Source organism: Zootoca vivipara, chromosome 1 (genome assembly GCF_965207765.1).
Source record: "Zootoca vivipara chromosome 1, rZooViv2.hap1.1, whole genome shotgun sequence".
In the NCBI taxonomy this organism is placed as follows: Eukaryota; Metazoa; Chordata; class Lepidosauria; order Squamata; family Lacertidae; genus Zootoca; species Zootoca vivipara.
The window spans coordinates 63,854,529-63,979,834 of NC_142582.1; the positions used below are offsets into that span (position 1 = coordinate 63,854,529).

The 125,306-nt window shown below is 39.7% G+C and overlaps 1 protein-coding gene across 1 annotated transcript; it reads right to left on the bottom strand.

Annotated features, from left to right (window-relative positions):
* Nucleotides 1-23,274: 23,274 nt before the first annotated feature.
* On the bottom strand, nt 23,275-120,149 carry OTOG (otogelin). The gene is made up of 56 exons (XM_088666759.1): nt 120,092-120,149; nt 119,809-119,872; nt 118,259-118,313; nt 114,106-114,193; nt 111,762-111,854; nt 111,103-111,257; nt 110,069-110,187; nt 108,847-109,052; nt 108,058-108,191; nt 106,314-106,420; nt 105,517-105,626; nt 105,120-105,245; nt 104,038-104,146; nt 103,196-103,242; nt 102,755-102,900; nt 98,064-98,196; nt 96,786-96,963; nt 96,095-96,219; nt 95,032-95,244; nt 93,322-93,487; nt 92,371-92,445; nt 91,736-91,779; nt 90,041-90,191; nt 84,558-84,665; nt 81,138-81,276; nt 80,708-80,842; nt 79,501-79,647; nt 78,931-79,050; nt 76,703-76,819; nt 75,377-75,533; nt 74,292-74,318; nt 71,234-71,401; nt 67,490-67,768; nt 60,909-61,026; nt 59,320-59,399; nt 55,018-58,202; nt 53,694-53,862; nt 52,689-52,834; nt 52,027-52,116; nt 50,507-50,690; nt 46,664-46,884; nt 45,211-45,349; nt 43,747-43,941; nt 42,245-42,457; nt 41,034-41,138; nt 39,872-39,982; nt 38,450-38,551; nt 37,981-38,079; nt 37,123-37,163; nt 34,568-34,643; nt 33,525-33,739; nt 32,257-32,361; nt 31,157-31,276; nt 29,914-29,959; nt 25,836-25,915; nt 23,275-25,704 (listed from the first exon to the last, which is right to left on the bottom strand). Exons 1-56 carry the CDS (start codon nt 120,147-120,149, stop codon nt 25,504-25,506), a joined length of 10,140 nt encoding a protein of 3,379 aa, XP_088522885.1. The 3' UTR covers nt 23,275-25,503.
* Between the last annotated feature and the right edge of the window lie 5,157 nt (nt 120,150-125,306).

A 125,306-nucleotide genomic window follows, 5' to 3' on the forward strand; every position in this document is an offset into this window, starting at 1 on the left:
CAAAGGATCTGCAAAAAGGCAGTGAGTGAGGAACAATTTGTTATACAGGTCTGCTTTACAGTTTGGTATGGATTTATTCATTTATTTTACTAGAAACAGATACCTGAATAGCATCACCATTGTTTTTTCAGTGTGTACAATATATTAAAATATTCAAATTAAAAATAGTGGCTGGGAGGGGGGGGCGTTAAAGTGAAGTTATACCTCAACTCCATAATTTGTCTCATTTTTCAGCTTGCATCAGTCTGAAGGGGCCAAAAAAACTGGACAGTGCTCTTTCCAAAGGCAGAGACAGAAGAGTGAATTATGAGAGGAGATTAAAAAGTGATCAGAATCCTCTTTACATAGAGTTAGGTTTCTTCATACCATTCTTTTGCCCAAGGCCCAAGATGCAAGAGGTACAGAGACAAATTTGTTTCCAAATTTGTACTGTCCCATGAAACAAAGGAATGTGCAGTCAAAATAAAGCAAAGTACCTTTATGAAGTTTTTTTAGGCTGCTATCCTACAATGTTTACCTGCCATTCCTATTGAACTCAACATGGCTCACTTCTGAATAGGAAAGACAGTGTTGTTTATTGTATTTAACTGAGTTTGCAGCACTGTGTGGTGTTCAACCAAAGCATTGCTTTCTAACCACACTTGATGAGCCAAGCAGCCCAAAGCCAATGTTTCTTTGAATGCGGAACACACTGCGTTAACCAAAATTCACTTATCAGTGGATGCATAGGATTACAGGCTAAGTCTAAGGCAGGCATTTATCACAATGCTCAGGTGGTTGTTTCATCAGGGCAAACATTTCAGCTTGACAGAGAAAAAAGATCTCTCCCCTCTCCTCTCTCTCAGCACTGAGGGTTCTCCCGACACCCCCAGAGCCACTTTCAGGGGGCATGTGGGGGGGAAGGGGGGGAAGCCGCATTGCACAAGCAGGGGTCCTTGTGCAAGGCTTCCACTGATGGGACTCATGTTGAATCCCACCCAAAGGGTTGAAATCAATAGGTCTACTCTAACACTGGAAGCGGGTGGCGCTGTGGGTTAAAGCACAGAGCCTAGGGCTTGCCGATCAGAAGGTCAGCGTTTTGAATCCCTGCGATGGGGTGAGCTCCTGTTGTTCGGTCCCTGCTCCTGCCAACCTAGCAGTTTGAAAGCATATCAAAGTGCAAGTAGATTAATAGGTACCGCTACAGCGGGAAGCTAAACGGCGTTTACGTGTGCTGCTCTGGTTCGCCAGAAGCCATAGCTGCCAAGTTTTCCCTTTTCTCACGAGGAAGCCTATTCAGCATAAGTGAATTTCCCTTAAAAAAATGGATAACTTGGCAGCTATGCCAGAAGCAGCTTTGTCATGTTGGCCACATGACCTGGAAGCTGTACACTGGCTCCCTTGGCCAATAACGCGAGATGAGCGCCGCAACCCCAGAGTCTGGACCTAATGGTCAGGGGTCCCTTTACTTTTACCTTTAACACTGGAAGTACCAACAATGTAAAAGATTCACAGTTACTCTGGTGGAGTGTGCAAAGGCATGACAGAAAAGTCTAATGTTAAATTAAAATTGCACAACAGTCGGGACAAGCAACAAATTAGTGTTGTGAAATAAGAGTGTGATACCAGACCCTGAAGGTAGCACGATACTATATCTCATGCTATGTAATACAATTGGTCGAACATATCAGTGGCACAGTGTCCTCGGTGGAGCGCACTTTTATGGATTCATGTATTTTTCTGTGAGATAAAGCAATTTATTTTGTCCTTTGAAGATAATCCAGAGGATATTGACTATAAAGCATCAAGTAAATATTAAAGAAGCATATTATATATTAGCAAAGGAAAGTAGCTGAGGTATTAATTTTCTAACAATAAAATTTTGTATTAGGCCATAATTTAATTTACTAGAAGCAATAAAGTCCAGTGTACTTTATTTTTGGCAGCATGGCATATTATGGAATAATTCAATTAAATCTGGGAGTTTTTTTGGGGGGGGGACAAAATCAAAGTACAGCTGTTGACCATAATGATTCTTTACTCTTTGGCATTGTATTGGTCAGCTTATCTTCTAGAGCTAGAAGGAGGACAGTATTTGGGAAGGCAGATTTTTAAAGCAAGCAACATGATTTAAATCAGTTATTTAAAAAGAACAGCCCAATGTGCTCTGAAGGAATCCCCACTGGGTTGATCTGAGCTATTCATAATCCCAATTAAATCTTCATAGGATTGAACTCAAAACCTGGTGCATAATTTTTGAACTGCCTTTTCAAGCCTAAAGTTATGCTTTTCATTTTCTCATTTTGATGCCTAAAAAGAAGCTGGGCCCTAGTTTTGATCTTGAAGGACTATGCTCAAATTACACTGTCTGGACAGCATTACAATTTGGTGTCAATGCCTTGTGCCAGCAGCTCCTGGAGAGATGCCACTGCTCAAGAATCAAAGACAGCATAACTTCAGAATATGCCAGCATAATGTCAAGTGAATCCCACTGCCATCATAAATCCACCACCAGAGAGACCAAAACTTCATGCAACCCAGGCTCTGCCTTCATGGCAGGAGTGCCAACTTGGCCCTGCGACCGTGGGTGCCTGGGGCCGTGAGTGCCATACAGCGTGCATGGCCCTGGCACTGAAATTTGTGTGTTCCCAGCCCCTTCATGGGGAATTTTGTGGGTGCTCGGGCACCCAGGGCCCCGGGGAACTGGACCTATGCTCCATGGAATAATGTATCAGGTGAGACCATTGACACGATAGTACCCGAGTGCTCTCTCTGAGACTATGGAGTTTGGAATATTGCCTGGCACACTGCAAAGCGAGTGCAAGACTTGTCCAGAGGATGACCAAACACATGCTAGTGCACATAATCGCACCTATTGCACCTATTGCAACAACAGCCTATTTTGTTGCTTTCAGGTAGCCATCATGTTGTTCATTGCAACTATGCCACTGTCTGGGGGCAAGGTGACTCTGACTTTACTTCTACCCTCCTCCTGGTTGGGCTTCAGTCTACTCTATTGCTTCCCATTCCATTGCTTCGTGAAGTGAGCTATTGTAAAAGTGCAGTGGCTGTTTTGTGTGTTGTGTGTTGTTCATCCAAGTGCCTTGCTTTCCCTGACTGATGAAAAGCAATTTCTCTGCTTCATCCCCAGAGGGCCTTGGACACTTGTTCCAATGAAGCCAATATGTCATAAGCAGGTCTCTTCCAGAGTGAGCTACTAGGGTATTTTGCTTTGTTTTCTGTCCTCCCTTCTGGATGCAACTGGGCTTTTTCTATTGGCACCACAATGGATCACCCAGCAGTGGATATCATGATGTTTCTATATCTGATGGATGTGGCATGGCACAATGACATTGTCAGGGCAATCTGAGCCCATCTGTGGGTGGCTGATGTGGGGACATTGTAGCCATGCTGCTCCATAGTTGGTGTGTGTCAGCAATGTTGCCACATATGCATCTAGGGGAATGGCTGTTCAGCTTCCTATATTTTCTTGTGTTTGCCATTAAGTTGTTTACTTACTAGCTTTTCCAACTGAGCCACCATGATGTTACACCTGTGCTCACCCCCGGCAAGAATTTCCTCAAATTTGACATATAAATATATATATATTCCCAGTACTCTTCACAATTAAACATGTGCACTCTGTATGCTTTTATTTCTTTTTGCACAATCCCACATGACTGCATGGAGAAATGCATTTCCTTTATAGCAGCTTTGAAATGGTCTTCACAGTTTATCTTTATACTTAATTCTTTGCAGCTGTTCCAAACTGCAGACTATACTCTTGGAGCACAACCATACAAGGGGACCTGACTGTAGCAGTCGAACACTATAGAATCATTTTGCCATTTCTGCTTTTCTCCACTTAATCCCCTTTTGCTGGCCACGATCCGATGAGTGCCTCACAAAAAACAGATGGCAGTAACTGATATGTTTCGTAATTGTGGCCAGTTAATAGCTCAGGATAACAGTGAGATAAGGACTAGGCAAGCCAGACTCCTTGAAACCAGCTGCTGCTGTTTTAACCCTTTTAAAGAACTCAGAGACTTGTTAGATTTTTGCAGGTTCTCAATTAGCAAAGTTAATTTCATTCTAATGAATTCTGCATGTGTTTGTTTCTGCTTTTGTTCATGTATAACTTATAAGTCTTCTCAGAGTGCTTTCCAGTCATATAATTCAAATCAATCAGCTTTCCTCTCTTCAGTTTCAATCAGTCTAGTTTTACCCTGGAGAACATTCCCCAACCCAAAGGAAGATCTGCTTATTGAAAGGTCATGTATTGTAAATGAAATTGAACACTCTTCAGGAAACTATGCCTAAGCATATCTGCTCTTCTGGGCGGGGACCAAATAAAGTTTTCGAAGGAGTTGAATTATCTTTCTCCTCAAAGCAAGAACTCAAAAGCAGGCAAGGTTGCCCTCCATAAGTTGTTGGACTGTGACTCCCATCATCCCTGCAACTGCAACTCCCATTCATCATGCTGTCTGGGGTTGATGAGAGTTGGAGTCCAACAACATCTGGAGCACACCCCATTGGCTATTCCAGCTCTAAAGAATGTCTGTGTGATTCAGCACTAACTAGTTTAACAGCTACCTGGAGGAAGCCCTAGAAGTCTGTCACAGTGGGGAGAACTGTGGATTTTTAAAGCTGATGGTAATCTTTTTTAAAGTGAAAAGCTCAGTGGATCAGAGGTTGGTGTTAAGATCATGTGAAAGAAAATTCCCTTTTCTCATAGAATCTGTCTATAATAATAATAATAATAATAATACACTTACTTCCAAGTACAGTACATATGCCGAAAATTTGAGGAAAGACTAGTAAAAGTGATAAACACTTACACAATCCAAAACATCCATTCATTCAGTAATCCGGTGTTGTGTCATATGGGAGGGATCTCACTTCAGCTTCCGGCCCCTTCAACAGATTATTAGCATTATTGCAGATGATTTGAACTAGATGGCTAGATGGGCTTTGTGAGAGTCCACACATGGGTGTCCATGGGGATACTTGTCCTTGCCCCTCCCCTCCCCCCCCCAGATTCTAAATTTATTTCTTTTGATGTACACATATGTTTGCACACCCAGGAAACTCCTCTTGAGAGTGGCTGCCAAGCTCAGACTTAGAACTTCTCTGCAGGAGAGCCTTCCAGGGCAGGCAGGCAGGCAGGCAGCTCAGATGGTTACTGCTTGTTCTAATCTAATGATGATTCTGCAATTGTTACTCAAAGCTCGGCAGAGCAAAGAAAATGGTAATAATTGATAAGATGTTTAGAAGAAAAAAAATTGTGTTTATTATGTTTATGTTGTGTTTGTTGTGGTTTGTTTTGTTATTGTTTAAATGTGTTTAATTGGAAAATTTAATAAAATGTCTTTTTTTAAATTAAAAAAAAAGGAAGGTGCCCAGAGTGGCTGAAGCAACCCAGTCAGGCATCCCTATTTTCATCGAAGAAATGTTGGAGGGTATGTAATTGATCAGCCCTGATTTTAAATGACTGATGTTTTAATGTATTTTTAATCTTGTTGGAAGCCACCCAGAGTGGCTGGGGAAACCCAGCCAGATGGGTGGGGTACAAATAATAATAATAATAATATATTATTATTATTATTATTACCATCATCATCATCATCACATGATGTGGTACATGCACACCATTTGAATGGCTATGCTCATCAGCTTGGGCTTGGCCCCATCAAGTGTTTTAGTTTGGGGGGGGGCTCAAACTTGGGACCTCAGCCCCTTGGAATTGACTCCTATGCTCCAGGATAACCTCAGCTACTGGGCCCCAGACACATACTGACCCTCGGGTTCCCTTCCAATTCTACAATTCTTTGATTCTATTGTTATTCAATTCAATTTAAGCCAAAGTCTATAGCTCTCTTTCTAGCAGACAGCATGCAGATGGAGCTGGTGGTGCTTAAATGAAACAAATGCAAATATGACCTCCTTATCTTACCATTTGACAATACTGAGGGGGGATATTCATTTTAAGCCACTTTGTTTTTGGTGTAATACTATACAGAATTTGAAATTCTTTAACGTGAAAATTAAGACAGTATCAACTAGCAGTTATCCCCTTCAAATATTAAACTCAACCTGTATGTGAAATGTAGAAATGCTAAACATGCTTCCAATATAACAGAGGGAAGAGGAGGCCATAAACAAGAATATAAGAATAGCCCAATTTGAATTTGGGGTGGGGGTGGGGTGGTCTTCTGCTTCCATACCATAGAAAGTATACTAGTCCAGTCCTACATGTGTCTAGTAAGAGGATAGCCTGATGGGGTTCAGTAGTACCAACTCCCAGGTTTGTGAGTAGAGGACTACAGCTTAAGGCTGTTTTCCAGTGGTGGTTTCCCTGATTTCTCTGAGCTAACCTTGTAGTGTGAGAAAAGCACTATGGCACCACCTGGTGACAGCCTAAACAACACAATTGTTACATCACAGCTTTAAAACTCCATCTAACCAAGGGGAGGGGAGAGGAAGCAGTGGCTAGGTTTTTAAACAGAACCATCTACCCTGGCACAGGTAGATTAACATAGCAGGAATCCAAACTTAGTGTGCATTAGTTCAGTGGAACAGCTGCTGAGAGGCTGCTGCTCAGTATGAGAACACACCTAGAAGGTCATTCCTTGGCATTGCCATGTAGGACTCCTACCTGGAACCCTGGAGAGCTGCTGCTAGTTGTGTTGTGAAACACCCTGAGATCTGTGGATGTAGGGCGGTGTACACATTTAAACAACAACAAGTGTATCTGAAGAAGTGTGCATGCATGCACACGAAAGCTCATACCAATGACAAACTTAGTTGGTCTCTAAGGTGCTACTGGAAGAAAAAAAATTATTATTTTTTGTTTTGTTTCAACAACAACAATAGTTGGTGTTGACAATACTGAGCCAGATGGACCAAACATCTTGGTATAAGGCCGTTTGTGAGTGCACAAAGGATTTTAAAAAGAAATGCATTTTTTAATTAAAAAAAGCACATTAAATCAATATTGCTTTAAGGATCTTAGTGCTTCATCGTGTCTTTTCATCAACCAGAACTGACTTTCTGGAACATACATGAGGCAAGATTGCAGCACTCAAGATCAGCCACATAAGTTCAGGGTGAGTTTTGCCCTAGTTTAGGCAGGAGGATTTGGACTGTGAGGAAAAGGCTCGGCATTGACTGAGCCAACTGTCACTTCGGTGCTTTATAGTGCAGGGGCTGTAATGATTATACATTCTTTAATCCCATTTCCTTCTAGAGAAACAATAGATTTACTGTGACTTTATGGCCTCTGCATGTCAATCAATGGGGTTTCCGTCACCAGCATTCTTTCCTTACCACTGACCTGTTGCTTCTACTTGGCCATAAGCCGTACAGTAAACCCTTTCGTGCTGTATAGTTTGATTCAGACAATGCCAACAGCCCTACTCACGTGCCTTTCCTGATGGAGCTGAAGGCTGTGGTTGAACATCTTGTTTTTTCATTTGCTATAGACATTTGTTCTTGCAGCTGACCATGGGCAGAAAATTTTGCTTGTGTTCCAGGAAAGGACAGCTGCACCACAAATTACCTTAAACCTCCTTGCTTCAGGGATTAGCCGGGTACAGTGAAGTGTGTGTATCTAAGAAAGTGGGGCTTTTCTTACCATAAACACTGTTATTAACCTTTTATTTACCAGGGACATTTCAAAACTGAAAAAGGAGACAAGTCGTTCTGTTAAGTCATTATTTAAATTAAGTGCTGCTTGCTCTCGACAGTGTTCTGCTCCTTCTTCACCTCTTTTACAGAATCATAGAGTTGGAAGAGACTTCAGAGGCCATTCACGCACAAACACCAGCCAATGCAGCAAACCCTGTGCTTTAAAAAGTAAAAAAAGGAGAGACCTCCATCTTCTGTTGTCAAATAACTCATACCATCAAGAGGTTCTTGTCATTGAATGTGCTGATGCAGTCCTACCTCTGAAGCAACAGAAAACAAATTTGCTCCATCAGCTACATGGCAGCCCTCAAAAATTATTTGAATGTGGCTACTGGTAGTACATTATCCACGAATCATCTCCTCTCTAGGTTAAATATTCCCAACTCTTCCAGCGTTAATTATACACTTTTAAAACGCATGCTTATAACTTTGTGATCAAAACTCCCTCCAGCTACATGCCAGGGGGTGGAGCCCAGAGGAGAGGAGAAATGCCAATCTGCTTAAATGAGCTATGGTTGGCTAAAGTAAATCCTAGCACAGATTTCATTTACAGAGCAGGAGAAGAAGAGTAGAGGATTCTTGAGTCTAGCTGTGACCCTGATGCAGGATGACCAGTCATCTATTGTCAGCTCTTAGCAAGGACAGAAGAGCTATATAATGTTATTGCCTTCAGTAACATTTGGAGAAAATAGAACTGGCTGCAGAACGACATATTCCCTTGGCATCTCTGCCTCCCAGGATAACTGTTGCAGCATAAAAAGCAATGCCATTATATTTGTCATGAATCAAAATAACAATGGTATGCAGCACTCTGGCATGATGGCATCCATACAATATAAGAACTATGCAAGAACATATGGTTATTCTGTTCCCTGCCCACCTTACTCTTCCAGCTCTACGAGTCTTCAATAAGCTAAAGTCCATAGGCCTTATAGATTAACTTCAAAACCATTAAAGTGTCTATTTTCAGACTTGACTAATTCATGTACATGCTCCACCTACTGTTTACAGACACATTCATATTAGGCTTCTTGAGGAAGCTGAGCAGTAGTGAAAGAGTTAAGAGTTTATTGTGCTTTAACACACTTTAGCAGATCATCTTTCAACAATGGCAGTAAAATCAGCATGTAGCTTGAATTTTCTATGGTTGAACCTTGAACGTGAATCATTATATTACAATGTAGTTATTGATTTCAACAGGAAGAGGATTAAGCCCAGAAAATCAGGTTAGGAACCTGAAACTTGACTGAGGAAAATGGAATTTTTCTGGTGCTAAAAACCTCTTATGTTATGTAAAATACATTAAAATTGCAGACAAGAGATTTTCCCATTTGGAAAATATCATTGCTTGTCATCTGAGAAAATACAGATCTGTAGTAAGGTGAAGTTTTCTTGATAAGTGTTGCATTATTTTATTTTTATAATATACAAAAGATTCAGGCATATCTTACATAAACATCAAACTTTCATATATCCCTAAAGGTGTTGGACATCAAAATTTCTTCATTTGACTGAATGAAAATGGCCTCCGAAAGTTCTCCATGCTAATGGGGAGAGGAACAGGCATAATGCCAGAAGCCTGAAGGGAGCCTGAAAAAGGAAATTCTCCAAAAATTCTCTTTTGGGAAATTTCAGCTCAGTTAATCATGAAAATTTATTGCTAGATCAGATTGGTGGATGAAGAAAGCAAAGAACTAAAAGGACTAACCTATTAATTAAAAATCAGTAATTTCTTTTTTTTTTTTTTTTTAATTAAAAAGTTTTTATTAATAATTTAAACAAATACAACAATAAGAAAACGAAACGAAACAAAAACAAAACAAAACAATTCAGCATATTATCAAATACAAAAAATCCCCCACCCCCACCCTGAGTCCTACCCCCACCCCTATCCCTAATCCTTCACAACCTAACTTAGACTTATCTATACTATACTTGTTTCCGGTCACACACGTTGATACACGGTAAGTATTTAATTTTTGTATCTACTAAATTCACAAACAAAACAAAAAAGATTATGGTTATTACAATGTCAATAACATTCATATATCTAATTTGCTATCTTTTTGATTCTAGAGTCCTGTTACATCAGAGAGGAGAGACGATTTATCTATATAAGTGCTCAGATAAACGGTAAGTGACTCCCATTTCCCTACGTTGTCCTCCAGGTTTGTTTCTTTCAATATTTCGTGTTTTCTTGCCAAGTTATAATATAAAATTAATTTTTCTAACCATTCCTCCTTTCTTGGGATTTCTTTTGACTTCCATGCTCTTGCGACTAGTAGTCTTGCTGAAGCAGTCGCATAGCTCACTACACATCTATCTTTAGGTTTTATATCCTCTCCCAGCATTCCTAATAGGAAGGTTTCTGGTTGTTTTTTGAAAGAATATTTCAGAATTTTTTTCAACTCATTGTAAACTAATTCCCAAAATTCCTTGATACGATCACAATTCCACCAAACATGAATATATGTACCTATTTCTTTGCAACATCTCCAGCAGATATTATTGGCACTAGGATACATTTTAGCTAGTTTGGCCGGCGTTAAATGCCATTGATTTTGCATTTTGAATAAATTTTCTAACAAATCGTAATTTGGAGTAAATTTCGAATCTCTTTTCCATAATTGTTCCCATTTCTGCAAATTAATTATTTTACCCAAATCCTGACTCCATTTGATCATATAATTTTTTGTTAGCTCCTCCTCCGTTTCCCATTTTAACAATAATTGATACAGATTGGATATATATTTACCTTCCTTATCGATTAAGATTTCTTCTAATTTTGATTTGTCTTTTTCAAATCCCACCTTTTTGTCTAATTGAAATCTCTGGTTAATTTGGAAGTAATCTAGCCACGTATTTAGATAATTTTTAATTTCTCTATATTCTTTTAATTTCAATACTCCTTCTTTTTCTTCCAGGAGTACGCGATATGTAGGCCAAATGCCCTCCATGTTACGCCTCCTCACTGCCAATAACTCAGCAGGGGAGAGCCACCAGGGGGTTTTTGCTTCAAAAAATCTCCTATATTTTTCCCAAACTTTGAATAGTGATTTCCTAATTATATTAAACGTGAAAATGTTTCTCTTGTCTATTCTATCTTTCATCATATAATGATGCCAGCCAAATCCTAGCCCATCACCTTCAAGGTCCAATAAATCAAAATTCCTTAACTCTATCCATTCTTTGATCCAAACTAGTGCCGCCGAATCGTGATATATTTCCAAGTCTGGGAGACCATATCCCCCTCTTTCCTTGTGGTCAATTAATATCTTATATTTTATCCGGGGTTTTTTCCCGTTCCATATAAATTCTGCTATGTCTCTCTTCCAGTCTTTAAAGCATTTCTCAGTTCCCAACAGTGGGAGATTTTGGAAAAGAAAGTTCATCTTGGGAACCACACACATCTTAATAGCTGATATCCTACCCGTGAATGATAGTTTTAATTTCCTCCATACTTCAAATTTCTTTCTAATTTGTTTCCAAATTTCCAAATAATTGTCCTGAATTAAATCAATTGATTTAGTTGATATCTCTATTCCTAAATATCTCATTTTCTTGCTAATTTTGAGATTTGTATTCTCTTGTAATACTTTTTCTTCTTTTTTCTCGAGGTTTTTAACTAATAATTTTGTCTTGTTATAATTTATTTTTAAGCCGGCCAATTCCCCATATTCTTCTATTGTCTGGATGGCACTGGGAATACTTATAATTGGGTCCTCTGAGGTTATTATGATATCGTCAGCAAAGGCCTTTACTTTATGTCTTTTATTACCGACCACGATCCCTTTGATTTCCTCCTTTTTCCTTGTTGTGTTTAATAATATCTCAAGTGTAATAATAAAAAGAATGGGGGACAAGGGGCATCCTTGTCTTGTTCCCCTCAAAATGTTAATTTTGTTGGTAAATCTTCCGTTTATGATTAGTCTAGCGTTCTGTGATTTATAGATGGCCTTTATTGCTTTTTCTAATCTTTTCCCCAAATTCAAATCTTCTAACAGTTTTAACATAAAGTCCCAGGCCACCCTATCAAAGGCCTTTTCCGCATCCACAGATAAGATAGCAGCTTGTTTATCTCTTCTATTCTCTAAATATTCAATAATATTAATAACATTTCTTATGTTATCTTTTGCAAATCTACCTTTCACAAAACCGACTTGATCTTTCTGTATTATGTCTTCAAGTATAGTGGACAACCTGTTCGCTAGTAATTTTGCAAATATTTTGTAATCACTATTTAGAAGTGAAATTGGTCTAAAGTCATTTGGTGTTACCACTTCTGCTTTCGATTTTGGAATTAATATAATTTGTGCCTCTTCCCAGGATTGCGGAGTAGTACCTTTTTCTAGTATTGTATTGAATAGATCCTTCAGGGGGACCAACATTATCTCTTCTAGTGTTTTGTAGAGTTCAGTTGGTAGACCATCAGTACCAGGGGCTTTCCCGTTTTTCATCGTTTTCAGGGTTTCCTTTATTTCCTCTACTGATATTTCTTTGTTTAATGCTTTTATTTTGTCTGGCGGTATAGGTGGCAATTTATGTTTTTTAATATAATCTTCTATTCTCTGCATGTTCGTGCCTTCTTTCTGGTACACTAATTCATAATGTTTTTGGAATGCTTTTAAGATCTCTTTTGGCTTTTCGAGGGTTCTATCTTCGAATACAATCTTATTAATAATTTTCTCTTTTTGTCTTTTCTTTAGCTGCCATGTTAATAATTTGCTTGGCTTATTTGCCCATTTAAAATTTTTGTATTTCCAAAATTGCAAGTTTTGTTCCAATTCGTAATCAATTAATTTCTCATATTCCGATTTTAGAACTTTTAACTCATATTTTATGGATTCGTTTCCCTTTAAAATTAATTTTTTCTCCTTCTTTCTAATTTCTTGTAACAAATTACTCTTCCTTTCCTCTCTAATTCTCCTCAACTTTAGGTTTTGTTGGATAAAGAACCCTCGCATCACCGCTTTCCCTGCGTCCCAGACTATAGTGGGATCCACCTCTCCCCCATTATTTGTATCCAGGTAATCTTTAAATTGTTTTAAGGCCCCTTGTATTACTTTTGGATTTTTTAACAAGAAAACATTTAACCTCCATCTTTTATCCTTTATCTCTGGGGCCAACGTTATCATTACCGGATTGTGGTCCGATAGCGTTTGTGGGCCTATATCTGCTTTTGTCAACCTCAAAGTAAACTCCCTGGGAATCCAAATAGCGTCTATCCTGGAGGCTACTTGGTGCCTGTGTGAGAAATAGGTAAAGCCTTTCTGAAATGGATGTTTATGCAAAATCCAAAAATCAGTAATTTCTAAACACAATTTCTAAACACAATTCTAAACCCCAAATTCTGTTAAAGATCAGGGCCCAATAATGTAAGACTTTGTGTTTTTTAAAGTGTATATACTTTTCTAAATTGGTATTTTATTTTACATGAGAACATAAGAATGCTAGTTCAGACCAAGTGTTTGTCTAATCCAGCATTCTCTTCCCAACACTGTCCAACCAGTTGATTTCCCCACCTTGGACTTCATTTGTATTGCCATAGTGGCTGTGCCCTGACCATTTCTTTAAAGCCTACATCCAATAAGTGGTATGTTCCCTCAGGACACGAACAGGGCTGGTGTTTCTGGGATAGATGAAATCAACTTCAGAAGCAAATTTCAGTTTCTCCATTGGAATTATTTGTACACAGTTGTCAGTAAAGCTGCCAGTCATGAGACTTGAGGGAGTGGCGCTCCAACAGTGAGTATGTCAGAGAAGATAAATAGTATGGCAGATGAACCTCACAATGACTACAGAACACAACTCTTAAGTTTACAGATCATTCTGTAGAAACACCTGGCAATCTTAGAAACAAATGAAGCCTAGTTGATCTAAATCAGGCACCCCCAAACTTCGGCCCTCCAGATGTTTTAGACCACAATTCCCATCTTCCCCGACCACTGGTCCTGTTTGCTAGTAGGGATCATGGGAGTTGTAGACCAAAACATCTGGAGGGTCGCAGTTTAGGGGGTGCCTGATCTAAATGAAGTCAGAAACTAAGTGAATCTTGGGAAGGAGTATTTTCTATTTCAGTTCAATGTGCAATATTTCAGATGTCCACCAGGCAGCAGATTTCTTGGCCTTTTTGAAACATGTGTGTATGTGTGGAAGAATAACTGCAAGAGGGTTTGTTTTAAATTTAAATCTCCGCTTGATACTTTATAAATTGGTTTGGCACTTGATGATAAAGGACAGGGTCCATGAACCTGTGTTTTAAAGCAAATCTATTCTAAACAGGCTTTGGCACTGGACCTGCCACCTGGCATCACTTCCAGTCTGTTCTCAGGCACCTCTTGCTGAAATAATAATAATCTGGGCAGGATTTGCACTAATTCCTCATATTAAAAGTACATCTTAAATGTTTGGGAGGAGGATTTTCTTAAACAGCATCTTGCACCAAACATTATGCTGCAAACGTTTGCAAGACTTTAATTTGAACTTCAAATGACATATTAACCAAAATAGACTGCATGAGCAATAAGCAAGTCTCAGACTTTGTAACTCAGCTAGGCTTTCAGTTCATTCCAAGTATCTAGATCATAATTTAATAGTTTCAGAGAAGGGGAGTGTAACAGGAGATGAGTCCTCAATGACACATTGATTAAAATAGCTACTTGGAAAAAAAATGCCTTGGATTTATCTATGTATCGGTAGGAAGATGACCTTGGGTTGATGCATAAGGTTAGTAGAACTGGACAAACCAGCAAGTGAAGGTTTCTCACTAGGCAAATACTTCTACAAACATAAAGTTTATAATCTCACTTTTCAAGAATATCTGTGGGTATACTTTATCAGTTTGCCTTTTTAAACACGACTCCCATTTTTTCCTGACTATTGGCCATGTCAGCAGGGGCTGATGGGAACTGTATTTCAAACATCTGAATGACACCAATTTGGGGAAGGTTGGCTTAGAGCAGGCATCCCCAAACTTCGGCCCTCCAGATGTTTTGGACTACAATTCCCATCTTCCCCAACCACTGATCCTGTTAGCTAGGGATCATGGGAGCTGTAGGCCAAAACATCTGGAGGGCCGAAGTTTGGGGATGCCTGGCTTAGAGGCTAGCCTTGGGCCAAGGCCTGACCCAAGGTTGTTGTTGTTGGTTTGTTTTAATTAGGTTAATTTACTGTTGGATTATAAAAATTTGGTGTTTCTATCAGGCTATGCTAGCATGGAAGTTGTAAAATGAATGTAAACATTCAGGTGTTATCAGATAATGACAATTTTACTGTATTTGGGTTTAAGGATGCAAAAATAAACTGATTATTGTAGTCTGAATACTCACTGGATATCCAGGAAGGTTTCACGGTTAGGCACTGTGTGTAGCACCTACTTAGTAACACAGTCCAAGAGAACTACTTCAGATTGTCTTATTTAGGAGAAAGCATTTTGGATGAGATGAAACAGCAGCACCATATTTTCTTTGATCTGCTGCTCATACACAGAACAGCAAGGACAGGCTAAATAAAAGGCAAGGTATCTCAGTAGCACTCAAGAGGTTAGGTCAGGCATCTCCAAACTGCGGCCCTCCAGATGTTTTGACCTACAACTCCCATGGTCCCTAGCTAACAGGACCAGTGGTTGGGGAAGATGGGAATTGTAGTCCAAAACATCTGGAGGGCTGAAGTTTGGGGATGCCTGGGTTAGGTAGTGGGGTCACTCAATGAGAAGAAGCCTATTAGGATTTGAGAGCCATGAGCTGAGGTAGAAATTCACTGCCAAGCAGCTAGTGAGCATTTTTATAGAAGCAGAGAAAGAAATGAGGCCTTTGCTGGAAGTGATGCTCTGCAGATCCAAGTGGGATGGTTGAAAATGAGCTACCAGGTTCAGAAAGTCCAAGGAGAGGAGAAATTGCATTGTGATATTTCACTAGGAACACAAACATGCTCAAAGCTGACCCTCAAACAGGAGAGGGCTTTTATAGGAACTGAATATCTAAATCTGAAGCTCAGGAATAAGGGAGCAAAATGTAGTTCTTCCTATACTGGTTTAGTTTGAGGCCCACAGTATACTCTGACTTAACTGTATTGTGTTTCCATGATTTTTCTTCTTATGGAGAATTGATTGCTCAGACTTTCAGCTTATAAAGGAGAAAATGTGTCATCCATCAAAATATGTCTGTATGCAGTCTTAACTTCTAGCAATGTGATAGGCATGTAAAGCCCACGAAAAGTTGTCCCCTTGTTTTTTAGCCTGGGCTCAAGGGTGCATTACCCCAGTTACAACAAAGATACATTTGTACGGGCATACAATGTGACAGCTCCTGAAAGTATCATATTCGTCTCTGGAAAAGTTTGCGCCTTGGAAGAAGAACCATTCTAAATAATGGGGTACTATAAACATTATTTGTATCCATATTGCAAACATAAAGCCTACACCCAATAGAATGTACATTTAATTCCAAATTTGTTCTTTTCCTATCTTGTTAACAGTGTTTATTTGCACATACAAATAGTTCAAAGGGAGCCTAAATTGTCCAAACGTCATTTGAGCACAAGGTTTGAGATCTTTGTCATCTCCATTAAATATGGTTGGTGGGGATGAGCATGAAGACTTTTTTCGTTGTGGCTGCTGAACTATGGAACAACTTCTCTCTGGCTAGAGCTTTCAGGCTATTGGTTTTTATCTGATGTTTTCTGGTGTGTTTAATGCCATAATTTTACGGTTGTTGCTGTTTGAGATTTCATTTTCATTTTTTGATATCGTTTTTCTCTGTGCTATGTTGAGTGCGCATTGACACAGAATATAAATATTGCACTAAATACATAAAATAAAATAAGACTGGTTTAAAGAAAAGCCTGTACAAGTGCATGGGAGAATTGCTGATTTCACTCCCACCCCCACCCCCACCCCACATAAAATTATATTTATACATCACTTTTCTCTAAGGAGCCCAAGCTGGTGTATACCCTTCTCCCCCTCTCCATTTTATCCTCACACCAACCCTGTGAGGAAGGTCAGACTAAGAGATAGTGACTGACACAATGACACCCAGTGAACTTTAGGACTGAGTGAGAATTTGAACCCCGATCTCCTAGATCCTAGTTCAGCACTCTCGACTTCTACATCACATAATAGGTTGTAGGTGCCACTCTTGAGAGTTCCCAGACTTCACATGTGGGCTTTCAGGGAGAAGTAGGGAACTGCTGCCAGAAAGGGAGGTGCCAATGTAATTTAAAATTTCTTCCCCTATACACGTAAGTTTGTGTTCTAGGCACCAATCTGTTTTACAACATTCCAGTACAGTGGTACCTTGGTTCCTGAACTTAATCCATTCTGGGAGTTTGTTCGACTCTCAAACCCGTTCGAAAACCAAGGCGCGGATTCTGATTGGCTGCAGGAGCTTCCTGCACTCAATCGGAAGCCGCATCAGGTGTTCAACTTCCAAAAAATGTTCGCAAACCGGGACACTTACTTCTGGGTTTGTGGCGTTCCGGAGCCAATTTATTTGGGAGCCAAGCCATTCGGGAACCAAGGTACCACTGTATACAAAAGACCTATGCAGTAATGGATATCACAGGCTGATTTTCCATCGGTTGTGCAACAATGTAGAATAAGAAAGTCAAGGGAAGCACACCCCACTTGCCACAAAAACCCCACAGCAATTAAAAAAACCCCTCCTTAATAATCACAGCAGTGATTAGGCTTTTGCACTCCCATTAACCTGCTTGACTCTGGGGGTCAGATGCTATGTCCTCTGAGCTCATCAGAACCTCATGTCCTTTACTTCAGTCAACCCAGATCCAGTGTGCCTGTTTTTTTCAGAATATTGATTCAGTCATTAAGCTGAAGATAAGCAAGCGTAAAGTAATGTGCAAAAGTGGAGCGTTTGAAAAAAAATTTTTTTTGCTGCATTGTAGAATTATAAATGCATTTATTTAATATCACTGTATAAGCTTTAAACTATGTTGCTTTAAAAGGCATGGCAAATTTATGAATGAAACTGTGCAAAGAGGATTTAAAAAGGGCTCGGCAGCAAGTGTTCAGGGGTCTGGATGCAGCCTGCCACCAGGGTAGCATGAAATCATTTGATAATTACACCATAGCCAAGGTGGATTAGTGTACCATAAAAAATATAGGGCTGCATTATTTTTATTTATATAACAGATGGATCCTAGAAAGAGACTTTAAAAAAAACATAAATGCAACACCATGCCACTGTTGACAGAGGATTTAGAAGTGTTACCATACAGCCGGGCCAAAAAAACTGGGAAATGTCACCATTCCCTTCTCTCTTTTTTTCCTGTCAAGGAGAAGAAAGCTGAGAAACAAATGTTTTAATGATATGCATTCCATGCTGGGATCACTTAGGAAGCAGCATTGTCAGAAAGGATAGGTTGCTGTAGATAGGTGGTTTACTTCCCGGCTCCTTGCTTTGAAAGGATTTAAGCTTGGAGGGAAGCACTGTAATATTTTGCTGTATGAAAAATTCAGCAGCGTAGAAGATTCTGCTTACAGCAATTGCCAAGCCTCTGCTTTATCCTGTAGGGCTTGTCGGCATTTGAACATTATTTAGCTCTTAATTTACTCCCTGCTCTTTGAATTAGACTGAAGTAGTCCACTCCCACATGTATTTGAACTGGTATAAGGGGAGCAACTTTTGTCTTGCCCATTCTTCACGGCAGGGATTTGCTTTTGTGTTTGTCCCAACTTTATTTCTATTATTATTATTATTATTATTATTATTATTATTATTATACACCGCCCTTCATCCAAAGATCACAGGGTAGTTCACAACATAAAAATACAAAATGAGAACACAAAATACATAATAAAACAAAAACTAACCAATAACCTCACCCAAAACACATTTTAAAGGCCTGGTTATAGAGAGAGGTTTTCACCTGGCGCCTAAAGATATGTAATGAAGGCACCAGGCGAGCCTCCCTAGGGAGATAATTCAAACTGGCAATTTTATATTGTGGTTGGAATACATGACGTTTCCAGCTTAGACCAAATTCCATCATTATATGGTAAATCATCTTCTTCCAGTTTTAGGATATTTTTGACTATTTTGAAATGTGTTCTCTTCAAAGGCAACAAAATTGGTCCTAATAAAGGTATAGGACCATTGTTGATGTCATTTTTCCCCTAATTGAGCAGCATGGCTGTCTGTGTCTTATGCAACCCTTATTTACTAATGCTGATAATCAGGCAACAACGACAATACAAGCTACACTAGTTCCCTGACTAAGCCACACTTGTTTAAAGAATGTCAGGCATTTTAACAGGATAATATTCCTCTAAATAGAGGAATATACTGCAGAGGCCACATTCAATTACATCTCAGAACCCCTGTGGAAGCACAAGTCTCCAACGTCATCACAGTCCGTGTGTGTGTGTGTGTGGATCAGGCCTATTATGGCCTGATCAAAATGCTCATTTCAAAATAGAACTTGTCTGTCTTCTGTCCTCTTTAGGAACTTAGGAAGCAAGAAGTCAACAATATAGCTGCCAGGAGGGAATAGGGCTTAGATAACACAGCTGTGGGATTAGGCAAGAGAGATCAAGAGCAAGAGTGCTCTTTAAGCTTCTCCTGTAATTAAAACATGAAATGTGGAACAAATTGAATTTTGGAAGATCAGGTTTATAAAATAGTCAAATTTATTTTTATTTCAGTCCCGCAACAGGAAGATAATGATGGAAACACAAAGGGACAGTGGCCCTATATGTATGTTTCACCATTCAATCTCAACATTGAACATATTTCTATCAAACAAACTTGATGATAGGCCTAAAGATATGCAATGCTAGCAGTGACTGAGTCCTGTACTACTAGCTTCTACATTAGTCAACAAGCGATTCAAATTGGGGTGTCTCCCTTATTTGGTAACTAGAATAGAAACTTCCATGTTTAAATCCACATTCATGTATTTGTTAATTTAAAACACTGTGCTATCTTTCCAAAGGCAAAACTGACTAAAGAAATTCTATGTTAGCCTTAAACCATGGGTAGGCAAACTAAGGCCCTGTCGCCTTCTAAATCCAGCCGGTCCGGGAATCAGCGTGTTTTTACATGAGTAGAATGTGTCCTTTTATTTAAAATGCATCTCTGGGTTATTTGTGGGGCCTGCCTAGTGTTTTTACATGAGTTGAATATGTGCTTTTATTTAAAATGTGTCTCTGGGTTATTTGTGGGGCATAGGAATTTGTTCATTTTTTTCTCCCAAAATATAGTCCAGCCCCCCACAAGGTCTGAGGGACAGTGGACCGGCCCCCTGCTTAAAATGTTTGCTGACCCCTTAAACACCAAAACCAAATGAATGCCAGGGGGCACCAATGCAAAAATGTGCCCACCATGCAAAAAGTTTCAGTAAATATCCATTTAAATCCATTTAAATATCCATTTAAAAATACACAATGCACAAGAGGCTCTTTTGTCTTCCTACTCAGTTCTGGCTCAAGCTTTCCTACATCAAACATATTTGCTTAAACATGGTCACAATTCATTGGATATCAGGGCTGTTTTGAATAAAGGAAAGGTGCAAAGAGCTTCTCTCTATGACAATGGCTGATGGTTTGATGGTGGGAGCATGTCTGCACAATTTTGTTGTCCCGTTTCTTTTTATGTTTTTAGATCTGGCAGCCATTTTGTGTTTGGCCACATCCCCCAGGGCAGCCATTTTGTGACAGGCACTCACAGCACTTTTTCAAAATTCCAAACATGCTCACTGACCTGAAAAGGTTGGCAACCCCTGCTGTGAATGTCAAAGAAGATATTTCTGATATATTTCCCTGCTGAAGGTAAAATTCTGAAAATTGTCGCAGGCATGCTTCTAATGTCAGAACAGACATGTGTGATAATCTGACTGTCAGGAGTATGGGGGGCCTGTAGTGCTTTGCAGGACTGGGGCCTGCTTCAGCTTGTGCTGAAGAAGCAAGGCGTGGCCACACAGGTGAAGACCTCAGCTTGTGCTGGAGAGGCAAGGAGTGGTCACTCAGGTGAGGCCACTTGATACCTCACTGCACCTGGTGGCAGGAGCTGGGAGGGATAAAAGCTCAGCATTTCCATTCAGCTCTTTGCCACAGCAACGCTATCCCTGCCTGGTTGCATCTGGCCTCTTGCTCCTTGGACCCTTGCCTTGCCGACACCTTGATTCTTGCTCCTTGGACCCTTGCCTTGCCGACGCCTTGATTCTTGCTCCGTGGACCCTTGCCTTGCCGACGCCTTGATCCTTGCTCCGTGGACCCTTGCCTTGCCGACGTCTTGATCCTTGCTCCGTGGACCCTTGCCTTGCCGACGTCTTGATCCTTGCTCCGTGGACCCTTGCCTTGCCGACGCCTTGATCCTCGACCCTTGTACCTTCGCCTTGCTTCTTGTTCCTTGAACCTTCGCCGTGCTTCTTGTTCCTTGAGCCTTCACCTTGCTCCTTGCTCCTTGGACCTTCGCCTTGCCGACGCCTTGCTCCTTGACTCCCTGACCTTCGCCTTTGCCTTGCTCCTTGACCCTGCGACTGCCTGCTGCTGGACCCTCAGCCCTGCACCTGTTCCTGCTTCTACACCACCATCTTGCCTCTGGTTCTGACGCCCGCCGACCGGACCGTGACACTGACACATGAGCTGCAGTAAAAGGTCAAAGGGCTCTACAAGAAATACCTCTCATATTCATGTCAGAAGGATCCCGTGCATCCTTTGACCATTTCTCAAATGTAAGTGAAAAATAGGAACACATAAAGTATAAACAAAATATGCACATAAAATGTTTCGTTCAGAGTTAATTGTGTTTTGGCAGCTACAAGAGGGAAGAATTTGAGATTTAGTGGGCAGCCTACAAAAGTTTCTCTGTCTCTTTTAGGTCTGAGAACAAGCCTTTCAATGGCTATTAGTCTTGATGGCTATGTACTACTTTCACTACAGTTATACCTTGGTTTAAGTACGCCTCGGTTTGAGTATTTTCAGTTTAAGTACTCTGTGGACCCGTCTGGAACGGATTAATCCACTTTCCATTACTTTCATTGGGAAAGTTCAGGTTAAGTACGCTTCAGTTTAAGTACTCCACGGACCGTCTGGAACAGATTAATCCACTTTCCATTACATTCAATGGGAAAGTTTGCTTCAGGTTAAGTACAGACTTCTGGAACCAATTGTGTTTGTAAACCGAGGTACCACTGCCTCTGAAAACCATTTGCTGGGGAACATGAGCAGAAAGAGCTAATATTGCACTCATGTCACAGGCATCTGATAAGCCACTGTGAGAAATTAGCTTTCTGTCTGATCCAACAGGGCTCTTAGGTTATAAAATGGATAGAGACCCTCTGAAAGGAACATTGCGCTAAAGAGCCTCCATTTAAAGTTTGGGGATAGAAACACAGTATCTTTGAAAGGCAAGAATGTTTTTTATTTTGATTATTCGGTGTAAAATGTGACCAATTATGTTGTACATTTCAGTGGGAACAATTCAGAAAGATGGTTTGGGGGGGGGGGGGGAACCACCACCATCCGGCATTGGTCAGCTGTGTTGCAAAAACTCACTCGAGGATTTGTAACACAATATAAATGAAATACACCAATGCCATCTTGTTGCATCGAACACTTTAAAGCACTAGTAGAAAGAACTAATCTATAAAATAGTGCCTGTTTATTAGATAAGTGAATATAACATGCAGAGTATGCAGAAACTGATAGCAAACAAACCGATGTGACTTTTGCCTTAGTATTTTTTATTATCATTGAGGCAAATTCTAGTACCAGGGATTCTCAAAGGCAGGGTCAAAGTACATGAGTAGATTATTCTGTCCTGTCAATCAACCTGTCCACCTTTAACATTTCGCAAGCTGTTTTGTTATTTTGCTGCAACAGACTCAACACAAGTACTTCCCTGCTCCCCCGAGCATCTGGCATGATACTGGCATGGCTGCTTAGAGGATGGGGTGGTGTAGAACAGGAGTGAGGGTGGGGCTATGTGAGTACGAAAGCAAGTTTGGTTCCACCAGTGTGCCTGTGTGGCCCTGACCTCCCTTCCACCCTGTCTCACCCTTGCACCATCTGGGTGAGCAGCAGCAATGCTGGTGTCGAGAGATCGGCTCTGCCTCACAACGCCAGCTGCTGGAAATAGTTCAGAAGCTGAATTATACAAAGTTATTGAATATAATATTGTTTTCTTGATTTCACAACACATATTTTATCGAATCGCTCAAAGAAAGTCAGGAAATAATACAGTTGATCAGAGAGAATCATGTGCCACTTGCTGTTACAAACATCATGTAACCCATCTCTTTTGTTGATTTTGTTTTGAGAAGCCAACTTCCATAATACATCATAAACTGCTTCTGAACAGGCTCCCTCAGAAAGTGGTGGATTCCCCTTCATTGGTGGTTCTTAAGCAGAGGTTGGGTGGCCATCTGTCGTGGATGCTTTAGCAAAGATACCAGCATTGCAAGGGATTGGACTAGATGACCCTTGGGGTCCCTTCCAAGTCTATAGTTCTAAGATTCTGTGAAAAGTAGCTTGAAATTCAATGTAGGGAAATTATCATTTGAGAAAAATAATCAGTCACCCCCAAACTACCTAACTATATAGAGAGCTAGTTGTACATTTCTCTAGATGGTGGATATTCTCATTAAGAGACAAACAAATGTCACACATACAATATGATATGCTATAGAAGGCAAAAGATTTATTTTTTCATATAAAATGTGTTTAAATTGAAGGAAAGGGAAACACTTTTTAAATTTGATAAACTGGTGTAAATCAGTTTGTCATACTGTTTTCAAGATGCAGCTATTACTAATATTTAACTTGGATACTGTCAAATGGCAGATCTATATTTCCTAGAAAATATGCTTTTACATAACACCATAAAATATTTAAAATATCATATTTCATACCAGGGAACGTTTATATATACAGTTCTCAATATTGAAAGTATTTCCCTGATGAACAACTATATTTATATCATTTGCCTTCTTTTGCATTATCAGTGTGATTTATACTTTCTTACAAATTTACTTGCAGTGTCACCCAGTGTATATACAGACACAACACAATATTGTCTAGGTATTACAACTACAATCCTATACAAACTTGCTTGGGAAGAAGTCACACTGAACTCAACAGGACATGCATAGGATTCCATGGTACACTATTTGAAGATGTGTTTTGTGTGTGGGGGGGGGGGGAAGGATAGTGAACATGTAGGGATGGGGTAGGAATCTGTCTACTCTGATTCAAAAAACAGGTTTGTCTAATCCAACCTGGGTGGATCGTGACCAGAATTGCCTTAATGGTCTTCAGAACCCTCAGTCTGGCAGGTTCATTTATAATGCAGCCTGATGGCTGCCATCTTTTTCCCACCCCCAGCAATTTTCCTTTTAAACTTCTAAAACAGGGCATCCAATTGCCCACAGTCTGAGCACCTAGTGCCACCAGGACTTGATGATGTTCCGTCTCTGCCAGGGAGAATTGGACAGTAAAAGCATTGCAAGTCCTGTAACGCTCAGGAGAACTTACTGCACACTGAATCAATTTGCATGGTGGCATAAGTACCATGCCACTAAAGCTGAAGGCAGCTGGGTGCCCTGCTTCAGGATTTTTTGTGGGGAGGGAAAGATTGGAGGCAGTGCCCAACTCTTGGACCACCTGGTATTTTATTTTATTTTATTTTAAAGTGTGTTTCTAGGCAGATTTTTAAAGGATTTTCCATTTTAAAAAAATCTTCCCAGAAACAGGAAAGGATAAATTTAGCCCCATAGCTTCTGGAAACTGGGATAAACTGGTCTTTAATGGGTCCATCCATCCCTCCTAACCTGGCACCTTCCAGATGTTTCAGATTACAACTCCAATCAGTCCCACTGAGCATGCCAACTGTCAAAGACAATGACAGCTGCAGTCCAAAACATCTGTTGGGCACCCTGTTTTAAAAAGTGGTGGTGTGGTTGACACAGAATTAATCAGACTTCCACAAAATCAGTTCTGTCTGTTTCATGGCCTCTTTCAAAGGCAATCCAGTTTCTTTTGAAAGTTGGCACATACCACAATTTTTTAAAAATGAAATTAACAACAGGACCAAAATCCTGCAATTTCAGATTATTATTTTTTGCTTTTGTTTTTATTATGGACTAGTAATAGAAATCTAGCTATAAAAAAATTGACCAAACGGATCTCCTTTCTCCCCAAACCACTAAAGAAGTACTATCTATCACCTTTCCATAATGAATAGTTAACTGAATGGGTGCTCAGGGGAACACAGATCCATCTTCTAGAACCATCAGTAGTTGGACACAACTTCATTTTTGCAACTAGAGCTGGATCAGGGGTCTTCTCTTTTAGTGGTTCTAAGGGATGGTTCATATATCACAATCAACCAATGATTTGTAGATTTAACATCTTACATAAATTATATGACTTCATAAGAACAATGTAACATGAACAAGCAACTTTCAAAACAGTATGGCAATAACTTCCATGAACGGGAGAGTTTGAAAATGCATATTTGCCTCTTCACAGTCATTGCTACCATGAAACTGTGTTTTCTCTGTTTAAATGTTACACTGCTCCTGTAAGTAGACCAGTCACACAATCTGTTAAGTGGCCAATTTTGTTGTATGAACTAACCCTTAGAATACTGTGCCTCATTGGAACGTTCAGATTTTTGTGGGGTCATGTTCTGAAAATACAACATCAGTGCTGTAAATTCATCTGTTAAGCAGAGAGCCCAGAACACAATCCAATTTATTTAAATGCTGTTTTTTTTTAACTGTAGGCAACTGTGTCATCAACATTCTTTGTCCTAACTCAGGGCTAAAAATTAATTTTCCCCAAAGCTGTTGAACACATTGATTTCTTGTAGCATTGTTTCATGACCACTGGCAAGAACAGTCTGTGGGTTCTTGAATAGTATAGCTGACCCAGGTGGAGTTGCCACTGCAATATAGCTGCACATTTCGTTTGTGTAGCCCAAGTTCCCTGCAGCATTTGCAGAATCTTGCATATGTATTGATGTTATAATTATATATGCTTGCAGAAGGGCATTTTCCATCACAGGAAACAATATTTACCTGAAAATAAGCAGAAAAATAACTTTATGTGTTAAGAGAAATGGCTAAATGGCTTCCAACCAACAATAATGCTAAACTTTCAGGGTAACAGAGTGCAAATGGTAGCAGGACACTGCTAGTCATTTACTTACTGGTGTGTTACTTCGACAATCGTTCTTGCGTATTGTCATCCTAACAGTCACCTTTTTGCAGAATTTTCCATCTTCCTTGCCTGCAAAGAATGACATGATTAGAAACCAGTTGATACACCAGGTAAGTATACAGCAAATAAAAGACAAACACCATGAGCAATGGTCTATGTCAGGCACCCCCAAACTTTGGCCCTCCAGATGTTTTGGACTACAATTTCCATCATCCCTGACCACTGGTCCTCTTAGCTAGGGATCATGGGAGTTGTAGGCCAAAACATCTGGAGGGCTGCAGTTTGGGGATGCCTGGTCTATGTCATTCAAATTTTGGACTCTTAAAAATGTTCTAAGCATTATACCGTATTTATTATCAGCACAAATATTCTATGTATCAAAAAAAATCTAAAGATAGATAGGACTGTGTCAGTATAGTTGCCATTGAAATGAGTGGAGCTTGTACCAATGAAATTCCTGGGGTTGACAGCACCCTAAAATTCACTTTCCAAATCAACAGAAAACTTAATTCCAAATGTATTTATTTTAAAGTACCAGTGATTTTAATAATTGTTAAGTAAGAGCTCAGGACTATAATCTAGGACCCTAGTGTTAAATTACTTACTCATGAATGTGAATAGGTCTATCTCAAAATGTGGAAGTAAACTATCCAAGTATTTTCTGAAAGCACTTAACATAATTTAATTCAGCTGAATTCAATACTACTAAACTGGTGTTACATAAAAATAAATATGGTGTGTACATGGCAACATTCATAGTGCCAAGTCTACATTAATTACATCATCATATTTTGGGTAAGCAATTTGAAGATTGCACTCTAAGGGTTTCACACTATGACAATTGCACAACATGATGTGACATCCCAAATTGCCACAAAGGTAACAGCCACCAATGCCAAACTGTGTAATAGGGAACTAGATAGATGAGATGAAGAAACAGTGCAACTGGAGGCAACTTTCCTATGCACGATACCCCACTCCAAATCTCCAACACTAGCCCAACTATTTTACATAGGAGTTACAAATGAATAGCAGACAGGCTGCATTACAAGCTAGGATATGTTTGCAACACATGAGATAACACTGTTCTTACATTGGCACAAACTCCTGAATAACACCAGTATTCACAGAGGTGTTTTATTGCTATCATTCTCAGTTCAAGCTACAAGCCTTTTAGTTAGGAGTGGCCCCTCAGTGAGACCACCTTCACATGCAGCTGAAGTCAAGCTATTTCTTCATGCTGCAATCCTTCATAGCTAGCAGCTACACCTCACACTACAGCCAACTGCCTTGAAAATATGGACAGGTGGCATACAAATATTTAAAATAAAACAAGTCAAAACAAATAAGAACAATTTGCTTATTTGCTTCCAATCCAATAGGAACTCCACCAATTGTATGGGGAAGACTTTTGTGATTATTGCACTGTTTCTGGTTTGCAGTATTTCTCATTGAGCAACTACCAGCACCACATAATTATTTTTAGAAATGTTATATAACAGATGATAATACTTAGCCATTTATTCAGCATTTACCCAAGGAGACAGTGCTGTACACATATGGCATACTTTCTGGATAAGTGTTATTTTAACAGCAAGCTTTAACAAGCAAAGTGATTAGTTTCTACCTTCTACAACACTATGGAAATTACTGAAAATAGCAAGCAAAATAACCATGCAGCAAGCTAAAACACTATGCAAATGCTTACTACCAACAGTACATTGTTGGCTAACAACAATGCACTGCCCATACAGTGCAAAATGAAAAGATGTGTGAGCAGATCTGAAAAGTGAGCAGTTCATACTACAATACAGCTTATTTCAACCAGATGTTGTGACCTGAGGGCATGATGCTCCTATGAGGGAGTACATTGTTGGAAATCAACAATGGTTCTGTCTGGTTTGTTCCTACTGATTTCCAAGAATATGTACCTGTGTTACAGCTAGCGCTAGGTATAGGAGTGACTGGGCTAACGGGGAATGGGAGCAACAATGACATTCCAGAACCTAATAAGAATATTACAAATTGAACACATTATATATGATACATAGATGCACAAACATTAGGGAGGAATTCAGTGTTGCGCTAAGGCATTCCTTCCTTCAAGGTACGTACATATTTTGGCTCTACTCCTGTTCCCCATCCCACTGTTCCAAGAGTTCTCCCAATTCCTCCATGATAATTGGGGGAGGAGGGGGAATGAGGGTGAGGAAATCATTCCATCAAGGAAGCCTAATTGCCTGCACTGACAGAGCCTCTTAGTGCTACTTTGAATTCCTTCCTGAGTTTAAATAATATTTTCTTGTTTTATATTTAAAATAGGTTCCTGCTCTTGTGCATGTAACTTTCTTTTATATGTAGCAGTTGCTAAACAATTCCCTTCTCCTTAAATATCTTCTTTATTTTTAAGTAATATTTTTTTATTTTCCCATGTTTGCATCCTTTTTTTCTTCCAGGGAGCTCAACGTGGAATATTTTAATAATTGTATTGTACTGACATGTACATATTACTGTAAGTATATTGTATATAGGGACACGGGTGGTGCTGTGGGTTAAACCACAGAACCTAGGGCTTGCCGATCAGAAGGTCGGCAGTTCGAATCCCCGCGACGGGGTGAGCTCCCGTTGCTCGGTCCCAGCTCCTGCCAACCTAGCAGTTCGAAAGCACGTCAAAATGCAAGTAGATAAATAGGAACCGCTACAGCGGGAAGGTAAACAGTGTTTCCATGTGCTGCTCTGGTTTGCCAGAAGCGGCTTTGTCATGTTGGCCACATGACCTGGAAACTGTACACCGGCTCCCTCGGCCAATAATGCGAGATGAGCGCGCAACCCCAGAGTCGGTCACAACTGGACCTAATGGTCAGGGGTACCTTTACCTTTATATTGTATATAATAATATAATACATGAGCTTTACCACTTCTATCCACTCTACAAATCTACATGGTAGGTTTAGGCTGAAGTAAATGACTAAACAACAACAACAAGTTGTCCAAAGTTACCCAAAGTGCCTCATGACTGAACAAGGATTTGAGCCCAGATCTTCCAAGGTGAAGTCTAACACTCTAACCACTTCACACAATCCAACATGAAGACACACACTGTTAGTCTATGGATTTTGGTCTAGATATGGAACTACATGATGTGCCACACAATCCAATGAATGTTTACTTGGAAATAAGTCCCATTGAGTTCAATGATTTACTCTAAAGTAAGTTATCATAGGATTGCAGCCTATGATATAAACATATGCCCAAGTAATTCTGGGCTTAGTAAAATTGTGAGGATCTGTGGAATTATGAAATGAATAAGTTGACAACTCCTTTGTACCATAAAACAAAGATACTACGTCCATGATTCATTCATCCAGTATATTTAAACAAAATATTAGTAATAGTTTCTGCTTTTCACAGCCCCTCTACTTCTGTAATGTGTTAACTTTATTTTGAGGAATACCAAAGAAAGCTGATGTCAGAATAATGTTTTAAAACTTCAGCTAAAGGAAATAAACAGCAAAGCTCATTTAAATAAACTAAATGACCATGCAACCAAACTAATATTTCAAATCATAGTGAATGAATCATTGATTAGCAATTTTCCAGCTCTTGCCCACTCCCAGCTGGTTGGTCTGATTTGTGAATTATGATTGAAAGAATCACTACTGCTTGCAGAAAAGTAGCCTTAGATTCAGTCCCAACCAGCAAAAATAACACAGGTGTCATTCTAACCTTAGTAAATATTGTCTTAACTCAGCCAATCTAGATTTAGTTTTATTGGCAATGGTAGACAATGCTATCACCTGTGTAATTTTTTGCAGTCATTCACAATCTCATACTAGACACACAATGATCTAAACAAACATGGAGGTGAATTTCATTTATTTAAATGGCACATTATCTCTTAATAACTAAAGTTAAGTTCAGAATGTTACTGCTATTATAACCATTGGGTAAACCAATTTTATTCTTGTTATTGTTAGTGTTGTTTATTGTTTAGATGTTTCAGAAGGCAACCAGTACCCCCCAAAACTCTCTCATATGCACATCATTATTGATGTTTTGTTACTTACATGTTTTGCAGCATCCTTCTAAGAATGGTACAATATATCCTCCAACCTGAATTTGTATTAAAAAAAAAGTCACTACCAGTATGGAATCATTTTTAGCACTAATTCACAAGTTGTAGTAGTAGTACAGATGAACTATTGGAAGAGAGCTTAACTGCACTATTAAGGAAACTAAACAGTAAATAAACCAGAATCTAGAGAATAATACAATATTTATTTTAACTGAAACAAAATATGAGCAGTTGGTTACAGCGTGATGCTGCTAATGCCAATGTTGCAGGTTCGATCCCCATATGGGACAGATGCATACTCCTGCATTTCCAACTCTACAGTTCTGTAATTCTATTATTACATTTTAAAAACCCTTAGATTCAGAGTAACGTTCATTCTAAACAAAAGTCAGATCAAACAGATTAGGAGCAACATAGCAAGACTGCTCTTGAAAGTCTACTTGAGAGGAAAATGTACGGTAAGTATAATGCTCTAGGCACTTTGCCTGCCCCTCTGAACTGCCATGGGAGTGACACAACATTGCTTTCTTTCCATCATCTGTAGAACACTTCTACACCTGGTAAATCAATGAGCAGTCATAGTGCTCACTGTAGAGGCCATTTAACCTTTATGGCTCTGAAAAGACACTTACTTACTTACTTATTTACTTACTTACTTACTTACTTACATATTTGCATCTATATCCCTCTTTTGTTCATGGTGGTGTACATGGCTCTCCCTCTCTCCATATTATCCTCGTAACAATGCTGTCAGGTGGGTTAGTCTAAGAGGTGGGAGATTGTCCCAGTGATCTTCATGGCTGAATGGGGATTTGAATCCTGGTCTCCCAATTCCTAGTACCTACACCCTAACCACTATACAGCACTGGATCTATTGTAATGTAGTTTACATTACATATAGCTCTAGGGTAATTATATTACCATGATGTTGCGAGCATCCCTGTTTCCCCACCAGTGCTGCCCAGGGGTGTGGTGGGCACACAGAGACTTCCAGTGTGGTGGTTTTGTGATCTATATGTTAAGTAGATCTGAATGTTACAGCCAGGAGAAGGGTCACTCGCCAGAGGGAGGAATGATTTCAACAGCATCCCATTTCCAAATGCAAAGTCTAACCTGTGTTCCGGTTCTTTAACCTTTATAACCTTTTGTTCCATCTTGTTGCAATAAATGGAAGTGTCCAGAGGAAGCAAAATAAAAGCTTCCAAAATCGAATGCAAAATGGATGAACCACTGACCTTCACACATTCTGTTTCATTAAACGGTGGACAGCTGATGGCTGATGTAATTAGAACAGGTCCAAATGGTGTGTTTGCGCAGTCATATCTGACACAGTTCGAAATCCAACTGGTGCCAGGCTATTTTGAGTATTTAAAATAATTATCAGAAATACAAACACTTCAAAAACCAATAGAATTTGCAGAGCTTTTTTTAAAAACAAAAACAAACTTGATTTAAAGTCAAAATAAGCCACTTGCTTTCACTGTGGGAGCTGTCACTGACATTCCTAATACCAAATACAATCTGTACTGTGCCTTTCTGAGAAACAGGACTTCCAGATGCATCCATGAAGTCATACAGTTCTGCACTGTAGCAACCTTGGTTTATTATATTTCTTATTCCCACCTAGTCCTGTGACAGACCAGCAAAATTCAATGTGACTTCTGAAAGGTTACATAGCTCTATGTGGGGTGCAAATTAGTAGTGAAAGTATTGCTGTTTCTCCCCCTTCCACCTCTTGTGAAGAGACGCCAAAGCCTACATACTGTTTGTTAAAGAGCTGGACTATTCCTCTACTATCTATAGTCCTCCCTATTGATCTTACAACACCTTAAGACCTTCATTTTCAATAAAAATGAAATGATGGGAAGAAGAATGGTCAGCAACTGCATTTGGCCACTGGAATCAGCACTTACCCATGTCCTTAAGGCGGCTGGGAGGTTGGTGCTGTGCAAGGGCACTGGTCGAGCCAATCTTGCACTCCTGCTGGCCACCAACTGCCTTGCCACCTTGCCCTCTCCCTCACAATAAAAACAGTGACTCCATTGTCAGGAGGCCAGGTGAGCACCATGACCCCACCGTGTCATTCACTACTGCCCAGGTAGCTTCCATCATACATAGCTATGCCATCACCAGAGTAGGAATGTGCAACTTCATGTTTCCTAAATTTGTTTTGCTAATGTAATTTGAGCACAGATTGCTTGCCAAGATAAGACTAAAAAATTCCACTACAGGTTTTTTGGTTCAGAAGTACAAGCTTAACTTAGCACTTACACTTAGTAACCAATGAGAGCCACTCTCCCTCCATTAAGAAAAACTAAGTACTGTACGAATTTACCTTAAAATGTGAAATTGTTCCATTGCTGAAAGAGTGAACACAAGATACATTCTTGCATTTTCCACAACAAGTTGTTACATCCTCTGGAGGTTCATAGACTTCATTCTGAAAAAGTAAAGAATATCATTTCAAATATAGTTCAAATTAGGAATTAAGATTACAATAGTGTATTTTTTATTGCAATATTCCATTGAACTCTATCATAATCATAGTATCTAACAGTACTATTAAATGTATTGTACCTTAAATGTACTGCTGCTATTACTAGGAGAGCAATGTACTTCAATGGCCCTTAGACTTGCACATGGAGATGCTGGGTTCATGGTGTGGCTCAGCCACTTTGAAATTGATTGTGGGCCTTTCCACGTGATCAGTTTTTAGCATGATAAATGTACAGTTCATACACATTTGTTGTGTCCTAGACAGATTATCTTCTGTCGCCAAGATGCCATGATAAAATTCAACCAGAATAACCTGGTTAATGTCCATCAGTATTTGAGGCAACAACTTCTTAAGTTCTGCAGAAAAGTCAAGCATGGCTATTATGTTTTAACTCATGCTGTGGTTTGACTTCTGTTTGCTCATGGCAATTACTCAGCTTACATAGTGAACTATGTTTCCATTTTCTAACACATTTATGTGTATCACATGCACATTCATGTTTACACCACTAAAGCATACATAAAACGACTTTCTGTATTCCATATTAGCAAAAGCATGAGCTTTTTCACAATGCATAGTGCAATATTCCAACAAGCCTATGTCCAACACTAATAGCATGATGTCCTGTCCTCATAGAAAGTATTGTTGGCTGCATTTGCTGTAGCAGAGTAGTTATGATGATGCTCAGTTTCTTGTTTGTTGTACCGAAGCTCTTCAAGCCTCAACAAACAGATACAATATCAATTGATTCAATAAATGGGGAAATTTTCACCAGGAACAAATTGCATTGTATCCATTGATTAATTTATGTAACATTTAGTAAATATACTCTACATTTCTGCAGCTTGCAACTATTACCTATGCAGAAGACTTAACTTCTAACAAGTATTTACTCTTGTAGAACAAATCATAGCAGCATTAAAACATCTGTTCTTATAACTGAATGTTATCAATGGGTCAACCACTAACCCCAGTTTTCAAACAAGACCTCTTGTTATAAGACATCAGAAATTCTGGATGGGGAAAATTAGTGCAACTGCACTAGTTTCCTTTATTCTTAATAAAATGATTTACTTTTATTATTCCTATCTGCTGTTCTATTTTACCAGAGAAAACCCAAAGTTAAATTCTAAACTTCTTACAGATTTGCACCTTGCCGCACAATCTATAGTGGATATATTTATCCGATAGTACTTGGTAACAGGATCAACTATGCTTGTGCAGTAGGAAGTGTGGCAAACACCATCAGGTGAGTGTTCAACAATGGACTGTCCTGGATGCAGAACGCCTCTCTCGCTGCTTAGGCACACTTTGTCTCTTGCTGGAACAGATTTCCAAAAACATAGTACATTGAATAAAGTTAACAAATAATCAAAACCGATGACAATTTATGCCTCAAAAGAAGAAAGAAAATTGAGAACATAATACTTTTAGACCTTCACAAATATCATTTGGCTTATTTGTGAAAGTGAATCAACTGAATCCATTTGTATCTATTTATGACTTTATGTTGGCTCATACTGGTTGCCTCTTAAAAAACCAAAGGACACATTCATTAAACATATCTGCTCAGCTTTTCTTGAAAGCATATAAATATGCAGCAAAAATGTCTAAGAATTATTTCCTTAGAATAATGAGAAACTATAGTTCTAAATCTAAATCTAAAATTGTTCTAAATCTAAATCTAAAATTGTTCTAAATCTATATAGAACAATTTATAACTATTATACTGACACCAATTTAATGATAATGATGATGATGATACTTCCAATCCTTCTACATAATGCTTCCTTGGGAACACAGCAACACCATATGAAACTGGTTCGTCTTCCACTTCTGCTTCATTATGGTTCATTGTTTCATACAGACAAATGTGTTGATATTAATTATGGCTCATTTGAAATAAGCTATCTTGAAACCAAGCTGGCTTGTTTCAAGCAGATGATGCTTAATGTTAGCTACTGTATGCAAGCTTGGATAAAGCAACAAACTGGTTAAGCAAAAGGGGAAGTAAAAGCTAACAAACCTCTGGAAGCTAAGGAGAGTCTGTTCTAAACTATGGTACAGCATGATGTGTGAGTGTGGCCATAGCCTTGAGTTAAATAGGATAGATTTAATGCTTTTTCAAATAAATATCTTGTATACTTACAACACTTGTACTTAGTGCAGTGACAAACATTTTCTGTGCTGTTCTGGAATTGTTCATCTATAATCAGTTTCTCTCCCTGTCCATAAAAGAAGAAAAATACAATTACTATGTCATTAATGTTGCATTTCAATGTCAGCACTAAGAAGCACGGCTTATATATTCCTATTCCACTTGCAATTCTTCATTTTGTTGCTTAGTAATAAAGTACTTTCGAAAAGTGTAACTTAAGCTACACTTGGAGGTAAAATTCTGGTTTCATAGCAATGTTTAGAAATATGGAATGCAAAAGGTAGCCTCTGACGAGTGGCTACTTTATAGCGCAGATGCTCAGGGAACACAGGCCTAAGATTAATACAATATTTCTTCCTCTCTGACAGTTTACTTTTATATGTTCAAACATAAGTACAGTGGTACCTCGGTTTACAAATACAATTGGTTCCAGAAGTCTGTTCTTAACCTGAAGCGTACTTAACCTGAAGCGAACTTTCCCATTGAAAGTAATGGAAAGTGGATTAATCCGTTCCAGAAGGTCCGTGGAGTACTTAAACTGAAGCGTACTTAACCTGAAGCGAACTTTCCCATTGAAAGTAATGGAAAGTGGATTAATCTGTTCCAGACGAGTCCGCGGAGTACTCAACCTGAAGCGTACTTAACCCGAGGTATGACTGTAATTGGTTCCGGAAGTCCGTACCTAACCTGAAGCATACTTAACCTGAAGCGAACTTTCCCACTGAAAGTAATGGAAAGTGGATTAATCCATTCCAGACAGGTCTGCGGAGTACTTAAACTGAAAATACTCAAACTGAGGCGTACTTAAACCGAGGTATGACTGTATACCACCCAATCTTATAATGATCATTTAAAAGTCTGATTGGATTCATCAGACTTATTCCTAATTATGCACAGGAAAAGGAAAATTACATGCAATTCATTGCATATTAAATGGCAATTTCTTTGTCAATGTCTGCTAAAAGCAATAGGTGCCATCCATTTCTGATGTTCCACTTGTGCACCAGACTTCTGCATCTAGAAATGGGACTTCCCATTCTTCTCCTACCCCAACACCCTCCTCCTAAATGTGCTCTGGAGTTTTGGGGAAGTCCTGCTGTGTCTGCTGGTGTGATATTGGATCTCACCCATTGTTCCTAATCCTGAGCTATGTAAGCATTTGGATGCTTTCCTGAATGCTTTCCTGCTTTCACAAACAAACAGATGCTGGATCAAAATACTGGTTACTTACTGCAAATGTTCATTCCAGGGAACTGTGCAGAAAGTATCCAGGAAACAGAGTTAAGTCATCCTACCACCCAAGGCAGGCAAGGTCACATGATGCAGAGGTGTAGTGAATATGTAGCTCCTGTGTTTCCACCCACAACCCCCTTTCTGGTCATATCTGTGCAAGATGCATAGCACTCTCCCAGAAATGAAATGGCCCAAAGAAGAGGTAGGAAACTATATACCAGAAGCTCGTCAAGCTGATAAAAGGGTGCAGCAGGATGTCTCCTGCATACTCCTCTGAAAGAACATTTTTGATAAGCAGCCAATGGTTAATTCTCTGGTTGGTGAGCAGGAGCTACCCAGGAAACAGGCGGATATATGCCCAAGATTAGCCAATTAGGGAGGGACAAATTTATTGCCAGGTGCCTTTATGTCCTCAAGGGAGGAGGCTACAGAGGCAGTTGCTGCCTTATTGGAGTCAGCTGAGATATTTAATAATGATGAAAGACTTTGGCCTCATGCACCTTGGTGATGCAAACACACAGCCAATGGCATAGCTGCCAAGTTATCCTTTTTTTTAAGGGATTTTCCCTTATGCTGAATAGACTTCCTCGCGAGAAAAGGGAAAACTTGGCAGCTATGGCCAATGGGCCAATGTGAACATGTTGATTTCCCCTCCTCGTCTGGGGTGAAAGGATACAAAAGTGAGTCAGAGTTATGAAACTGTTCAGTTTTATGAAAGCAAACTTTCTGGGCCCTCCTGACATCTAATTTATGGCATGTCTATGTGGGGCTTCCCTTTTGCTTGATCTAGAGGCCGTGGTTAGGATAGAGTGCTGCAGCACAATTACTGACAGGAGTGAGGCCTTCTCAGGATGTAACATTTGTGCTCAGAAATTTGCACTGGTTGCCGATCTGCTACTGGGCCATGTTCAATGTGTTACCATTAGTATACAAAGTGCTTAACAACTTGGGACCAGTTTACCTACGAGACTGCATTGCTCCACATGTGCCCACTCAATTGCTTCAATAGCTGGAACTGGCACTACTACAGGTGCTACATAATACCCATTCCAACACTGCTTTGAGTCCTACTCTCCAGAGCATGAGAAAACAAGCATGCTCCACCTTCCATGTGACAGCCCTTAAGATATTTGAAGATGACTAGCATATATCCTCTCAGTCTCTTCTCATTCTTGTTCAATAATATAAATAATGGCAATGAATTCAATCTATGTCAAATATGACTGGAGTCAAAGATGGACAGCACAATTTGCAGGCAGTTCATTGTATCAGAATAACATTTAAAATGTGTTTTAATAAGATTTCCTCCTTACCAGTTTACACTGAGGCTTAGGAACTGTTTCACATGCACATTCTAAAATGGGGAAGAGAAGTGACAGAATAAATGTTCATACACTTTCATGAATGCAAGCAATCAACATACAAAATTATTTCCTAAAATGATGCAGTTCAACGTTTGCCAGGCATTCCATAAACTAGTCTTGTAGCACCTTAATTACTAGCAGATTTATTGTGGCACACACTTTATGGACTAGAGCAGGCATAGGCAAACTCAGCCCTCCAGATGTTTTGGGACTACAATCCCCATCATCCCTGACCTGTTAGCTAGGGATGATGGGAGTTGTAGTCCCAAAAAGCTGGAGGGCCGAGTTTGCCTATGCCTGGACTAGAGTCACTTCGTCCTACAAAAGCAGTATCCTCAACAGTCATTCAGTTTCTCTAAAGTTTTATTCCCATGAGACAGAGCCTTCCAATCTTCTCCTTCATTCTCACAGAATGTTCAAATTTCCTCAGATGTATAGTGGATGTAGGGTTGAGCTTACTTTATTGTTATGGGTAGTGCGTGCATCTTTCCCCCCTTCCATTAAACACTCTGCAGCCTCCCCATCTGCCCACTCTTCCTGCTCAGAAAAAGCCCCTGTCTCAGCTGTGGAGCAGTAACCTTCCTGATCCCCAGCTGAGCTGTGCAAACAAGCTGCATTGTCCCAGCCTGCAAGCACCTGGGTGAAACCACCTCTCTACAAGACATCTCAATTGGCCCACACCATAGTTAGACTACTGATGGTTCCAGACATTGCTAGATTTTCAATATTAATTCAACATTGCATTTTTATACTGCAAGATAAATTAATGTAACCTAATTAAAGGACATTGAAAAGAACTGTAATTACCACATGTACGATATGGACAGCATGTTTCTGGGCTCCATACTTCTACCAAGGACATCCCTAATAAACACTTAAATTCAGGACAACGATAGGTTTCACAAACTGCAAGTTAAAAGTGCAAAGAAAGAAATGGTGTTGATTGTTCAAGCAGGGAGAGCATTTCCAAAACTCATGACCAAAAATAAAATGTTCAGCAAAGCATAAAGCACATTCTTCATATATACCTCACACAAATTTTGTTTATACATTGAATCATAGTTCTTTGGTTTAATAAATTAATGACATTTTTAAGAGGCATGGATAGCATCTCTTGGTAACAATTCCATATGCTTATTCCATGACTGCCTTAAAATGATTAGGATAGCTTTAATGAGCTTGTCTGTTAATGAAAATTCTGTATTGTTCATCATTTACAGCACTGAAAAATCATGGCAAACAATTAAGAAAGCCTCTAGAGAAATCATCAACTCACTACACTCGTAAGTAGGACAACATCTGTCTGTCGTGTTGCCTTCCACAGTAAGCACTTCTCCTTCCTGGCACGCTGGAATTTGATCAGAGCAAATACCACATGCTGATAAAAAGAGAAATGTTAAATTATTAGAAAGCACACATACATGCCATTTGTTTTCAGTTTTCTGTAAGTGCAAAATTTCTACCTAAAAGGATTGATGAAACTACAATGAAAAGTTGAGCACCACCTAATTTCACTCTGAAATGCAGAGCTGTCAACCTTACATCTAGTTAGAGAGTCAGTACGAGAATGACCGCTCCCCACATTAACTAGGGGGAGGCTTTTGCATGGTTGCATGCAGCCCCCCCCTGAGACTACGAGACCCCCCGTCAAGGTAGCTGGTTTCGCCGCCGCCGCCCTGAGCTGGGTACCTGGAGGTTCCCGATTAGCCTTGTCAATTAGCCAATCCTGGCTGGGGGGGACGTTGCCAAGGGAGTTGGCCAGGTAGAGTTAGGACTGCCCACACTCACAACAGAGGGTGTAACTTACCAATCCCCACACACTTTGGATAACCCTGATGTTCCCCAGATCCTTGGTTGGGGACTGGGAGGGATAAATGCCCAATGCCTAAGCCAAGGTCTTCCCATCTGAGAATTTAATAAAGTTGTGGCCAATTTTAATTGTCAGGTGTCATTATTCCTCCCGGGGGTCACCTAGGGCTTGGGGGGGGTCTCTGCCTGTCCACGCAATGAGATTGGTGTCGGACTTTTGGCTGCCCCAATCGTGTGACTTTGATGGTAAAAAGAAAGAGATTAAATTGGGTGGATAAGCTTAATTTAGCTTAGTTTTTTATTCACTGGGAGAAAGAGACTTTGCATAGCTAAAAAAGGGATCAAGTATAGGTGAAGTATTGCCACAGAAACTAAATAGCTCCCCTGTAACCTCAAACCACTCAGAGGGTGGCTGCGTGCAATAGAATGCTTAATGGTTTTGGATGGGCTTCCAGTTTGGGCTGATAGAGTATAGGATGCTGATTGCACTGGGGGATTTGAGAAGCAGTCTTTCAGGATTGCAGTGGCCACCACAGAAGTGCAGTTGGGCTTTTAGAAACAACTGGAATTCAAGAGTGGTGTGGGCCTGGGGGGAGTGGGGGAATTTGAATCCATTCTGGTTACATTGTATACTTCATTGTATCTTCTATAAAAGATGTGCAGGCAGGAAGGTGGTGCCAGTACACCATTGCACACTGGCACATCATTTATCTCTGTGTAAGGTGTTTTGTTCTATCCCTCAAGTATCCCTATTTTGGATATTGTGCGATACAGAATACTGGACTAGGCAGTAGAGCTTCTCTTATACCATTGTAGCACATATTCCTAGACAGTCTTCTTTGCTTACATATTAATCTACATGCTGTCAATAAGAACTAAATTTGAATACCACAGATATAGGATACACAGCAGGTGCCTTCCACATGGGCAGCAATCAGTGTTTGATCTGCTCGGCAGTTTGGAATCTGTTCCATAGACTCACATTTTGCTGGATCACATTCTGAAACAAAGATAATTTTCTCATAAAATATATGATATTCCATCCTGAAGTCTCCCTAAGGGGGCTTGCACTAAGTAATAAAATATAACTACATCTTATTTCCTTCTGCAGTGTAACTAGGAATACTGGAGCAAACTGGGAAATATAGGTCTAGCACGTCCTCTATATATGTTGGAGCAAGAGCTTCCACATACCACATTGATACAGTTTCTTCAGTCTTGCCTTCCAAGTATCTAAAAATGGATCTGGGACTAGTGCATGGGAAAATGCTTACAGGGCAAATGAGCACCGCCAAGACCTTCCCAGGCTTGTTTACCTTTTTGTCTCTGTTTCCTTTTTCCTTTGCAACTGCACATGGCACAGGCTCAATTTTAGGAACAAGGAATTTAACAGGGGAATGTGCAAAAGCAAACATTTCTGTTCCATCCCTCATGGGCAGTGGTGAGCCAAACAGGGCTCTGCTTGGAAGTTGCCATGTTTTGTAGTTCTAAGTCCCTTCCCAGAACAGGGAATGGATGTTCTGAATCAACCCGGGGACAGGGCTAATTAGGGTTTTTAAATATAGTCAAGGAGGGCCAAGGGAAGGAGGAGACACTGTGTCCCCTTCTTCCTCCTGGCCTCACAAACCAAGAGCAGGAGAGTTCAGTCCTTACCCTGTGGGAAAGGAACTTGCAAAGGAGCACCCTGTGGCCCACAAGTGGAGGACTCAATCTTGCTGGGGTCTGCTTCTCAAGCACATCCCTGCAGGGAAGGCTCTTGCGAAGGGGTACCTTTACTATCCGCAGGATTCAGTTCTGCTATGGTCTGTGCCACTAGTGATTTTCCTGTGGGGAAAATCACCCTGGAGAAATAGACTCCTGCAGCCTTGCCTTCCCAATACCCTGCCCCTTGACAACTCAGGATCCAGCATGACCCAATTTGGGACCAGTTCCAGGGCTGTCTCTAATTTGGCTGAATCTGATGCCCAGCCCTAATAATAACAGTGGTCAAGGTCAAATATTTCAATAGAGACTCCTTTGCCAGATATTTCATTTCTTCATTCAATACCTACCACAACTGTAGCTAGGACAACAGGAATCATCTCGGTAATAGGTTGCCAGTTTCTCTAGGCCCTTGCATTCAGGAATAAATGTTTCACAGAGGCTCTGATTACAAGCTTTTTAGATCACAGCAAAAACAAGAGAAGAATAGGGTTGAATGGCATTAATAAAACTGATTGCATTTGTTGCGTATCACAAGAAAGAGAGAGAGAACCCCTAGGGCTGATATTTGTAAATGTTTTGTAAAATCCAAGAAGGCTTCAACTTGCTTTGTTACTAGTGCCACATTAAACTTTTCTTCAGGCGATCAAATAAGTGGGGATAGAGTGCTATGAAAAACTGTAATAGTGCTGCATTCTGTTTATACATAGCTGCACTATGAAGACTTGATATATGGCTCCCATTCTCCATTCCTGTCTTTAATGTTGACTGATTTTTAAGGTTAAAAGGGGCACAAGGGCCTGGTATGCAGTATTCACATTGCAGTCTTATGTAAAGGTAACAGGGCGGCAAAGTGGCTGGCAGCTGTGAATGAGGTTCTCTTCCTAGGTGGGTGCTTTTCCTTTTTCCAGAAAAAAGCTGGGCTTAAGAGACAGCAAACTGTGCTAGGAAAAGGAAGAAGCCTTGAAACCTTGATTAAATAATAATAATAATAATCCAATTCTCATGTTTTAATCAAAACTTTTGAAACCAGTCACTGGCGGAGGAAGAGGAGTGCAGAGGGAATGCACCACCCCCGGCAGTGCGGTCCCAGTAGGGTGCCATTGCAGCTGCCCCCCCCACGCTGGGCACCTCGCCGCCAGGACTCATGTCACGCCCCCGGGATGTGTGCCAGCCCCGCCCCTGCCTGCTCTCCACCCCCCAGTGCCGGAGCATGAAGCTCCACCACTGAAACCAGTATTGTTCATGGAAACCTCAGAAATAGAGTGGAAAACATTGAGATTATTTGGGGCAGCAGTGTTGTGATAAACATCTTGTTTGTCACAACACCACCACCACCCCATCATCTACCTCCTAGATCAACCTATCACTTTCTTCCTTGCACAGTATAACGTCAGCACTTGTCAAAATGATGTACCCACATGCTGCTTCCAAACACCTGCAAATTAAGTCATTTTGTGTTAGTTTGCATATATTTTAAATCAAGAAAAACTTGACTATAGTTTATAAGATATTGAAAGTCAGTGGTGCTGGTAAGAAAGTATATATTAAGGATACTTACTACAAACTTTCTGGTGACAACAAGATTGATCATCTGGTACAATTAAAGCTACTTCGCCAAAACGCTGGCATTCCAAGTCATTATTTGCTGAGCAGTTGTACTCCACAGGAGCAATGGTCTCATTGTCAACGCATTTGTGCATGCAGCATCCACTATGGGAGGTTTTCCAAGTCTCACCCAGTGCATGTGGCACTCCAGAAGTGTCTGTACAGGCTAAATTGTTGCCAAAAGTGGGGGTATTTTATTTTAATGTCTAGATTCTATGACATGTTTATAACTACAGACATAAATAATATATGACCATGACAGAAAAAAAAATCCAAATCAATGCTTTTTGTCAGAGGTTGGTAAAGCACTATTACTCAGGAAACACACCTGAGTCATACTCTCTTTCGGTCTACATTTTCCAGACACAGAATGGACTCCGTGAATCTTTTAAAAATCTGCATGCACACAAACCAACCATCTATGAGTAATGCAAAGAAATGGCTTTTAGATAGATCCCTGAACTACAGCACTCTGAAAGCAACACTGCTGTTCTTGGGCCTGTTAGGAACTAGTTACATTCATTATAAGGCCACTGCAGCTCCACATTCAATGGTGAGTCAGCTGAATTCCATCCATCTGTTCTGATAAGTTATCCGAGGGGAGTAGATTCTGCAACTTATAGTTATAGGATTGATTTGAAACTTGGCAGTAGGAGAGGTATAATATTTGGGGTAGAAAGGATAAGTGACAGCTTATTTTGAATAAGTTACATGTTTGATGAAAGACTTTGGCAAGTCGGTGGGTAGTGTGCATTCTTCTTCCACGGGCTTCTGCTGGGGTGCTTTTTTGCTAGGGGGAAATTTATCCAGTTGTACTGTGTGCTTTGGGAAATTGGTTGTAATGTTAGGTCGGGGGACCGACTAGTATGTTGCATTGCCGGGGCAGCCCATTCCATTTCACCACCTGAGGCAAAATGGGAAGGTGCCGCTCCCCCTTCCGCTGCAGCCTTGCTTACTGGGGTCATGCGGTGGCTTCTGGAGAGATCTTGTCAGAAGCTGCCGCTTCTCCAGCAGGGGCAGGTGGGACACTGTTCCATGGGATTCTGCTGTCTGAAGCAGCTGCCTTAGTCCACCCCATGGACCTACCAATTACTCTTGAGTTGCGTAACATGTAGTTTTTATTTAAAAGGCATTTTTGTAGCCAATGTTACCTAATGAGATTTCATAAGGGTATTTTGGTGTGTAGATAGTGCGGGAGCCCTGCACATGGCAAGTCAGCTCCTGGATGTAGGGGGTTTCCTCCCAACATAATACCCTTCTGTATTCGCCAGACATTTATTTATTATTTTTCTCATTTTTATACCACCCATTAAAAATAAGTTAACTGGGTACTGTACACATCCTGAGGGTGATCTAGAAACAGAAGTTTCCATTCATACATATGCTGGGTGGGATCAGAATAATTCATCACTACTTGCCAAATGATACAAAATTCAACAGCATATTGATACTTACCACACTTCTCTTCAGGGATGCAAAGAGCAGAGTGTACACGGTGAAGGATGGTCCCTTCTGTACACACACACCCCTCAGTCAATATTAAACAGGAGTCTGGATCCTGAAGTCCTGGCTCCATATTTTGACAAGTGCTTGGTGTCTCACAGGCAGATATACAGGCCTTATAGGAGAAACCTTCTGGACAGGGAAAGGCTAGCAACATAATAAACACAGTGTTTAACACAGTGATGCTTCTTCGTGTAGTATTTTACATGAGCTAATGTTTCATGTGAACTTGTGCAGGAAAACAGCGACAACACTTTTATTCACTGCAAATTAAACATTAAAATTTAGAGCGGAAAAATACAGTAGAGCTTAAGTTTTCACCTGCTCACTACATCCCCCATTAACCTCCCCTTTCAACCAATCATCCCAACCCAATTATTCCAGACATATCTTTTATCTTGCAAGCATGCAATTAGAACAGCCAGTGGTTGAGAAGCAGAGGGCTGAAAAGTTAAGCACTTCCTCCCCAAAATTGCTTTTCCACTCATAAGTATCCTTTCCAGTGCTGCATTTATTTATTTTTTGCCATGTATAGTAGAGGTTTGAGATTTTGTACATATTTCTACTGATTTCTCAACATTATTTCTATATAAATAAGCTTGGACTTGAACCTCAGCATTTTGGCATAAATTCATTGCTTTGTCCCATAGACTGCACTGCCTTCTCATCTTGCAGTAATATGCAAAGGTGTACAGCCTGGGAGTCATTTTGGACTTCCATGGAGGTACAGGTCCAGGGCAGCTGTCTACTAGCTCCATCTGGTACACAAGCTGAGACCCTACCTGCTCGCAGACTGTCTTGCCAGAGTGCTGCATGCCTGGTTATCTCCTGCTTGGACTACTGCAATGTGCTTTATGTGGGGCTACCTTTGAAGGTGACTTGGAAACTACAAGTAATCCAGAATGCGGAAGCTAGATTGGTGACAGAGTGGCTGCTGGGACCATGTAACACCAGTCCTAAAGGATCTTCACTGGCTCCCCGTATGTTTCCGTGCACATTTAAAAGTGTTGGCGCTGACATTTGAAGACCTAAATGGCCTCGGCCCAGTATACCTGCAGGAGCATCTCCACCCCCATCACTCAGCCTGGACACTGAGGTCAGCCTCTGAGAGCCTTCTGCTGGTTTCCTCACTGCGAGAAGTAAAGTTACAGGAAACCAGGCAGAAGACCTTCTCGGTAGTGGCTCCCTCCCTGTAGAATGCCCTCCCTTCAGATGTCAAGGAGATAAAGAATTACACAACTATTAGAAGCCATTTGAAGGCAGCCCTGTATCAGGAAGTTTTTAATGCTTGACGCTTTTATTATGCTTTCAGATATGCTGTAATCCACCTAGAGTGGCTGAGGAAAATCATCATCATCATCATCATAGCTATTGCCATCAACAGCAAACACAGTGTCTTTGATGTGAAGTACTTACAGCAATAATCAGAATTCCTCCATTCTATACAGATGTTAAATTTGTTACATGTTGCAACATAAGCAGCCAGTGCTATACATGGATTCTGAATGTATTCTTTATCTTGGACCCACATATCACAAAAGGAATCTGGAGAAACCTTAACACAAAAATAAAAGTCTTAATTTGATTACTGGTGGATAGCTGGAGAAAAAAAAAGATCATCATTAGGTGTTTGATGCCAAATAGAAGCTGGTGCAGTTTAATGGGTAAAAGACAGATTCACAACAATTCTAGGAAGCCCCTAATTATAAACTTGCATCTGCGCTGAGCTCACTGTGTAGCCAGCCATAAACAAGTGCCTCTCTCTCTCTTCCTCAGCCCTTATCCGCAATATGAAGTATAATAGTGACATAATGTGCATGGTGGCTGTAAGAGGAGAGAAAACCTTTGTGTTCTCCAACTGGTCACTTCAAGAGATAAAGTTCACATGCAATTAGGTATGGTAAATGTTGGACAATTTCTCTGGAAGTCGAAGAAGCACCTCCAAGATGATGACAAATTATATGTGCTACAAGTAGTCCTCTTAGAGCAGTTCATGGTTGACACATCTTTGACATGTCGCTGCACCCTATAAAGGGGCTAATGTCAAACCCAGAAAATAATAGTTGCTAGAGAGTATTTGTCAGTAGCAGATGACGTGATTGGGAACCACTCATCCGACCTCTGGATAATCACATCACTGCTGCTTACTGTGAAGTAGAGGTGGAGGGGCAAGGCCACAAGGAAGACTGGCTCTCCTGGCATGTTTGAGCCATGTAAGTATCATTTCCACCTTGCCCTTGCCCCTCTACCTCCTGGTAGACCAATACAAATAACCAGAGCAGTCTTACGATGCTGTCTGCTGTTGGCATTAGTTGGCATTAAAAAATACTAAAAGCAATCATACCAATGCTTTTTTAATGTTCTGATTTATCTGTTTCTAATATATGTAGCTGAGGCTCCAATACTTTGGCCACCTCATGAGAAGAGAAGACTCCCTGGAAAAGACCCTGGTGTTGGGAAAGATTGAGGGCTCAAGGAGAAGGGGACAAGATGGTTGGACAGTGTTCTCGAAGACACCAACATGAGTCTGACCAAACTGTGGGAGGCAGTGGAAGACAGGAGTGCCTGGCGTGCTATGGTCCATGGGGTCACGAAGAGTTGGACACAAATAAACAACAACAACAACAACAACAACAACAACAACAACAACAACAATATATGTAGTACAGTACCTCAACGGTTCTGAAGCTATATGCAGCCTATCAAGTTATTTTCCCTGGAATTATTACTGTTGAATAATCAACTCAGTAGATATGTGAAATAGGCAAAGTTGTTTGTCAGGGAAACAACCTATAAAATAAATATTTTTGACCCCTAAAAACAGATGATCAACAATAAATTTAATTCAGAGGATCAAAAGATAACATACGTAAGGATGGCAGCTGTTGAAGGTTTGGTTCAATAACATGTTTAAACAAAGGGAACAGTCTGTGACTGAACAGTTAGTTTCATGGATTCTCTGTTCTCCAATATACTTCAATGTGTTTGGCACCTGCCAGCTATCTGTGAAAACAACTGAAGCACCCACAGTGCTTACAACGGTCCTGTTGGGTAGCATGAGATCATTTGCTGAGATTCCATCACAGAAGCCTGCACAAGAGTACAATATACAGATTAGCATATCTCCATGTACATATTATGGTATTTTAGGACAGGCATCAGTATTATGCTAATCACAGAGTGGCTGCTTGAAACAGCCTCTGTGTAATAACTTTAACCCCATGGCTGTTATATTATGCTGAGCTTGTATTTCCAATTTATGTAAAGAATCTCCACTGTATTAGCAACAGCTGCTGACCAAAATCTCCATATAGCATAGTTTGAGGGTTGCCCACCTAATGCCAAAATACAGCATGGCGACCGGCTCTATTTTGGCATTGGCACAGGAAAACCTAGACATGGAGGCATTTTAAGCAGCCTCTGTATGATAAACAATACGTGCAGACCAGCCCTAACAGCTGGAACCATAGTATTGTATCCTATAAAAGAACAATCCTGCAAGATCTCTCAAAAGACACACACACACACACACACACACACACACACGGTACATTAAAACTTTGTACCAATCTTCCCTCTTACTGGTTTTATACTGTTTTTTAAATTGGTTTAGGTATTTTGCCTAAGCTGGTTTTACTTTATTTTTTTTATTTTTTTGCTATTGTGATTTTTTTTATGATTAGCTTTGGTGGTTCATTGTGTCTGCTTTGAATTGTACTTGCACACTTCAATGTCTCTGTAAACAGTCCACAGAACTTAGTTATATGGGTGGTATACAAATGTAATAAATATATTAAAATTAATAAGAATACAGTAATGTATCTACGCAATGTAAAATTGGTTAATTAGTCTGATGATTCTTTATGAAATATCTCATGTATGTGGGAGAATAATTGTCAATTTGAAAAGTACATTCTGTGTCAACCCCTAATACAATTTAAGGATGTAGGAAGCAGGATTCTATTTGATCCACTCAGAGTTTTTTTCCTAGAAAAATAGGTGCCGGTACTCACCGTGAAGTTGTTACAGTAAGTGTCACACTTTTTAACCAAAAGAGAGAGAGGTGCCAGTACGTACCCTTGAGTACCCCCTGAAAAAAAAGTACTGGGTCCAGTACTGGTTAGAGTCTAATTCTGACTGGCAGTGACTCCCCAGGGTTTCAGAGAGTATTTTTGTCTAAGCTTTTGCATGCCAAACACATATTCTGTCACTGAACTACCACCCTTCTCTATCACATACGCAGTCTAGCAACAGCTGTTTTTACATACCAGTAGCTGCTTTAGGCCAACTTTCCTTTATTTGAAACATTCCCTTTTTTAATGAAATAGGATTAAACTTCTGGGGTAGGGGGAAACAAAATAAAAAAAATCCTTCCAGTAGCACCTTAAAAAGGTAAAGGGACCCCTGACCATTAGGTCCAGTCGTGACCGACTCTGGGGTTGTGCGCTCATCTCGCATTATTGGCCGAGGGAGCCGGCGTATAGCTTCCAGGTCATGTGGCCAGCATGACAAAGCCACTTCTGGCAAACCAGAGCAGCACACGGAAACACCGTTTACCTTCCTGCTGTAGCGGTTCCTGTTTATCTACTTGCATTTTTTACGTGCTTTCGAACTGCTAGGTTGACAGGAGCTGGGACCGAGCAATGGGAGCTCACCCCATCACAGGGATTCGAACCGCCGACCTTCTGATCAGCAAGCCCTAGGCTCTGTGGTTTAACCCACAGTGCCACCTCGGTCCCTCTAGCACCTTAGAGACCAACTAAGTTTGTCATTGGTATGGGCTTTTGTGTGCGTGCACACTTCTTCAGATACGGGGTAGGGGGAGATTGCTTTGCAGAAATGCAAGTGGGTACAGCAAAGAGATGAAGCACAATGAAGTGGATAGCATTTTAATAACCATCCTGTTGTGGCCTTCTAGAATCTAAATGTCTTGTTCAATCAAGTTCTGTCTAGCATTTCATTCCTAATCAGGCTTATTTTCAAGTCAGTCACATCAACTTCAGTGGAATGTATTACCAAATAGAATGTATTACTAAGTAAGTACTGTATTTATTTCTCTGGATTTTCTAAAGCAAGGCATCATTAAGTAAGAAACTATGGTTACAACTTTGGCATATGCAAAGTCCATTAAAACATTGCCTTTTCTCAATTTATATTTTAAAATTTAAAATTGACATTAAGAAAAAATAAATTAGAAACTAGTCAAACTAACAACTCAGAATAAGAACAAATAGTACTAACATTTATTTCAAGCACCTCTTCTCTGTAGGAACATTACCGTCTGTAAGCATTGAAATCTGACTAAGTATCACTGATATTTCATACTGTTGCTACACATATTTGCCCTTTATGAAACTTGGCAAGCTAGCCACTGTAATGATGGACTTTGCATCCAAGCCTTCCAGCAACGATAATTCAAGTGTCAAAGCTAAGATTTATATCAATAGATATCATGCTTCCAAGAGCCTATACCGAACATATCATCCAAGGTTAGAACTTCCAGAAAGAATGATGCCATGTGTGCATACCAAACAGGCTTAAGAGCAATTCCAACATAACCTTTATGAGCTGTGAGCTTTTTGGTACCCATATATCTGAACTAATTCTGTAACTTGGACTGATTCTAAGTGAATAATTTGTGTTCCACTAAAATCTATGAATAAATATAATGCACCTCGAGGATATGTACAGTGTTTTGAGTTCTACAATGGAAGGGGTGACCCTCCAGACATTCTACTCCATGAGTGGTTGCAAGGTAGGTCAGATGGCTGTACCTTAGTCCCACCAGCTTTGCTTCTACAAAACTCCAGGTTTGATCATATGCACCTCTATTCAAAGGATTTCGCAGCATTGTTTTTACTTTTGTTTTTAAGTAACTAATGCATGTTTTATAGGATGGGTGTGTATTTATTTTAGGGCTTTCCATAGGCATCTGGTTGGCCATTGTTAGTGCAGGATGTGAACTAGGTGGGCTATTGGTCTTTTCTTATGTCGTGGCTGTTTTAGTCTTAATGTACATTGCTATGAGCTCAACGTTGAGGAAGGCTGGTTTAAAAATGCAATTAATAAGTAATTAATTATTGACTATGTTCACACCTTTATTCTATTCTCAGTAGCAAAGAAGAATTCTGATCTCCATTATTCCACTTTGCAGTTGTGTGTGTGTGTGGTTTTTTTTGGGGGGGGGGAATCATGACATTTAATTGAAATTCCACCAATTATTAAAAATTGGACCCTTGTATTACATTCTACTTAGTAACTTCTATGTTAGCATAGAGTAGACAACAAATCTCTAAGCATTATTATTTTTCTTTGCTTTATGGAAAGCTCATTAAGATACATTTTCTCTTTATTGCAGTCCTATTTATTTCCATGTTACTTCGGCATTCATGCCTCTATTTCAAATGCTCTAAATTAGGAAGCAAACTTGCCTTATCCATGACCACCTGAAATCTGATCTCCAAGGGATTAAAACCAGCCTGCAGTTTATTGATTGGCAAACCTGGCATTTTTTCTCTCTTCCTGAATCATTTTCATCACTTCAGCAATCAACAGAGTAGCAGCTTCCAAAATAATCATATTTTTCATTTTCTGTTTTCTGAATATATTTAACCTTACTATAAAGGCTCTAACAAACTTTGTGAAAAACCAAGTGTGGAGCACTTCCCACATTTACCAGATGTAACATCACAATCTTACTAAAGTTGCTTACCACACAGTCCCATTGCTTTTGGATCACTGGTTGCATTAAGTTCTATTACCATCACCCCAGTGGTATGAAACCACTGAATTTTAGTATTTGTCGGAGTTTCAATAATATACATGAAGCCATTGTCCTCAATCTTAAATCCATATTTTGTAACAGTGGGCCATGCATATCTTGAGTTGACAGCTATCTGGAGAATATACATACTTATTTTAGCAAACAGCCATAAAACTATGTTTTCGCAATATTTCACCCAGCCCTCCACAGAACATAAAAATCATTGAAATGAAATTTACATGCACTGTGCTAGTCAAATATTGTCTAATGCAGACCTATACAGCGTGTTTATTTTGCTTATCAGGTGCTTAACAGCTTCCCTATTTTTGCACTCCAAACTAGGTGGCAAAATCAAGTGAGGGGATAGTGAACACATGTGCTGCATTTGAGTGGTGGGTCAGACCTCAAATTTATGCAGGGATGGAAACTTTTGCACTGCAAGGGCCACATTCCCTGAGGAGCAACCTTCCAGGATCACATAATGTATTTTTAATCTCCTATTGGAAGCCACCCAGAGTGCCTGGGCAGAATATCACTAATAAATAATTTTATTATTATTATTGTTATTATACCAGTGGTGGGTGTGCCAAAAGGAGTTAGAGCCATACACCACTCTCCATCTTCCCCTCCAGGCAGACAAGAAGAATTATCATATTTAAGGACACATTCCAGGCAGATAAAATCCATGCCCTCCAACACTTTGAAGCCAAAATCCAGGACACCATCTTCCCGGTTGCCATCTTCCTGTTTTCTATCATGAGAGCATGGTGGTCATTTTGGTTGCCATGATCTCACCCAATTTCATGCCATGGGGCATGTGTTTTGGGGTGCCACATTAGATCATAGTCCCCCAAAAGCACTTATTGGGGAGAGAAATCACATATCATGGCAACCAAAATTGCTGCCATTCTCACACAATAAAAAAACCCAGATGTCTCAGTTTTTCCGAGACATTTGCAGGGTATGAAAATCACTACAGGGCACGCCAGAGGATGATCTGGTGTGACCTGGCAGAAACTTACCAAGTGTGACTTGGTAAAGACTCAAGGGGCATATTGAGAGGCACTGAGGGCCACATCTGGCTCCTAGGCCTGAGGGTTTCCTACCCCCTGGTCTAATGCCTTCAGGACACTGGGTGAATAAATGTGTGGTTTCTTTGGAGTCAATGTGTGATGAACTACTCAAAAGCTGCTTCACAAGATCATAAAGAATATCATCTCTTAAAATGTAGTTTGAAGTACAGGAAGCAGAAAATCAATATGAACAGCACAAAAAATTCTACTCCTGTTCCAGTTTTACTGCATATGCAGAATGCAAATAATAAAAGGCTGTTACATGTGTCCTCCTCTTGAAACGTATCAGTTCTATTACTAGAGTCATAATTCTCAACAAAGTTACATGCATGTGAATTCTAGGAATCTAAAATAGGATACATGAATGAAAATTATAACAGAAGAAATAAACTTTACCTTTCTGTTTAAGCGGTCAATGGTAATTTGGTTAGACATATATGTTAAATTTAACATTGCCAGGCACAGCTTATTAGAGGTTAAAATGCCCTGAATGAAGATAAGAACCAAATCAAAACAACATTTTAGCTTATTCCATGGTTAAATATAACATACATATATTATACATATACTCAATAGAAAATCTTCCCCCAGATAATTCCACCCTCTGCTTTTTTAGAATATGTTTAAACATTTAAAGAGCTGAAAAATGCAAAACTGAGCAGCTCCCATCCTCAAAGCACCTATATTCTACAGCTTTGAGGATGATGAGAGGTCCATATAGCTAGTTACATAAACCATTAATTGAGTGTGACATTTAAGGTTTGTATAAGAATACAGAAAACAATGTCATCAATCACACTGCATTAATGCCGCCATAGGCAAACTTGGCCCTCCAGATGTTTTGAGACTACTATTCCCATCATCCCTGACCACTGGTCCTGTTAGCTAGGGATGATGGGAGTTGTAGTCCCAAAACATCTGGAGGGCCAGGTTTGCCTATGCTTGCATTAATGCGAAACAGCAGAAAATTGCATACTTTTATATGCAGCAGCATAACTGCACTTATTTATCATCCTTGACATACTCAATGACCAACAATATTCCACAAGGCCCATTACCATATGATTCTTGCTGCAGTCACTGATATGGATGCTTATAGTTTCATCTTGAGTTTGGCTGATGACATAGGATGCTTCCTTAAATAAAGCCAAATGGTGCCCATCAAAGGTGATAAAGCTCAGATCAGAGAAGAGTGTACATCGACCTGATCAAACAAAATAAGGACTTACTTAACTTATTTTATAAAATAAACAGCTAACTACTGATCAAGCACTATAAACTGAATCTAAGTCATTAAAATAGCTTGCTTAGTACCTTTACGTTAGATACAGATCATTAACACATAAAGGATTGACTGCAATGAAGTCAAAGCAGACCCTTGAAATAAATGATTTAACTTATTCATTATGTATTTATTTCATAATATTTATACACTGCTTGATTGTAAAAACCTCAAAGTGGTTTGCAAAAAGATAAAACAATAAAATAGAGGGGGGGATCACAACCATACTTTAAAGCAGGCATGGCCAAACTTGGCCCTCCAGCTGTTTGGGGACTACAATTCTCATCATCCCTGACCACTGGTCCTGTTGGCTGGGGAAGATGGGAGCTGTAGTCCCAAAAAAGCTGGATGGCAAAGTTTGGCTTGCCTGCTTTAAAGAATCCTAAAACATATTAAAATCATCTCAACTTGCTAAACATCTGTCTAAACACCTGCATCTGTCTTTTTGCAGGTGCCAAAAAGAGTACAGTGAAGGTGCCTGTTGGATCTCAATAGGCAGTGAGTACCAAAGTGCAGGTGATGCCACACTAAACAACTGAATTCTTACACATGTGGAATGGGTATTATTTGGCACCTGTTATAGTGCCAATTCTACCAATTGGTCAAGGCGTCACATGTGGGGTAAGGCAATCTTGTAGGTAAGTTGTTAAGGGCTTTATGTGCTAATAGTAACACTTTGAACTCAGGGATCAAATCTGTTCTATTTACACAAATGTTTTAGCATAATCAAACTAGCAAAGTAATGCAATTTTAAAATAAATACAGTATGAATAAAACTTACATGCACATTCCCACTTGGGGCAGCATTTATCTCCATTAATCTGAACACCAAATCCAAGAAATCCACAGCTGGGTTGTGTTGCATTGTATGGACAGTTCTGTGATTTGTTAACTTGGATTAGTTGTCCATCTAAGCAAATGTGCTTTATGCACTCATTCTCTGTGATTGGCTAAGACATATTTAGAAAACTTAGGTTACTATTCTTATATAAAAAAGTGATATTCAATAAATAAATATTCACTGAAAACAAGAAGTTCAGTATACCAAACTACTGAATGCCCTTTTCAAGTCAATTCTTGTAGTACCATTAAAAAGCAGAAACCATTTGAAATCTTTCAAATGGCACACAGATCAATGCAATGAATCAATATAATACAAAGGAAAAACTGGAAACTGAGTATAGTCATGAAACATTATAAATTTGAAAGTATGGACATATTTCAAGGATTATGTTGCTTTGCAATTTGGGGCAAGTGTCTAAAGACTAAAACTATTCAGGGGATCAGCTACTCAGTATACATAATTTGCATTCTTTCATTAGGAATATTTTGCACATGGAGAGCAATATCAAGAGGCTGGTCAAAGAGATGCAGATCATGCAGTAAAGGAAATGGTCTGTAAAATATCTAGAATTAAAGCATTTGACAACTTTATAAGCTCAATGGGATGTAATAAACTTTGGTTGTGCTAATTGACACTTATGAGTGTTGGCAATACATGTTAACTGCTGAATCAGAGCAAACAACAGTCAGATTTTCTGCAGAAGTCACACCATACACAACTACCTTTCATAATTAATTGAACCTGGAGATTAATGTGACAATAATGGCTAGAATATTGTATAGCATAGTGAGGGCTCTTTTAAAAAAAGAAAAAAAATGTTCTGCTAAATACAGATTAGTGGCAAGCATGGCCCTAATAGACTAGCTTATCAATGTATCAATTCTTAATGATAACTAGAATCTGTAATTATATCTTGCAAATTGTTTTTGGAACATACAAAGCAACTTCTGGATTAGTGGGGGGATAGTGAGTTTTATAATATGAGCTAACTCTTTGGCTTCTTAAATGTAATTTACATTATACAAACATATGTATGTCCCAGAGTATTGTTGGAAGTTCTCCGTCTCTATACCACAATGCAGGCCACTGTGATGAGATGAATTTCATGTCACAAAGTAAGATAAAGAGGCAAATATATGTCATTCCATGAGCAGTTAGGAGCCACCTTCATTTCATATCCATCAGTAGATGAGACCCAAGTGTTATATATATGACACAGAAATCACTCACATGGTTGGGGGGGATTATCTATGGTACTCACTACACATGTTGGTGATGTTGCTGTTTCTTTAGATGGCATGAAAGCTGCTGCTGTAACTCCTGAGACCGTTTCAACAGTGGTTAATCCTGATAAATATGCAGGAACTGGTATTACTCCTGTAGCATTTGGCTGTAGTGGTGGTATCAACAAAGAACTTGTTGAAGGTGTGGACATCTCCATGGCAGATGTTTTTTTGACTATTGTAGTTTGGACAGTAGATCCAAGTGAAGCTGGAGAGGTAGATGAATGTTCAGTGAGCGGATGTGATACAGGAAGCTTTGTAACCACCAATTGCCCATCAGTCTCTGACAAAGTGGTGCTCTTTGTTTCTAAAGCAATGGAAGGCACTGAAAATAAGGATGTTGCCATGGATTCTTTTATCCCTGCTGTTTTTTCTGCTAATGATTTAGTGACACTCCGTGTTGTGAGACCACTGATTCCAATGGGTGCTGACTCAGTTGTAGTTGTTAAATGTGGGGTAGCTGGTGTCACTCTAGACGCAGGGAGTGTTGAAGTGAAAGAAATGGTGGAAAGTGGCACTTGCTTAGACAAAACAGAAATCTTCTCTGTGGCACTTTTGCTCATAGATGTGAATGTTGTTGATTGTATTGGTGTTAAAAATGCCACCTCTTGTGAGTCTGTTGGACTCACAGCTGAAGTTTGTGGTACTTCCAGTATAAACAATGAAGGAGATGCTGGTTCTGATTCATGAAATAAAGTACTAGATGCTGTAAGGGTTTGAGGAGGAGTCAGTGCTTTCTTTGTGGTAGGGAGCTCAAGTTTTGACTTTTCAGTAGGAAATAATTCCACTTCTTCTTTTATTGTAGACAATGGCAAAAGACCGGTTTGGGTTACTTTTTTTTCACTTGTTAAAGGAACTTCTGGTGAAAACACTGAAGTAAGTGATACAGCAGAAAGAGGAATCACTGGTAGTGGAGTACTTTGGAATGTGGAGGGCACTGCAAATTTGGCTGCTGACTCTGTTGTACTAAAAACAGTTTTGGGGTGGATACTGGTTCTCAACAGTTCAACTGGCAAATGATAGGCTGCAGTACTTCCCTTGGTTGTTAAGTAATCTTCAGAAGGTGGTGAATAATCAAGTTTCCCTGCCGTTTGGGGGATAAAATATGGAACAGTGGATTCTTCTTTCATACGGGAAGAAAACCTTTCCATTGGAGAAGTAGGAACAGATGAAGTAGCCTTGGAAGTTATAGATGGTTGTGATATCTCAAGTACCTGCCCTGCAGTGGCTGCTATTTCAGGTATTTTTTGTGTTAATGGGAGAACTGTTTTCTCTGTCAGGAAAAGTGTGGTAGGGAGTGTTGTTACAGGAAGAGTAATAGAGGAAGAAAGGGTTGATACTACTTTGGTTGATGCTATTTCTTTAACAGTTGGTGGCTGGCTGCTCAGTTCAGAGTATGGCCGTAAAGTAGCACCAGTGGCACCTAAAGCTTCTGTTATTGTCAATTCTGGAGCAACTGTGCTTAGCAGCTTTGTAGTAAGAGGAAACTCTGAAAAAAATGATGTAGACTTTGCTGTTATTGGATGATGAGTATCAGCACTGGTAACTCGCACTTCAGGTGATGCTATCAGACTCTTTGTTGTAGAAATGGACCCTGGAAGCAAAACAATGGAAGGTTTTTTTGTAGTGGCTTTTTCTGACTCTGTAGTGGCTTTTTCTGACTCTGCTGTGCCAGGGTACAATTTCACTCTTTCTGTATCAGTCATTGGATGCAGAAATTCCGTTGTTTGAACTGGTTCAATTTTTTTAGTTACCAATGGGACTAGGACACCCATAGCTGCAGCTTCCTTTGTCAAATCAGATTTTGCTGTTTCCACTTTTGTCACACCAATAGAATAGGGTGCAACACTCACTTTTGTAGTTTCCAGGGACGATGGTGCTCTGTATTCTGTTGATGTTTTATCGGTGATTGATTCTGGCAGAATTGTCATTTTAGAACTTATTTTGGTAGAGAGGGGTGTAACTGTCATAGCGTGTGATGAAGTGGGATACTGGGTATACGGAACAATCATTTCTTCTGTCACGTTTGGTTGAATAAATGGGGAATATGCACTTGTCAATCCTGTCTCTAAAAATTCTTTTGAGTCTATTAAAGTTGGCGAAGTTGTACCAGGCGCTCCAAGTAGTTTGGCAGAAGTACTATGTCTTAGAGTCGTAGCTGAATATAAATGAGAAAAAGTACTTGGTGGGTGCATAATGCTTGATGTTGTTTGTACTGTTTCCTTTTTAACAGTAGAAACTGGAAAACCACTTGTATGTGTCAGGACTGTGGTGGTGGGTTGCGTTAGTGCTGGAGGTACTGTAATAAATGTGGTTTTAACTCCTTCTTTGATTAAAGCAACTGTTGTTTTTGTTGTTTCTGAAGGAATTGGCTTTCCAACAGGCCTTACTGTTGATAAAGCAGTAAATAAAGTAGAAAACGGAGCTACAGTGATATTTGCATCTGTTACAGTCAGTTGACTTACACCCAGTGTCGTTCTGTCTGTTGTTTGTTTCACTGTGGGGGCATAGGAAGACATTTCCAAAGATGGCAATGGGATTTTGGTAAAAAATTGACTTGTTCTTTCTGTCTTTGGTGTTGAAGAAGTCTTGCCTTCTGTAATACCTTCAAATTTTCTTTCTGTTTCCTCTGTGGGGGGAAGTTGAGCACCTGTTACTTTTGTATCCAGTGCTTTTTTAGTTATGGCTGGTGATTTAGCAACTGTAAGCATTGATGGCAGCACAATAATAGGTGAAGTAGAACTTAATTTAATTTCTGATTCAGTTGCTATAGTTATAGAAGGGACTGTTGTACTACTTGTCTGTTTACCAGGCAAAGACTCCGTAACTGCTACAGTTGTAGGTGGAGGAACAGCAAAAGGGAGGCCAATATCAGATACTGGGTGTGAAACTACTGGCATTGAGCTGGTACCAAAAGCTGAATATGTTGAAGCATTTGATGTTGCAGATATGGCTAAAACTGTAATATTTGGCAACAAAAGAGAAGAAAGTTTAGTTGGAGTAAATTGCCACTTGAATGCCTGTGTTGTTTCTCTGTCCTTTGATATTGGCCTAGGAGACAAAGTTAGTTCTTTACTCAGCATCGTTGCAGAAGTTGCCCCAGACGTTGTATGTGTCTTTACAGTGGATGATGAAATTTGAACATCAGCTGTAGGTTCAATGCCTGAAATAAGACAAACATGGATGCTACTTTCCGGACCTGTAATAATATAGGCTCATAAATATGCACCAAAAGGAATAAATGTGAAGAACAGTATTAAAGAAACAATTGCCAACTTGAACATGTCTTCTTGGTCAGGAAATTGTTTAAGAATGGGGAAAACTTGGTTCAATTTTAATGTTTCAAAACCTAATTTGACTTCACAAAAATATAAATGTAATGATTTTTATGACTGGCTGCATATTTTGTGAAGACTTCAGATAAAAACAATAATACACTTTTTGTGTATACCAAATAAGGTAACCTTCAGAATATATGTTCTTATTCCCAGGCAGTTCCTTTTCCTAAGTAACACATATTTCCATATATGTCTACTCCAGTCAGAAGAAAACTAATGGAAGTCATATAGTGGCTAGCATGTTGGACTTGGAACCAGTTCCATCCCTGCTCAGCCATGAAGTTAAGTAGGTAACATTTTTCAGCCTATCCTACTTGACAGGATTGTTTATGGGGGAAATGGGATAACCCTTTGCATGCTGCCCTGAGCTTCTTAAAGGAATGGAAGATTTTAAGTGTCGTATATTATGGGGATTGACATGCATTTTCCTCCTAGATCCCTTGGAAAGCCAGCTGTGGCTGATGGACTACAAAAATGGAATGGAGCTAAACTAGCAGGGGAGTTGCAATGGTTAGGAAGAAGTGGGAAGAGATCCTGAACCCTGTATAGCAGAGGTGTCCAACATGTTAATCGCGATCTACTATCCCTACGATGTATTTGTAGATCGCGGTCGATCACTGCCCCCTTCCTGACCCGCCCCCTCTCCCTGTGCTGGTGTCTATTGTTGCAGAAGGGAAGCCGGAGCTTAGAAATGGAGGCTGTTATCTGGCCAGCGATTGTAATGTTAGTGGCTGCTTCTGTTCCTCCCACTCCCTCAGAAGAGCTTCAAAAAAGTCAGTGGACCCCTAAAAAAAAGGGGTAGATCATTGCCAGATTTTAATTTTGCAAGTAGATCGCAGTCTCTCAGGAGTTGGCCACCCCTGCTGTACAGGATATTGGAAGGGATTGTAGCACTGTATTTTGAATTTTATCTAAACGTAATATGAATTATGTTCTACGTACAGTCTTCAAAATAGACACATCTTTGAGTGACTTCATCCAGAACCATATGTGAAGGACACATAGGAACACATCCTTCCACCCTAAAAGAGAAAATAAAATAATGATTTTGATGATGATCTATTCACATAACAGCATGTGGAGATGAAGGAGAGGGATTGAATAATATCCTTAGGAGCCCAATTGACAAAACACCTGAACAGGCATACTTGCACTTAAACCTGTTTTAGTCTGCACTTCAGTCAAGCTATTTTAAATGCTTGTGAATTACACTATTAATTTCTTAATCATTTAAGATGCAGGAATGTCAGGTTGTTGTCAGAGTTTCTGTGATAGGCTTACATTGTGGCTGACCTAATGTGCATTCCTGCTGATTCATGAACAATGTGATGTAACCTTTGGAACAAAAACATATGCTTCTCCAATGATGAATACTTCCATTTAGAACTGGCAGAAAGCCTCTACATACTTCCACAAAATTGTGTTCCTTGTTTGTTTATACCAACACTGATGGCCCATCAGAGTCCTTCCAAAAATTTGCCTTGCATGGAAAAGCTGAGGCAAGAACAGAAGCCATTGGAGAGGGAGTTTCGTCCAGGCCACTGGATATTAAAGGTGTGATTCTAAATCTCAAAAGTCAATGCCAGTTATTAATAACATCTTTAAGTGGGACTGTGCATACAGTCACTGTCATGACCAGTATCCTTTACCTCTTCCATATGAAAAATATCTCTCTTACTCTTGCAGTGAATGCTTGGCACTCCTACTTTTCTATACTATACTTGTGAATCTGGCTGCTTCCACCATTACAGCATAATTTTATTCCATATAAGTGGGGAAAAGTTCCATTTCGGAGGAAAGATAGGAAGAATGCAACAAGGTATTTTTAGTTGCGATGAGTTGGTATGGCAATTTGTGACCCAGGGGTATGGGTAACAAACATTAGCTGGGGTAGGCCTCTTGGCCAAGAAACATTATGAAGTATTGAATGAAGAATGGATGTGCTGGAATGGAAAGAGGCAGCTCAGTCAGATGGACAAATGTTTTTGGCACAGGCGGGAGATAAGTTGCACAATTATAAACATTAAATTAGAAAATGGTATTGCGCCATATTACAACAGGGCTCCTAGTCTGAATTACCAGTATGCCATCAGCATCTTACCTTCCTTCATGCAGGAAATTCAGACTGAGAGCCCTCTAATGTTTTTATATTTGATAAGTTTTTACTTCTGTGCTTCACCTACTATTGTCCACACTGCTGTCTGGCACCCCTACATGGGCTGAAAAAGTTGTCCCCACGTCTGCTTTGCGCCCTTTCTCCCCCCACTCTCTCTAGGCTCAACTGCTATAAGTATTCCATACAATCTGGAAATTCAAACGTGGTTCCAAGCTGCTGAAAAATGTGTTGTTTTTCTTTTCATTTTCATTTACAAAGTTGCATTCTCCTGCAAGTTTGTAGAAACTCCACAGTTCTCTACAGATGGACCTGTTACATTTCAAAATTGAGAGGTACTCAGCCACCTGAAGTTACTATTAGAAAGAATGTTGTTAAAATTTAAAAAAAATATATATTTAAAAATCTAGATACTTACTTTGGAACAGTTTGACAGTGTTCTGCCAAAGGATCTCTGCATGTTTTGAAACAAGGGCTTGCACAAGCATCATAGCGCCATTCACATGTTGAGTGAGCTAGAAATTTAAACTTGGTATCTAGAAATAGAATTTAAAAGTTTCAATGTAATGTGTATACACACACATATTCTAGTTTTACTTAGACCTCTATGCATTGAATGATCACTCCTTATTGAACAGATTTTATGTATTCCACAATGAGTGACGCCTAATGATAGACAGTGCTTTGATCCACAGGTATTGGATTATACAGGTTATATGACAGACAAATGTTGGAAATCTAATGTTTTCAGCAAGAAGCAATCTTAATTTTTAATGACTACAGAAAACATTGATGGACTTTTCAGTATCTCATAAGGTAGAGGCAGATTCCCTAAATGTCCTCACATTGCACTTAACTGAAGAGGCTTACATCTCTGGGTGATCCAGTGCTGAGTTCCTTTATGTTTGTCTCAGTTGGAAGGAATGTTTTCATATTACAAACACAGCAACTTAGGTTGCTGATACTATTTATTTATAGTATACAGCAATCCTGGCTGAGTTTCAAGTGCCTACAAAAGTGCTTTCTTTCTTCACAAGCAGTAGAGCATTTTAATTCCTAGGAAGTTTCATCTCCAAATGGTTGCATGCTTTGGGGTGACAGAGTGCGGGCTGTACACAATGCAACATTAAATGGACCCAGTATGGTATTGATATCTCTAAAAAAAAAAATTAAAGTAATTCCCTCTGCAATGTTGTGAAAGGGCATTGCACACACACGCACACACACAGAGAAAGAGAGAGAGAGAGAGAGAGAGAGAGAGAGAGAGAGAGAGAGAGAGAAATTTCTTTCCAAGTCATATTTAGAACAGTTTCTCACATTACAATTTTTATTCATGGGAGCTTTCCTACAAGTAAGAAATATCATGTGGCACAGTTCCTAGACTGTACCATTTCAGAGTGCCAGTGTAACATGTTTCGAGTGTAGCTTTGTGTACAAAACATATACACAAGGAAAGCTTAAATGTAAAAAATAAAGGATTCCAGCTAGTAATGAGTGAACTTGCCTATACTCCATTTATACTAAGCATGAATCATTCATTCATTCATACATGATAATTTAGGATGGGATCATTTAGGCCCATTATACTTGAAGTCCACCATTCCCTTTTCCAAACTTACTCTTGAGATGAGGGGAGGAGGATGGAATTAGGGAGGCTTTGTGGCAGTGGAGGCTTCCATTTTAAGATGCCTGTTGAGACTGGGAAGCATTGGAATCCAATGTGAACTACAAATTGCAGGGATGAGTTTGGGGAATTTTGAAAGGGAGTATCTGGCATTTGCTGGAAAATGAGAATGAAATTTTTATGAAGTCAGATGAAATCAGACAAATCTTTCTCTGTCATAATCTTATTGACGACAGCGATTTGAATTCATTTCTTATATGTACATAATTTCAACTGATAACAGTTCTGAGTTCCATTCCTGGATTCTCATGTGAAAAAAGATCTTAGGGAGCAGGGCTCGGAAACATCTGTAAGATATTGGAGAGTTGCTGTGTGAGTCAGGTTTTACAAACCTACCTAGCTGAAATGCTACATTTGATTTCTGCTGAGAAATGCAATTTGTGTCACCATGCGTCCCTAATTAGCGATTTCCATTCCATTCTTCTTAATTCTGTTTTGGGTGCATTAACTTAATTCAACTTTGGGTGCTATTACCGATCATTCAAGTCATGGCTTTCCACCAGACCAGACACATTTCTCTGTTAAAAAAAAACTAGCCATGAAATTGAAAAGAAACCTAATGCCATCTGTTAAAGTTCAGTCATTTGTTTACTATATAGTGAATAGCAGAATCCTTACTTGATTAGGGAGCAATGCTCTGTATGACGATCATGGCACTTGATATGACAAACAACTCTGAAAGTGCAGCTGTATCACTGCATAAATTTGCTTATTCTGGATAGCAAAATAGCTATAACAAAAAGAACTATACAGTGGTACCTCGGTTTATTAACACAATTGGTTCCAGAAGTCTGTTCATAAACTGAAGCATTCATAAACTGAAGCGAACTTTCCCATTGAAAGTAATGGAAAGTGAATTAATCCATTCCAGATGGGTCCGCGGCATTCGTAAACCGAAAATTCATAAACCGAGGTGTTCATAAACCGAGGTTCCACTGTATATACTACAGTTTGAGATAAAAACTTAATATGTTGTTGGCTAGATAATAAATCTAAAACAATTCACTTCAATACAATGAAGGTGGGTTGTACAAGGGAACATATCTCTATCATAGAAGGCTTCCATACAAGGCTCCTCAATATAAGAGAGAAATCAATAGAGGTTAAAAATGCACAGTACCTAGAATCTAATGCTTTCTGCTGTGTGCCCTTTATTGCAAAATAAATGGGCCATGTTGTCAATGGTTACAGTCCAGCCACATGCTTTGTGGCACACGACAACGCAATTTAAAGGATGGAACTTTCATGTAGCTTGTAGACTCAGTTCAATGCTTTAAACTTAAGTCTATCACATTTTGGCTCAAGATCCACAAAGCCAGGAAATTAGAAGCTAAGGTGGATGCAGAGACAATGACTCTTTCCTTTATGTTTAATTATAAGAGCTTTCCTCCGTGATATCCTGTGTGTTCTTTTTTTAGTTCATTATTCACAAAACAAATGGATAGGATCATTTCAGTCTTTCACAGATTTAAGGAGATGAAATAGTAATCCAAATAATTGCAGTAAATATCTCCAGAGAACTACATTATTCTGTTATCAGCATCCGTTATATTGAAGGTGTTCTATTTGATATGCATGTTGGTATCTATGGTACACTTATCGCTATCAAGTTGAGAATCTTCACATGACCTTTATTAAACAATGGTTTTCTCTAGGGGTTCTTGGTCTTTAAAAAATATTTTAGATGTGCTTCAGAGAACATCAAGCCTATTCATGAAGACATTTTTGGCCAAGGGGATTTAAAGGAGCAATTATACTATTCCCAATATTTATATTCAGGAATAGCAGTTCCCAGTTAGAAAAGTTCTGATCTAATATGCAAAGTATTTATGACAGTCAGCAGGAAACCCAATCTGCCTTTGCCTCTGCACTCTAGAACTGGTGTAACTTTTCCATTAACTTAAACAAATGCTGCTATATTTTTAGACCATGTAATTATCCTGCATCAGCAAGTCGGGCCTTGTGAAAGAACACTGGAGAAAGATTCAAGCCCTATGTTTCTTTGCTTATAAAACTCTGAAACCCAAATCCTCGGATGTGGTGATTAATGAAATGCCTCATGATCATTTGATATGATCCCACTTGCTGAGGTAAATTGTTTTAGTTTTCCACTGGCATAGATAGGATTCTTTGGCATGACTGGAAGGCAAAGACTTCACACTTTTAAAAAGATATACAATTCTCAGCTACACAGCACTAGGGAAGTCTACTACAAATATTAACCTCTTCTTCCCCTCTTAAAGAAAAAAGGCCACAACGTTTTTGTTTTGTTCAAACTAAGGTGCATGTTTGCAGCACTTCATATCCTGGTAACAGCATTAGCTTCATGTATCCTGCTGTTCCAATGTTCAGCACCATCATGATTAAAGGAATTTGTCAAGAGGCAACAAGCATTTGGCAATGACAAATTCTGTCATTTTTTGTGTGAAGTTGGAGTGTGCCAGCCAACAGCTGCATTAGGATCTCATCTTAACATGCCCCCAAATGTAAGCAGATTCACAATGCCACTATTAAGACTTTAATTCAATGGCTTGATAACAGGAAACTCTGAATGGCATGCAGTTGGCCCTTTCTGTCATGAAAACAAATATGTGGTAACTGTACAACTAGCCTAAGCTAGTCTCTCTTTTTTGCAACATTTCATGTTCTACCCTTTGCTTATAGGGAAAAGAATATTTTAGTTATATTAGTATGAACAGATACCAATATACAATTAGCTCAATAAAGGCTGAACAGTTCAGTATTGGACTCTAGATTATTTGTAATAGCTGGAGATGTACTTGGAAGTATCTTCTGTCCTATTGTGAAGGATACCTTTCAACATGTGCAATGTGAGGATGTGGACAAAATCCTTAAAAGTTTAGGTCTAACTCTATGCATGCCTTCAGTCTTGCCTTTCTGGGTTAAAAGCTTCCAGATGGTATTAGCTAAGTTGGAATAAGGTCCTTGCAGTTCTAAAATTATCAGTTGTAAGACCACTCACTATTCTAAAAGTCCTTGTTGGATCCCTCTTGCTTGGACATTTACCGACTAATGTACCTTTTCAGGACAATGTAACTAAATGGATGCTGGCAACCCAACTCCAAGTGGGATGTTATAGATTCTTTGAACCACTTTCAGGCAGATTTGCTACCCAGATTTGGAACTGATAATGCCTTGGTAACAGTCCTAGTCTAGTCAACCACATTAATCTTCCAGATTGCCTATCACAGTTGGGACCAGGCAGCATTGTCATTTGCTGGTTCTGTTGCCACACTGAAGGTAAGTTTTAGTATGAGATGCCGATGGTACAGCTGGTCAACTCTTTGGCCACTGTCTTATAGGGTGCCACAAGATTCCATCTTGTCCTCAGTGTTAACATCTACATGAAGTTTCTGGAAGAGGCCATCCAAATGTTTTGGAGTAGGCAGCAGGGGTCATCAGTATATTGATTGCTCCCAATTCCACTTCCAGACGGGCAGCAAGGAGGAGGCTGGCTGAGCCAAAACTGGGAAGAACACCTCCACTTAATCCAGTGCACAAACACAGATATGGCATTGAGGGAGTGGGGCAAGATTACTTTGCCAGTTAATCTACATAGGGGGAGCTCTTGATGATGGTGACAAACTCTACCAAATATTGATCTTTAGGGATGATGCTTTAGGAATGGGTTAAGTGATTTTACTTTCCTGGGCTCCTTGATCACTGCAGATAGTGACAGCAGTCACGAAATTAAAAGACGCCTGCTTCTTAATGATTCCTAAGTATTAAGTCTCCCAATGACCACAGAATCCCCCAATGACTAATTCCTCAGAATGTTCATGAATTCAAGGCCCATGAATGACAGCAGCATTAAATGTCACAAGCAATACAGTGATAAGGACTGCAAGGTGCATTCTCTAACGACTGATCAGAGTGTACATTACCCTACAAAGTCAACCATCATCTACACATATCTGTGGACAGGCTCAGTGTTTGAATGGGTAGCTTTCATATCTAAATTAAAATTATTTTGATTCTCGAAGACATCATGTTGCCATAACACCAATCTATTCCAATTAAAATTATATACTTTGGACAAATACCGGTAGAAGGGGAAGAAATCGAGGCAATGGGAGATTTTACTTTCTTGGGCTCCTTGATCACTGCAGATGGTGACAGCAGTCACGAAATCAAAAGGTGCCTGCTTCTTGGGAGGAAAGCAATGACAAACCTAGACAGCATCTTAAAAAGCAGAGACATCACCTTGCCAACAAAGGTCTGTATAGTTAAAGCTATGGTTTTCCCAGTAGTGATGTATGGAAGTGAGAGCTGGACCATAAAGAAGCCTGATCGCCGAAGAATTGATGCTTCGAATTATGGTGCTGGAGGAGACTCTTGAGAGTCCCACGTACTGCAAGAAGATCAAACCTATCCATTCTGAAGGAAATCAGCCCTGAGTGCTCACTGGAAGGAAAGAGCGTGAAGCTGAGGCTCCAATACTTTGGCTACCTCATGAGAAGAGAAGACTCCCTGGAAAAGACCCTGATGCTGGGAAAGATTGAGGGCACAAGGAGAAGGGGACGACAGAGGACGAGATGGCTGGACAGTGTTCTCAAAGCTATGAACATGAGTTTGACCAAACTGCGGGAGGCAGTGGAAGACAGGAGTGCCTGGTGTGCTCTGGTCCATGGGGTCATGAAGAGTCGGACATGACTAAACAACAACTTTGGACAAGGGTTTCATGGTGCAGAGTTAACAATTGGAAATGAAACTGCCCATTCTTCCAAAAGAAGCACACTCAGGAAAAACAGTGGGTTTTAGGTTGGGACAGATGACAACAACCACATACTCAAGAGGTAATTCAGAGAAATAACCCAAATAGAGAATATATAGTCAGTAAACAAAAAGCAGCTTATCTGACCTGATTATGTAGTTTAGACCAACAAATGAGAGTTTCAGTGAGAGTAATGGGTTAACACTAAAGAATTTCAGTGCATGTGCCTACAAAACAGCTGGTTGAGAACTTCTGGTCTGCGTGCACATGATCTCATTTTACATTTCAAGCTAGAGAAGAAAAGAGGAAGGGAATGGCGCTTGATTTGTAATAAAATTGAACATTAGATTGCTAGCTGGGTGAAGTTATATTCTGAACCCAGTAAAACTAAAGGAACAAGTTTAAACTACAGAAATATCACACTCACAAGCAATTCCGCACCAGGATGCTGTGTTTTAAATTGATTGGTTATTTATGAGAACTCCTATCAGGCATTGCATGATGAAAGATGATATCATACAAAGGATGCCAAAATCAAGTTTGAAAATGTAGCCACCACAATTCATATTCAAGTACTTACCAACAAGTTTGAAAAGTGTAGCAAGTCTGAATGCCTCAGAGTGGCGATATTTAACAATATTCACAGAAGCAGCAGAAATGTGGATGAAGGCTCCTGGCACTGCAAATGACTCAAAGGAGCTATAACCTGAAAGCCATGTGTTTTTGTGGATGGCAAACGTTGATCTGTTTTGAAAATGTTCACTTCTTTCCCACTTGGCGAGAACCAAGGTATTGTTGGAAGCTAAATGAAGAAAATAATTTGGTCTGTCAGCTGATTCAAATGAAGCCAGGTTTGGATCTGGAAAACAAACAGCAATAACAAAAAATAATTGCCTGAGCTGAGCAGAGCAGAGCAAAGTCTTTTTGAGATTGCCTCCAGCACACTACACTGTTTTGACTGTTTCTACACTTTTTAAAAGCACAGGCAGGTTCTGCTAGGCTCAGCTTAGCCCAAAGCTACTACACTACCTCAAACTATCTTTAGGCATTGACGAGAGAGCAAGCCTAGTAAAAGGAACTGTGGGGGTAGCTGTTTAGTTTGAAGTTCAAAATCACAGAGGTCTTCCCACTGCTACAATCACTGTGTCAATGCATTTCTTATGAAGCAGGCAGCCTTTTCGCCATGTCAAGTTTCCTTGCACCTCAGAATAATAAATTGTGCAGGGAGTCTTCACACAGAGAAAAGATACATGCTTCAGGAGTTATTTGCCCCTGTGATAATGACAAAAGTGGTGAAAATCATGTAAATTTGGGGACAAGGCTAAATACTGGGGTGGGGATGTGTCAGATCTGTCTGTACTGTGAATAGCAAAACAGATTGGCTTGATTTAGCGCAGTCTTTCATGCTGCTGAGCTGGACAGCACCATTAACAAGGTGGGGTACAGGTGGATCATGATAGCCCTTGCACTTACTTGTCTGAACTTTGGCAGGTTTCTTACCCAGGGACACCTTCCTCATGTCACCAATTTCTAAACTGATTACATATGCCCACCCCAAAAAAAAAAAGCTAGGGGAGGAATGTGATTTTCTACTTTCCCAGTCCAAAACAACAGAGTTTGCCTTTGTGGGAGAACTAGTGCACCTATCTTTCTGAAAACTGGTGGGCTTCATCCTCTCAGGAGGAGGTTGCTATATCTTCAGTTTGCATCTAAAAAAATAGCAAAAATAAATTTAAAAAACCAGACATTTAATTAACAAATTAATAAATAAAGGTTTTCTGCATGAAAACCCTAGGATGACCTTGCCTGAAATGTGGAGTGGCTTCTTTGCCTTCAATTTCATTCATTTATTTGAAAAGGAAAAAAGCTATAGCCATTTTTCGATTTCCCATTATAGTCAAAGAAGAAAAAATAACACCTCTGGTTTAAGAAATCAGAATGACATAGATCAGATCCAAAACAGATCAGGCTGCTTTTAAATGCTATGGATACAAGGCGGATCTTGTGGCCACTGCACACTCCTGTTAAGTACATGACTGAATAGGGCTATTGTTGTAAACAGAGAAGTTTCTGAAACTATAGACTGAGGAATTTCGAAACACTACATTTTTCAGAGAACATTCTAATTCCATAAGACAAATGGTGTTTAACAACTTATATTTTTCATTAAACTCGCTCTCCCCAATGCCCAGGAAATACCTCCCACCAAACACTTATTCACAAAAATATCAAGAAAGCAACATTTGTACTGTAGGCTCTTGTTTTTCAGTCCCCTCCCCCCCATTAACTGGCCACCTTATCCCAGAAAACATGTCCGTAACAGGCAATTCTATGTGTTAGCCATATTTTTATTCAGGAATTTTCAACGGGTCTTCTAAATACAGACACTCTGAGAGCAGATTTAATTGTAGGGTAAAGTAACGCTCACTAAAAGGGTGACAGGACTGAGACTCAGATGAGCATCTGTTGTTCCAAATATTATTTCGCTGTACATTGTGTTGTTTTGCTTAAAATAACCATAAAACTACTGTAAAATCAACTATCCCCCCCTCAGGGCTGGATAATGTTTCTTTAAAAATCCTGCAGAGAGAACAAATAATCTCTGTTAAACAGATGTTGTGTGATGCACAGTTCATTACTCAGGAATACTGTCTAATTTTCCAAGATGACAACATTTATTGTGTGAATCATAATTGCGCCAAAGGAACTGGCATTTTCTTCCATACACACAGTAGTAAGAAAACTAGCAATACCAGTGTAAACTACCAATAGCTAATTCTTGTAACAAGAATTGTCACCTCAGACAATGCACATGGAAGGGACGGAGAGTGTGCCTGCCCTTCTCTGACCACCTAGCAGGATTGCCTATCATGAAGATATTGTGGGACAGCCACATAAAGCCATAACATATAAATAAAGTCTGCATATGTGAACATCCATATGCTAATTTCATGAAGATGATTTCCCGATATAATCCAGCAATACAGATGTCCACTGAAGGAAAGGGGGTGTTTTGCAATCCACTTCACAACTTTGGACAGTGGGTCACTACAGTTTGGCACTTTGAACTTTCACCTCAGCAGGAACTCAAATAAGAGTTTTGTTTCAGAAGATTCAATACTTCGTCAGATTGATAATAATGGGCAAATAAACAAATGGCTTTCGTGTTCTTATGTTTGATCCAAATTGGATGCCATTTACACAATTTTTAACAATATGCTTCCTTAATCTTTCCTTTATTACACTACTATCTTCTAGTTACAGGTAGGTAGCCGTGTTGGTCTAAGTCGAAGCAAAATAAAAAAATTCCTTCAGTAGCACCTTAAAGACCAACTAAGTTTATATTTTGGTATGAGCTGAAGAAGTGTGCATGCACACGAAAGCTCATACCAAAATATAAACTTAGTTGGTCTTTAAGGTGCTACTGAAGGAATTTTTTTATTTTACTACTATCTTCTATTAGTTATTTCTATATTTCTTACATTTCAAGAACAGTTTTAGACTTTTGATTGTTTTTTTTTAAAGTACCAGTTACTCCACAGACTACATTGGTTTGTTTGCTTTCTCATTTCTAAATAAGGAAGCAAAAATTAATTTAAAAAAAAATTAAAAATGGTTGAAGAAAATATCTTTGTATAGTACAAATAATCACACATTCAATTCTAGAGTGGAGTAGATATCTGGCTAAGCAACTATCAAACTCCAAAATCATCTCTCACATCATGTTTTAAAAACTCAAATAATGAAAAGTGATGTTGGAAGTAATCCTAAAAACCTCTTTACACTTGTGGTTTCCCACTTAACTACAATCCCACCACCTGCCAACCTGCCAACCAACCATAATGTGAACTCAGCTGACCTAACCATTTGTACCTCACTAATTCTACAGATGACTGCCTGTTTCCAGACTTCCTCCCATGATTTTCTACCTCTGTTCCTGCCACAGGGAAGATAAGGACTGCTGGGTCTAGAAATTTGTTGATCTGAAAAGCTGAAGTGTCAGACTATTTATAAATCAGCAATCACCTTGTAAAGATCCACTCATTAGACAGAGATTTTGGCAGACAGCCTTCTTGTTGAGAACCTACTAATAGATGTAGAGTGAGGTTTAATGCTCCTTCTACAAAACTTCCTACATTCTGATGCAGCCAGAACCCACGCTGCCTACTAAGTTAGGACTACCTTGCTGGGGGGAAAAACATTGAATGAGGATATGAAAATAATACCATTTCCCATTGTTTGTGTCTGGTACTTGAAAGATGCATCTGAAATGAGCATTGCCTTTGCTATATTTCTAGATATTTTACAGTGATAGTGAGTTTACCATGTGCTTTTGGCTTATACAGTCCCGATGTCAGCATAAAGTGTACTGCATCTCCAGGAGCAACAGAATCTCCTCTTGCTGGAAAAACAGAACCATCCAGCAGCTTGGCTCCAAGTGCAATTTCTCTGTCCAAGAAGCTGACCAGCTTGTAGGGGCCCTTTCCCAGAACTGTCAAGAGAAGGCAAGGTTACATTTCCTGTTGAATGCCACAAATGCTTGTATCGCACATGTTTATTGGTAAGTTTGTACAGTGGCAAAGAAAACACCACCATCAAATGACATCAGAACTACGAGTCACGTAAAAGCTGTTTGAGATGTGCAATGTTTGCACGCTCAGCTTCAAAAATGATTTGCTCCAACCTTTTCTTCCTCTGTCAGGAGGAAAGTATCCAAGTTAGAGTTATTCCCTATGTTAAAGCCCAATGCTCATATTGGGGGGGGGGGGCTGAAAATAATCATTTCCACCACAAACATTATTAAAGTGGGCTGCTAGTGTGTAAGTGCATTGGGTACCAAAAAATGGAGTCAGACCCTGCAGGCAGGGAGGGTCACCAAAGGTTTTAAGAAAAGCTTGGACTTGTGGGAAGATTGTCATCTACCTCCCAAAGCTAGTAGGGGCCAAAGGTTGTACTTGTGCATATCTTAGAGATACCTTTGGATGTTAGCAGTAACATTCTGTTGATGGTTTCTCCTGAGCCTGAGACCTAAAGGAGAAGGGAATTGCTCTGGCGGTTTATGTACCTTAAAGGACATTTTATTTGAGCCCCTAGGATCTTTGTGATGAAGAGTTGAAAGGACAGGGCATGGGTAATTTGCTTCAGACAGTATGAATCTTCTGGGGTTAATTTGTCCCACCCATCCCGCTCACTGTGAAATATTTTCACAGCACCCCAGATACAATAGCTAACTCAAGTCCAGCATGCAGACCTTTATCAAATTAAAATGCAGAGGGCGATATCCAATATGAAGTCATACTCTTAGTGGACCCATTGAAATCAATGGACCTAGGTAACTTTAGTCCATTATTTCAGAGCATCTATATTTTATGGAGACAGGTGAGGTGCCCCAAACATGTGACATGAAAAAAACAGGGACCAAATCTGATGTACTATTGCAGACCCAGGCTAGCACCATGATCAGGTCCAGAGCGGTCAACATAAGAACAGTGATACTGGTTTGGAATCCATCAGAGACCAGATCAACTCAGCCCCACCCCAGATTCAGCCCCATGCCCAGATTTGGGCTCCTGATGGTGGGAGCAGCAACCAATGGCCTTCCCACCTGCCTGCATGTTCAGTGAAGAGATGGGGGGGTCAAAAGTGGCTGTTTTAGCAGGGAAAGCTGGGCAGAGGGACACCTCCACTTATTCCAAGCTACTGCAGCCTGCTGTGAAGGGCATTTGGATTGCCCAGTAAGTACTAGAAATCTAAATGTATAGTGAATTCGGGGGGGGGGGGAAGCATGCAGCTTATCAATGAAAATGTGCTGCCAAAGCAGAATGCCAGACAAAGCAGAATGTAATTGAAAATCACTAATATATGCAAAATAATGAATTGGATCTGAATGTCCCTTCCTCTAATAGAAAGTGTCTTCCTTCAATGGGATACCTGAAGGAAGGACTTCTTCCATAGACCAAAGGAAGTCTTTGGATCCAACCTAGTATATTCAAGCAATATTGAATCAAAATTCATGGCAACTAAAATACTACCTAAGATTTCTTAGTTATGCCTCCATTCTCCTTGCCACTAATCTGGAGGGAAAGATGAAGGCAAGTGGATGATAGTTTACCACTTGCTAAGCCTTTCCTCTCCCTTCAGAGGGAAGTGGAGCTGGTGCTTAGCGCCCATCCTGTCTGGTACACAACAAAAGGAGACCTTAGACCCTCATTGTAGTTTTATATTCATATGTTTATATGAATATGTTTAGAACAATCTCAATATTATCTGAGGAAAACTCATGTCGTCTTAAAGGAATGGAAAACTAAAACAATTTCAACCTGACTTCTTTAGATTTCCCCATTACCTCAGGCTGTAAAGATTGTTTTGGACTTTATTAAAATATATCTAAAATACTGTACATAAATATGCCAAACATGGGCAGTTTCATTTTGTACAAGAGAGTCATACCCTTTTAGCTATATAAGAAAGTGTCAAGTGATGCGTTGTTGATTTCTTACACCAATAATGAATCCGAATATAGTAAGAACAGCTATGGAGAGACTAACAATTATCAAAGCTTGCAAATTAGCTCCCTCTTGAGGCCCTTCAGGAGAAAAAACACAGAACATATCTCTGGCAATTACACATTACTGTACATCTGAACATTTTCCGCTGCGAGGTGGGAAATGCAACTATTTTATTTTATTTTGTTTATTTTCTTACATTTTTATTCCAAGGTATTGTTGTTGTAGTAGTAGTAGCAGCAGCAGCAGTAACAAACAGTGGTACAAATAGTAGTAACTAGTGATTCTAAGATAAGGAATCATTATGCAGCAGTATTAGATGGTACAGTATTAAACATGATACTTGATAAAACTTGATAGTAAATAATAGGAGAGGCAGAAGGAGGCAAAATTCTGGATTTGGCCATTCTTGACTGTTTTATGACCATTCCGGGAATGATGCACCTGTACCAAATCTTGAAGTCATATCCAAGTGGCAAGTGCAGGACTCTATGTCATAGGAGAGCCTGACACTCTATACTCACAGAAAGCTTTCAGGTGCTGAGGAGGAGGAACAAGGATGGTAATCTACTACATTCTTTTATTACCTTCATATTCTCCTTTGTGTTAGAAATACTGTTCAGAATGCGAGATGTTAGATGGAGAGTGCAGGAGTGCAACTCGCTTCAAATGTATGGAATAATTAAGTGGATCAGATATAAATTTGATCCACATTTGATCCTGGTATAAATTTCAAGGTTAATCAGAACCGTACCTGTATGTTTAAACAGTAATGAATGCTGCTTTGATCAAACTGGATATGAAGATGTTATTTTATTAAAAGTGGATGGAAAAACACTGAACTGTCTTATCATCAGTTCCCCATGATTTGCTTACCTTTATTGATATATTCACAATCATAAGCTAAAGGAAAGGAAAGGAAAGGAGTGAGCAAAATAAATCTGGAACACAACTAGCAGTATCTTTTGTATATATATGGGCATATTTGCACAATCACATTCCATTTTTATTCAGAGTGGGAAGAGAAATTAAGACTGGCAAATTAATTAAAAACTCACATACTACTGTCTAATAAATCTGATACAAAATGAAGTATCAGCTTCAATGAGCAGATGCTTATCCTTGTGTGACCTCTAGTGGATAAGAATAAGCTTGGTCATACACCTTTGTACTTCTTTCCTGTAGAGAGATGAGAAACTGATGTGAATACAACAGCTTTTGCATCTTCTAGAGGAAATGCATAATGCCCAGCTTTGAACTGAACTTTAAGAGACCATTCACATTATCATTCACATTTCTTGTACTTCTGCCTAAATGGGGGGGGGGAGGTAGAGCTTTTGGGCTCCGCTCACTACCAGTTAACAGAATTTTTTAAACCACCAATACTCCTTCAACACAACAATGTCCCACTAAGCTTGGATCTCACTGCAGGGAGGATGGCTCACTTAACTAGGATGACCAGCAGAGATTGAGTGGTTTGTAAATTCTAGAGAAAGACATCAGAAGAGATAAACTTCTAGACTGCCATGACTCAATATGAAGCTATAAAAACAGATCCATTCCTGGCACTGGAATCGATTGAAAACCTGGCCTTAGAGTAAAAAGGCTACAGAACAGAGTATCAGTTCAATTTTCTTTTGCAAAAGGAATAAATAAAATAATAATTGGCATGACTGTGTTACATTTAACATCTATGCTACATTAACACCGACTGTAGTTTGGAATCTTTCTGAGTAGACATGGAAGATTCACAGCCGCTCTGGTTACTATAACATAGTGAGGGGGAAATGGCTATTCATCACACTACAGCTAATTCTTAAAGATGAAAAAAGGGAATCCATGAATGCTTAATTTTCTCACTAGGAAATCAGTAATGCATGCATTGCCATAATTAAAGCTGGGTGCAGACACAAATTCTTCCATTCTATTTCAGCATGCAATGAATATTTAAGCATACTTACGACACAATCTTGGAGATCTCCAGTCTACTGTAACTCCTTGTTGACAACATTGATGTGCATAGGCTGAAACACTTGTGCAGAAACACTCACAATCCCCTCCCTGGTTACAACCACATGTGTCTGTCAAACAGTTTGAATAAAACCAGGTGACATCAACCTGAAGAAGATAATTATTACTGTAACGTATCATTACCTACACAAACATTGGCAACCGTGTTTTCAGCACAGAGCCACAGATATCTAAAAAGCAAGTTCGAAAGGATTCTGGCATGCAGCATTTACTGTTGATTTGTATTAAACAAGTTCATCGCTATGTCCTTTCATATATGCCCTGTTGTTTTGCAACATTTGAAACTCCCAGCCTTCACAGATAAGCAAGGCACTGGGCTTTCATAAGAACAGGGTCCTAGAGTCCTTCTCCCTACTTCCCAAAGCCTAGTTAGCACTTTTCCAGCTTTGGGAAAGAAATAAGAGGACTCCAGGACCCTGCCAGAGCCTCATGCCTCCTTCCCAAAGTTTCTATATTGTAAACAAGAAAATAAATATGAACTAATACGTGGGATTTATTGGCCTCCTAACATTTATACAGTATACAACATTTATGATAGTTAAAACTAGCACGGATTTAAGAATTAAATATTTTTTTTCCTGTGCCACAACTTGGTAATACCTTGTTCCTGGCACTATCAGTTCATCAATCAATCATGCTACACCATTGTACTGTGCTATATATTGGTGCTAATGCTGCTATATCTGATTGCTGCAAACATAAATCATTTCACAGTTAAGATGTTGAGAACATCTTCCTTGCAGTTCTAAAAACAGCAGTAACTGGTAGTAACTGCTCAGGATCATGGAATGAGAAGAGAGTAAAATAATTGCTTCACCTAATTGCTTCGGGTGAAGACTGTACACTCTGTCAGCCCAATGTGATCACTACCAGCAGGCTTGGAACCCCACCAAGATCATGTAGAAACACTTTTAATGTGAATTATATGTCTTTATATTGGTAGGTGAGCATGCAGTGCCACAATTTGTGTTTAGACACTGGTTGTATGAACTGTCACCTCGACACAGGTCAATTGCAGTCCCCAGGTGGAGACTGCAAACTCATTAGTGTTCCTGAACAGTCAGTCTTACAGGTAGCCATATAGAACCCAGTTAGCGTAGTCACTGTGGTTGTTCTTCCTGCCCATCCTAAATGCAACAGACTTTATGATCAAACTGTAAATGCAGGATCAGAGTTCTACATCATTCTAATATGGAATTCAGGAGCTATACGTTAAAAACCATAAGAATTATTATTATGCCTTAGCAGCTACTTACCACTGGATGGCAAGACTCAAATATTTCACTTAAGAGTATTCCACATTCTTTCTTGGCAAATGGTTCTCTGAGTGGATTTAAAATGCATGGATGCCGAATGTCAGAGCTGTCAACACACTGAATCCAAAAGCAAAATAATCAACCAGGAGAACATTTTCTTACAAGCAGTATGGTTTTTCTAACTTTTAAAATAACCAAGAAGTGTAACATACACTAGGCTGGCGCTCTCTCTCTCTCTCTCTCTCTCTCTCTCTCTCTCTCTCTCTCTCTGTGTGTGTGTGTGTGTGTGTGTGTGTAGCACAGCTGTTCTGAACAGCACAGTGACTGTCCCCCATGCATAAACACCTATAACCACAAAATAATGTACCATGTCTAACTGCCTGTAAGGTGGATAGAGTATTTTCTTACCAGTCCCTAAAGTAAGATGACTATCAGTATGCTGCCCACTCTGATTTAAACAGTCACCCAGAGTTGGGGTGGAGCTGGGATATGGACTCATGCAAACACACACACACACTTTAAGAGGCATTGATATACTTCTCCTTTAAATGCCTACTTTTTTTGGTCATGTTGCTCCCCTTATTCCTCCCTGGCCCCATGTACTGAGAGTGGCATATGACTGCTATATGTTTGCCAAAGGGAGTGTGCTGGTGGTTGGAAAATCCAACTTAGGTATCATAAAGCTTCTGAAAATGCCCTCTATTATGAGAGAGAGAGAGAGGGAGAGAGAGAGAGAGAGAGAGAGAGAGAGAGAGAGAGAGAGAGAGAGAGGGCGCTACATTGGGGTTTGAATAAAAACAAAGTTACACAATAGTACAAACAATGTAATACTTTTAAAATTCTAGTTTTTAAACCATTGTTTAGCACTACTATTCAGAACATGAAAGCCAGGGTGGTTCCGGTTTCCGCCTGCAGGAATGGCGGACCTGTTTTCCATCTCTCTGACCTTCGTAAGGAATTTGGCGGTTGCTAGGGGAGTAAATGGCAACCCCCTACCCTCTCCGGGGGTTACGGAGAGGGGCCGCTGGCCCGCGATGCCCCCAGACCCACTCCGACTGTTTTTGGAGTGGGGGGAGCTTGGGCTGAGCACTTACAAGGGCCAGGACTCCCGGACGCTAATCTGCATGGCGGGGATTTCCATGGTTAAAGAAGATAATTAGGCTTAAATCTATGGACATACTTCAGAAGGAGGGGAAGAAGCGCTGTTTACTGCTGAGAAATTTACTGCTGAGAAATTTATGAGGAGTCAAAGACTGTACTGCATCTGGAAGAAGGATTGATGGGGACGGAGCGATAAGGGAAGTGAGTTTTTATTTTTTCTTCATATATGTTGCCTCGTACCTTCCCGGACGCGATGTCCTGGCTTGTTTGGAGTGAAAGAGAAGCAAAAGACTGTGTGAGTTGAACTTTATAACTGTTGTTACTGAGCATATTTTTTAAAGATGTGGAGTTGCCGATGAGAAAAGCCCCCCCCCCCTAGTCGGACGGAAGGAGTTCTGGACGCGTTCGGAGGATTTATGAGCTGTGACGCACTTTAAATTGGAGCAGCGACCTGAAGCTAAGTTCAGCTATAGGGCAAGGAGATCCATTAATTTACCAAGAGTTTATGGTTTGATGTTTGGGTCTCCTGCCTGAAAAAGCTGTAAATTCTATAAAGATCGTAAATCTTCATGGCTATGAGAGAAAACGAAAGTGATTTGAGTTTTTTAAGATGGCGCTACTTCGAGCTGCTTCGACGCAACAGGGAGCTCCATTAAGAAGATTTATGGGGAGGCTGGACTGATTAACTCACACAGGAGAAAGAACATCTGTGAAACTTTGTTTGATATTTATCTCAGCAGCTGGGAAACAATCGGATGAAAGTGGAAAACATCTATGTGACTGTAAGGGGAAGATCTGGATTATTATGAACTTGGAGGACGATTTGAACTTTAGAAAAAAGACGGCAGTGGACGGTTGCGAGGAATTCCCAATTTCTTGAAGCATGGGAACCCAAATAAAAAATTCTTTAGATGATTTGGCATAACATTCGGTTTGATTGATATATATTTGTGTATAATTTGAAATATTGAATGTGATATAATTGGTTTTAATTGGAAAATTAATAAAAATATTTAAAAAAAAAAAAGAACATGAAAGCCAGTAACATACAGTGCAGTTGGTGCTTGCTTTTAAATGATAAAGAACTATGTAGAGAAATAGAATGAGTGACCACTCCAATTATTTACCTCTACAGCTGCCCAGCTACTTCCAAATTCTTGTGCATTTGTTAACTCAAAATTTTCTGGAGTTCTCATTTCATTTATTGTTTTTGAATCAAAATTTCCACATAATCCTGTCAGCACACCCTAAAAAGGAGGCAAAGTTATTATGACCAGCTGGTGGCATTTTGTTTTCTAATCAAAAGTCCTGCAGATCTATGACTGTATTTCACCCTAGTTATGGCAATGCTCATTATTTACTACAATATTTCATTTATACAATAAATCTAATCTTCTTAATATGTTAAATATATGACTTATTCTAGCCAAAGCTAAATCCTCAGGAATCCCACTGACTGTTTTCCCCCCAAAAAAAATTTATTCATTTTATGATAACAACAAACAAATAAGAACATAATACGACACACAAAAAAACCGTAAACAACAGAATAGAAGCAATACTAGAATTTCTTCTATTTCCATTCAACTGGACTATTAAGTATAATGCTAAATCTCTCCAAGAAAATGAATGGGGTTTCAAAGTGCTTAACTGTAACTACATCATACTCATAATTAGATGAGGCAATGTGCTCTTACCTGCCATTGAGGTCCTGTCTCTACATGAACAGTTGTTCTTTGATCCCACATTACTGTGATGTGTTCATTGGGAAAGTGAACAAGTGTGAAAAAACCAGCTTTCCATATATGTACTTGCTGCAGTTTGTCTAGGTAACTCAATGGACTCTGTTAGGAAAAGCCAGCCCACACATATTTACTTATTCATTTAAAGCATTTTTATACCATTTCATTAATATATTTCACAACAGTACAATATCCAGTGGGACGGCAGTAAGTGTACTGAGTACTAGCGGTCAGGTTTAACATAGAATGAAGGCATAGTGTTGTTCGTGCATGCCGTAGAGCTATCACTCTAAAGGCCATCATCCAAGAAGTCACCAAGTGATCACAGGTAGCTGTGGCATCATCAAAAGGGCCTCCTCTGCTCATCTCAGTGAATGGGCAGATCTATATGGGAGAAGGCACTTTCTCAAAGTAGGAAGCCCCAGCAGCTTGTTACAGGTTATTTATTAGGGATTTATGTGCTCATGGTGGGTTGCTTCAGCGAACTGCCGCATAGCTGCATTCTGTACCAGCTGCAGCCTTAAGGGCAACCCCACATAGAGTGTGTTGCATCAATCCAGTCTCATGGATATTAATAAATGGATCACTGTAAAAGGTAAGATAAAGGACTCCTGGGTGGTTAAGTCCAGTCAAAGGTGACTATGGGGTGCTGTGCTCATCTCACAGTAAAAGCTTGTGTGAACTACATTTAGAAGAACAAGCACTTCAGTGTCTTCTGCACATCTCTCTAGGTTAATATTATTTAATATATGGGTCTGTTTTTTTTCAAAAGACGTGAGGTTTCTTGGCTTGAAACCATTGCTTACATTATGCATGCTTAGAGGTTGCTTTGAACCTATGTCTAATGTGCAGGGTCCACTTTGCATTTTCTCTGCATGCTGCTTATCACCTTGCTTGACACACACACCAGCACATCCATCATGTGTTGTTGTCAGGTGCAAGTATGTGCAGTGCAAAACACAAAGGCACTGAAAGGGAAAATATGTATATGTGTACCAGGGCTGGCTCAAGCACAAGGCAAATTGAGGCAACAGTCAGGTGTGGGAGAAGAGGGTGGCAAACATCTGTAGGCTTGCAGGGTTGGTGAGCAGAGCAAGCAGGGGCAGCAGCCCCTAGTACAGTTATGCCTATGTGTATTTCCTTCTGCAGTGCTAGAGCTTACCGGATCTCCAGTGTCATCATCAAATATTATGAATGATTTTCCAATGTTAATGAAAATATACTTTCTGCAAATGATCCCAGTGTTAAAGCAATTCACGTTTTCTATGATGATTGATAAACTAGTAATTGAGGAACTCTGCAGAAGGAGGAAAAAGCAGCTGGTTACAACTTGTTGACATTTGATGAAAACCTGTCTAATGTGTCCAGTTCTCCAGCCTCTCTGATCCCACCCCTTAATGATATCTCTCTCTAGCTCTGAAGATAGAACTCCCCCAGAGATGGCTGGTGAGGTAGTGCAGGAGGTAAGAAAATGCCACTAGTCTTACCTTTTAATGCAAGCTTTATTCAACTTAACATTTAGAATAAGTAGTATGTTGGTTTTTTAGAAAAAAGCAAAGCATTTTAAAAACAACAACAACTCAAAGTCTTACCTTAACCAGGTAAACCTTACAATTCCCAATGTAATCAAAGGAAAGTCCATCGAAAGTTCTGTAATGGCGGTCTCCATATGTAGTACACATTGATGGACAAGGATGGAAAGTGCATTCAAATGACCCATGATAGCAGATGCTGGTGATGATGGAAAGAAAACCAAGAGTTATAATTTCAAAAGTAACCATAATTATCAATGCACAAATATGTCTGTTAATCTTCTGTGAAAGCAAAAAGCATTGACGCTCCTCCTGATCCAGAAATCCTGTTCGGACACAAAGTTGTTGCACATGCAACCAATCCATGCATTTCAGTGAATGGATAAGATGCACATGCATAAAGCAATGTGCGTGAATTCTGCTTCTGTGCCCAGATTGCTGGACCTAACTGAATGCTGCAGTGCCAGACAACAAAAACATCATAGCATCCCACTTTGGGAAGAATAAAAATGTTTTCTGATTCCATGTGAAATTATATAACCATCTGAATTATAATATATTGTAACACTAAACTGAACACATGTAAAGTAAAAACTCAAAATGAAAAGTAGGAAATAAATGAAACTACCTGAAAATATTACAAAAAATCATAGAACTGTATCCAGTTACATAATAGATCACATAACAAATCCATGGAAATAATGGTCATGGCTAACTTAGCTCCATTAATGTCAGTGGATCTGCTCTGAGAATGACTTAGTCTGATACAGCTAATACAAAATATCAAAAATAAATGCCACATTGAAAAATAGATATACAGTGTTATTGTGAAGGTGTTGATTTTTTTTAAAAAAAAATCTACACATGTACTTATAAAAATGAAATAAAGTTAGTCCAGTTTCATTAACACATACAGTTATACATTCACTGGATATCCATTAACAACAAATTCTATTCTTATTCAGTGTGATGTTAGTCTAATATCCATTTCAGCATGAACCTGAGATATGAACAATCAATAATACATATTTATATAAGAAGATTGCTTACTTGGAGAGACAATACCCCTGTGATTCTGGGCAAACAGAAACAATAGAGCATGTGTTTCTCCAGTGCCTATATTATAGACACATCCGAATTGGCCTCATCTCCCCCCCCCCCTACTCCATAAGTACCCAGGGCACTCAGGACAATTGTATACCTCCCTGCTGCTTTCAGATACCAACCCTCTTACAACATACAATGTTGCTGGGTTCTGCATAGCAGCATTCAGAATTTGTCGGTTGATGACCTGCACCACAAACTAGATTTAATGAACACTCATTTCAGAGTGCTTTGTAAATTGATAGTCATAGCCTCTTATATACTAACCTTTTATGCTCTTCCACATCCATTTAATGCTCCTAACCCATTCTTTTAGCTTCTTATAGTCTTTTATATATAACTTCTGTTTTAATAATTTTAGCTCTCCAAAACGTTTTACAGATTTTAAATGATGGTACCCCCCCTACTTATGCTGGTCTATGACCATAATAAAGATTTGATTAATTGATACATATTTACATTTTACCAAACTCACCTTGAATATCTTTTAAGATATATTGGGGAAAACATATCACAAGCATCCTATCTGTGCAAGCTTGCCAGACAACATTATCCCCCTCCATGCTGTTTTGGAGTTCTCCTGACCCCCTCAAGCCAAATTGGGAGGAGAGGGCACGACAGGTAAGACCCTTTGACCCTTGTACTGGGCTTTCACTGATAGAGCTTGTTAGGTGAAACCGGCCCACTGAGCTTTCTTCTATAAGCAACATGGAGATTGCTAGCATATTGGTGGATAACTGGAAGTTTATACTGTGGTGAAGATTCACTTCTTGACAAGATCAGAAAAGAAATACTAACAATCTAATTATCCTCTTGCCTGTTGTACTATTAATGACTGGGTTTAGACTTCTCAACTAATACATTATGCTGTTTCAGAATTACAGCAAGCCCTTCATGACATCCTCTAGAGGGAACGAATTTTTGTGTGTGCAAACCATTACTGAAAGTTAAAAGTGTACAGGCCTTGGGGACCAAGGGAGGTAACACGGGGTCACTTTACCTTCCTGCCAAGTAGAGATGGCTTGTAAGTCGCTTCACCAGTCGGCCAAAGGGCTACAAATGTCTTCTAGAGCAGATACTGAGAACCTGACAAGAGGCAGAGGCAGGCAGTCAGCACAAGGCTGGATTGGGCAAAGACATCCAGACAAGGCATTGACTAGTGCTGACTGGACCAGCCTGGATTACTTTAGGCCCTATGGAGTTGTGCAGGCCCACCAGTAACCAGATGGAACAAATTAGCCAAACTGGTCAACAGGGGTTAAGATACAGTGTTGTGGTTGCAACAATCTGTAATACTTTTGCTATGAGTCTAGATGGTGGGAAGAAGAGGCATAAATTGGGGTGTTATTTCTAAGATTTCAGCTGTCACACATTTGTTTGTTGTATGGAAACACCAGCATATCACTGGTTCAGAAAAAATGGGTGGATAGTGAATGACCTTGCTTAAGAACTGCTGTATGAGTATAAACCACTGTTCAGCAAATGCTGCTGTAACAGGATTTGTTTATTTGGGTTTTAGTCCAAAATATGAAAAAGACAAGGGGAAAATAAGGTGATTTATGAAAAGAGACTAAGATACATCTTTAAAATGTGTATGTATATTTGGAAGTGGGAACTAATCTAGGAAAGGTAGCTAATATTGTGTTTGGATGTTAAGGGAAAACTATACATTACAGGCTAATTAATGCAATAGTCCCCTATGACTTCGTTTTTTAGAAAAAAAGTGAAGCAGTTTTGAAAGGAAGGCTTTTGGCAGAAGCAGGTGGTAGACAGCGGGTGCTTCACAATAATGGTGGAATAGCGTGGTGCGATAGTGTGATTACCTGACCTCCCAGCAGTTGAGTCTCTGCTGCTAACTGGGAGAGAGAAGTGAAGGAGCAAGTAGACAGGAATGTCAGTGCAGTGCAAATGAACCAGAAGGACTGGCTAGATTGGCTCTGCCAGTGCATTTGCAATGTGCTGCCCTTCCCACCACCTTGCCTTGTCCCTTCCCTCCTGGTAGGTAGGAGTGACTCTGCTGTCAGAAGGTCAGTTGTCACCACATCATCTTTCACAGGTGCTTCTCCTTTCCCCGACTCCAAATCAGCCCTCTGGAGTTTAAAATGTGTGATGAAGGGTGTTTGCTTGTACGTTATTACACTGATTAATTTATAATTTTTATAATTTATAATTTTTTACCCATAGCTCTCCATCATTTCCCCAATGCATAATTTAGTTATTAAAAACTATTTTAAGATGGTTATTAAAAATCACTTAAATGCCAGTATATGCATTTAAATACTTAAATAGGAAGTGAGAGAAAACAGCAATTCAGAACCAGAATAGTATAGTTGCATTTATAACATGAGATTTTCTTTTTTTAAAGTTTCTACTCACCATGTATGGCAGGAAGAAATTACTTTATCCCCAGGAAAGTACTCTTTGCCTTTCCAAGAACACGGGCATTCATCTGGCTTGAAACATGCATCACCATGTTTAACAAGGCTATAAAAAACATCAAATAGAAATTCATTGTCAATTATGTTTTTAAATTTATGTAAATTTGAAGAAACAGTTTGCACGCATATATTCCTGGTTGCCGCTGAATAATTCAACTGAGCATGGGTGGGGGCATTGGTGGGGGCATTGTAAAACAGAGCATTGATGCCTCAGGCACTATCAGACAGGTAGCCATGATGTAAGCATCTCCCCCACACTATTGCTATGACTTTTGCCCTAGTTTTTGACATTTGAGGTGTTTATTTTAAGAACACGTCTTATTTCTCTGATTGTAAGCTGTTTTAACCTATTTTTAATATTGTGTTTTATTGTGCCTTCTTCTTGGGAGAAAAGCAATGACAAACCTAGTCAACATCTTAAAAAGCAGAGACATCACCTGCTTTTTAAGTTAAAGCTATGGTTTTCCCAGTAGTGATGTATGGAAGTGAGAGCTGGACCATAAAGAAGGCTGATCACCGAAGAATTGATGCTTTTGAATTATAATAATAATAATAATAATAATTTATTATTTATACCCCGCCCATCTGGCCGGGTTCCCCCAGCCACTCTGGGCGGCTTCCAAAAAAAAACAGAAATTCTAAAATACAGAAATCCATCAAACATTAAAAGCTTCCCTAAACAGGGCTGCCTTGAGATGCCTTCTAAAGGTCTGGTAATTGTTCTCTTTGACCTCTAGTGGTGCTGGAGGAGACTCTTGAGAGTCCCATGGACTGCAAGAAGATCAAACCTATCCATTCTGAAGGAAATCAGCCCTGAGTGCTCCCTGGAAGGACAGATCGTGAAGCTGAGGCTCCAATACTTTGGTCACCTCATGGCCAAAGAGAAGAATCCTTGGAAAAGCCCCTGATGATGGGAAAGATGGAGGGCACAAGGAAAAGGGGACGACAGAGGACAAGATGGCTGGACAGTGTTCTCGAATCTACCAACATGAGTCTGACCAAACTGGGAGGCAGTGGAAGACAGGAGTGCCTGGCGTGCTATGGTCCATGGGGTCACGAAGAGTCGGACACGACTAAACAACTAAACAACAACAATATTGTGTTTTAATGTTGTTACTTGCCCTGAAACCTTAGGATGAAGGGTGGAAAATAATAGCTACTATGATCAACAGCTAAAAGTGTTTTAAAATATGCTCTCCCTCACCAAGAGATATCATTTGAATTACTCTTTTTCAAAACATTTATTAAACACTGCATTTTGTTGCTGGTTTAACCATCACAGTCACCTAAGCTTCTCTGCGATAAAAAAAAGAATTTAACAAATTTGCAGTAATAAGATTATTATTATTTTGTCCTCTAGCATCTTCTACAGTCCTCTAGAAAAGTCTTCTAGACTAGAAAAAAGTTAGTCAGCGAACATTTCAAGTATTGGTACTGGATAATCAGTGCCAGGATAACAAATACATCTTTTTACAAAGTGCTTGGCATGATGACTGTTTTGGTCAATGTCTAGACATAAATGCAACCTAAGATTTCACAGGAGCACTTTTATAAAAAGATGAATCACTCTTTTGTGAACTGAGTGGAGCAATGATAGCCAAAGCTTTCCTGAGTGTGTTTGTTTTCTCTAATTTTACAAGTTATCTAGAAAATGTTTACCGAGAAAGCAGTAACTTTTTCAGAAAAACAACATTTATATTAAACATTAAAACTATAATTTTATTTAAAGCCTGTTGGGAGTAGCTGTACCCTTTCAAGTTCTGCGTCACTTTCTTGGATGGCTAGTGAACTACAAAGCTGAAAATTCCCACTGGTTTAAGCTACCAACTAAATAGGCCACATTCAGAGACAAAGAGCATCACTTTGACAAGGTGAGACCAAAGTGCAAGTTTCATGTCTGTAATATTACCCTGCATAAAACAAGTGTTAACAGCTTTCTCTCTTGGAAAGCCAAGCAGCCAGATTGATTACAGTGATCTAAGAACTCAAAAACAAAACAAAATGCCATTTTGACATTTTGGCAGGTGGTCTCCACACCTCAAAATGAATATTGTATAGCTGGAAAAGGTTCAGAAAAGGGCAACTAAAATGATCATGGAGCTGGAACAATTTCCTTATGAGAGAAAATTACAACATATGGGGCATTTTAGTTCAAAAAGTAAGCAAGCAGGGGGGGGGCATAATATAGGAATATGCTTAATGTGTAGAAAGCACACAGACATAACTTTTTTCTTTCTCTTCATAATACTAAAACCTTGGCTCAGCTACTGAAGCTTCATACTGGAAAATTGCGGCTAGACAAGGAGATGCCTCTTCATAGGCCATAGAATATGGAATTCGCTACTATAAGATGTAGTGAATATAGGGACGCAGGTAGCGCTGTGGGTTAAACCAGAGCCTAGGGCTTGCTGATCAGAAGGTCGGCGGTTTGAATCCCTGTGACGGGGTGAGCTCCCGTTGCTCAGTCCCAGCTCCTGCCAACCTAGCAGTTCGAAAGCACGTCAAAGTGCAAGTAGATAAATAGGTAAACAGTGTTTCCATGTGCTGCTCTGGTTTGCCAGAAGCGGCTTTGTTATGCTGGCCACATGACCTGGAAGCTATACGCCGGCTCCCTCAGCCAATAATGCGAGATGAGCATGCAACCCCAGAGTCAGTCACGACTGGACCTAATGGTCAGGGGTCCCTTTACCTTTACCTTTTACTATAAGATGTAGTAATGGTCACCAGCTTAAATGACTTTAAAAGGAGTTTAGATAAATTCATGGAGGATATCAATGGCTTCTGTGTGCTATCTCCAATTTCAGAGGTGGTATGTCTCTGAATACCAACTGCTTGAAAGCACAAGTATGGAATGTGCTATTGCTGCCATATCATCATTGAGGGCTTCCCATGGACAAGATGGGCCTTTGGTCCAATACAGCAGGACTCTTAGGCACTTATTACAAATGACTTTATTTCTATTATATGTCAATGTTCAATATGATGCCTACAGACCAACTGAAATGATGCGCCTTTTCATAGACCCTTTTACTGAGCTTAGGCATGATTTAATTTCACTGGCATCTCAATCTTATGCCATTTATCAGCCCCTACTACCGGGTATTAGCAGCAGTTACCAACCACACACATGAATACATGCACAGAAGAGAAACTGAGAGGAACAGCATTGAAGAAAAACATCTCACCTACACTCGTCACCAAGAGCCACTTTAGATATTCTGAAGAAGCAATGGCACAGGAAGAATGTACGATTCTTCCACACATTTCCCTTTAGGAGATAGTCACATTACCGCTCATTAAAATTTAGCACTTTTAAAGTAAAAACTTAATATTGCCAACTTGGTAAAATGAGACTTTCACATTATCTTTAGTTGATCATAGATCAATCTTATGCCAGCTCATCACTTAATAGGAGAAGGCAAGCCTGGGTGTTGTTAAAGGCAAGTCATGATAGATTTATAGTAAATTCTGTTTAGTACTATGATCAGCTAAGCTATAAACCTCTACATACCTCCCTATCAGTAAGCCTTACACAGTGGAGCTTACTTCCACACAAATAGGCATAGGCTTTGCACTGCAAGTATCAAAGAAATTTATGGAAAGGCTATTATAGAACAAATGATCTAGCAACTGGGAGGATGCACGCTTAAAACAAAGCTTATTGTCAAGCTTTTGAACTAAATACGTAAAATACAGTCCATTTGAATTCATAAAATACAAATATGAAGATATGCAAGACTGTTCATTTTATCCCAAGGACAACAGAAGAGTACTGCTGTCACAAAAGGTGGTTAAAAGAAATTACATTCTGTCTATGTTATTACATTCTGTCTATGTTATTACATTCTGTCTATGTTAACTTCATTAATAGCACAATTCTAATCATGTCTATTTGGAAATAAGGTCTACTGAATTCAATAGGACTTGTTCCCAGTTAAGTGGAGTTAGGCTAGCATAATTCTCTCTGGCTACTGATAAGAAACATTCTTGGGCTCCATTTAAATCATTATTTTCTTGTATAAATTAGAAAGTGATGATTTTTCTTTTCTTTTTTAAAACAAACCTTTCAGGTATTCATTTAAGCTTCTTATAAGTTATTTGATCTGGTATGCCACCTGTTTTTGCAATGAGAAATATTTTTTTCTTTTGCGATGAGAAAAAAGCAAGCAGAATATTCCGAGAACCTTATTTTCATTATTCTTGCATTATTCTTGCAACATTTCATTTTCAGAAAAATACCACGGACAGTGCCAAAGTTCAGAGCTGGAGGGGGGGGGGTCAGTAATGGTGAACCTAGGTGCACTCAGCTTCTTTTGAGCTGAACACAAGCTCTACTGGAGATTTCCCCAATGCCATCACTTCCCATCACTGCAAATGCTATGGCTGGCATCTGGAACAGCAGTCATCCAAGTACCAAGGATCCTGGAAATGTAATTTCTCAGGACATCTGACAGACAGTTTTAAGAACTTAGTAAGGCACCCTGGAAACCTTTGATTGATTTGTTAGATCTGTTACCTGCTCTTCACCCAAAGACCCTGACGGGTTATATAAAAAGATGAAATGCATGCATTCACAGTAAAAGCAGCAGAGGTGGCGGCATCAATAAATATCATCTCACCAATAAATAGCATCAATAAATCAATCTCATCAATAAATATCATCTGAATAAAAAGGTGCATCTTGACCTGCTGGCAAAGGCTATATGGTGACACTGTAAGACATAGTTTAGATGGAAGACACACACACACACACACACACACACACACACACACACACACTTCCAGTTGCTCCATCTGCACAAGCATTTCAGCTTGCCAAATGGAGCAACCCTCGTTCTTCTCCCCCTGCAAGTTCTCCCAAACTTGTCAGAGCCAATTTGGGAGGCGGGCACACTTGAGGGAAGGGGAAACCCCACTGCACAAGTGGAAGTCCTTGAGTGGGGCTTCTGTTGACAATATTGGTTGGGTGAATCCCACCCAAATTCTTCATACAGAGATACTGCTTTTGATAAAATGGACCCTCTGTGGAAAAGATGCCTCGTCTGGATGTCTCTATACCAGCCTTAACCAAACTGGTGCCCTCCAAACCTAAACCATGATGCCTTCTTAACAAAGATGTGCAACTGTTTCCATAGTTAAAACGGTTCCTGTGGGAGGAACTGTTGGGAGTTGTAGTCCCAAACACCCAGAGGGCACCAGATTCATTCATGAAGATATTGAGTGAATTCTACAAAGGGTACAAACACCCCATGGAAAAGATAACAAAGCTACACAACTCCACAGGAATAAGAATGGACACAGTCATCAAATGTCTTTGGCAGAAGGCCATACTACCAAATGTACACTAGGTGCTGAAGTGGCCATAGGCCATAGGTTTTATACTAGCAGGATAAAACTGAACCTGTGTTTGTCTTTACTTACCCCTGAGGACACATGCATCCTGAAAAACAAGGAAGATGTGCAGATATAGTGAGGTTTAGCAGTTGGTTTTCACATGTTCTCTCCCTGCCAAGCTCCATTGTTTGTGGATTACTGCAGTTTACATAGATCTGGTCATCTGGACAGTCATGAACTACAACAATAGAAGACACACATACATCATATTTAGTTTGCTCTTTACCATAAAACCCAAAGCACCCTCTTCAAAGCTAAAGCCTAGCCAGATTCCTCCATTTTGTATTTATGCATTTGGGCTTCAGTCCTACACATATACCATGATTCTTTAGAGAGTTTTTGTCCCTCTCTCATCACACTAAGAACTCCAGGCCATCTGACAAAACTGACTGGAGGAGAGTCATGACTCACGATGGACAACTGAAACTACTTCCTCACACATTTCATCATTAATTTGTGGAATTTGCTGTTATATGCTGTGGTAGTGGGAAGGCCAGTAGTTCATGTGATTTTAAAAGAGGTTTAGACAAATCCATGGAGGAGAAATCTATCAGGGACTACTAATCCTAACTGAACCTCAAGGTTTAGAGTCAGTATACCTCTGACTACCAGTTGCTGGGGAACAAGCTAAAACGGCACACTAAAAATGAGCAAGATAATCCAAACCACAGTCGAGACGTGGCAAGTCATGACAGAGAGGCTGAGCCAATAGCCAGCATCCACAGTCCCATCACTCACAGGGAAGAAAGCAGAGGTAGGCAAAGCGCCGTGCCAGCCTGAATAGCACTGAGTCCAGCTTGAGATCCATTGGGTCCTGGTCTCACTCAGCCCTCCCCTTAGAAAAGTCCTGCCCATGTTTGATGGGCATAACAGGAAGCTCTGCATTGGCAGAATGACACTAGCATCATTCCATAGGCCAATGGAAGGGGGTTTCAATTGCAGCCTAACCTTAAAAAACATTTTTAAAAATACTGGGAGCAATAGGATTGCACCCTGCTTCTGCCTTCTGGCTCAAATTTCTCCTGCTAGCCTTAATGAGGGCTGGAATGATTGAGGAATTTGATTTCTGTGAATTCCAGTGTGAACTTATCTGATCCACACCTCCCAGACTAATGTGCAAACTGGAAAAATAATTATTTTTCAGATTCCACAGTTCTCTTAATCTTGTTCATGCAGCGGGGGCGGGGATCAAAATGTGTTTAAAATTCCATATTCTGGGATAAAATACGCTTAGAAAGGCATACATTGAGATAAAATTATTATTTAGATAGTATTTTTTGATTAAATTTATACCTAAATTGGTGACCCGGCCATGCGTTGCTGTGGGTTTTTTGGGGGGGGGGTTATTTATGTCATTTGTGTTTTGAATGGTAATGGTTGCATAACTTGTTTTTGGTTAGTGTTTTGAGGTAATATGCTTTTCCGGATGTTTCAACTTTGTGCTTGTATTTATGGTTTTTATTTTTGGGGTCTTCTTATGATTGTGCATTTTCGTTTGTTTTGGTAGTTTTATTTATGTTTTTAATTTTAAGAAGTGTGATTTCCCCCACCCTGTCTGATTCATGATGTTTCCGGTCCCTTCCTCCCTCCCCCCCCCACCGGCTTATCTGAAAAACTTCACCCTTTGGTTTATTATCTCTCTGCTGTCACCATCCATAACTTTGGCAAGGCTAGGACTCTACGAGGGAATTCTGGGTTAAATAACATCTTTATGTTACATACCAATGTTGTTTTCCTCACAGTTCATCATGCCATCTCTGCAATGGCTGAAACAAAATACAAGAAGTCTGTTTGTAAAAACTTAAGGAATCTGGTCAGAGTTCTTCAAAGAAAATAATGGTGCCAGTACATACGTGCTATTTTCCATCTGATTTCCCTTTTAAGAAACTCTTGCACCAGATTTCCCAGGATTCTTTGGGGGAGGCTTTGTGCTTTAAATTGAGTATTAAAGGTACTTTAAATCTATGGTGTGGATGTGACCCAAGTCACAAATCAAATTAATATTTCAGACCTCAAAACATACAGTATTGAGCAGGTGAAAAAAGGTGGGGCCACAAGGGAAGCCATCTTTAAGATTCATTCTTAGCCCTCCAAAAGCATGGCTAGTGAAGGCCCATACAGACTGTGAGACAGGCCAGCTGCAGGAGCAAATGGGGAGGATGCAGTGCAAAGGGGCAGTGCCATCTTTTTAAACAACACCAATGCTCTCTCCCTGTGGCTGATCTCTGTTCCAAAGTCAAAAGGAATGGGGCAAATCCAGTGTCTGCTAAACACAGCAGCATAAAATTCTGCCAGATGGTATGCTTGGCAAAACCCGCAGAACATTAGAAACTGCCCTTACTGTGGGAATATCTTACCATTTCCCCAAAGATGTGATTATGTTTTCTCCAGGTGAATAGTCAATACCTTGAAAATAGCAGGGACATTCATTTCTATAAAGGGGGAAAAATAGAAAATTTGTTTCCATGGAAACAACACAGACTCCCCCGTTATAAAGATGCATTCACTTTAAAAAAAAAGTTATTAACATATTAACAACTTTTCTTGTCAAACACTGCATATTGAAGTGCATTCCTATCACTATACTATCCACAGGCAATAATAAATAACAAATGGCAGAGCCTATTTGTTATGTACTGTTTCCCCTTCAGCAGTAATCCATGCTGGTCACAAAATATATTTTCTAAGGAAAACAAAATGAATAGGACTGTGCCAGTCAAAAACCTCAATAAATTGCTCACATATCCTCAAGATAATGGAACTGCAGGATGATGCAAATTTGGTAATCTCCAGTAAACTCTGAGCACTAAAAAAATCTCATGGAGACATGGCAGAGCAGGCTCTTTGGAGCATGAGACAAAAATGGACTTAATCTGCTCATCCATTCCCACATAAGGGTCCAGGAATGCTTAGCTCTATCACAGAATTGTGTGTGGGTTCCTATATATACATATCTTGCTCAGCACTATTGCCTGTTTCTTCACTTGGTAAACATGACGCAAAAGCAGGCAGTCTTGGAGGGGCCATTCGAGTGCACTCTCTCATACTTTGAGTGGGCATGAGGCAAAACTGACAGAAAAGTTTAACCACCCCGAGTTTACAACCATCTCATATCATTACAACCATCAACGAACCCTGTATTCCCACTGCTGGCTAAATGCAGCATGTCGTCCCCCCTCCCACATACACCTCTTTAGTTCTGCAATTCATTTCATGTCTGAAAGTTAAACCAATTTCTCAGCTAGTCCCTTAAATCTGAAAATATACTTTTACAAAGTGGTTGTGTCAGCACTACAAATTATACCTACTGTTGCACACATCTGTCAGTTTTGATGTCCAGATACATTCCAAGAGGGCAGGTGCAGCCTTCAACACAATCATCACTGCATGTCTCTGGCACAGAGAAAGCTTGGCAGGATCTGCCACAAGTAGATACACAGGTACTGTACTCCTTTGTATCTTCACATGAAAGAGCTAAGCAAATGAAACAGACTTCTCATATTACAAGCCGAATGAATAAAAGGCAATCTACTCTCTAAGGCCTGTAACACATTTCATCCCACACACTGGGATGGTTTCTTGCATGCTTACTTGGAAATAAATCTCATTGTGTTCAGGGGACTCACTCTCTGGAAAATGTGCACAGAACTACTACCTAAGCCCAAGTTTAGTTAGCCCTAAATCATATCCTCGTGTATTGCTGGCCATGAAGTGTTTACACTTTTACTACACAAAGAAAATTCTTTATTTATTTTATTACGCTCTCAACATTTAGTGCAGGCCTGACTCTTTTTTCCACTAAGACCCCCTTAGGTTACTTTACACGTTCACCAAGTACTGTAAACTAGACTTGCAAATCACATTGGATCCCACTTACATGGCTAACTATAACTGTGCCATTTAAACAAGAAAAACAAAAAATAAACGGGGCAAAGTGAGCTTAGTTTGGAGGAGGGAACCAAACAGAAATTTTCCTTAATATATTTAAATAGGAATGGCTTGGACCAAAGGTACCCTTCCACTATTAGTGGAACAAATCATCCACAAATGGAAGGGCTGTTTCCACCCTAGCGGAAGATCACCGCATGACAAAATCACCCCAAATACAGAGAAGTTCTTCCATTTGTGCAAGACTTGTACAGGATCTTTTTTGAGATCTTTTTATAGCCTACTATAATTAAATGCTAGACGGTACAAATGATTCTGCTTTGCACCATATATATGTGCTTTTACCTAGCTTGAATGTGTCATTTAGCTGTGATCATGCCCCTTGCTTGCCTGGATGAAACAAGGTGTTGAGGAGGGTGTAGAAACAACTGGTTTTTGCATGCCTGGAATGTAGCATACTGTAAAACAGTAAGAGTAATATTCATTGCTGTGCCAATTTTTGCCTCTGAACCTGCATGTATGCCCCAGAATATTGTTCACAGGAGAATGCAGTGCTTGGTTCCCAACCCAGCTTTACAGTGTGGGCTTTCTTCATTACCATGTTTCTCATCTAGTCATGTACCACTTTGATCTACTGTAAAGGTAAAGGGACCCCTGACCATTAGGTCCAGTCGTGACCAACTCTGGGGTTGCGGCACTCATCTCGCTTTATTGGCCGAGGGAGCCAACATACAGCTTCCAGGTCATGTGGCCAGCATGTCAAAGCCGCTTCTGGCGAACCAGAGTAGCACACAGAAACGCCGTTTACCTTCCCGCTGTAGTGGTCCCTATTTATCTACTTGCACTTTGATGTGCTTTTGAACTGCTAGGTTGGCAGGAGCTGGGACCGAGCAACGGGAGCTCACCCCGTCACGGGGATTCGAACCACCGACCTTCTGATCGGCAAGCCCTAGGCTCTGTGGTTTAACCCGCAACCCATTGATCTACTGTAGCACATTGTTATTTAAATCTAACCATGTGCATTCAATCTGGATGTCCAGCAAATGGTGTATCAAATTTAGAGTAGTCTTGAAATTTACACAAGATGTCAGTCAGTCATTTAGTTAATTACATGCTGAACAATAACTTACCACATTCTGGGACATAACTCCGAAAGTCTATCACCACTCCATATCTGTGGCACAGGTGGGCATAATGGGACAGAGCGGAGCACATGCAGATCTGCCCACATTTACAGGTATCTCTTCTGCACTGTTCAAAATAGGGGAGAGGACTCAGGAAGGAGTAGCATGGGGCAAAGAGTTCTTTCGTAATGATGCCGCAAGCTTCTGTTGCATAAGTGGCTGTTAAAGTAAATGGTAATAAAATAACCATGTTTTAGTTAGAAAGTCTCCAAATTTAATAGCAAAGGCTTTCTTCTGTGGAACAAACATTACTTTTTACAGCTTATCTGATTCAGCCATAGATAAGTCACAGCCAGAACTCTACAACTGACAACAGTCATTTTTATGGGAATTTTCCATGGAAGTTTCAAATAGCAATCACTATTATTATTTCTCTTCAGTTCATCAGATATAATTTTTATTACTATATTTTCTGTAAATAAGGCTCAGTCAGGGTCATGATATTGATTACTTATATTATCACTGTTTTATATTACTTCTTCTAGACAATCCTTGAAAATAATGAAGCATGAAATGCATTTTTCGTCAGCTGCACAACTGATCAATGAAAACTCAAACAAAATATAACCAGCTGGCTAAAATGACTTAAAACACAGATATGCTTAATTAGGAATACTAATAAGAATGCCTTTCCACACTCTTTTCGACACACACACAAACTCATGCCACTCAAAATCAACAATATCAAAACAATTTCATAACTAGAATAATAAAACAATATCATTACAGCAAATGTACCAAAATACGCACCAAAAAATAAAAATTCAATACTATGGGTTATTCAGAGTCAGAAATTTCAATGGATCACCACTGAGTAAAAGTTGACCCTATAAATGCAACAACATTTTGCTGCTGGCAATAGCAGAAACTACAAGGGAGCTTGACAGTTTCATTTTGGTACTAGAAACATTCCTCCCGTGATGTTGCTCACAATTCCTCTCCTGCAACAGTTTCTTATAATGCTTCCAAACCCATCACCAATATCTGTCTATAATATCTTCACACTTACCTGATTGTAGATGAATATCACATGGATCCACTGGTGAATAATCATGCTCAAGACCACAGGCAGATGAAGTTTTCCAGGAATTTCCAAAAAGCTGTGGCGTACTTTCTGGCACTCCTACTGGAGATCTTTCCCCCATTTTTTTTTAAAAAAAAACAATGTCACAAAAAGGATATACTTCAAATAGCAAGTACAAACAACAGTAATTCAAAATCATGGTGTTGTCTCATTAATTTCAAGAGAGTCTTTACTGGATTCATTGTGGTTTATTTTATTTATATGCTGCCCATCTGACTGGGTTACCCCAGCCACTCTGGGCTGCTTCCAACAAATTAAAACACACAAGGGTAAGTCTTCCTCTTATGCATTCTATATTTGTACTTCTCTATAGGAAAATACTTATTAAATTAAATATTTGTGGATTAAAATCATTTGAAAGGACATTTAAGTGGAGCGTTCTTGCTCCCAAGAATCAGACCCTTGAAAGTAACAATATATATTATTACAAGATCTCTCCTTCTGGGTTGAATTTCTTCAACATTATTACCTCTTAATTAATACTAGGTTTGCTAATCAAATTTTATATTTTATTCTTCTAATAAATAGCTACTATTTATTTTTCTATACTGTTTGGGGGGGAAATTCAATATTCATGAAGACAGATGTATTTTTTAAAAATGTTAATGATACATACAAAAAATCATCTTGCATATTTCCGTTGAAGGTCCCACAAAGTCCTATGGTATCATCTTTCCATTGAGCATCAGCTTTGAGATAGAGCCTCAAGCCCTTCCAGTCATACAGTATTTGCAATCCAATATATGACTTTATTTGCAAAAATACAGAGGAAAGTTTCCGTATTTCAAAAGCATCTAGTAGATAAACATTGCAGAAAAAATGTATTAATAGTAATATACAATATTATCAAGAGATCAGGAGTTGCTTTTATTCTTCACAATGTGTTTAATGTTAGTTGCAAATTAACCTCTTAAATCTCTTCTTGAATTTAGCACAAATAAATTTGTTTTGCCGAGATCAAAATTTACTCTATTTTGCGCATGCCATGAGCCCTCAATCACCACCACCTTTTCAAGCCTACCCAGGTGAGAAGCGATGACAGGAAGTTCTCTAGGAAGTCTGGATACTATGGTATGAGCACTTTTCACCACCACAATGTACCCTTGTGGGTAGCAGTGGTGGGGGTGCTGATGAAGGGTTGACAGCTACTGTTAAACTCTAAGTGATGGAACTGAGAGCAAGATAGAATCAAGCTAAAATAATTGCTTTGGATGATTTGTTGTTCATTGAAACCTCCTAAAACTAATCTGTTGCTCAAGCTGATTCAGGCTGAAGATAGCTTGGCCATCGGTAAAAAGGCTTCCTTTATGTCTGTCACTTAGTTCATCTATCTTTATCAAGTGTGGGGAACCTTTGGCCTTCCAGATGTGGATGGACTGTAACCCCCATCAGGCCCAGCAAGCATAGCCAATGGCCATGGATGATGGGAGTTTTAGTTCAGCAGCATCTGGAGGACCACATTTGATCTACATGGTGAGATGAAAGGGAGTGAACATACAACTAACATCTGGTTCCAGGGGCACCATGGGATGATGTAGATACAGTGGTACCTCGACTTACGAAGGCGATCCGTTCTGCAGCGCTCTTCGGAAGTCGAAGCATCCATTTTGCACATGCGCAAAGTGCAATTTTGTGCTTTGTGCATGCGCAGAATGCACACGCGGTGAAAATACTTCCAGGTTAGCAGACTTTGGAAGTCAAAACCTACGGAAGTCGAGGCACTCGTAAGTCAAGGTACCACTGTATTAGAGGAAGGAAACAGAGGGCTAAGTGAGGCTGTAGGAGAAGAAGAAAAAACCAGAATGATTAACATGATGGAATTAAGGCATGATATGTAGACATAATTGAAATCATAGCATTTTCACTGTTGCTGACTGTTATTTATTTTACTTACCATCTATATAAGGCAGGTTTACTTTGTACTGATCATATACCAAAACATCTCCTGAATGGGTCAGAGTCACTTGCCTCTTGGAATCTTGATCGAGAATAAGACTGACTGACTGGATACATGCTCCATCTTGATTCTATAAATAAATTGAAGAGTAGCATTGTAAAATAAGCTTGAGATTCAGACCTATTTTCTTTTTGGTAGAATTTGACAGGAAAGTATGCTCCTGTAGAGCAGGAAAGTATCTCCTGAGAAAGTCACTAGTACACAAAACTCAGTTAATAATTTGCTTGGAGATTTTACATACTAGGGACCCAGGTGGCGCTGTGGGTTAAACCAGAGTCTAGGGCTTGCTGATCAGAAGGTTGGCGGTTCGAATCCCTGCAACGGGGTGAGCTCCCATTGCTCGGTCTCAGCTCCTGCCCACCTAGCAGTTCAAAAGCACATCAAAGTGCAAGTAGATAAATAGGGACCGCTCCGGCGGAAGGTAAATGGTGTTTCCGTGTGCTGCTCTGGTTTGCCAGAAGCAGCTTTGTCATGCTGGCCACATGACCCGGAAGCTGTCTGCGGACAAACGCCGGCTCCCTTGGCCTATAGAGTGAGATGAGCGCCGCAATCCCAGAGTCGGCCACGACTGGACCTGGTGGTCAGGGGCCCCTTTACCTTTTTTACATACTACAAAATGCAGTGCTATGAAAATGAGAACACCCAGTAAGATGTTATTTATAATTTAAGAAGATAAGAAGAGCCTGCTGGATCAGGCCAATGGCCATCTAGTCCAGCATCCTGTTCTCACAGTGGCCAACCATATGCCATGGGAGACCCACAGGCAGCTTATGAGCACCAGAACACTCTCCCCTCCTGTAGTTTCCAGTAACTGGTATTCAGAAGCACACTGCCTCCCACTTCTATAGTGGTAAAGCAAGTTTCAAGACTCGGATAGACATGAGCCGAGATATATACCCTAGATAAAGTTAGAAATGCCCATATCTGAAAAGTAAAGTGCATGCCTTGTACACAGAAGATCCCACGGTTAATTCTTGGCAGCTACTGTTAAAAAAATGGCCAGGTAGCAAGTGAGAGAAAGACTTTTGCCTGAGACCCTGTACAGTCAGTCAGATCAGACAGTACTAGAACTAAGTACTGGCCAATCATCTGGTCATATATGGCAGCTTCAAGATGTCCAATCAAATATAAAAACAAGCCCTAAAATGTTAAGAGCGGTAGATGAATGTGGGAGTATATAATGGCTACATATATCTGTATGTGCATATGCATACTGTCTAAAATAGGCTCTAAAATCCTAGCAACAATTCTCTGAGCCAATGAATTGTTTCATTCATAACATTGACTCTACTAACTATCAGCAGCTGCCTATTCATGGACTGTACCTCACTCATCACCAGACACTTAATAGAAATTCCTATATTAAAATATCCTTCTCATCATAACTAACCACAAAACCTAGTGATACTGTCATTTGAGACTCAGATAAGGCTAAGCTATGCTGATCACTTGACTGATCCTCTTTCAAAAAGTGTTTAAAGCTAAATTTTACATCATTCCAAGCTCACTTACTGCATGATGATTGTTTTTGTCAACAAACCTGAGGCTCTAAGTAACTGTACTCTTTGTGATTCAATGAGTCGAAAACCTGTTCAGGTGTTATCTGGCTGTTGCTAGAGATGTTTTTCTTTTTCAATACAGTAATCTGCTTTATTGTGATAGAGCTCTAGCATTTTAATGAAAAATTCTCAGTAACTCTACAGAAATTCAAGGCTCAGAAAAAAAACAAAGATTCTGAAATAAATAATCTATGCTAACGTCAAATTAAAAAATGCAACCTTTTCTTATCTCATAATTTGGTCTTTCTATGTAAGACATTTTAAGCAACCATTTTCAAAGATGACAACTAGAAACCAAGCATTCAAGATTACAGTTTATTAGATTATTATTCACAGATCAATGTACCAAGTGGTTGTTGTTAAAAGCAGTTTAACTGAATCAATTCTTGTGAGTCAATACCTTGTGCCTTGAGATTTTGTTGCTTCAAGATCTGTTTGATCAACAACTCAGAAAAGAAAATGCTAGCAAAGTGGCTTTGTTGGAAGAAAAAGTGGTTTATTGTATATTGTTACAGAGACGCTAACAGGTTATTAAAGTGGTATGGACTGTGCAGGCGCTTGGGAGATTATATGCCATTCTAAAACTGCCTTTCTGAGGCACTCTAGATCTTAACAATGAACAGTGTATCCTTTGTTGGACTTGCCATCTGCTAGATGAGTTGCATGTAGAAAGCATATTATTATATTACCATATTATTAAAACATTTTACTGAAGTCAGGAGTAAGCCAAAACAGTGCCCTCCAGGTGGACTACAACTCTCATCATCCTTGACCATGGTAGCTGTGACTGATGGAAATTGTAGTCCACCAACAGAGGACTACAAAGCAGAGACATCACCTTGTCGACAAAGGTCTGTATAGTTAAAGCTATGGATTTCCCAGTAGTGATGTATGGAAGTGAGAGCTGGACCATAAAGAAGGCTGATCGCTGAAGAATTGATGCTTTTGAATTAGGGTGCTGGAGGAGACTCTTGAGAGTCCCATGGACTGCTAGAAGATCAAACCTATCCATTCTTAAGGAAATCAGCCCTGAGTGCTCACTGGAAGGAAAGAGCGTGAAGCTGAGGCTCCAATACTTTGGCCACCTCATGAGAAGAGAAGAATCCTTGGAAAAGACCCTGATGTTGGGAAAGATTGAGGGCCCAAGGAGAAGGGGACGACAGAGGACGAGATGGTTGGACAGTGTTCTTGAAGCTATGAACACGAGTCTGAGCAAACTGCGGGAGGCAGTGGAAGACAAGAGTGCCTGGCGTGCTCTGGTCATGGGGTCACGAAGAGTCGAACACAACTAAACGACTAAACAGCAACAACAAACATGTGGAGAGCAGTACAGTGGCTATCCATGACTTAAGTAGAAAATTATAAACCTCAGAGGAGCTAGATAAAAAGCCATTGTTTTCACAACCTTTAAATAGAGATAAAAGAGAGCAAATATTTCTTTTTTACAAATAAAAAATATATATCAGGTGAAATAATTCTACCTCCCTTGGCAAAAGGTTTCAACACTGTACTGTTGACTATTTATTTACATAACCTCCTGTTACAACAACACAACCATTAGCCAACCAATCCCAGCATTTGAAACATGTTTTCTGGGGAACAGATAAACATTGTGCTTACTGGCTTCAGCATTATTCGTCCATTATTTGAACCAACTAACCTCAATTTTCTGAATGACACAAAAACTCGAAAAATTGGCACTACTCACATACTGGCAAAAAGGGTGGAAATTCCCTGCCACTGACAGCTCTGAAAGAAGGACTCCAGTCTAAGGACCCATTTGTCACGTCTGCTCTTTTCATAGAACCACCAAAGAATAATGAGAATTACCTTACTGGATTAGCCCAAACCTGCCTACTCCGGCATTTAATTTTCAGTAACATCCAATCCTCCTGCTGTCTACCCTATAGTGGAGGTTAAGGCCCACGCAGGAGCCCCCTTCACATCACAGGGCCATGACTCAGTGCAGAGAAGGTGTTTTGCATGTAAAAGTTGGAGGTTCAATCTCCAGAGATCCCAGTCCAAAGCCCTGGAGAGATGCTGCCAGTAAGTAGAGAAAATACTAAGCCGAGGTTCTGTCTCAGTATAAGACATGTTATTATGTTCTTAACAGGAGAAGAAATCACTAGGTCTACATGGGGCTACCTTTGAAGGTGACCTGGAAACTACAACTAATCCAGAATGCAGCAGCTAGACTGGTGACTGGGAGCGGCCGCCAAGACCATATAACACCGGTCCTGAAAGACCTACATTGGCTCCCAGTACATTTCCAAGCACAATTCAAAGTGTTGGTGCTGACCTTTAAAGCCCTAAACGGCCTCGGCCCAGTATACCTGAAGGAGCGTCTCCACCCCCATCGTTCAGCCCCGACACTGAGGTCCAGCACCGAGAGCCTTCTGGTGGTTCCCTCACTGCGAGAAGTGAGGTTACAGGGAACCAGGCAAAGGGCATTCTCGGTAGTGGCACCTGCCCTGTGGAACGCCCTCCCATCAGATGTCAAGGAAATAAAAACTATCTGACCTTTAGAAGACATCTGAAGGCAACCCTGTTTAGGGAAGTTTTTAATGTTTGATGTTTTACTGTGTTTTTAATATTCTGTTGGGAGCTGCCCAGAGTGGCTGGGGAAACCCAACTGGATGGGTGGGGTATAAATTGTTTGTTTATTTAATTAATTTATTTATTATTATTATTAAAATAAAGTCATAAGAAAGCACATGTGCTATTTGCTATCCACCTTTTGCCACTGGATATTCAGAGACAGTTAGCTTTTTAAGTTCTTAAGAAATGTCTGCACAGTAATTTCTCACGACACAGATACACATAAACTGAAGGGACCTAATCTAGGACCTTCTACATACAAGGCACTGAACTATGGTCCCACCCCAAGGAAATTAGAACTGGATCCAAAGGTAACCTTCCAAGAATGGGAGGAATCTTTCAGTGAATGAAAAGTTCCTTCCATTCACCGAAGGTAAACTTAGAAATTGAAAGTTTAGTTTAATCTTTTTGATAATGCCAGTTAAATACCCACACTTGGTGCAGCCAAAACATTTGCTCTTACAGCCTTACCTGACCACAACGAGCATTTTGCAGAGTCACAGCAAATTTTCCAGAGGTGAGGCTTTTTGCCAGAATATACTGGCAAGTGGCTTGAAAAGTATATTTGCGCCCATCAAATGTCATGAAGTGAATATCTCCCGAGACTGAACATTCAGCTAAAAGGGGGGGGGGTAAAGTGTATCAGTATGTTACCGAAATATTCTGTGCTGCTAGTAATGTATGATATTAAAGCTGCAATAGAGAACAAAAAGTCTGAAGGAATTATTGATTACAAGTTTGCTTTCTGCGAGCTGATAATAATACTTTTAAGCATTTATATGCTGCTTTCCAGGTGTAAATAACTGGGAAATATTGGAAAAATAATCAGACATCAATATTAACACTCTGATCACATGCAATACACCCAGTATAAAAATAAGACTTTGAATGAATATCTGAGAACAGACATACCTGAACAGGTAAGGTTTGTGCAAATCCATTTTCCTCCAGCACATGTACTGAAAACAGAAAGAATTATTTGATGTTTTAAGGCTGTTAGCATAGTCCTTATGTGGCAACTGGAAGTAACAGTTGTAGGACTGCAAAGGAAACCTTATAGTGGAATGCTTCAATTGATACTAAGTAATGAAACCATGAAAAGGCAGAAGTAGGGGCAGAGCCCAGCACTCTCAGTGAAATTATGCCACAAATCTCAGAATGCAAGATAACCTGGGGAATACTAAGGAAAATGAACGGCATTTCCATGTTAATGGAGGTTGACACAGGTTTTAAAGGTTGCATAATTGCAGACCCATAAAGCGTGTTTAGGTTAAAGTTTTGAATAGGCTATGTCACAGAGTGCTCAGCCACAAACTAAAAAGCTAAGTAAATCTCTCATAGAAATGATGCAAACATTCTCCCTATGTTGTATGGTTCAGCAAGCCTATCACAGCCAGCTGACTGCAAGTGCAGCATCTTCCTCATCATCCTGCCAGCACTTATTTATAAACTCAAGCATAGATTGTATGATAAGGAGAAGAGTCTGGGAATTTGCAGCTTGAAACCTTCATGCACCAAAGGCATGCAAAAGAATTGGTCACCATATTTAGTACGCAAAACCATTAAAATTAAGATTATTCCACAAAATTACAAAGTGCTGTTACCAATGGTATAATGAAAGAGAAAGCACCTTTCTATGAAGGTGTATGCTTTCTAAAAGTAAGGACTGGTATATATGCTAAGGCTTATATATTGGACATTGTTTAGGGAATTCATGTTATATTAAAGGAACAAATATATGGAATGTTACTAACCAGTTGTTGCATTCTTCATGAACCACAGCACCAGTTCTGTAGACAAATCCGTGATAATCACAAGGGCATTCTGATGGCCTTACACATAATTTGTTTTCATAAATAAGTCCTAAAATGGACATTTGACAATAAGAACAAAATTAGAGCCATGTGCTTTGAAAAGGACCGTTAAAAATACCTTTAACTGCCTAGTACTTCTAGCTAGAAAATGAAGATGTGATAAATTATATTTAAAATCCTTGTGTATGTTTCCTCATTGCATCTTATACTGCAAGGTTTAATGGTATAATAAAAAAGCAAAGCAAAACAGAAGGTTAAGATGTATTATGAAACAGTTAAAAGCTGCTTTTGTCATAAAGAAAAAACAACTTGAGTTATAAATAGTTGCAACCTGATACCAAAAATATTTTCACAGAAGTCCTTTTAATTTCATAACATACTATCAAGTCAATATAGGACATGCTATCACTTACCCTTGCAGTCTAAGCCTGTTTTCTAAAATATCACACCAAGTTCTGTAATGCTTACTCTCAATAAATCTGTCCCCAATGCTATTTAATATCTATATCTGCACTTGGGTCTGGTTTGGAAACTCCAGAATGCTGCAGCCAGATTGCCGAGGGGAGCTTCTGGTCAAGAACATGTGACACCATTGTTAAAACTACTGCACTGTCTGCCCATCTGCTACTGAGCCAGGTTCAAAATTCTTGCATTGATTTACAAAGCCCTGAACAACTTGGGTCCAGGATACCTCAGGGATCGCCTGAACCCTCATAGTCTAGCTCATTCATAGAATCTGCTCTGGGGGTTCCTCCAACTCTCTGTAGCAGACTTAGGAAAGGGAGAGAATGTGCATGGGAACAAGAGAAGAGAGAAAAGTTCTATTGCACAAGAGGAAATCCTTGTATTGACAGGAAATGTCAGTTGAACACCACCCATTGCCTCTAGAATGAACCCATCTGGTTTTGTTGACAAATATCTGGAGTGTGACTTAAGTACAGTGTCTTGTAGATTGCAGAAAGTTCATACACTCCCGAAAGGCCACAACTTCTAACAAAATTCCACAACAAAAAATGCATTACCATCTGGACAATAGCATCCATCAACACAGGGCAGCTCACTGTCAACACAATGAGTTTTTTGCTGACATGAAACTGGGCAGCAGTCAATGCATTCATTGTAGACAAGATGCTCCTCACATTTAATGGCTGAAAAACAGAAGAAATGAAGAAATGTTAAATGATTTATGCTTCTCCTTCCTGGGGTGCAAAATTTATGCTACTTTAATTTTAATTTAAGCATCTAGTGACGTGGTCTCCATGCAAAAGCATATACTGTTTAGTCTTAAAGTTTGAACTTGCATACAATAACCAATTAAGGTACAATATTTAAAAACAAGAAAACCTGCAGAAAGGGAAATAAACGATTTGCAGAATATTTTGCCAGAAGACAGCATTCTAAAACCTTGCCATTGCATACCACATTCCTTAAATTGTGCCCGCCAGTTGTGGAGAGGTTTTCCTGCTTGAGCACAAGTCCTGGCATACTCAGTTAATGCTCGACACAAAGTTGCATTATCAGCTGCTGACCTTAACACAAAAATAAAATAAATTTGACATAGCCTTATTTTCACTGTTCTAATGCAGAGATGCAAACAAAGCTTCATATATGTTTCACTAAAATTAACCACAGTTTAGGACTGAGACAACACATAAAACTGATGTTAAACTAAAACAGAAATTGAAGCTGCCAATTTCTTCCTTGCAGCTAAAACAAGAGTGGAGGCAGTGATTGCAATTGAGTGCAAGTCATGCTGAGGCTTGTTTCCATAACGCTAAGCCATGGTTTACTGCTAAATTATACCAATGATGAACATTAAAAATGCATATAATGTTTAAATGAATTAATATTGGCTTTAACTCATCTGCCACTTATTCTATTATAACTAGAAGTTGTACCACAAAGGACAGTCAAAAACAGTGAGAAGGGAAGCAGGCAAAAAGGGGGGAAAGAGACATATTTTATTTTTGCAGAAAAATAATGGCCAAAATCCAAAGAACCCCATTCCCACAGCTACCATGGTATCTTATGCACATTAAAAAGCTACACCTATAGATACTGAGACTGTTTGGAATGGCATTCATCAGTATGAAGTGCTGCAACTAGAAGCTGAAAATCAGCACAGTCCCATCCATCCCAAGAAGTGTTTTAAGTGGACCTCTCTGAATCCCAACCACTGACTGCTATTTCGGGACTTCTCAGACCAAGACACTTACATGCATAGATCATTTGTGCAACTGGCCATGAAAGGAAATGGGCTCACAAATTCATGGCACTCTTTGAAGGGGCTCCAGAGCAGAATGCTGCAAAATGCATATGTCCTCTGAAAACACAAAGAATGAGTGTGAAGGAAGAAGCTTTATTTTTAAAAAATAGTCTAGAAACTAGATCACCTGATAAGTATCCAGCCTTTGATTTTGAATCTAAAGTCTGACAGCAATGGTCCTAGAAAGATTGGCAAGGCTGCAAAGATGTTGCTGAGTAGGAGGCTTGCACAAGGGGGGTTGGTTTTTTATTATTTCCATGTCATGCTGCAGGTTCCTATGTCACATCTCACTCTGCGCCAGAGAGCCTGCCAGGCACCCCCAAACTCGGCCATCCAGATGTTTTAGGACTACAATTCCCGTCATCCCTGACCACTGGTCCTGTTAGCTAGGGATAATGGGAGTTGTAGTCCCAAAACATCTGGAGGGCAGAGTCTGGGGATGCCTGGCCTAGCCAGTCCTTAAGAGTGGATTTCCAGGGAGGCGCTGGGTGTTATATAGGGAAGGCAGGAATGCTATGATCCATGAATAGAGTACAATTCCATGTACAGGTTTTAGCTGAAGAGGCAGCATTGTGAATTCAAATTTATCTAGCATGTGAATTGTTTATATTTTAGGTTTCAAATGAGGTCCATCAGATTCAACACAGATGTATAATTTGTAATTAAACATACTCATATTACATTTACATAATACATGCACTATACTGTATGTACGTTGACATATTTTATTTGATAACCCCCCCCCCTTCCAGGGCCAGTAGCAAACTGGTTTGTTTTTTATCATCCCTACCCAGCAAATCTAAAGCAGACTTGGTATGGGATAAGTTTTCTGATAAAACTGAAACATGGTAGCCAAAATTATGATGAACTTTTTCTTTGTCATTGTGGACTGCTGCCTATGGAGACAAAAGCTCTTTCACAGATTTTAATACAAGTGAGGAAGAATTATCTGATTAAATTCTGGCACTAGGTATCACAGGAGTCCATTGGCTGGCTACAGGCTTTGAATGCTAAAATAGGAATAATAAAATCAAAGAATGAAATAAAATGAGGAATTTAAAAATAACTCAAGCGTGATAAGAAATCTACTTAATCTATGAACCTTAAGCACTCCTCTAGGAAATAACATATTCCACATATTTTGAGGTAGAGAGTAAAATCAAAAATGAACTTGAAAGCAGGAGGCAGATGGAATCTGAAATCATCTTCCATTTATACCCCAGCTAGCTCAATTTCTGTCATGTCAATTTCAGCCAGTATAAAGCTATGTGAGCCATCCAAAAACGATGTTTATAATGCATCACAGGTATTTAACAAGGAGTCTCAATCTCATAACGATGGGCAGCAGTTTCTTTTCACAATAAGGAAGTCATTTATGTCATTTTTTAAATATGAAGTTTCAGAATTCAGTATCATATAAGTTTTTGTCTTCCATCAGGGGTGTCACCTAGAAGGGGCCAAGGGCCCCCGCAATTTTCAAGGAGGGTGCTGGGCCGCCTCAATATTCTGCAGTGATGTGCTCATGCCATGTGCACATGCTACACTCCCATCACTCGTGTATGCCACATAATGTGCATGCGGCACATCAGCACATTGTGGCATGTGCACAGAGTGTGAGTATGTTGTGCAGCACCAGCCCCCTCAATCGCAAGAGCAAGCCAGTGTGCCTGTCTTACATCAATTATCGTGCCTACCTGTAAAAACGTTTGGCTTTGAGTCAGACAGGGTGGCTCATAGTTAAATGAGGTATCCCAGGAGAAGATGTTCTCCTGTGGAGGATTTTCTCTCCAGCTTTCTACAAACTCTTCAATGTCTTCAGTAAGTTTTCCTAGGGGAAAGTGCACAAATGCAGGAAATTAACATTTTTCTTGATCGGGTTTAGATGGAAGCTATGAAAGAAATACGAAGCATCTCTGTCAGATAGAAAGATGGAAGTCTGACTGCTCCTGTTAATGCTAAATTCTAATCAACAGCTCATCCAAGGCCACGTCTTATATTACATTTTGTCCTCGGGGAAAAATGGTATAAAGACATTGGCACACAAAATGCACACAAAGCCCATCAGTATTGAAGGGCAAAGTATATGTAGAAATCACAAAGAATCCACTTTAAAACAACACAAGAAGAAAGTCTGGTCCTTTTCTGCTCATGGACAGAAGCTATTTAACAGGCAGCACTGCCACCATCCCACTAGCCATAATGTGCCAGGTTCCCAACTTTCATTTTAAAAAGCAAGCCCATGTAGAACCTAAGATATGAAGCAAAACGTCCAGTCACTATTTTGCCCATTTGTCTTGTGAAAACTAACCTGCTCTCACCTTTCAGTGTTTTTAGCCAATAGATGAAGTCATAGCGATTATGGCATTTAGAGAAGCCAAACTAGACAAAAAGAGGGCTAGCACAGTCTTGCTCTTTTTCTAAGTAAGGCCTGTAACTGCTGAGGAACACAAATAACATCTTAATAAATTAGATGAAATACTCACCATAACTAGTGGCAAGTTCATCTTGCAGAACGGCATTGTTGTTACCACACAGTCCATGAGTTCTGCCCAAGTAGTCAGGAGCCATCTTAATATAAACAGCAGAGGTACCATCCCAAGCCAGAGAGAATGCATATTGGTGTCTAACAATGACATATCCAGCTAATGCTTGGATGTACAAGTTCCCTATGGTATATGGTAATTGTATCCTGGGAAGCCAAACAAATACCATGATAAACAAACAAACTCATTGTCATCCTTTATACCCATTATATATCAAACAGGCAGGGACGCGGGTGCCACTGTGGTCTAAAGCACTGAGCCTCTTGGGCTTGCCTATCAGAAGGTGAGCGGTTCGAATCCCCGCAATGGGGTGAGCACCCATTGCTCTGTCACAGCCTCTGCCAACCCAGCAGTTCAAAAGCACACCAGTGCAAGTAGATAAATAGGTACTGCTGTGGCGGGAAGGTAAACAGCATTTCCATGCGCTCTGCCTTCTGTCAGGGTATTCAGTTGCACCAGAAGTAGTTTAGTCACGCTGACCACATGAAGTACCAGTAAGATGAGCACCGCACCCCATAGTCACATTTGACAAGGTCTTTTACCTTTACCTTCACCTTTCAAACAGGCACCTTATCTATGGTCTTTTCAGTGCCTGCTAAAGATGTTCCTCTTTCAACAGGCCTCTTGAATACCCAGTTGGCATAAATATTGGGTCAGCATTAATTTTATGTATGTGCTGTTTTAAAATGTGTGTGTCTGTGTGTGTGTGTGTGCATAATAGTTTTCATATATGCAGTTTTTTAAAACTGTTTAATATTTTAATTATATTGCAAAATGTTTTAGGATGTCTCATGGGGAAATAAATAAATAATCTCTTTCCAATTATAGTAATTACTGCATTCCACTATCAATCAATGTTGCTATTTTTGTTTCCAATCACACTTATATCACTCTTAGATTATGCCCCCATTTCTGAAGAAATGTACACACTATTTTTAATGACTTAGTGTTACAAATAATAAACTTAAGATGGCTTGCCAACTGAATTACTGTATTATTAATATGAACATTACTGAGTTCATTTCACCCACAAACATGACTAATTTGTAGGACTGAAGATAGCATATAGTTAGGAATCAATTAAGGGGCCTACATCTCTGCATATCAAAATAGCATGGCAAATAAAAACACTACATATCATGAAAGTATACATTTAATTTACCCAATTCCTTTGTAGGTGACCTCACTACTTAATCTGATTTCCCCGTCTCCAGAAAAGTATAGGCTAATTGATCGTTTACAGGAATATGGAGAAGACTTGCAATCTGGATCATTATGGACCTGCCAAAAATGGGAGAAAAGTATTTTAGCAACTACTATGTTTTTGGCATTTCACATACTGCTTTAGCAATGGGGCCCCAAAATGACTTTGAAATTGCAGCCTCTGTGAGCATCCCTTTAAGTACAGTATTATTCCATATCTCATATTTATTCAGTTCAAGATAAACTGGAGAACCATATTCAGCCACTGGAGGAAAGGTGGAATACAAATCCATTCAGTCAAAGGCTATATTACCTCCAGTGTCAGAGTCAGTACAAGAGGAGCCATGTTGCATCAAATAAAAGGCCCCAGTCCAATATCCTATTCTCACAGTGGACAGCTACATTCATTCATTTTTATTGCATTTATAGCCACCTTTCTCTTCAAGGGGTACAAGGTGGCATACATGGCTTTCCCCCTCCTCATTTAATCCCAACAACCCAATGAGGTAGCTTAGGTTGAGAGGCAGTGCCTGGCGCAAGGTCACCCATTCAATTTCATGGCCGAGTACCATACTGAATCTCCATTGGAGGAAGGCCTCCAGGGTAGCCTGAGCCTTGGCATTGTCCATGACAACTTCTTCCAAGCCCTCCAGGCTCTCCTCACTCAACTCCTTTCAGTTTCCAATGAGCTTGGATAAGCAGCAGTAGGTATAGTTGTCACTCACAATCTTGATCAGCTCTGGGAAATGATACCTCCGTAGCACCATGCATGCTGAAGGATTGCTTGTAGGTCAAACCATACAAGCAGCCCAACCCAATGAACTATCGGTTCAAGAACTAGCAGGAAGCAACAGAATCAAACAATTCTCACAGTGGGGTTTTTTAATAGTACTACTAATAATGATGATGATGATGATAATGCATGAAAGGCTCATATTTATTGCAAATCAGATTTATTTTAAATGGAATGAACTTTACACTGTCATTTCTCACTTGTATAGAGAAGCTCTGTTCGTCCAGTTCATTCTGCCTTAAGAGAGTGTATGTAGATTTTCCAGAGAAAAAGTAGTAGAGCCCATCGAAGGTTTCATAATGGTATTGTCCCCATGTTCGGCAAATGTGGTCTCGTTCTGCACCTGTGTTGTATACTATGGCAGAAGATGAAAAGAGGGGGTGGGGAAGCAATTTTAGAAACAGGATCTCTCACTAATGCCTATACCTCTTCTGGGGGGGTGAGCTCCCAAAAAGGAGGAATGTTTAAATATTTGTTTATTTAGCAAAACATATAGATACTTAATTTTAAAAACGCTGTAAGCAGTGTACATAAAACAATTATTGATAAATCCACAGGTGTGTTAATACACATAATAATATACATAATCAGTGTTATTTTATAATATCTTATTGCATTCGTATCATTGTGATTAACTGACTTGAGCATTATTTGGAGGAAAGGTGGGACACAAATTATCAATTAAAATAAACAACACATGTAGTAGTTCAGTTACCGTATCCATCACCTCTTCAAAAAGGCCCAATAATACAAGTCAATTGAGCCTTCTTCTGAAAAGAAGTTTGCCAATAAAGCTGTAAGTGTGAGTCTTACGTCATGCTAGACACAATATGTAACATGCAAACTACTTTCTACTCACTTTTCTGACATCTTGATCCAGTTGCATTATATCGACTACAGTCACACAGTTGCCAATGCACGCACTCACCTCCATTAAAGCATGTGAATGAATCTAATTAAGACAGAATACATAATCCTTTATTTGAAAGTCATATACTGTACATGTTAAGGGGTAATTAGATGGACATGTGAAAGTAGATAATAGCAACTTGTGTTTCAGATAATGGACTGCAAGGGTTTTCTCGGAAAACAATTGTTTGCATCTCATTTGTGAACTGAAAATCATACATCTCTTAACTGAGAATGTACTTATAGGTACATCATACATTACAGATGTTAGTGGGTACCCTCCTGCAATTAGTGGGTACCATGTAGACCTGCAATTTCCCCTAACATATGGAGCCAAACCATAGACTTTGCTTGGACTCAGAGCTATTACTACTTGTTGCGGTTTTTTTGCATGGGATGGGCTGCATCCATAGTTTCCCTTCCAGAGAAGAGGCTCCTAATCCAAGGGGAATGACACCTCAAAAATAGATGGGTACCATTCTCACATGTTAAAGGTACACCATAGATACATATACCTGCGATTTCTGCAACATGTAATGGCTCTCATCCTCTAGGCAAGGAAGAATTCCATATTCTATAAAATGCACAGGACAGTATTAAATGGCAGAAGTAACAGGATCCAAAGGTTCCCTTCCACTCATGGAAGGAGTTTAATGTTGACAGAAGCACCCCTTTCATTCACAGAAAGAACCTGTTGATCCAGCTCAGTATCTGTAATAGTTTGCACAAATCATCCTACCCCCCCCCCAATATTAAGTTTATAAAATAAATTAACCATTAAAGCATACCCATTGACACTTACAAGTGATCTAATATCATTGGAAAACCTTTGAATCATATTTCAAATATTTTTACATACCACATAAATAATGTGTGGCAAATAGCAATCAATTACAAACTATTTTGTATCAAACTATACCCCCAAAATCCCCAGTAATACTTTCAAGTGACCCAGTTTCATAAGGAATATGAAGATGCCCACTCAATGTAATAAGAGCTAATTGCAATAATCTCTAGGCTCATATTCTGTGTTGTTGAGAAGGATCAGCTCCCATTAATTAGGATCCTGAAAAATACTGTAAGCCAAAGCTTAAATACCAGGTAAATAGCTTTTGACATTGTCAGATAAGCCAGAAATAATAATACATATTCATTATATTCATCCTGTAATCCATCATTAGCCAGCTGGCAAGAGAGCAGCAGGCAGGCTTTGAAAATGGCAATTCAAAAGCCAATTAAATTTCATAGGCAATTTTCCATTTGATGTCCTGTTCTAGGTTCATTTTAGTAATATTTTCATTACCAATTTTGCCCCAGTGCCTGCTTCTACATTTGCCCCGTTTGTGATGCCAGCACTGGAGAATTTTAATAGAAATGCTATCAATGGAGCTAGTGAACCATAGAATTCCTACTGCTAGAAGACCTTATAAGTTTCCCTCTTATATCTGGGGCCTTCACCCATGACATTTTCCACTCTCTGGCTCCATTTACTCTTCAGGATTCTTGTCTTTTACTTTGTCTTGCCCTTTGCCTCTGGCTATACAAAGATTATTATTATTTCTATGGCACAGAAGAACTAAACTCTTCCCTTCCACTATTTTAGAACTAACAATTATCCTACAGCAGTAGGTTATTAAGTGTGTGAATATAAATGAAGGTGAGCCTCCCCATAAAGCACATGTCTTTTCATTCCTTTTCCTCCTTGGGGGAACTTCTGCAAGTCCCATACAAATCACTTGGCATAGTGAAAAATTCCAACCTAGTCCATTCCATGTCTAAGGAAAGTTTGCCATAAATTCTTCTTTACAACATATGGGGTGGTATTCAACTAGGAGCTACTCAGAGTAAAGCGAATGAAATTAATGAACATGACTAAGTGGGATCTATTGCTTTCAATGGGTCAACTCTGAATGGAGCAGGTTTGAATACCACTCACAGATTTTGTCATATTTCCTAATGTATTCTAGACACAACTATCACCTATCCCTTACTTCCCCTTTCATGCTACTTTATCAAACTTTGTTTAGATACTGCATCCAGACTATATACACTCTAAACTGCAAACATTTTAATACTTAACAAGCAGACATTTGTTTGCATGTCAATTCTGAGAAGTGTGAAGGGGACACACATGTTAATTTGGTCAGTGATTTTTAAAAATGATCATAATCACAATTATATTATTATTAGTAGTAGTAGTAGTAGTATTTTATACCCCACCCATCCAGCTGGGTTTCCCCAGCCACTCTGGGTAGCTCCCAACAGATTAAAAACAGAACAAAGAGGGATCTTACTGGATGATTCACAAATTGTGTTGTGAAATCTTCTTTGCCTGGAAGATACTGTAGTAGATGAAGAGTTATAAACTGATGTTCCAAATCCCTGTACAGAAAGTATAAAAGAATTAATCTAAAAAAGCATAGCATTGTGAAGGGCTTATAACTCTTTAGAAACATAATTTTAAAAGGTGTTCTCACACATGCTCATGTTTGCCATCAGGCTTTAAATCAAATTTCAAAAAAGGATTCAAGTTTAAAGCATAAGACAACCCATAATGCATTTGAGGGTAAGGCCATGTAGTTACCAGAAGGAATATTTTTATCATGTGGATATTCCTTTTGCAGACAATAGTTTGTGACTGTAGTCTGTTATCTCTATGGTTTGCAGTTATCTCCCAAGTGTCAATCATAACTGTAACTTCACTCATCAGCTAAGAGCATCGAAAGAGAAACGAGATGCATTTCTCACAAAATGATTGGACAAAATAGTGCCAGCACATTTTCTCTCAAATGATGGCACAACAGGACAAGAGCAGCAGCAAGTTTAGCCAATTAGTTCTAGCTTTGGGGGCTCAGAGCCAATAAGGCCCTGAAGCAATAAGGGGTTGGACCAAGACCCCTGACCCGGTGAAAATTTCAGAGATTAAGCCGGACACCATGTTGTTCTGCTTCCTAGCACACCACTACTTGTTGCTGCTAGGGCTCTGACTGCACAGGGCACTGGACTTGGGGTCCATAATGTGGCTCTAATGACATCAACATTATTCAACAGAACACACATTTTCAGTATCACCAGCTCACAACCTTCAAGTGATGAGGCCAACAGCCTCAAATAACATGGACTTTCAAAATATTAGCCCTTTTTTGAACATTGTTATCTGCTAAACCCGTTCTGATTTTATGCTCCTATTTGTTTTATGTAAATGTTTATTTTGCAACAGTTTTAAACTGAACTGCACAAGGCAAATAGTAAATGCATTGGAAGACCAGGGTATAAATGTATAAATAAATATTCCATGCAGTTGTTTGCACAAAGAATAATAACCATATGCCTCGCCTCTATTTTACTTTTAATCCTCTCTCCCTACTTCCAAGGAGATGGATCTGACACAAAGCAAATGAACTACAATCTTGGATGCAGCGGGCAAAACCCGACTTGAAATGCTGGCACCACCAGGGGAAGGGAGCAAATAGTATTATAACAAGGGCTATGAATATTACTTGTTTCTTTAAGAGACAGTATTTATATCCATCTCTCCTCAGTGAATCCCAAAAAACTAAGTCAAAACATCAACATAACAATTTAACCAACAGCAAAAATAAATGCAATAAACCAGTCATAAAACATTAAAACAGCCGGGGGGAAACAAAGTAACAACCATCAATGTAACTTAACCACATGGGGATGGCAGAAGACTCAATGCCCCATGTTGTGTCCAATTCCTATTCATTGCTTTGGTCAAACAAGTTAAGAACTGCTCAGTGATGTTTGTACTATGGGTTGAATGCAATCAGTTCCCTTTATTTTTCCCCTTCCATGATTGCACATGTGCTCATAAACAAAAGCTGAAGGGGGTCATTCCTCATCCCTTTTCCCGGATGAGTCTTGAACTCCTGTTTCCTGCTTTCCATTCCCATGCTATATGCAGTGAACCACGGGATGTTGCTGCTGTCAGTGTGCCTCTATGGCTTGTGTGTCCTCCTGGCTGCTTGGCGAGAATCTTTCTGTCCTGGGATATGTCTTGAATTCTTGTCCCAAAAAATGCTGCATGTGCTTTCTGTGGGTACTATGTTGCGTGCCCTTCCTTTTTCAGTTTGTGTGTTGCACTCCAAAACAATAGCACCTGCCTGAAGGGATATCTGGAGACTTGCAATGGAGGATCATTGCTGGCTGAGACACTAGAGCTGATGGAGTGAGGGCACTTTGGACTGTGGCGTGCGTTTGATGCAGAGAAGTAGACTGGGGTGTGTCCCCAATGACCTGAGTTCACTGACACAATCCGAGTCGCATGTGGGTGTTGTCGCTGGCTCAACTCAACTGGTGAGCATCAGCAGTGTTTCAATGTGTTGATGAAATGTTTGCCATTTCCCCATAGTTTTGAGTTTATCCACTCTTGGTTTACCCTCCTCTCCTGAGTTTAACTACTTCAGTTCCATTAATTACCAAAACTGATGATGTTCCCATTTCAGTTAAATCTGCCAAATATTAGAATTAGAATTGTTAGAATTGCTTGGAGTGAGGGATTAAGGATCAACAGCTTTAAAAGAAGCAACTGAATGGTTGTTATTCCCTGGATGCTTTCCATAAAAACAAAAGTTTGGCCTTATCAGCAGTTGATTTAATTATTGTGATTGTGCAGAATATTTTTCTCTCTGCAAAACCTCTCCAGAAACAAAAAGTGGAGAAAAATAATATCAAGAAACTGACTCATTTTGAGGAGCCTAATTAAGCTGTACAAAGTGAAAATCTGAAGTGACTAAATTCTTTCCCCATTCAGAAAATAAGAACCACAAAAAAGAATGAAGGGAAAATATACTTTAAAAGATATGGCAGATGATATGGTTCTGGTGTATAATTTAATTATAAAGAAATGAAATTACAAATTAAATGATTACAAATGGTTTGACAGCCCAAACCAAAATTATTACAAAATTTTACTTCAAAAAAGAAGATAAAAAGTAACTTTGAACTGTACTAAATAAAACCTAATTATAGACATGCATACTTTTCTACTTGGTGTGTTTTATTATTGACTCAATAAATTGTAGAACTGCATCCTATTCATTAGCAATTGTAACAATTTTATTGCTTTTAAAATATTTTTTTCTTCCATTTCTTTTTTCTATAACATTTGTCTTTATTAAAATTCAAAAAAATTTTGAAAAAAACAAATTAAGAACAAAAGTATTGATTTTATAGCACTCAAACAAGACTGCACTTTTACTGCACATTAGAAAGTGTAAACAGTTCATAAGCACTCGACGTTGACAGAACTAAGAACAACTTGCATTTAACAGTATCAGATCCTTAAGAATTATTAATCGGAATCAGGCTTAAATGTTGAACAAGCTAGTTTTTTCAACAACAATAAACATTAATTTAAAAGAAAGTAATTAAAATTACAATAGATCTTATCGGCAACATAATATTTTAATGCAATCATTGTTTCTGATCATTTAGTCTCATGATTTATTTTGGTTTTGTTTCAGCTTATTTTACCTACAGAAATAAAGTGATATTATTCCTGTCTGTTATAATACTTTCATAATCCAGGTACAACAGTGAGAATTCCTTAAAACTTACTGAAAGGTATCCAGAATAATATGCTTATAAACAACAGAATTATATGCCTATTTTGATTCATTGTTACCTGTCTTATAAAAAAATAATATAAAGCCTGGCAAAATTGATGTTATAAAGGCAATGTTATAAAATAAGCATTTTTTCTTTACAAATCCATGCATATCATTTATTCTTTCAATGTTTTCATGGGCCAGATAGAAAGCAACTATTTGAAAGCATTTGGAAATTTGAGTGGGGTTCCCCCCCCCCTACTTCTGGCGTTGGATAGCTCTACTATCCAAGTTCCTCTACTAAATAAAAATGGCTAAGTTTCTATATATGTTTTTACATACTAACAGGTCCTTTTCAGTGACCAAAGTAGTAAATCTCAGCTTTACTGACTCATATTACAAACATAGTCAAGAATCCACCAGCCTGAGTCATTAATACTGTATCAAAAGCTCATCAAACAGTTTCAATATCCCTCTTCAATTATAATATGTATAGCGAGGGAACATTTCACTTAAAGCCAAGAGTATAATTGTCTAACTATTCTTGCATGTTATTTCAGTAAAAGAACCAAGGCAAAACACTCTCACAGCAAACACGGCTATTGATGAAAGCAAACCCTTTCATTAAAGCTGTTTGCAAACAAAGTCATTTTCTCAATACTGCTAGAAAATGAAAGGACATAAGGAAATGTATTCCGTTCAGCAGCTGGACAACACAGTGCCAAACGGCTGAAAGAAAATATTCACAGTAACTGGAACGCCCATCCCCATCCCCTACCCCACACACTATAATTTGTTGGATGCATGGTTGAGCCAACCTTTCAAACACAGAAAAAAACAGCTCCCAACAGGTGAGTGGGTGCCCTTGCCTTACCTGCTCTCCCAGGGCACTAGGATCTCCTTTCCGAAGTACTGCACTGCTGCCGTTCCTAGGCAGAAAAAGAACAAGGCTGGGTTTGTTTAGCAGAGGTAATCTGCACCTTTCTTACTCATGCAGAACTCAGGGAAGCTGCACCTCTTCTCAGACGGAGGGCCCCAGGTTTAACTAGGAGTTTCCTTTGGAGCGAATATCAGACAAAGTGGGCTTAAGGGGTTTCCTCTGACTCTTGATTTTTCCGAAAGGGTGCTTTTCTACTCTGTCTCTGGTTGCTTTGATTAGCTCCTGAACAACAAATACACACCAGCTGCTCTCTTGTATGCATGTCTCCTTTCACTAATTACTCCCCTCCACCTTAAAATGAAAGCCGCAAATCCTTAATTTCTCCTCAGATAAATTAATCCATCCCTTGTGAGTCTGTAAAACATTAAGAATCAACAGGTTGCAAATTGTGAGCACTTAATACATTTTAAATTATATCAATAAAGATGCTGGTGTGGATATACCCATGAAGAGTTATTCCCCATTCTCTGCGGCCTCATATGTACTTCCAGCAACTAAAGTCATTTCTTACTCAGTAAGGGAAATAAATGGTGTAATCCAGAAGCCTTTCATGTAGAAATGCTTCCATTTATTTATTTATGTTTATTCCCATTTAATTATATCTCCATAATTCTTCTGCAGGCAAGGAGAAATAGAGGAAAGAAATCCATACCCTGCCTAAGATATTTGACAGAGTAATGCAAGAAAATCTGCTTCTCTAAGTGATTAACTGAAGAGGCAACCAAGCTTGGTGCCAGAAGCACATTTAAATTTCTTATGTTACCAGATTCTAATTACAATTATGAGTCTTGTGTCACCTTAAAGACATTTTTATTTTATTTTTGGTCGCATAGGATGTTCTGTTAACTAGGGACCGCTTCATTAAATGATTGATCGGCTTTAGCCCATGAAATCTTAGACCGCAACAAATCTGGTAGTTTCTAAAGGTAACACATCACTCTTTGTTGCTTTTGCTGCAGGGAATTAACAAAGCTCTGCCTCTGGAGGCAGATTTTGATTCTCCCACAGCTCACTCTCACACCTTGTCAGAATGCACAGCACATTCAGCAAAGCTTTGGGATTCCATTCCCAGTTTAAACCACCATTCCTTTCTCAGCCCAAGCACCTCTAGGTCTGGTCATGGTCGCCCAGAGTGGGCTCCGAAAGAGCCCCTGTCCCTTTAAGAGTCAAATCAAAGCACAAGGGGGCAGATTTCCCCCAGGTGCAGCTTTCCCCATCCCACGGAGGTGAGCGAAGCACTTTTTGGTTCGGGTGGAATTTTCCTCTAGTTCTATTAAAGAGACAGGAACCGTCCCGGGTCTGAAGCTGAGATGCCAGTTAAGGTAAGCTTCACTGACGAGCCCCCAGTTTTTCGCCATTCTGCCTGCTTTGGAGCTGGAAAGGTACTCGGAATGGCGAGCCCACTTTCCCAAGCTCGCTCCGGGCCACGCACAGGAAGAAGGGCAAGTGGGCCACGCCACGCGCCCCTCACGCTCCTTACTTACCTCGCCTGGCCGGGGACCGCGCTCCTCGGAGACAGCTGCGCAGCCACGCTCCACGCGAACAGCGCTGCAAAAGAGGAGGCGAGCTGAGAGGAGGCTGGAAAGGCGCGAGGCTGCCCAGAGCTCCCTTGGCGCCCGCAAACCGTGGCGCCTGGAGCCCCTTCACGGCGCCTAGGTCATAGTAGTAGTAGTAGTAGTAGTAGTAGTAATCCCCTCTCCCACCCACCCATTTGACGGCACACACAAACCCCAGTCTCACAGAAACCGCGCGCTTTCTGGGACTCACCCTGAGGCACCCAGACGTACACCAGCATCCCTTTCGCGCGCCTGAAGTGCGGCTCCATCTGGACGCAGCGAGCGACGAGCTCTCTGAGGTGGCCCCTGGAGCCGAGGCTGAGGAAGGCGAGCACTCGCCTTACCCGGCCAGCCTGGCGAGCATCTCCGCGCCCCGCTGCTGGGCAGTGTGGACGGCAAGGAGTGGACCCACACCGGCCGGCTAGCTTCGCCTTGTTCCCGTTCCAAACGCGATCTCTTGGCCGCGGCTCGGCGCTGGGGGGGACGCCTCCCGTCACTGATTAGCATAATGTCGGCCCCTCAGGAGGAGGCGCCGTTCCCCTGCCCCTTCTATAGGGAGCGCAGCTCAGGCCTCCAGGAAGAAAGGGGAAGCTCGGCTTGGGACTCGGAAATGCCCTCGCTCGGGTTGATTCGCTAGTGGCGTGCTCAGAAAGAGGAGACCCACACAACACCCCGTTGGGCGCCTGGAGGGGACACAGGCACGCACCTTTTAGGCTGATCCTGCAGACACTCAAAGGAAATATGCATTGGATGGCAGCCCATTAAGATGCTTTGTTGATGGATCTTGCGTCCTAACATACATACATACATACACACACACACATACACTCTTTTTAGAATATTCATTTAAACAACCTTAAATATCAACAACTTCTCTTCTCTCTCCATGGTTCATTTTGCTTAACATAAATCCCTGCATACCATTCAGTATTCCATCCCTCAAAACTTAGTTACACTGAGTTTATATTAATGCTGCCAACTTATTTACACTGTTGAGTTTATCTTAATGCTGTACACAGTCCCCCGCCCACATTTTCAGTAAAAAAATTCCAATCTTTTAACATGTGCTTTTCTAAAAATTATTTACAAAAAATAAATAAACATATGTTCTTATTGCTCTCTTATTCTATGTGTTAGGTCCACAAGCTGCGCATATTCCATCAGTTTAAGTTGCCATTCTTCTTCAGTTGGGTCCTCGCTTGTTTTCCATTTTGGGGCTAACAAAATACAGGCCACAGCAATGCATACATAAATTACCTTTATGTATTAAAAAAAACCATTAAAATGTTAATTTATGTTTATTGATCTTACATCTGAGTAGGGTCAAGCTGCTGAGTGGACCTCAGAGCCTCTCTTGTGTTATTTATTTATTTATATTTTTATTTTGAATTTATATACCGCCCTATACCTGGTGTTCTCAGGGCAATTCACATGTGCCACGTGTAAATGCAGAGGGCATTGGTATTACAGAATGGGAACAAAGGAGTCGTGGGAGCCTGTAAATGTGATACAAATCTGTTCCATACATAAAATAGGCAACTTAAAATGGTTATAACCTAAAAATATATATACAGGGAAACCGCGATTCGCAAGACGAATTTTTCGCAAAACGAATTGACTTGTGGAACGAATTAAATTCGTTTTGCAAGGCACCAGTGTAGCCACAAAGGCCAAAGACTGTTTCTCCATATGCTACACACGTTGGCAAACTGGAAACATGTAAATTTGTTGGTTCAATTAGGTTGTAATGACATGCACAGTGTGCATGAAACATATCTCCCATAGCTAGATGCATTTTAACTAAAAAGTGTTTGGTGGCAAATTGAGAATTTCAAGCACCAGCCTGAGCTTGAGCCAAGAAGGCATAGTCCTGCTTAAGGTGTGCCACAATAACAGATTTCCTTTCCCATATTTTCAAAATGAAATATGCAAGCCTCTTAATCTCCAGACTTTGTTAATGTCAGTTTGGATAGCTCCTGATACAGCTCATTTTTATTACGAAGTATAATCATTAAATATTTCTGTGTTTTTTACTTCCTCACATTATTTAAATGAAGGTACTCCTTCTATTTCTAGCTTTTTGCCATTCTGTGTGTGCACTTTCTCCTCTTTCATTCCTTTGTAGTATTATCTTCTTCCCTTCTCCCCTGCCTCCTCTCCCTGCCATCTGCCATACTTTCTCTCACCCCTGTCTCCCTTCCTTCATCCTTCAGCTATCTCATAACAGAAGCTTTAAAAGCTTCCATTGCCAGGTGAGAAATTGTCTCGGATGAAAAGAGCCCCTTTTCTGACTGCTTTAGGAAGTCTGTTAACAGCAAGTAATTAAAAAGATCTCATTCCCATCTTTGTAATTAGTCCCCAAGTATTGTATTTCCAGCTGTAAGAAGTGATTCATTTCAGTAGGAATGATGAAACCGCAATGACGTCTTCACCAAAACTCGGTCCTTCTGTAAGCACAAAATGAAAAAAGAGTGCCTAATTTCCCCCCTCTGTTTATTTCCGCACCCTGAAACATTTAGCTTCTTATGCTGCATTTGCACCATAACAGAAACATAGCAGATACACAGCAGAACTCCTGATTTTCAAACCTGGGTGACCAAATTCTCACCAACAGTTGACATTTACATGTCTATTGAGTTAGCATCTCACCTCTCAGAGTGAATGCAGAGGGAGGACAAATGCCAATACATCTAGAGCAGCTAGCAGGTACTGTGTGGATTACATTTTCCCAGCAACAATATGGCATGGGTGACAACTAGGAAAAATCTATTTTCCTGCATCCAGGTTTCTGTCTGGAGAGTAGAGACTTGCATTTTCCTTCAACTGATCTTCTGGTTGAGAAATTACATATGGAGATGCTGCTTGTCTGAGACAAGAACACAGATTATTTCACTTCCTTGCACAATAATGAAAACATCAGGAGAGGGGGAGAATAGGCAAGGTCTATACAAATAAATCAAATCTGCACACTGAGATCTGCTTTTGTGCACAAATTGCCTCTTGCTGGGCAAGGTTATTTGTGTTCCTGAAGTACAGGGAAATAGATTACCATGGCAGACTATGACAATAACTCCAATTCTGCATTTAATATTAATTTGTGTACATTGAGATTTAAATGCCATACCATTATTCTGCTATTAAATTGTGCTTTAATAGCGCCCCATACAGGACTACTTGGTACAATTAATAAGCTGCTAATTTACACACAAACACACACACACACACACACACACACACACACACACACACATCAAAATACAATATATGACTTTTCTTCAAAGGGAATATTTACCAACTTAAAATTTTGCAGGAATCACATGCAATTAATGTATAAAAGTAAAATATTTAGCTCGCTTCTGCAAACTTAGACTGGGGAAAAACCTAGACTAGAAAAACACCCACAAATATAAGCTTCAAGAGACAGCAGAACTTCCACAAATAAACATTCAGTTCCATGTATGGCCTCTGTTTTCAAATGTACCCAATTTTATGGCTTCTCTGGTTATCAGGGTATATATAAAGTACTGTATAGCAAAGTTAACTTTTTGAATGGCCTGGAAATAATATATCTATTTGGGTATACGCTGAGTGCTCCACATTTCTAAGCATAAATTCAGAGAATTGTCCATTTATTCTTACTATCTGATTCCTGCTTCTTAACCAATTCCTGGTACACAAACGGACCTCTTTTCTTATTCCATTACTGTACTGTTAAGCTTACTCATGAGTCTTTGTCAAAAGCATTTTTTAAAGTTCAAGTGCACTGTGTCAACCAGATCACCTCTATCTATTTGCTTGTTGATAGGACTTGCCCTTGCCAAAGCCATGCTGGATCTGCAGTAGCAAGCCTTAGTCTTCTATAGGCTTGTTTATTTTATCTTTTAACAATACTTTCTACCAGTTTTTTTCAGGATAGATATTAAGCTAACATACTTGAAATTTCCAGGTTTTTCCCCAAATCCTTAAAAAACAAATTCTGTTACACTGGCTATTTTCCAGTCCTCGGGTATGGAAGCTGATCTGAGGGACAAGTTACATATTTTTGTTAGAAAATCAGCCATTGCACTTTTGAGTCACTGTGGTGGATGCCACCCAAAACCAGTGATTTGTCAGTTTCTGTTTTGTCTGTTAGATTTAGAACTTCATATGATTTAGAACTTCTCATGACCACTATCCATCTCAATTCCTCAGACAGCCATCCTGCAGAACTTAGTTCAAGCACTGGGACCTGCCCTACATTCTATGCCTACTGCCTTTCCCTGCAAACCTACCAGCCTTCAACAAAAAGGTGAGTTGCATCCTATTCCCAACACTTCCAACACTTCATTTTCTCCCCTTCCAACCTTGGCATTATACTTAGAGGGAGGAATTCAACACTGTCATACTATGATCTGCTTTCCAGATGGAATTATCTCCCCTCTCCCCCCTCCGTGTACTGTTCTGGGGGTTCTCTTAATTCCCCCAATATGATTTGGGGGGGCAGGGGGGCACCAGGTAAGAGAGGGGAAAGCCCATTGCACTAGTGGGACTCCCTATGCTGGCTACTCACACAGGTGTTTAGCTGAATAGCCCAGAAACATTACTTTTGCTTTTAGTAGATACCTCTATGCAGGATTTTTTAAAATGTCTGGATCTCCAAGACATCACAAAGTACTTTTTGTTTTTGCTTTGGCTCATACCACCTTCTACAGATGCAGCATTGCCTCTGACAAGCCTAAAAAACCTTGCAAGGATATTTTAATTCAGATTGTACTTAAAAAATAAAAACAATTTAAGGATAATTGGACTAAATATTTTGAGTTCTTTGCAGGTTTTTGTCTTATTTGTATTTGCTGTTCTCAAAGCTTTCACCATGATGTGGTTTCATTTCAGTTGACAAGGCTCCGAGGGCATCACCTCAGTCTGAATAAGGAAATAGAATTGGCTATAGCAAATGCAATTTGGCATCACAACCTGAAAGGATTTAGAATAATTTCTAATGGCAGCATGTTATTCACTCTCTTTGAAAGTACAGCAGTACCATTGTCACAGTTTCTGTGCATGGAATGAAGCTAGTGAATGCTACAGACTGTGCCTATGGACTAGACGGAAAGAATGAAGAATGGAAAGTGTAGGAGAAGGTGGAGTTACGGAATGCACCTGCTACATAAACAGTTCCTGGATCATGGGCTGGAAGAGGAGAAGGAAAAGGAATGTTCTGTAGCTTTGTGGAATCCTTTGGGAGTGAGGGGGGGGGTGTTCAAAACATGCTGAAACTGTGGCTGATTCGTTTTCAGGTGAAATATCTTGAAAAACTGTTTCTATGCAAGAACATCCTGCTACTGACAAAGTTGCATCTTTATTGAGAATGGCAAGATTGCGTTCAAACCATATCCTCTACAAAATGTATTACATCTGCCTGCATTCAGAGGGTCTATAACTAAGTG

Excerpts from the sequence above, each read along its gene's own strand:
- OTOG (XM_088666759.1), bottom strand. The coding sequence starts at position 120,149 with ATGGAGCCGCACTTCAGGCGCGCGAAAGGGATGCTGGTGTACGTCTGG. Across the intron at positions 96,220-96,785 it reads AATATGCAAGATGATTTTTT|ATCTCCAGTAGGAGTGCCAG; the intron begins GTATGTATCATT and ends AATGGGGGAAAG. Across the intron at positions 37,164-37,980 it reads CTGTCCATATCGTACATGTG|AATGTGCATGTGAAACAGTT; the intron begins GTAATTACAGTT and ends TCCCCATTTTAG.